General features: G+C 44.4%; 1 protein-coding gene and 2 non-coding genes across 3 annotated transcripts; all 3 read left to right on the plus strand.

The window, feature by feature from the left end:
* Positions 1-12,126: 12,126 nt before the first annotated feature.
* Positions 12,127-46,525, plus strand: HAUS6 (HAUS augmin like complex subunit 6). The gene is given in 22 exon segments (XM_040419779.1): positions 12,127-12,456; positions 12,536-12,552; positions 12,555-12,630; positions 14,330-14,387; positions 14,390-14,410; positions 14,494-14,578; positions 14,581-14,625; positions 14,726-14,757; positions 14,834-14,869; positions 16,170-16,234; positions 18,482-18,536; positions 19,607-19,684; positions 19,686-19,781; positions 22,569-22,762; positions 23,015-23,144; positions 26,199-26,301; positions 28,923-29,016; positions 29,748-29,811; positions 31,007-31,186; positions 32,446-32,578; positions 34,054-35,028; positions 46,310-46,525. Coding segments are annotated over 22 exon segments (2,898 nt in total). The 5' UTR covers positions 12,127-12,193; the 3' UTR covers positions 46,408-46,525.
* On the plus strand, positions 22,818-22,948 carry LOC120992645. The gene has a single exon (XR_005777043.1).
* Positions 24,804-24,934, plus strand: LOC120992644. Its single transcript, XR_005777042.1, has one exon.
* Positions 46,526-144,179: the final 97,654 nt, after the last annotated feature.

The raw sequence follows: 144,179 nt of genomic DNA on the forward strand, positions 1-144,179 counted from the left end.
GTTTAAGCCTCTCGGCTCCCTTCAGGAACCTCTTGATTAGGTGGTCCTGAGAAATCGGTCTGCTAAGGCATGCCGATAAGGCAGAGACGTGAGCTCTGAGTGTAGATGGGCTTAGACCCTTGTCTAGACCATCCTGGAGGAATTGTAGAATAGCGGAGAGAGGAGGGTCTGAGGCAACTACCTCTCTGTCATTACACCATTGCAGGAATATTCTGTAGATTCTAGAATACTTTTTGCTTGTAGATTCCGCTCTGGAGTGAGAGATTGTTCTCAAGGAACTTCCTGAACGCAGGAGTAGCCAAACAGCAGATGTCAGTTGAGCTCAGAAAACTGAGAGCAACACTGACCTGCCTCACACAGGTGCCTTAAATAGAGCAAGGGGGAGGAGCTATAGCCACTCCCCCTCCCTGGAGGTGGCTCTCCAGACTTTTAATCGCAACCTTAATTAAAATAATATAATTTCTCCATGTCCCCCAGTTAGGTGCCCCTGCCCTACCTGAGGGCACCGACCTACGAAACTTTATGCAAAAGAAGCGCTGAACACAGCGCTGGAGGACGGAGCCGAGGACCGGAAGTGACGTCAAAGACGCACTTCCGGTTCTCGCGAGACGACGGAGGAGCGCGGAAGCGAACTGCTTCTGCGAAGATACACAGCGGAGGTAAGAAAAGCGTGGCACTAGGACTGACTCACCAGAGGCAGGAGAGGGCAGGACACCGCTCCGGATACCTAGAAGATAAGAGATGGCAGAATTAAAATTATAATATTATAATACTACAAGTATAACAAATGGGAGACTCCAGTAAGGAGTCTAGCCTGTCCTGGAGTCCACAGGACAATAAAAAAAGCAACCCCGTCCAGTTAGGGGACGGGTTATATGGGGTAGCGGCTTAATTAGTTAATTACTAATTAGGATACTTAGGCAGAAATTTTTTTCAATAAAAATTCTGCCTGTCCTGACCAGCTTCACAGGGGCAAATACCCCACTTGTGCTGCTGTTAGGACGAAAGGGAAGTCAATGTGGTCCATGAAGTATAATGCCTACGGGTAGTCAGTTTTCCCACTGAAATAAGTATGCAGCTGAATGCTTTTGTATCATACTTTACTCACAGTTTTCATATGGTCAGACTGCACTTTGCTAACAGGATAAATCAGTGTGAAAAGTAGACGTTCACAATTGTCACTAATTCTCAGGCTGGTAACGAACGTTAAAATAAAACAAAAACTAACTTTATTGCGGATTCAATACTAAAATCTGGGGCAGTACAGCCCACCTAAAGCATCAAATGCAGGCTAGGGTGCAATAGTTAATGAGAGGTATGTCTATAAATTTTCCCCTCAATCCTATTGCTCCCCATAAGGTGTACGGATACACTAAGGGCTCTTTCACACAAGCGGATCTCGTGCGGGTAATCCGCTGCGTGAAAGAGAGTAAAGCCCCATTCTGGACAGCAAAGACACGGAGCATTAACATGATTGATAATGCTCTTTGCCTCTCTGTGACCTTTTTGCTACAAAATCAGTGACAACTTTATCTCACTGTGATTTTGTAGAAAAAGATCACAAAGAGGCAAAGAGCATTATCAATCATGTTAATGCTCCGTGTCTCTGCTGTCCGGAACGGGGCTAGGCTCTCTTTTACGCAGCAGATTACCTGCACTGCATCCGCTCGTGTGAAAGAGCCCTAACAGTGTGTCAGCCAGGTAGTTTTCCACACTGGTAAACAACTCAGCTAAGGGTCCATTCACACGTCCGCAATTCTGTTCCGCATTTTGCGGAACGGAATTGCGGACCCATTCATTTCTATGGGGCCACACTATGTGCTGTCCGGATCCGGAAATGCAGATCCGCAATTTCGTTCCCGAAAAAAATAGAACATGTCCTATTCTTGTCTGCAATTGCGGACAGGATTAGGCATTTTCTATTATAGTGCCGGCGATGTGCGGTCCGCAAAATGCGGAACACACATTGCCGGTGTCCGTGTTTTGCGGATCCGCAAAACACATACGGATGTGTGAATAGACCCTAAGTATCAGCTGCTACAAAGAGCAGCAATCACGACCAGCCATGCTAGTAAACAGCCCAGTCTATACCAGTGAGGTTTTAGGTAGTAAGGGTACTTTCACACTTGCGTTGTTTGATTCCGGCAGGCAGTTCAGTTGCCCATTGAAAGGCATTAATCCAGATCCGGCCTTAAGCTAAACGTCGTTTCGGCGCATTACCGGATCCGACGTTTAGCTTTTTCTGAATGGTTACCATTGGAAGCTAGAAAGTAAGGTTGTCTGTTCCAGCGCAGAGAGATAAGTGTGGTTTCTTGTTTGATTGTTTGGTGTCATCTCTCCCATCCAGGTTCTGTGCGAGCAGGCTGCTCCTATTTCCCCTCTTCACCATCTCAGGGAATTTAGGGTGTTTCAGTCCAGGCACGAGGATACATCATACCTACCACAAAGGTCTGCATGTGGGCTGAGCAGTGCAGGGAGAGAGGTCAGGGATAAGTTAGGAGGTGACCCTTCCCCTGCCTCTCGCCTAGAGCCTGGTTGGTGGTTTAACTGTTAGTCTGAGTGCACGTCCGCCGTTACAATAACCCCCGAATTGACCCCTCCAATTCTAAATGACGATGAGACCAACCATTTACAACTGGCATAAATTTCTCCAAGCCTCGATTTATCCTCCTACGAATCCTATCCAAAAATCTTAACTGAGGATTATTCCACAAAAAACGAGGGATAATTTCTGAAAAAATCAACACCACCCCCGGAATGAGCTCGCTAATGTAAACTAAATCTCTTTTCATTTCTGCTAATAAATCTAACGTTTTATTCCTATCTAAATCATTTCCACCTACATGGAAAATAATTACCTGCGGAGGAAGATGGGATTGTAATTCCCCTTTTAAAATGGGAACTACCTGCCTCCATTTCAGCCCTCTAAAACCAAACCAATATAAATAAACAGACGGGATATTAAAAAACACTTGTTGGGAATAATTAGGAACCGAAGATCTCCTTTCAGCCCAGAAAATGAACGAATGTCCCATAATCCAGACTCTAACCTCCTCAGAATCTGAAAAAGAATTATAATCATAACACTAAATTAGGTCTAACATATAATCTATAACAATCCGAATCCCACCTACCAATTCTTTTTATCAGAGCTTTATCCAAACCCATCCGAGAAGCTTCCGTAGCTGCTCCAATACGAAAAGAATGGGATGAATAACGCTCTGAACCTAAACCTAGCAAGCATAAACATTTCTTAAAAACTGCATTAAACTGAAATTTGGATAAAGAAGAACCATCCTCATGAACCAAGAAAGAATTACTGCCCACTGGACGAACCATTAAAAATTCTTTAACCGCCTGGACGGGACAAACTTCCGAATTCCCTAACTTATTCAAAGAAATAACCGAACACCTCCCCAACTGATCTGTTTTTGACTTTAAAACTGAAATTAAAACTGAATCAACACCCAACATAACATCAGACAAACACAACTGAGAAACTGACCGCGTATTTGCTTCTACTAACTCACTCAACCTAAACGCACCAAAGAATGCTAACACAAACGCTAATTTAAACAGCCGAAACTCAAAAACCGAAGACGCTACCTGACTCAACACCGACACCAACCTCCCTAAAAGCTCAAACGTAACAGGCCTGCGCGTATCAGCTACAAACGTATCTTTCCTAACACCCTTCAACAACTGCTTCACTATAAATGAATTATTAATCAGAGCAAGACCTGCCAACTTAAAAAAGAAAGATATACCAGCTAATGTTTTCTGAATAGCAGAATACCCCAATCCCATCCTAACTAAACCACAGCTAAAATCTAACACTGATCCAATATCTCCCTCAAAAACCCCTAAATTCTTATCATTACAAAAAGCCAACCATTTATTCCAAGCTAAATCATACCCACTCCACGTATTAGGTGCCAACGAATTCTGAATGAGTTCACTCATCAATGCCAAATTATTTCTCACAAGTAGGCCGGACAAGGGATGCCTTCCTTCTTCGCGTCTGGAACCAGCACTTGAAACTCCTTCCACTGTGCACGAGAGAGAGAATCAGCTATAATATTTTCTTTACTTGGTATATATTTAGCCTTCAACCAAATATTCCTAGCAAGGCAACATCTAACCAAAACCTGTAATAACTTAACTACTAATTTATTATTAGATGACAAGCAATTTACTGCAAACATCACACCCTTACTATCAGTGTGCAACAAAACCCTCTTGTTAGCCAGCTCGCAACCCCAAATCACCAAAGACACTACTACCGGAAATAATTCCAATAAAACTAAATTCTTTGTAAGCCCCACTGTTCTCCAAGATTCTGGCCAAGGCTCCGCTGACCACTGCCCGTTCAGAAAGGCCCCATATCCCCATGATCCTGACGCGTCCGTAACAAATCTAACGCCGCTGCCACCACAAAATCCCCCTGCCAAATACTAGCTCCATTAAAATTAACCAAAAATTCTTCCCAAACTCTAAGATCATCTTTCAATTCTTTATTCAAACGAACATGTGCTCCCGGAAACTTCAAACCGCTCGTAGCCATATATAACCTCCTAGAAAAAATCCTGCCCACAGGAATTACTCTAGACTCAACATTCTTTTTATTAATGACAGTAACCTAGCAATTTTCTCCCCTGGCAACCTAAACTCCATTTCCACAGTGTCAATGGTTATACCTAAAAACTCTATAGAACAACAGGGTAAAACAGTCTTCTCCTCAGCCAACGGAACGCCGAAACACTTACAAACTTCATAAAAACGACCTAACAAACTAGAACAAACCTCAGAACCTGCTGGACCAATAAACAAAAAATCATCTAAGTAGTGCAACAAACCACCAACCTTAACATCATACTGTACATGCAAACCCAATGAATAAATGAAGAAAATGATTCAAAATAAGAACACCATAACGAGAAACCCATGGGCAAACAAATATCATAATAAAATTTCTCCTCAAACTTAAAACCTAAAGAATTAAAACCCTCAGGGCATACTGGTAATAAGCGAAAAGCATATTTAATATCTGCTTTCGCCACTAAACAATTCTTACCAAACGAATTCAATAACTTTATAGCATCGTCAAATGAACTCTAAGAAACTGAACATAGCTGATCATCAATTTCATCATTCAATGAGAATTTCTCCGGAAAGGATAAATGGTGAATAATCCTAAACTCATTACTAGCTTTCTTAGGCACTAAACCTAGAGGGGAAACACGAAAATCTTCAAAAGGAGGAGAAATAAAGGGGCCTGCCACTCTGCCTGCTAGCACTTCTTTATTAATTTTCTCTCTAACTATTCCCATATTTACTGAAACAGAATTCAAATTCTCACTCATAAGACAACCTGGCCCTTTAAATTTTGGAACGAAAAAACCAACAGAAAAACCCTTAATTAACAGATCGGCTTTCTCCCTGCTTGGGTAAATTTCTAGCCATGGCCGCATGTTTTGCAAGCTCACCGAAGTCCGCGCCTTTTGAATACTCCCGGTTAATGTCAACCTGCTGTGATCCAAAGGGCATTTTAAAACATCTAAACATTGGATGCGGACCCGCACAAACAGAGCATTCATGCCTATACCTGCACGAACTTAACCATTTGCACGCCGACTCGTTAAAAGCAAAACACAAGCCCTTCTTAATTAAATTCTGTGTACCCACAACCTGCTGCCTATCAGCTGCAACCGCCCTTTGAGGTAGCATCAAACTCAACCATAACCCCACATCCTTGTTACCCCATTTCAAACCAGGATGAACCGCTAGCTTTTGCCTAAAAGTTTCATCATAATGAAACCATGAAAGCCCACCAAAATTACGATAGGCTTCCAAAATAATATCAACATGCTGAAACAGACCCACTCCTAGCTGAGGATATTTAGCAACTAAAATAGAAGCATATATGGAAAAAGCCTGTAACCAATTGTTAAAGGATTTAACAATACCTCTTTTCCTTTCTTCATCTGTCTTTTCATCCATCTTTTTATCTACTTTAACCACCTCAGCCCCCAGTGCTTAAACACCCTGAAAGACCAGGCCACTTTTTACACTTCTGACCTACACTACTTTCACCGTTTATTGCTCGGTCATGCAACTTACCACCCAAATGAATTTTACCTCCTTTTCTTCTCACTAATAGAGCTTTCATTTGGTGGTATTTCATTGCTGCTGACATTTTTACTTTTTTTGTTATTAATCGAAATTTAACGATTTTTTTGCAAAAAAATGACATTTTTCACTTTCAGTTGTAAAATTTTGCAAAAAAAACGAGATCCATATAGAAATTTTGCTCTAAATTTATAGTTCTACATGTCTTTGATAAAAAAAAAATGTTTGGGTAAAAAAAAAAATGGTTTGGGTAAAAGTTATAGCGTTTACAAACTATGGTACAAAAATGTGAATTTCCGCTTTTTGAAGCCGCTCTGACTTTCTGAGCACCTGTCATGTTTCCTGAGGTTCTACAATGCCCAGACAGTACAAACACCCCACAAATGACCCCATTTCTGAAAGTACACACCCTAAGGTATTCGCTGATGGGCATAGTGAGTTCATAGAACTTTTTATTTTTTGTCACAAGTTAGCGGAAAATGATGATTTTTTTTTTTTTTTTTTTTTCTTACAAAGTCTCATATTCCACTAACTTGTGACAAAAAATAAAAAGTTCTATGAACTCACTATGCCCATCAGCGAATACCTTGGGGTCTCTTCTTTCCAAAATGGGGTCACTTGTGGGGTAGTTATACTGCCCTGGCATTCTAGGGGCCCAAATGTGTGGTAAGGAGTTTGAAATCAAATTCAGTAAAAAATGACCTGTGAAATCCGAAAGGTGCTCTTTGGAATATGGGCCCCTTTGCCCACCTAGGCTGCAAAAAAGTGTCACACATCTGGTATCTCCGTACTCAGGAGAAGGTGGGGAATGTGTTTTGGGGTGTCATTTTATATATACCCATGCTGGGTGAGAGAAATATCTTGGCAAAAGACAACTTTTCCCATTTTTTTATACAAAGTTGTCATTTGACCAAGATATTTATCTCACCCAGTATGGGTATATGTAAAAAGACACCCCAAAACACATTCCTCAACTTCTCCTGAGTACGGGGATACCAGATGTGTGACGCTTTTTTGCAGCCTAGGTGGGCAAAGGGGCCCATATTCCAAAGAGCACCTTTCGGATTTCACTCCTCATTTTTTCCTGAATTTGATTTCAAACTCCTTACCACACATTTGGGCCCCTAGAATACCAGGGCAGTATAACTACCCCACAAGTGACCCCATTTTGGAAAGAAGACACCCCAAGGTATTCCGTGAGGGGCATGGCGAGTTCCTAGAATTTTTTATTTTTTGTCACAAGTTAGTGGAAAATGATGATTTTTTTTTTTTTTTTTTTTTCATACAAAGTCTCATATTCCACAAACTTGTGACAAAAAATAAAAACTTCCATGAACTCACTATGCCCATCAGCGAATACCTTGGGGTCTCTTCTTTCCAAAATGGGGTCACTTGTGGGGTAGTTATACTGCCCTGGCATTCTAGGGGCCCAAATGTGTGGTAAGTAGGTAAATGACCTGTGAAATCCGAAAGGTGCTCTTTGGAATGTGGGCCCCTTTGCCCCCCTAGGCTGCAAAAAAGTGTCACACATCTGGTATCTCCGTACTCAGGAGAAGTTGAGGAATGTGTTTTGGGGTGTCTTTTTACATATACCCATGCTGGGTGAGATAAATATCTTGGTCAAATGCCAACTTTGTATAAAAAAATGGGAAAAGTTGTCTTTTGCCAAGATATTTCTCTCACCCAGCATGGGTATATGTAAAATGACACCCCAAAACACATTCCCCAACTTCTCCCGATTACGGAGATACCAGATGTGTGACACTTTTTTGCAGCCTAGGTGGGCAAAGGGGCCCATATTCAAAAGAGCACCTTTCGGATTTCAAAGGTCATTTTTTACAGAATTTGATTTCAAACTCCTTACCACACATTTGGGCCCCTAGAATGCCAGGGCAGTATAACTACCCCACAAGTGACCCCATTTTGGAAAGAAGAGACCCCAAGGTATTCGCTGATGGGCATAGTGAGTTCATGGAACTTTTTATTTTTTGTCACAAGTTAGTGGAATATGAGACTTTGTATGAAAAAAAAAAAAAAAAAATAAGCATTTTCCACTAACTTGTGACAAAAAATAAAAAATTCTAGGAACTCGCCATGCCCCTCACGGAATACCTTGGGGTGTCTTCTTTCCAAAATGGGGTCACTTGTGGGGTAGTTATACTGCCCTGGCATTTTCCAGGGGCCCTAATGTGTGGTAAGTAGGTAAATGACCTGTGAAATCCTAAAGGTGCTCTTTGGAATATGGGCCCCTTTGCCCACCTAGGCTGCAAAAAAGTGTCACACATGTGGTATCGCCGTATTCAGGAGAAGTTGGGGAATGTGTTTTGGGGTGTCATTTTACATATACCCATGCTGGGTGAGAGAAATATCTTGGCAAAAGACAACTTTTCCCATTTTTTTATACAAAGTTGGCATTTGACCAAGATATTTCTCTCACCCAGCATGGGTATATGTAAAATGACACCCCAAAACACATTCCCCAACGTCTCCTGAATACGGAGATACCACATGTGTGACACTTTTTTGCAGCCTAGGTGGGCAAAGGTGCCCAAATTCCTTTTAGGAGGGCATTTTTAGACATTTGGATACCAGACTTCTTCTCACGCTTTGGGGCCCCTAGAATGCCAGGGCAGTATAAATACCCCACATGTGACCCCATTTTGGAAAGAAGACACCCCAAGGTATTCAATGAGGGGCATGGCGAGTTCATAGAAATTTTTTTTTTTTGGCACAAGTTAGCGGAAATTGATATTTTTATTTTTTTCTCACAAAGTCTCCCGTTCCGCTAACTTGGGACAAAAATTTCAATCTTTCATGGACTCAATATGCCCCTCACGGAATACCTGGGGGTGTCTTCTTTCCGAAATGGGGTCACATGTGGGGTATTTATACTGCCCTGGCATTCTAGGGGCCCTAAAGCGTGAGAAGAAGTCTGGAATATAAATGTCTAAAAAATTTTACGCATTTGGATTCCGTGAGGGGTATGGTGAGTTCATGTGAGATTTTATTTTTTGACACAAGTTAGTGGAATATGAGACTTTGTAAGAAAAAAAAAAAAAAAATTCCGCTAACTTGGGCCAAAAAAATATCTGAATGGAGCCTTACAGAGGGGTGATCAATGACAGGGGGGTTGATCAATGACAGGGGGGTTGATCAATGACAGGGGGGTGATCAATGACAGGGGGGTGATCAATGACAGGGGGGTGATCAGGGAGTCTATATGGGGTGATAACCACAGTCATTGATCACGCCCGTGTAAGGCTTCATTCAGACGTCCGGATGCGTTTTGCGGATCCGATCCATCTATCAGTGCATCCGTAAAAATCATGCGGACATCTGAATGGAGCTTTACAGGGGGGTAATCAATGACAGGGGGGTAATCAATGACAGGGGGGTGATCAGGGAGTCTATATGGGGTGATCACCACAGTCATTGATCACGCCCCTGTAAGGCTTCATTCAGACGTCCGGATGCGTTTTGCGGATCCGATCCATCTATCAGTGCATCCGTAAAAATCATGCGGACGTCTGAATGGAGCTTTACAGGGGGGTAATCAATGACAGGGGGGTGATCAGGGAGTCTATATGGGGTGATCACCACAGTCATTGATCACGCCCCTGTAAGGCTTCATTCAGACGTCCGGATGCGTTTTGCGGATCCGATCCATCTATCAGTGCATCCGTAAAAATCATGCGGACGTCTGAATGGAGCTTTACAGGGGGGTAATCAATGACAGGGGGGTAATCAATGACAGGGGGGTGATCAGGGAGTCTATATGGGGTGATCACCACAGTCATTGATCATGCCCCTGTAAGGCTTCATTCAGACGTCCGGATGCGTTTTGCGGATCCGATCCATCTATCAGTGCATCCGTAAAAATCATGCGGACATCTGAATGGAGCTTTACAGGGGGGTAATCAATGACAGGGGGGTGATCACCACAGTCATTGATCATGCCCCTGTAAGGCTTCATTCAGACGACCGGATGCGTTTTGCGGATCCGATCCATGTATCAGTGCATCCGTAAAAATCATGCGGACATCTGAATGGAGCTTTACAGGGGGGTGATCAGGGAGTCTATATGGGGTGATCACCACAGTCATTGATCATGCCCCTGTAAGGCTTCATTCAGACGTCCGGATGCGTTTTGCGGATCCGATCCATCTATCAGTGGATCCGTAAAAATCATGCGGACGTCTGAATGGAGCTTTACAGGGGGGTAATCAATGACAGGGGGGTAATCAATGACAGGGGGGTGATCAGGGAGTCTATATGGGGTGATCACCACAGTCATTGATCACGCCCCTGTAAGGCTTCATTCAGACGTCCGGATGCGTTTTGCGGATCCGATCCATCTATCAGTGGATCCGTAAAAATCATGCGGACGTCTGAATGGAGCTTTACAGGGGGTTGATCAATGACAGGGGGGTAATCAATGACAGGGGGGTGATCAGGGAGTCTATATGGGGTGATCAGGGGTGATTAGGGGTGATCAGGGGCTAATAAGGGGTTAATAAGTGACGGGGGGGGGGTGTAGTGTAGTGTAGTGGTGCTTGGTGCTACTTTACTGAGCTACCTGTGTCCTCTGGTGGTCGATCCAAACAAAGGGGACCACCAGAGGACCAGGTAGCAGGTATATTAGACGCTGTTATAAAACAGCGTCTAATATACCTGTTAGGGGTTAAAAAAAACACATCTCCAGCCTGCCAGCGAACGATCGCCGCTGGCAGGCTGGAGATCAACTCTCTTACCTTCCGTTCCTGTGAGCGCGCGCGCCTGTGTGCGCGCGTTCACAGGAAATCTCGCGTCTCGCGAGATGACGCGTATATGCGTGACTGTGCGCAGGGCTGCCACCTCCGGAACGCGATCCTGCGTTAGGCGGTCCGGAGGTGGTTAAAAACTGATCCATTTTGGACCGCTTGTGAGAGCCCTGAACGGATCGCCTAAACGGAAAGCCAAAACGCCAGTGTGAAAGTAGCCTAAGAACAGACTCCGTAAAACTGTGGTGGAAACGTTTTTTTCCCAATTCCACTGTATTTGGAATTTTTTTCCCAGCTTCCCACTATATGTAATGCAGTAGTTAAAGGGGTTCTGTAGCTTTTTATTACTTTCCTTTGGATAGATCATCAGCGGGGGGTCAGACACCCGGGACTCCAGCTGTTTGAGAAGGCAGTGGCACTACGGCCTACTCGTTGTTTCTCACAGGCCAGTGACGTCACGATTACTATCACTGGCCTGGGTATGGCACAACCCCATCCACTTCAATGGTGTGCTCAGGTCAGTGATAGTAGTCATGGGAAACAGCGAGAAGACCTCGGTGCTACTGCCTTCTTAAACAGGTGATCAGTGGGGGTCCCAAGTGTCGGCCCCCAGCTGATCACATGCTGATCTATCCAGAGGATAGGTCATCAGTAATAAAAAGCTGCAGAACCCTTTAAACGATTAATTTAGAAAGTGCAACTTGTCCTGCAAAAAACAAGCCTCAACAGCTATGTGAACGGAAAAATTAAACAGCTTATGGCTTAGAGTAGAAGGGAGTGAAAAATAAAAAAAGCAAAACAGCAATGGTTAAACGCTTTGTCCAAATCTGCACAGTGTGAACTTGGAAAGACAAGATACATATAGCACCCTATTCCCAGCAATTTTGTACTGAATTCCTCCAGGCAAACTGCACTCCCTCTAGTGCAGGGGGCCAGCACCTTCCGAACTCCAGCTGCTGTGAAACTACAACTCCCAGCATGCACACTCACTCAGCTGTTCTTTTTAACTCCTATAAGAGGTGAATGAAGCATTCTGGGAGTTGTAGTTTATGAACAACTGGAGGTTACTGCTGATCCTGTTAAACCCTACACGTACATTCCGCCAGGCCGCCACTGCGCAAAGCCATGTGACTTTAACATATCACGTGACCATGTGACGTCACAAGGCGTTTACGGCGCAGCCATCGCATAATCTTCCTATGCCCCGCCTACCGGTGCTTTCCTGCTCTTCCATTGGCTGCATGGGAGAGCCACTTGTTGAGCGCGCTAGGTGAAAAGACTGTTTTGGCGGTTTGGTCGGGAAGATGGCGCCTCCCTCCCCTCCTGTAGAGAAACGGTTTCGGTGTTTCCTGAATGGAGCGGATGCGGGCGGCGGCCGTAATCTTGGGGCTGGGGAGCAGACGGTGGGGGTGCACGGGGCAGCGGGTTGTAATCATGCAGTGTGCCCCGCGCTCGCAGGCGGCCTGCAGAAGGAATACCTGTGGCTGATGCTGCAGGCTCTGGGGTTTGATGCTGGAGCAGAGGCAGCCACTGCTGGCAAGACGCTTATCCATGTCACCTCTGGAATGTGAGTGCCCCCTCAGTGCTGTGTGGCCCTGCCAGGGCAGCTGTTGTCCTGTTCTCATGCCTTTGTCTCGTCTTCCCAGGAACATGTTTGACAAGCCAATAAGGATGCCTTCTTCGTTGTGTTCCACTTCCTGTTTGCCAAGCTGGACGCCGGGCGCTGTAAGGAAGTGTTCAGGTAAAGTAACGCCATGCGATGGCGACTAACCAATCCGTCTTGTGGCCTCCGTTCAGTCTCATGCCCACGGCAGTGTGGTGCTGCCCAGAGTCCCGTTGGGTTCTGTGTGCTGCAGTATGGTGAAGTAGTGCCCTTCGGGTGGACTGCCTCTGAACTTGGAAACATTATGCCACCCTTTTATTTCCTGCAGGATGTGAGACCTGAGTAAGGGTAGGCCCATTGCATTCTATGGATGCCATTTTTAGAGTTCTGCACTTGTATGTGTCTATCTCCTAAACCCCTTCATGACTGCCGTACGGCTATATACGTGCTATCTGCACCTTCCCTGTGCCGATAGCACGTGGATATATACGTTATGGCACCGGTTTAATCCAAGTGCTACAAAACGCTTGGATTAAGACTTCTGCCACTGTCAGGGACCGTGTACGGTCCAGTAATGCTGGCAAGGACCACTTAGAGTGGTCCCTTGCCGGCGAAGCTCCAATTGGTTAGTCTGCACAGACTAACCAATCGGATATCGGCAGTGTAAAAATGCTGTTTTCAGGATCGGATCTCTGCTCTGCCACTTGCTGCTCCATGCCCTGCTTTGTGCCCCCTGATGTCCGGGTGCTCCATATGTTCTGGCTGTGTTTATTCCCTGGAGCGTCCCCCCTGCTATTTGTGATGGCGGCGGCTCCGTTCCTGCCTCAGTGATGGCTTTCCCTGTATGACTGCGTAGGGATGGCTGCCGGTGACAGTGGGACCATCCACTGCTCAGCTTCTCCTGCTTTATGGGCATTCTTCCTGAAGATTGCTCTGCATTTTCATTGCGACAGGTTCTCTACTAATCGGTAAGTGCCCCTGTGCACTCATTCATTCAGATCCATTGGAAACAAGGTAACTACAAATCTCTACAGCTCCTATGCTTTTACCATGGGTGCAGGTTTTCACAAGCTATATAGAGGCTGTGCCTGACTACTGCAGCTCTGCTCCCTTTCACTTGTGTGGCACTGCAGTAACGAGGCAGTGTACTTCTGGCACCACAGTTGCTGTCGGGAGTCTGAGCTTTTCTAATTAAGGCCTTATTCACGTTCATTGTGCTCTCCAAAGACAGTACATGTACCCATTGACTTGTAATGTTTGTCCATACATCAGTAGTTTTCCACTGAATGAGTCAGTGGAAATAATTAGAATATGCACTATTGTGGTCTGGATCCCGGCACTTCTGCCGCTGCATCTCCTTATCACACAGATCAAAACATCCGGTAAGGAAAAGGGGTTGGTGGTGGAGAGGAGGCTGCTGTTGGCTGTCAGCAACCCCCTAGGAGGGGCCTGGTCCGGGGGTACTATTGGATAACCCCTTTAAAATTGTATTAGGCGCTTCCATATGCGATTATATTATGCTCTGTCTCTATGGCACAGGCTGTGGTTAGGGCAACACTAGTGTGCCTAGCGACATGATGACTTAACGTACACTCCTGTGGTCCTTTCTAGGTCTGCAGAGGGCTTGCCCATTCAGATTGGGTCCTAGTGACCTAATCAGCAGATGAGATGCCCTTTGTTCGTGCTGTGATCAGATGGTGGTAATCAAGGGTTAAGAGTTGAGATTGGAGCTAATGACTGCTCTAAGAACCGGAGCTGTTACAGTTCATTGGTAGAGCAGGATTGCGCACAGAGTAATCTAGCTTCTAAAATAGCAGTGGCTTATCATTCGTCATAGGTATTGCTGGCCTCCGCTAGACAAGAAGAAAGACGCAGAGTTTAGGAAAAGCGTCCTGGTGAATGGCTAAAGAGAATTTCTGTAAGTATCTTATGCAGTCCTGTTCCACACTATTCCACCCATTGTTCTGTAGAAACAATGTTAACTGTGCTTCCTTTCCATAGGAGGATGTGGGTAATGGCTTTCCTCAAGTTGTGGCATCCCTGTTTCTGTCTCCTGGGGGTCCGAAGTTTGTCCAACTCTTGTATCATTTGCAAAATATGTTATGCTTCAGCATATCCGAAGAGATGTCGATGGTGAGTTGTGGTTATCTGCTGCTGACCAGAGCACCTCTGCAGTTGTCTTACTAGCTTTGTATGTGATCTTTAATTTTTTATTTTATTTTTCTCTCTATAGATGAAAACCCTTTATTCCAGCTGCCCTGCAGTGTAGAATTCATGACGCCCAGAAGGCTTTGGCCCGGAATAAAATGGCTCGCAATAAATTCCTTCTAACATTACAAAGGGAGAACTTTTTGATCAAGAGTACAGAAAAAGCACAGTTAGTATTACCACCTTTTTATTTATGCTTCTAGGGTGCAGTGTGTGGGCAGTCTTTGCCAGCAATTCAGGCCAGATAAATGTCTGATTTTCAGCCAACCGTCTAATGCAGGGGTGCACAACCTTTTCTGCTTGGGGGCCACATTGTCAGCCTGAAGGAACCCCAAGGGCTGACAATAAAAATTAAAGGGGTATTACCAACTGAAATACTGTGCTCATGGCGTATTGTACATGCAGTATATACTATAAATGTGTGGTATAAACCTCTGGGATTCCTAACTAATGGGACAAGACATAGACATACATGTCTGTGGAACCAGATGGTTGGGGGCTGCACAGATATCAAGGGCCGCCTGTGGCCCCCGAGCGCAGGTTGTGCACCTCCTAGTGTAATGTGTACGGGCGGGCCTCTCAATGCTGCTGCAGTGGCAGGCATAGGGCTGGTTTCAGATGATGAATAACTGCCTGAAAAGAACGCTAAAATAGATAATTTATTATATGATTAAATATAGTGGCTACCCGCCAACAGAACAAAACAGGCTAGGTGTGCTGAGCTAGTGGACTGTGTATATATAATCAGCCACTATTCCCAATAACACCACTAGGTAAAGTGAACTGTATGTGGTGCTAGGAGATGCGGTTTCCTCCCCAACTGCACCACAATACCTCAGATACACTGTATCAATAGTTTCCAGACAAATGTGAGTTTCAGATCCAGCACATTTGTATGATGCATTGAAAAGACATGAGTATTTCAATCCTCCTCTGTCTAGGCCACAGGTGTAGCTAACTCATGGGGCTCTAGTATTCTGTTCAGTGCAGTGAATCTCCACAATCGCATTGTGATTTGCAACCTTACAGCCAATTGTTGGGTCTCTTATGCTGGTTCTCTACGCTACAACATCGATTGGCTTCATATATGGGCAGCACTGTGGCTCAGTGGTTAGCATTGTGCCTAGCAGCGCTGGGGTCCTAAGGCAAACATCTGCATGGAGTTTTGTATGTTCTCCCCGTGTTTGCTTGGGTTTTCTCCCACACTCCAAAGACATACTGATAGGGACCTTAGATCTGAGGCCCCATGGGGGTCAGTTGGATGCTAATGTCTGTAAAGTGCTGTGGAATATAGTAGTGCTATATAAAATAAATATAAAGGGCCTTTAACACTGCCAATAGAAACTAAGTAGGGGCGGACAAATTATTTAGTGTGGTCATTCAACCTCTGTAGTTTGACTATATGGTGAATGTTTGTGCTGCTATAGAAATGGATGTATATGCAAACTCATTTTATTTTCCACTCCAAGGTTGCTTGTAAAAGAGATAAGGGATCTTGGCGCTCTGAATATGCATCATTGCAGACCCAGTTCAGGTATGCTGACTTGTTTAAAACAGGCTTTTATACACAACCTCAAGTGTTTAAATTAATGTGTTAATTTCTATACTGTTGAAACCTGGGCCATTTAGAAGGCCTGCTAGGCTGTCTACAGGTAGGGACTGAAGGGGCTCTCTTGCAGTTTTTCAACTGACCTATATAATATATTGCAATACAAAAGTATTGCGGTATATTATGTAACTAAACGATGGTTATAAATACTTCTGGATCTCCGATGCGTTGCCACAAAAGACAATATGCGTTTTACAATTATTTCCATTACTACATTTTGCACAATAAGATTACATGAATTTAGTATCGCTGTAATCTTAACAAGCACAAAGTAAAATGAACCCTCTGTGGATCTCCAGTGTACATGTTTGGCGTATTCCAGTCCTTAAAGAGGACCTTTCACCAGAATAAAACATCTAAACTAACTATACAGCCATGTAGAGCGGCACCCAGGGATCCCCCTGCACTTACTGTTATACCTGGGCGCTGCTCCGTTCGCCCGGTATAGCCTCCGGTATCTTCATAGTTAGGCTCCACCCAGGGGAACCTGATGGCGTCTTTCTCCTATGCTGTAGCGCTGGCCAATCGCAGCGCTCAGCTCATAGCCTGAGGTTTTTTTTGTTTGTTTTTTCTGTCTATGAGCTGAGCGCTGCGATTGGCCAGCGCTACAGCATAGGAGAAAGAGACGCCGTCAGGTTCCCCTGGGTGGAGCCTAACTATGAAGATACTGGGCGAACGGAGCGGCGCCCAGGTATAACAGTAAGTGCAGGGGGATCCCTGGGCGCCGTTCTACATGTCTGTATAGTTAGTTTAGATGTTTTATTCTGGTGAAAGGTCCTCTTTAAACATGGCGCAGGGGTAATGTCTGCAATCGGAGGTAATGCTGACTGTTGGCATTTAACTCCTCAGGTGCTGTGTTCAAATGTGATCACAGCATCTGGGAGCTGCACACTGCCTGGGCCGACTTACCCTGGCTGAGATCAGGAAAGGTGGCCTGTACTAGTAATGGGGCTAAGCCTGCGCAAGGTTTACAGGTCAATTACTAGTATATTCCATTGCAGGCCAGTAGGTGATGGCAGCATTGTAGTGGAATACACTGAATTCAGTATTCTATAATGCATACATATGCATTTACTGAACACATGATTCAATCCAATGATTGCATGTTTGTCATCTTGGGTGACTTAAAGTGGGGGGGGGGGGAAGCAAAAGTTTTAAAATATCTAAGAATTCAAATCCTATCTAATTTCCATAGAATGAAAAAAATAAAGCACCATTGGCATAGCTGTGTCAGAAAATGCCCATACTATTAAAATAAAAAAAATCCCATGTGGCGTTACAAAGGAAAACGAAATGGCTGATTTGGCTTCTTATTTTATGGCAGAATACAACTCATCTGCAAAAAAAAAGCAGTGACAGTTACTTGGTGGGAGAGGAGCTAGGAACAAACTAATGGGAACAAAATACTGTCTTGTTATCAAGGCCTGAAATAGCGGTGTTCCTAAAGGGGTTGCTTGCAAACAATATTTATTACCTAGCCACTGGAGTGGACTGAATAGGCGTTGAACGGAGCAGTAATGTGCAATGCGTGACCACCACATCAGTCATCCAATTCTCTTGATTTGGGTGTCCCAGCTAGGGTTGTTTTGGGTATCGAAACTTAGATACCCATCGATACTTTTTCTACCGGTTTTCATAAGATACCAGGATTTCCAATTATTTTTCAATACTGGGCTGCGCAGTCTAGTATCACCGAACTTGGGAGCGTGCTACTGTCAGTGCGCTCCAAGTTCCTTCAGCAGCACAGGGGAGAAGGGAGCTGCCAATGAGGAGGAGCCGGAGGGGCACTGCGCCACCAATGAAAGTTAACTTCTAATACAAATACAGGAGACGGCAGAATCGCATAGCTGGGCACCCTGCCTCTGACGGGGCGCTGCGATCAGCCACAGTTAACCCTTCAGGTGCTGCACCTGAGGGGTTAACTGCCACTGATCCCAGCGCCCTGTAAGAGGCAGGTTGTTGCTATGTGATTCTGCCGTCACCGCCTCTGTTTTAGAGGTTAACTATCATTGGTGGTGCCCATTTGTATCGCCTGCCCCTCCCCAGTATTAAAACACTGGAGGTGTACTGTGCCCCCCTGCACCTATCAATATGCCACCAATATATAAGATGAGACAATTCCTTTAACTGGCTATTTTTTTCATTATAAGTAGGAATACTTTTCTATTTCAGTGCAATACAGAGTGTTCAGTCTGATAAGTCCAAGAGAGATGTCAAGATAGAAGAGGTAAGTAGTTTGTTTTCTTCCAAATGTTAAATACTTTCTCCTGTACGAGGAGTTTAAATGGGGCACATTTATTAAGGGGTGGCGTTTTAGACAACGGTCTTATGCCCTATACCTGGCGGGTGGATCCTCTAGCGCAGCATGCTCAACCTGCGGCCCTCCAGCTGTTGCAAAACTACAACTCCCAGCATGCCCGAACAGCCTACAGCAGGGCATTGTGGGAGTTGTAGTTTTACAACAGCTGGAGGGCCTCAGGTTGAGCATGCCTGCTCTAGAGTTATGAAGAGGCACAGATCCACTGCCCTCTTCTAAATGTAAGACTGCTTCCCAGCTGTCTTACTTTAGACCATTTTCTACACCTAAAAACAGGAGTAGAAAATGGTAAATGAGACGGGCCTACCTGCCAGCCCCCTTTCCACCCATGCCCACTCTTAGACCTCGCGTGATCAGGGGCAATGTCGCAGATTGCGGCGTAAAAGACCTTTTGTTTCACAATCTGTGCCAAAAAATACATTTAAAGGGAACCTGTCCATCAACTTTATGCTGTCCATACTAACAGCAGCATAAAGCAGAGACAGGTGAGTTGATTTCAGCGGTCTGTCATTTATAAGGTAAAAGTAAGTGGTTGCCGAGAACCAACATCACAATCATTGCAGACTGGGTCTGGAAAAGAGTCACGGCCACCTGAGAAGAGTCCTGGTTATTTATGAATTCCTGCTCTCCTGCCCACCTGCTGATGATTGACAGGCTTCTACCTAGTTTTCTCCCTATCTCTCTAGGAGAGAACTGCCAATCATCAGCAGGTGGGAGTGAGAGCAGGAGATTAGGAATAACCAGGACTCTTCTCAGGTAGATTTGACTCTTCAAGACCTTTGCTGCAATGATGATGCTGGTTCTCAGCAACCACTTACTTTTAGCTGATGTGTGACAGTCTGCTGACATCAGCATTTCTGTCAGTATTTTATGCTGCCCTCAGTGAGGTCAGCTTAAAGCTGATGACAGGTTCCATCTAATTTAGGCATATTTCTGTTTACAAAATTACCCCCTTTGAACATGTGCAATTTTATTTTAAGGTCCGGTCTATGTGGAACACTATTATGCACACATTGAAGGCTATGGATGATGAAATGGAGGTTGTCGATTCTGTTGTTGGGGGGAGATGTAGATCAGTTCTCTCTGGATGGATCTAATATTACTTTAAACATTCCCAACGTACTGGTGACTAGAATTGAGAGGGAAATGAACATGGTATGTGTTTTATTTATTTTTACCGATGGCAGAAAAATTCGTTTTTCTTTGATTCCTAGGGACTTGAGACATTACCTCCTTCTCACTTTCTGGTGTTCAGTGGACCATCATACTACTTGGAGCTAGGGAGCCCCACCCATAAGGATGTTTATGGCATATTCTGTGAATATGCAATAGATATATTTAATGGACAAAACCCCTTTATGTCTGTCATACAGGATCAAGCAAAAAAAAAAAATTATATATATATAGGAGTCTGTCACCCACTATATGACCATATACATAGCTTACATGGCACTGTAGCACACCTATAAATGAATGTAATGGTACCTTTTTGTTTTCTTTAGACATCCAGAAGCGGGAAAAACAATCTTTATTTCATATGCAAATGAGCACTCGCAAGTGCCATGGGGCGCTGTTCAGTGTGTAGGTGCCCAGGCTGCTCTGGCTTCTTTCAGCGTTACTCCTCCCTACCCTCTTCCTTTTGCCCTCCCTCTGAATCCCTTGTATCATCCCTAGGTCTGACCGAGATCCTGCACACTGCAATGTCCATTTTGGGTACGGCATCAATTCAACCAGTGCGCAGGCACAGGATCTTGGCCGGACCTAGGGATGATACAAGGGAATAGGAGGGCGGGCAAAGAAAGAGGCTGGGGAGGAGTAACGCTGAAAGAAGGCAGAGCAGCCTGGGCTCCTACACACTGAACGCTGCCCCAGGGCACTTTTGAGTGCTCATTTGCATATGAAATGTTGTTTTTCCTGCTTCTGGATGCCTAAAGAAAATAAGGGTACCATGACATTCATGTATAGGTGTGCTACAATGCCATGTAAGCCCTGTATATGGCCATATAGTGGTGACAGACTCCCTTTTAACCATTTTCAGTTTTACCTGATAACTCCCACAAATGCATGCTACTTTCCTATTCTGCAGCCTCTTCTCGCAGCATTGTCATGTGCAGGCCGTCTCCCCTGTATTATAAACAAGAGCACCTGGGAGGAGCACAGCCCTGAGTGCTTCGGCACGGGCAGAAAAGTGGAGGTCTGCTTCAGATGGTGATATCTCCTGAATGTAGCAGCTAGAAACATGTAACTGGTCTTGTTTAAAGAGCTGAAGTCCAAGCACCAGAGGAGAAATCACTGTTAGAAATGGAGTCGGGAATAATCGTGGGTAAAATCTGGTTTTATTTTCACTGCATCCCGATTTTTCTATCATTGATATCTCCCCCTGTACTGAATAGATTGCTGTCATTCTGGTATTGTCTGAAAGCTTGGAATGTCCGCTTTCAAACAATACAAAGCCCATCTCTACCAAACCTGAGATATGAGCAGTTAAAGCAGTCTCCTCCCCTGTCAGTGTGGAGGAGATTAAGGGAGCAGCTGCAGAGCAGACAGGTGACATTAAGAGGCTAAAACAAATGCTGTGGGGGAGGTATCTGCATTCTGATTGGCCCCCGTTAGTTCATGTAAGGGTACTTTCACACTGGCGTTATTCCTTTCCGGCATGGAGTTCTGTCCTAGGGGCTCAATACCGGAAAATAACTAATTAGTTTAATTCTAATGCATTCTGAATGGAGAGCAATCCGTTCAGGATGTCTTCAGTTCAGTCTTTTTGCCTCTTCAGAACTGAGATAATACCGCAGCATGCTGCGGTTTTTTCTCTGTCCAAAATTCCGGAACACATGCCGGATCCGGCATTCTTTTCTCATTGACATGCATTAACACCAGATCCAGCTCCAAATGTTCAGACCGCAAAAATGTGGAAAACAATAAATGCCGGATCCGTTTTTCCAGATGACACCGGAGACACGGATCCGGCATTTCAATGCATTTGTCATACGGATCCGTCTGACAAATGCCATCAGTTTGCATATGTTTTGACGGATCCGGCAGGCAGTTCTCGCGAGTGTGAAAGTACCCCAAGGAGAGCAGGGGGTTATGGGAAGTGAGGGAAATACAGGATGGCTTCAAGGACATGGCAAAGATCACCACAGGAAATGCAGCGGAGGCCAACTTAGGAAGACTGAAATAGAGGCACAGAGAAATAGGGTTGCTAAGGGCTGAATACAGACATCAGTAAAATTAACTGAAAAATAAAGATTTCTGATGTATTGTGCACTAGTTTTTTGATGCACATGTTAAATGAGTTGAGCCATGGAGGTCCTGCCTGTGGCCTGCATTTTCTTGCCCACTTTTTGAAAAAGTTTCAAGGGTGCTGGAGAAAGCTAATATGTTGCAAACAACCTGCCCTTAGTACCAGACTTTGCTCACGTGGATGTGTACTTCCCAATAATACAGTACATGGTGGATGTGATGTCTGTGTAAGGGCTCATGCACATGACCGTATGTATTTTGTGGTACGCAAAAAAATGACATACTAATGACATCCGTGTGCATTCCGTATTTTGCGCAACGGAACAGCTGGCCCCTAATAGAACGGTACTATGCTTGTCCGTAATGCGAACAATGATAGGATTTTTTATTTATTTTGGAACGGAAATATGGACATACGGAAATGGAATGCACATGGCGTAGCTGCTTTTTTATTTTCTTTTGTTAACCCATTGAAGTGAATCGGTCTGCAAAAAAAAAAAGGAACGGACACTGAAAGAAAATACGTTCATGTGCATGAGCCCTTAACATGATGCTACTACACTGACTAGATCTTGTGTCGGCACAGCTTCATTGCTGGACTTGTTCCCCCTATGCACATGCTGATGCTACTAGCTTATTTAGATTTTATGGTATAAAATACCGTTATACAGTTGGCTCAATTTCTCTTAAATGCAGTTGCAGTTGGAAAATGTTTACGAAGCTGGGAAAGTGAATCTTGTAACCATTATACGGCTACTTAATGAAGCCTTAAAAATAGTTAAACAGGAAAATTCCTACAAAGGTGGCAGAGAACTCCAAGTAGATCTCCAGTATCTGTCGGCAAAATTGAAGTTTGAAACTGAAATTCTTCAAAGGCTAAAGCACATGAGGTGAGTTTGTTTGGTAAGTCTTTTGAAGTGTTTTTTTTTTTTTTTTGCCCGTGTATGGGAGATTGATACACAAGCCAGACTGAAACTTGCTTGGTTTGTCACAAAATCTCCCTAAAGTAAAATAGCTTTTTGATGACCGGGACGAAATGAGAGAAATCGTAACGGACAGATACGGAGCAGACACGCCTGTGTTTAGTTACTTGTAAGACTGTATGTTGTATAACCTTACTTGATTACTCTCAAATATTGCAGGCATAAAATAAAAAGGGAGGATGTTGTTTCTGTTAACAAATCAATTGCCGATAAAGAGCGAGACTGGGAGAAGAAATGGAAGAGGATTTTAGGAAAGTGTCCCTTCAGCCTTTTTAAAGGATTGAATCCAGTAAGTATATATTTTATTTTTTTTTTTTACGGAACGTAAACGGGGAAAAAAATAAAACGTTCGTGTGCAAGAGTCCTTGGGCCTCTTTCACACGAGTGTGACAGATTGGCTCAGAATACGTTCAGTGAAATTTTGCAAGTTCAGTCAGTTTTGTCTGCAATTGCGTTCAGTTTTTTCCCCCGCGTGGGTGCAATGCGTGTGATAAAAAAAAAAAAAAAAAGGTTAACAACACAATTTAGCAACCATCAGTGGAAAACTCATTGCTTGCAGATGCGATGCGCTTTTTCACTGAAGCCCCATTTATTTCTGTGGGGCCAGGGCTGCGTGAAAACCGCAGAATATAGAACATGCTGCATTTTTCACGCAATACAGAACTGATGTGTGAAAAAACCGCTCATGTCCACAGACACATTGAAATGAATGGGTCAGGATTCAGTGCAGGTGCTATTAGTTCACATCACGCATTGCACCCGAGCGGAAAACTCACTCAAGTGAAAGGGGCCTTATTCACACAGTCGGTGATTTCCATCAGTGATTAGGAGCCAAAATCAGGTGTGGGTCTAAACACAGACCAGGTGCAGATCTTTCCCTTATTCCTTTATGGCCCCTTTCAGACGAGCGAGTTCCACTGATTGGACTTGGAGCAGCTCCCATCCTGACTTACCAGTGCTGACGGGGTTGTGTAGCATTATATTAATTAATGATGCTATGTAACCCTTACGGCTGTCTCTCACGAGCGGATGCCGTGCGTGACATCCGCTCCGTGAATGACGGCCAAGACCCCCTGCAGAAGCACGGAGCATTAACATGACTGAATGCTCAGTGCCTCTCTGTGACCCCTTTACTACGAAATCAGTGAGATAAAGTTGTCACTGTGATTTCGTAGTAAAGAGATCACAGAGAGGCACGGAGCATTATCAGTCATGTTAATGCTCCGTGCTTCTGCAGTCTGCATCGGGTCTTGGCTGTCATTCATGGAGCGGATGTCACGCATGGCATCCGCTCATGTGAAACAGCCCTTAGAGGTCTGGAATATATTGGATAAGGCCTCATGCACCGGCCGTGTGTTCCAACCCACCCCCCCCCCCCCCCCATCACGGATGCGGACTCATTCACTTAAATGGGTCTGCAATCCAGAGCTGCGTTTCGGAACGGAGGCATGGAAGCACTAGAGTCCTATGTTCTAGTATCTGTCGGAAAAATTGAAACTGAAATTCTTTAAAGGCTAAGGCCTCATGCACCTGACCGTTGTGTTCCGTTCCGCAAAATGGGGTTCCGTGATCCATTTCCTTGTGTCTGCCTTTATTTTTGGAGGACCACCAGACATAAAGAAATGTAAAAAAAAAAAAAAATCTGACAGGTTTGCCATGCAAATGATAGGGAAAAAAAAAACGGTGACTTGAATGGGTCCGCGAACCGTTTTACGTGGAAATAATAGGACAGGTTATATTTTTTTGATGGACTGGAATCACGGACGCGGATGGCAAACGGTGCATTAGCCGGGTTTTCAACGGACCCTATGAAAATCAATGGGTCCGCAGAAAATCACAAACTGCACAACGGACATGGAATAAAACAACGGTCGTGTGCATGAGGCCTAAAGCACATGAGGTGAGTTTGTTTGGTAAGTCTTTTGAAATGTTTATTTTTGCCTGTGTATGGGAGATTGATACACAAGCCAGACTGAAACTTGCTTGGTTTGTCACAAAATCTCCCTAAAGTAAAATAGCTTTTTGATGACCGGGACGAAATGAGAGAAATCGTAACGGACAGATACGGAGCAGACACCTCTGTTCAGTTACTTATAAGACTGTTGTATAATCTTACTTGATTACTTAAAATATTGCAGGGACCTTTCTGAGCAGATCTCGGTGTGGAGAAACTTTAAACATAGTGATTTTATCTGTAGATGCTCTGCTGTCAATGAGAGGGGGAGGGGTGTGCAGAGCAGTGCTCAGAATATTCAGCAACCAATAAACCTTTTCCCTTCTATGTATATATCACCCAATATCAAAACAATTGGAACTAATAATAGAGCATATATGGATCAAAGTTTAAACAAACGAAATATCAGGATCAATATTGCTGTTACTAATGTTATGCAATTGTTATGCAAAAAAACCATGCTATACCATATAAAGTTAGCATAATGCAGTGCATACTGACCCAAATGTAAACCAGACCGTGCCCCAGAATATTCAGCCCCGCCTCCTGATGCTCGAAGTGCTCATTTGCATATGAAAAAAAGCTGATATCTCTGTAGCTGTTTACCATACAGACAAATGAAAGGTATAGTTTAATCAGCATGATGAGCCCTACCAGGCGGTATGTCTGGTTTAATGGGGTTGATCCTGGTGACAGAGCTGCTTTAAAACCACTCTATTTATCCTGTGTATCATGTGATAGTAGCTGCTCCTAGTCTGTGCCCTGAAATGCTGTCCTCCACACAAGGAAACTACCTTTTTAAACTTAAGGGGTTGTCACTTCAGCAAATTACACTTGTCATGTAAAGAAAGTTAATACAAGGCACTTACTAATGTATTGTACTTGTCCATATTGTCTCCTTTTGCTGGCTGGATTCATCTTTCCATAACATTATACACTGCTTGTTTCCATGGTTACAGCAACCGCTGCAACGCAGATACGAGGTAGTCGAGATGGGAGCTGTTTGTCATGCATGCCTGTGCATGTTTCCACAGTTCGAGAGGCCAGTGTTTATTATAGTTTTTTTTATTTTCCCTATATAGTATGCGAGCATGGCCACCAATACTGAATTGCTGGGTGGTCGTAACCCCTGGATATGAGCATTGTATAATGTGAACCCAGCAAAGGAGGCAATATGGACAATTGCTATACCTTAGTAATGGAAGGCACTTAACTTTTATGTACATAATAAACAACTTTTTTTTTTTTTTTTCTCTCCCACCCAGAGTTTGACTTGTTCACAGAATATAGTTATATTGTGGTCACTGTTGCCATTTGTGAAACACTTGTTGTTCCAGCTCTGACTATTTTTTTTCATGGTAAATCCACAGCCTATTTATTCTTTTCCAGATTCTTGAACTTCAACCACCTTTGGCTCCTCTTTCATTTGATCCTGCAGCAGATGATGCTTTAAAAAACAGCGTTTTTAGTCAATATCCAGTATCTCTTCCAGGTGAGAAATCTCAAAGCATAAATAATTAAAGGTGTATTCCCATCTGAGACAATGAGGGGCATATCAGTAGGATATGCCCACATTGTCTGATAGGTGCAGGTCCCAGATGTTGAGGGGAAGGTGGTGGCCAGAAGACCTCTGGGTCAGCCACCACCAAGCGCTCTCCCTCTTTCCTGTCCCTAAGGCCTCCTGCACACGACCGTTGTGTGCACCCGTGGCCATTGTGCCGTATTCGGTTTTTTTTTCGCGGACCCATTGACTTTCAATGGGTCCGTGGAAAAATCGGAAAATGCACCGTTTTGCAGCCGCATCCGTGTTTCCTGGCCGTGAAAAAAATATGTCCTGTCCTATTTTTTTTATTTTTTATTTTTTCACGGCCAACGGTTCACGGACCCATTCAAGTCAATGGGTCAGTGAAAAAACACGGATGCACACAAGATTGTCGTCCGTGGCCGTAGGCTACTTTTATGCAGACGGATCCGAAGATCCGTCTACATAAAAGCTTTTTCAGAGCTGAGTTTTCACTTTGTGAAAACTCAAATCCGACAGTATATTCTAACACAGAGGCGTTCCCATAGTGATGGGGACGCTTCTAGTTAGAATATACTACGAACTGGGTACATGACTGCCCCCTGGCAGCACCCGATCTCTTACAGGGGGCTGTGATCCGCACAATTAACCCCTCAGGTTACACACCTGAGGGGTTAATTGTGCGTATCTTGGCCCCCTGTAAGAGATCAGGTGCTGCCAGGCAGGAGGGGGCAGACCCCCCTCCCTCCCCAGTTTTAATTTCATTAGTGGCCAGTGCGGCCCGACCCCATCCCCCCCCCCCCCCCCATTGGAATATCATTGGTGGCCAGTGTGCGGCCCTCCCCCGGCCCCCCCCCCCCCCCTCCCTCTATTGTATTATCATTGGTGGCCAGTGTGCGTACCTGTCCCACCACTTTCACCTTACACCTTATTTCTCCCCAAATATTCAAGGGAAATTAAAGGATACTCATTCTGTCCTACCTTTGGCGCCCTGCGTAGTTAACCCTGGACCATTGTTTTGAAGGCCCAGTGACTAACCCTCTCTTTTTCCTTATCCTGTCTCTGATAGTACAGGATACCCATGTGCTATGGCAGGAGTTATTAATCCTCCGAGGAGCACAGGCGGGAGCAGCAATATGCTCTCCTGCCCGTACTTGCAGCGCTGCAGACCCATTCATAAAGTGTCTACAGCCCGTGCTCCGTACACCGGTGTACAGACAAGTCAATTTTAAGCCCACGGGGAGTGCTGAGCTTTAGGGAGGGGAAACTGTAATAATAAAAAAAAATCCATTAATAAAGTATAGAAAAACTATTAGGGACATCTTAAAAATTTTATTCAAGGGTTTAGTTACTCTTTAAAGATATTTAGCTTTCAAATAAAGACAGATCTTAAAGAAATTTGCAACATTATCACTCCAAGGGGTTTGGAGGCCGCCGCCCCTTTCCCCCGGGTATCTTAAAAACTGACGTCTAGACATATTTAAAGGTGCACTAAACTTTTCAAATGTGATACACTATTTCATAACTTTTCTGCAAATAGCGATGCTGACTCATGATAAATTCACCCCATGACATACAAGAAATGGTCTGTCATGATGATAAACCTTCACCTTTAGAATTTGAATAATATTCAAGTGGTTGTTCAACCTTCAGGGTCCTTTTTGGCAGCATCCCTTCCTCCCACATAGCCGATCCTTTGGAGAGAAATGTGCTGGGAGCAGCTATGCAGGATTCTGCTTGCCATCATCCAGTTTGATGGGGGTCACCTGAGCTGATGCAGCCATTGACTGTGTGGGGGAGGGGGGGCCTCAAGGTTAAAACCTCTTTAAGATTCTTTAGAGCAATGGGTACATATCACTATTTTCCCTGCTGCATACTTGCGCTTTTTTTTTTTTTTGGGTGAATGTTCACAAACTTCATGATCAGGAAGGCATTGCTATTTGTCAGAGAACTTGGGGTACTTTCACACTAGCGGTTTTTTCTTTTCCAGCATAGAGTTCCGTCAAAAGGGCTCTATGCCGGAAAATAACTGGTCAGGCTTATCCCCATGCATTTTGAATGGATAGAAATCTGTTCAGTTTGCATCAGTATGCCTTCCGTTCAGTCACTGTCAGGCTTTTTGGCTGGACATAATACCGCAGCATGCTGCGGTATTATGTCTGTCCAAAATGCCTGATCAGTCGCCGGATCTGGCATTATTTCCCTTTGCCTTGCATTGGTGCCAGATCCGGCATTGCAAAACAACTGAAACACTGATCCTTGACAAGCGAAGAGATGGATCTGTTCTTGCAATGCATATGTAGACTGATCCGCACCTGGATCTGTCTACAAATGCTGTCAGTTGTCACACTGATCAGCGGATCCGGCAGGCAGCTCCGACGATGGAACTGCCTGCCTGCCGGATCACACTAACGCTAGTGTGAAAGTATCCTTAACCACACAGGGTGCAGCATGGACAAGATTTTGCAGAAGCAGTTGCATCAATGTTTCAGTCATGTTTATATATGGAATATTTTTTTAAAATTTTTTTTTGTGAATGAATTCTGGTTGCAGGACCTACTAATGCATTTTTTGTATACTGTTTTTATCAGAATTATCAAATACTGATTCTAGTGTTAAGAGCAAGGAACCCAGTGATTCCTTCTTGAGTTTCATGGATATTGCTTTATTCACACCTGCTGGAAGGTATGTATTCCTGAAGTCTCCTTCAATTTCTAATTGCCCTTTCAAGTTTACTGGAACGAAAGCTATAGTTTTAGATGCAGATTTTGATTTAAACCATAGTGCATGTAATATTGCAGCTTCTCTTGGGAGCGTAGGCAGTACGTACACAATTTTACTATGTATGTAAAGCACTCCAGAGTTCCATGTTGTGATGCAACTGATGTCCTGCTGTTCCAGAAGTTTGCCAACATGAATGTCATCGGAGACCTTCGTGTTCCTTTTAGATCCCATTTAACTTTTGAACAGGCCCCACTGATTTGAAAGGAGTTGTCTCCCTTCAAAATTGCATTTATCATGTAGGGAAAGTTAATAAAAGGCAGTTACTAATGTACTGTGATTGTGCATATTGCTTCCTTTTCTGGTTTGATTCATTTTTCCATCGCATTATACACTGCTTGTTTCCAGTTTTACATTGCCTATGCGCACTTCTAGTTCCTGGCCACCAGAGAGGCTATCCGGCCACTGCTGCTGGATTGTAGGGTGGTTGTAACCCCTGGAAATGAGCAGTGTATAATGGGATGAAAAGGGTTACTGTGGATAATCGTAATACATTAAGTGCCTTCATATGAACTTATTGTACATGTTAAATGGCATTTGTCGAAGCGAGACAGCTCCTTCCAGCTTCATGGCTGTACTATGTTTATTGAGAAATGTTGTAATGTGTTTGAATAACTATTTTTCCTCTCCTTAAGGAAATCTCTACTCTTTAAGAACAAAATGTCTCCCAGTATGCGTAGAATGTCTCTAAATGAAAAGGTTAGTAGTTTTTCTTTGTCATTTAACACTGATCAGATTTCTTGTGTTCTATACTGCATATGTACTTCTAATTCACCCAGTGAGTAAAGTAAATAAGTATAAATACAGAATCTGAAGACTGGTATTTATCATTTAACTGGCAATTAAAGGGAATCAGAAGTGTTTGACAGGGAAGTGACTGATTACCTCATAATCCACTGTGGATGTTACAAATGAAACAACTTCAACCTCAGTTCTTGCTGCTTAACCCCTTAGATTTCATGATCAGTGCTGATTTTGCACTTGGGACAGTCTGGTAAATGCATCACGTTCACTGAGAACTTTTGTGACATTGGTCAGTGTACTTGAAGTCCTGTCGCCACAAAATGCAGTGCAGTCTGCTGACAGCATGTTATAGAGCAGGAGAAGCTGAGCAGATTGGATAGATTCAGTAACACTTGTAATTTATACAGTTATGGTAAATCAGTTTTTTCAGACTTCGTTGTTCACTTCGGAGGTGTTATCAGTGGTGGCATTCTGTGTAAGTGTTTACATGTCAGTCACTGATAGTTGTACACAGGGAGGTGTTACCAGTGATGGCATTCTCTGTGTATGGCTGAGTTCACACGAACGTGTGTGGCCCGTGCAGCGGGCCACAATGCACGATCGCTGGCCGTAGGTCAGCCGCATTGGATCACGGACCCATTCACTTTAATGGGTCCGCTCGTTCCGCAAAAAGATAGGACATGTTCTATCTTTTTGCGGAACGGAAGTACGGGACGCAACCCCACGAAGCACTCCGTAGTGTGCGGAATGCACACTGAACTGTGGCAGTGTATTGCGGCCCGCAATACGGCCACGGATCGTACACGTTCGTGTGAACTAGGCCTATGTCTGTATACATGGATAGATGTCGGTCACTGATGACTGTACACGGGGAGGTGTTACCAGTGATGGCATTTTCTGTGTGTGTATATACATAGATATCAGTCACTGATGGCTGTACTTAGGAGCTGACTTAAATTCTGAAAAAGCAGAGGTATAAATTATGAGCTTTACCAAATCTTTCCGCACAAAACTATGTATCAATCTGCTCAGCTCCTCCTGCTGTAAAACATACTGCCTGTATTGGATTTTGTGGTGAGAGGTTCTCTTTAAATGTACTGACGCTATGATGTATACATAACAATAGTATGTACGAATTGTATTTCGACAGGAATTTCGAACGCCTACCTCTAATGGAAAAGAGGGTTTTATACAAAGATCTAACTCTTCAGTGAAGAGGTGGTCTGACACCAGCTGGAGAACTCCTCCTTCAAGCAGCTTACTGCATCATACCCCAACACCATGTAAACAGGATGCTAGGAGTACAGCACGTTTACAGCTTGCGCAACAGGTTTAAAAAAACTTATTTTCTTAAAGTTGCATGTCCTAGCATAGTTGTCAGATTCAGTGGCAGTGCTTGCTTCAGTAGAAAGTCATACAGAATCATGTCTGTAGAATGAGTCCGCACCCGTTCCACAATTATCTGGAACGAGTGTGGACCCATTCATTCTCTAAGGGGCAGGAATTGACAGTGTGCTGTCTGCATCCGCATTTCCAGAGCGAGGCCCCGAACTTCCAGTCTGCGGCTCTGGGAAAAAATAAAACCTGTCCTATTCTTGTCCTCGCTTGTGGACAAGAATAGGCAGTTCTATGGGGGGTGCCTGCCGGGTGTATTGCAGAGCCGCAATCCACTACGGATGTGTGAATGGACCTAACAGTCACTTTGATTTCAGTGGAAGAAGCCTCTAATTTGAATTGGATAACAATTCATGAAATTGTGTCCTCCCTATAGGTAAGGGACTTTGTTGGTTCTGCCCTGTTAAAGCCCAACATGGTCCATCTGCGCTAGGCTTTAGGAGAGTGGGGCTGGTACAGGCAGGAGCAGCAATATGTTATGGAGTTCCAGCGCTCCGTGCAGCTGTAGGAGAATCTGTACTCCAGTAGACAGCGGTGTATAGGAGTACGGATTCTAAACTTAAAGAACCTATTTCAAGAAAATTTTCAGCACATTTGCCATCTGTTTTAATAACTAGTGTTGTATGTTTTAGGTACACTTTAAGTATCGCTGTCTTCTCATGCTTTTGGTCTTGAGTAAATCTTTATCTGACAGTGTTATTGTCAATCTGTGTGTGTTCTTATGATGTTATAGGGTGTATAAAATGTGAGATTTGTTCCTTTTTTTTCTGGCTGGTAAAAATGTGTGTTAATCACTGCTGATCTGTGGATGACACTGATGCTGCACAGCGCAGCCGGCGATGTATAGTGGCCGTCGGTGTATCAGTGTTAGCAGAGTTGGCATTCGCCTCATAAGGCGCACTGCCATTCACTCCCCTCCCCACACACTTTTTTTGGGGGAAAAAGTGCATCTTATAGGGTGAAAAATACGGTAGTTATTTAAATCATATTTGTGGCTTGTAGGTTTACAGTACAGAACCCTTTTTTAAGGCACACATGCAGCATTTTTTTAAGTTGAGTTTGTAATCAATTAGTCTCTGACGATTGTGGGTGGGTTGTGTGTTTTTTTTTTTTTTTGTGTGTAAATCTGCCTTTCCATTTTTATAGTAATTGCGGTACCTTAGTGACCTCCCTCACATTTCCCTTTTTATCTAGGTTGCGGATTACATAGTTAACGAATCACCAAAGTCTGTGAGCCGAGGAATGGAGCTTGATGATTTAATTGGCATGCTATCTTCAGATCCTTTCTTTTCTAGAAAGGAAATTCCTAGGACCCCAGAAAATTTGAGTAAGTTCATTACTATGAAAACAAGTAATATGCAAGACACTGCAGCATTAATTCCGATGTCTTGGGATTTTGGGTCTTAATTCTTTTTGGTGCGCCCTCAACTTCCTTTCCTCACATGGCAGACCTGCAACTAATTACATTCACTGGCCTGGACTGGAGCAGTTTGGATCACTTTGTCTAGGACAGTGTAGGCAAGAGTTAAAGCTAAAGCAGTATGACTCTAAGGTGGATGGGAATGGTAGTAAAGCGAATGTAGACTCTCGATGGAATAATCCAGGATTCTTTGCACTGCAGGTCACCAAATGACGTATGTGCAGTGCTAGCCTACAAAAATATAAAGTCCTTCACACCCCTGCAGCCTCCTCGATCGGTGCTACATATACACAGGTTTACACTATACATGGCGCTACCTATGCATCTACTTTCTATGAAATGCCTTGATGGAGTCAATCTGTCTCTGCTTCTACTGCTGTAGGGTGGTGAGACAAGGAACAGGTCTGCTGCCCTTAGAGGAGAAGAGCCAGCTTATGATGCCAGTGACCCCAGGGCAGGAGAAGGATGGAGCTGCTGCTCCTGTGGGCAGTCGGGATGATTATCTGCTGGACAGTCCACTTTCTCAGTTTGCTGCGCACATCAGTAGCAGCCAGTGAGAAGGGTCAGGTCACACAGGTGGCATTGTGGGTATTTCCATGCAAATACACCAGGCGTGCTCACATTATACAAGGTCGCACCAGGTGATGACTCCCTTCAGCAAGAAAGAGAAGTGGTGCTGCGTACATGGGGAAAGCTCTGTCCTTCCTGCAGCCGCCTTTGCTGCTGTGCTCTACTCTGACTACGTTGCCACATGCAGCCGCTGATGAGAACATGGCTTATGCAGGTAGTGCGGAAAACAGACCATCTCTGTATTGAACTGGGCATAAAAGTATTAAGACTTTGATACCCAGTGTAATACTAGTACTAACGAGTACAAAACTGGTCAGACCGTTCATGGCCAAGCACTGAAATCTATGTAGGCTGGCTGATCCGTTGATGTGCACTTGGCAGCTGAAGGCATTTATGTTGGTCCTATGGTCATATGTTCCCGCATTACTGAATATATGCAAATGAGCCTGTAGCATGAATGGGGAGTTGCCATTACACAGAGGCTCAGCTGTCTCTAACTGCCACTCCCGTTTTATGTGACCGCGCCTGACCCTGCCATGAGCGATATGGAATGTTGGGATCTGTTCAGTGAATAACTGATGGTTTTGCAAGCTGAAACATTTTTATTTTTTTTCCCTTCTGTATCTCACACAGCCCCATTCATTTCTATGGGTCAAGAGCTGTGTGGAACTGGGCAATCCAGAATATGCTCCAAATTTTGATCAGTGAAAGAATGCTTATGTCACACATATAGAAACAAATGGGTCGGGATGCTGTTCGTTAGTAAAACTTGCTCGTGTGAAATTATTCTTATGTTTTAACCGTTTTTTCAGTTTCAGATATCCGTACATGTTGGAGAAAAGCTATCCAAACTGAAGAATTTTCTGGTGTGTCTAATCCATTGGAAGTTCCAGGTATGGATTCCCTGGCTGAACCAGAACCTGGACACTGCAGTCAGATAGACCTAAGCATGGCTTGCTTCTTGTCTACCTCTCACTCGTCTGAGCAGAATGATTCTCCAGATGCACGAGCTCCCACAAGCACTTTGGATCCTTCATCGCTCCAGGAGGCGGCACTTCTGAGTCGGAGAACTTCACTGCAGCCAGAAAAGGTTAACCTCTTAAAGGAATGTGAGAACTCAAGCATTGTTTCTCCATTTGTAGAAAAGAACCAGACCTATATATTGGAAAACCAGTCATCTGGTGACATAATGGGCAACACAATGCTTCTGTCGTCTCTTTGCCACGATAATGCTTCTGCTCACACCACCCTGTCCTGGAATTCTTCAAACGTGGTAGATTATAGCAATCGTTCAGACAGTCACGAGGTGATCCAGTTTGGTATACTGCATGAAACCCTTCCAGAAGGAGCCTGTAACTTAAGTCTTAACAGTACAACTAGCCTAGAGACTCCAGAAGCAAACAAGAATGTGGCCAGAGGTGAGCAACTTCTGCACAATACGGACTACAGCTGGAAGAGTACAGAGCGTAAAATGGATCTGGACTCTATACGCGTTCGTTATGAAGCTCTTAAAAGAACTTTTTACACCTCTTTAACAGAGGGTGAGAATGCTCAAGGACAGACTTCTTTAACAAGGGTTGGGAAACCGAAATCAGAATCTAGCTTGCCAACAGACTCTGGGAAGGTGTTTAGTCCTTTAGACAAAGTTTTGTCCTTAGATTCAGAGTGTTTAATGACCCCTTCACCAAAAGGTAGAAAGCTCTCGCTTCCACAGCTAATCTCTTTTTCTCCCACCGAAGACTTTGTAAGGTGCACCGAAGACATGTCAGATGTGTTTGATTCGCACGGTGAGTTTACTTTACACTTTCTTTAGCGTTATTAATGTACTAGTTTAACTTTCATGTTAAAGGAGTTTTAATGGCTGCCTGGAGGAGGTGCAGCAAATGTACTAAAAATTAGGGGGGGAAAATTATTTTCTTACTGTCACATAGGATCTTTTCAGACCCTTTTCTGCAGCATTGGCACAGTTGACATTAACCCTTAGGATACCAGAGGTTTTTTGTTTTTGAGTTTTCATTTTTCTTCCCTATCTTCCTTGAGCCATAACTTTATTATTTTTTCCATTCACATAGCTGTATGAGTGCTTATTTGTTGCGTGACAAGTTGTACTTTCTATTGCCACCATTTAATATGGCATTCAATGAAGTGGGAAGGAATTCCAAATGGTGTGGAATTGGAGGGGGGGGGGGGGGGGGAGAGAACACGCTCAATTTCTACAGTTTTACGAGTTTTGTTTCCACTGCGTTCAGTTTGTGGCAAAACTGACTTCTTCCCTTCATTCTCTGGTTCAGTACGATTACAATGATACCACATATGTATAGTTTTTTTTACCATATTCTGACCCCATAACTTTTTTGTATCTACTGAGTTGTGTGGGACAATTTGTAGTTTTTGATACCATTTTGGAGTGACTTTTTGTTCACATTTTATTAACCTTTTTTCAGTTACGCCAGTCGCCGTATTGGAATTTTTAAAAAAAAATATTTTAACCCCTTCCTGCAAAATCATGTACGTGGGGGAATGTGGTGCCAGAGTTGCACCTGCCCGATCCGCAGCACGGCCCCGGCTGTTACTGATAGCTGGGCCCCTGCTGAATCCGCCGGCATTGCTGAATGCAGTGATGCCGGCGGATTAACCCTTTCACATGCCGCAGTCCCCGCTAACCGCAGCACGTGCAGGCTTTTTACAGAGGGAGTGGGCGCCATCTGACTCAATCGGCCCCTCGCGCTGACCTCTTGGAGCCGATGGTTGCCATGGCAGCCCCGATGCCTTTACACAGGCATCGGAGCCTGCCAGCTACGGAAGCCCAGGAGTTCCAGCCTGAGAGCTGGGTCTCCTAGGCAACTGTCATCCACTGTGTAAGACAGTTCAATTCAGTACTGTACTGAATTGGGGATCAAACCCTAAAAAAGTGAAGTCCCACAGTGGGACAAATATAAAAAATGAATTATTTTTTTTTTTTATTAGTTTCAAGTTCCAAAAAAAATAAAAATAGGGAAAATAAGATTCTTTTCCGTAACAACCTGCTCTATAAAAATACCACATAAGCTAACCCCCCAGGTGAACACCGTAACAAAGATAAAATAAAAACTGTCAAAGCCTTTTTTTGTCACCTTACATCACAAAGTGTAATACAAGCGATAAGTCATGTTCACCCTGAAATAGTACCAATCAAACTGTCATCTCATACCGAAAAAAGCTCCTACAGAAGACTGTCGCCCAAAAAATAAAACTATGGCTCTCATTCCTCTTTACAAAACCTCTTTAGTTCATTCAGGTTTGATGGCTTCCGAGCATGGACAGCTCTCTTTTAAGGCCTCATCATGCACACGTTGTGTGCATCCGTGGCCGTTCCGTTTTCCGTGATTTTCTGCGGACCCGTTGACTTTCAATGGGTCCGTTAAACTCGGAAAATGCACCGTTGTTCATCCGCGGCAGTGATCTGTTTCCTGTCCATCAAAAAATAGGACATGTCCTATTTTTAAGACTGACAACGGTTCACGGACCCATTCAAGTCAATGGGTCCGTGAAAAAACACGGATGCACACAAGATTGGCATCAGTGTCTGTGGCCTTTGGCAACTTTCACAGACGGATCGCAGATCCGTCTGCATAAAAGCTTTTTCACATGAGTTTTCACTTTGTGAAAACTCATATCCGACAGTATATTCTAACACAGAGGCGTTCCCATAGTGATGGGGATGCTTCAAGTTAGAATATACTGAGAACTGTGTACATGACTGCTGCCTGGCGGCACCCGATCTTTTACAGCGGGCTGTGATCTGCACAATTCACCCCTCAGGTGCTGCACCTAAAGGGTTAATTGTGCGTATCATAGCCCCCTGTAAGAGATCAGGTGCTGCCAGGCAGGAGGGGCAGACCCCCTCCCTCCCCAATATTATATTCATTGGTGGCCAGTGCGTCCTGGTTGCCATGGTTACCGATTGGAGCCCCAGCGATTACTGGGACTCCGATCGGAACTCTGCACTGCCACCAATGATGGGGGAACGTGATTTTAACTAGGGGGAGGGGAGATGTGAGGCCGCACTGGCCACCAATGATGGGGGATTCGGAACGTGATTTTAACTGGGGGGGGAGAGGAGAAGAGGCCGCACTGGCCACCAATGAATATAATATTGGGGAGGGAGGGGGTCTGCCCCCTCCTGCCTGGCAGCACCTGATCTCTTACAGGGGGCTATGATACGCACAATTAACCCTTTAGGTGCGGCACCTGAGGGGTTAATTGTACGGATCACAGTCCCCTGTAAAAGATCGGGTGCTGCCAGGCAGCAGGGGGCAGTTATGTACACAGTTCGTAGGATATTCTAACTTGAAGCGTTCCCATGGGGATGGGGACGCTTCAAGTTAAAATATACCATCCGATTGGAGAAAACTCCAATCCGATGGTATATTAACTCCTGACTTTACATTGAAAGTCAATGGGGGACGGATCCGTTTGCAATTGCACCATATTGTGTCAACGTCAAACAGATCTGTCCCCATTGACTTGCATTGTAAGTCAGTACGAATCCGTTTGGCTCCGCACGGCCAGGCGGACACCAAAACGACTTTTTTTTTATGTCCGTGGATCCTCCAAAAATCAAGGAAGACCCACGGACGAAAAAAAACTGTCACTGATCAACGGAACCCTGTTTTGCGGACCGTGAAAAAATACTGTCGTGTGCATGAGGCCTAAGTCACACCACAGATTTTCAATTATATTCAGGTCTGGGGACTGAGATGGCCATTCCAGAACGTTGTACTTGTTCCTCTGCATAAATGCCTTAGTGGATTTTGAGCAGTGTTTATCCTTCACCTAAACCATGATGGTGAACAATCTGTCTTCAGGTCATTTGAGAGTTGTTTTGAGACCCCCATGTTGCTACTCTTCAGAGAAAATTAAGAGGAGGGAAACTTACAATTGACCCCCTTAAATACTTTCTCAGAATTGGATTCACTTGTGTATATAGGTCAGGGGTCACTGAGCTTACCAAGCTAATTTGAGTTCCAATAATTAGTTCTAAAGGTTTTGGAATCGATAAAATGACAACAGTGCCCAAATGTATGGACCTGCCTAATTTTGTTTAACCCCTTAAGGACACAGCCTTATTTCACCTTAAGGACTAGGCCATTTTTTGCAAATCTGACCAGTGTCACTTTAAGTGGTGATAACTTTAAAACTCTGACTTATCCAGGCCATTCTGATATTGTTTTTTCGTCACATATTGTACTTCATGACACTGGTAAAATGAAGTCAAAATTATTATTTTTTGCATAAAAAAATACCTAATTTGGAAAAATTTGCAAATTTCAAAGTTTCAGTTTCTCTACTTCTGTAATACATAGTAATACCCCCCAAAATTGTGATGACTTTACATTCCCCATATGTCTACTTCATGTTTGAATTATTTTGGGAATATTTTATTTTTTGGGGATGTTACATGGCTTAGAAGTTTAGAAGCAAATCTTGAAATTTTTCAGAAATTTACAAAAACCCAATTTTTAGGGACCACTACAGCTCTGAAGTCACTTTGCGAGGCTTACATAATAGAAACCACCCAAAAATGACTCCATTCTATAAACTACACCCCTCAAGGTATTCAAAACTGATTTTACAAACTTCGTTAACCCTTTAGGTGTTGCACAAGATTTAATGGAAAATAGATACAATTTAAAAATTTCACTTTTTTGGCAGATTTTCCTTTTTTAATATTTTTTTTCCAGTTACAAAGCAAGGGTTAAAGGGCTTCTGTCACCCCACTAAAGTGATTTTTTTTTTTTTTTTGGGGCTAGTTAAATTAGTTATATAGCGATATATGAAAATATAATTGTGTTACTTTACATTGATCCAGCAGTTTATTCAAAAAACTAAGTTTTATCATATGCAAATTCGGTCTCTACCAGCAAGTAGGGCGTCTACTTGCTGGTAGCTGCTGCAGAAATCCGCCCCCTCCTCTTGTTTGACAGGGCCAGCCGGGATCTCCTCCTCCGGCCAGCCCTGTCGGCATTTCAAAAATCGCGCGCCTGTGTTGATTCGGCGCAGGCGCTCCTAGATGAGGAGGCTCGTCTCCTCAGAACTCCCTCAGTGCGCCTGCGCCGATGACGTCTTCTATTTCGGTGATGTCATCGGCGCAGGCGCACTGAGGGAGTTCTGAGGAGACGAGCCTCCTCATCTCAGAGCGCCTGCGCCGAATCAACACAGGCGCGCGATTTTTGAAATGCCGACAGGGCTGGCCGGAGGAGGAGATCCCGGCTGGCCCTGTCAATCAACAAGAGGAGGGGGCGGATTTCTGCAGCAGCTACCAGCAAGTAGCCGCCCTACTAATGCGCCTTACGCGATGCCGGCCTGTCTGCTCTCCCTCCCGTGTGCGGGAGGGAGAGCAGACAGGCCGGCATCGCGTAAGGCGCATGCGCGATTCTCTTACATGGTCGCGCTTTTGTCAGCAAGAAAGACGGGATCGCGCGGCGAATCAGGAGGACTGCACATGCGCAGGTTTCGGAAGCGCCGTCCCGGCGACTGAGCCGGCTGTTAGTTAAGGAGCATAGAGGAGGGGTTAGGGCAGGGGCGGTACGGCCAGAGGAGATGGAAGGGCTACCCCCTTGACTGGTTGCATGACTGTTGGAGCACCGAATGTGAAGTTTATAAGACGATTTTTTGAAGTATAAAGAGCCCAGGAAAGCGGCACTAACATGGATAACAACACACTCAAGATAATCTATAAGGTACTGTTGCTAGTTTATAAAGTGAAAATGAGGTGAAAGGTTCGCTTTAAGGCCTCTTTCACACTTGCGTTGTTGGGATACGGCATGCACTTCCGTTGCCGGAGGTGCCCGCCGGATCCGGAAAAACGCAAGTGTACTGAAAGCATTTGAAGACGGAACCGTCTTCCAAATGCTTTCAGTGTTACTATGGCACCCAGGACGCTATTAAAGTCCTGGTTGCCATAGTAGGAGCGGGGAGCGGTATACTTACAGTCCGTGCGGCTCTTGGGGCGCTCCAGAATGACGTCAGAGCGCCCCATGCGCATGGATGACGTGATCCATGCGCTTGGGGCGCCCTGACGTCACTCTGGAGCGCCCGGGGAGTCGCACGGACGGTAAGTATGCTGCTCCCCCGCTCCCTGCTACACTTTACCATGGCTGCCAGGACTTTAGCGTCCCGGCAGCCATGGTAACCACTCTGAAAAAGCTAAATGTTGGCTCCGGCAATCCGCCGAAACGACGTTTAGCTTAAGGCCGGATCCGGATCAATGCCTTCCAATGGGCATTAATTCCGGATCCGGCCTTGCGGCAAGTGTTCCGGATTTTTGGCCGGAGCAAAAAGCGCAGCATGCTGCAGTATTTTCTCCGGCCAACAAACGTTCCGGAACTGAAGGCATCCTGAATGGATTTCTCTCCATTCAGAATGCATTAGGATAATCCTGATCAGGATTCTTCCGGCATAGAGCCCCGACGACGGAACTCTATGCCGGAAGACAATAACGCAAGTGTGAAAGAGCCCTAAGTAAAAGCTTTTTAACTGCCTTTGGACCGCCTAATAAGGCTACTTTCACACTTGCGTTGTTCTTTTCCGGCATAGAGTTCCTTCACAGGGGCTCTATACAGGAAAAGAACTGATCAGGTATGTCCCCATGCATTCTGAATGGAGAGTAATCCGTTCAGTTTGCATCAGGATGTCTTCAGTTCAGTCGTTTTGACTGATCAGGCAAAAGAGAAAACCGTAGCATGCTACGGTTTTATCTCCGGCCAAAAAAACTGAAGACTTGCCTGAATGCCGGATCAGGCATTTTTTCCCATAGGAATGTATTAGTGCCGGATCCAGCATTCAGAATACCGGAATGCCAGATCCGTCCTTCCGGTATGCGCATGCGCAGACTGAAAAAAAGGTGAAAAAATAAATGCCGGATCCGTTTTTGCCGGATGACACCGGAAAGGCGGATCCGGCATTTCAATGCATTTTTTCGACTGATCAGGATCCTGATCAGTCTTAAAAATGCCTGATCCGTCTTACTAATGCCATCAGTTAGCATACATTTTGCCTGATTCGGCAGGCAGTTCCGGCGACAGAACTGCTTGCCGGATCTCTCTGCCGCAAGTGTGAAAGTAGCCTAACGCAGATTCGCGTTCCGGAGGCGGCAGCCCTGCGCAGAGTCACGCATATATGCGTCATCTCGCGCGAGCTGAGATTTCCTGTGAACGCGCGCACAGGCACGGAAGGTAAGAGAGTGGATCTCCAGCCTGCCAGCGGCGATCGTTCGCTGGCAGGCTGGAAATGTGTTTTTTTTTTTTTTTTTTTGTTTTTTTTTTAAACCCCTAACAGGTATATTAGACGCTGTTTTGATAACTGCGTCTAATATACCTGCTACCTGGTCCTCTGGTGGTCCCCTTTGTTTGGCTCGACCACCAGAGGACACAGGTATCTCAGTAATATGTTGCACCACTACACTACACCCCCCCATGTCACTTATTAACCCCTTATTCACCCTTGATCACCCCTGATCACCCCATATAGACTCCCTGATCACCCCCCTGTAAAGCTCCATTCAGACGTCCGCATGATTTTTACGGATCCACTGATAGATGGATCGGATCCGCAAAACACATACAGGCGTCTCCCTGGAGCCTTCCGGGGGGGGTGATCACCCCATATAGACTCCCTGATCACCCCCCCCTGTCATTGATCACCCCCCCCCCCCCCTGTCAGGCTGCATTCAGATGTCCGTATGATTTTTACGGATCCACGGATACATGGATCGGATCCGCAAAACACATACGGACATCTGAATGGAGCCTTACAGGGGGGTGATCACCCCATATAGACTCCCTGATCACCCCCCTGTCATTGATCACCCCCCTGTAAGGCTCCATTCAGAGTACTTGGTGAACAACTCCAAGAATTTGCGAAAGAGTATTGAAACTAGGAAGGGGGGGGCAAAACAGTGAAAATAAGAGTCCAATTGCCCCCCGAAACAATGCCAGAACAGGCCAGAAGCACTGAGGTTAAGAAATGATAAGCTCAGAGTCCTGTCTACAAATGCTCGCAGTTTAGGTAAAAAAATCAATGAACTTGGGTCAATAATGGCATCTGAGAATGTAGATTTAGTGGCTGTTACGGAGACATGGTTTAATGAAAGAAATGACTGGGACATAACCATACCAGGGTACTCTTTATACAGAAGAGACAGAGAAGGCAAGAAAGGAGGAGGAGTGGCCCTGTATGTGAAAGATAGCATTAAATCTAACCTAATACAAGTTGGTGAGGCCAACATAGAGTCAGTTTGGGTTACGTTGCAGTTTGCTAACCATGCAGTAACTCGTGTAGGTGTGATATATAGACCACCTGGTCAAGTTAAAGAACTAGATCTACTAGTTGAAGAAATAGCTAAAATGACAATGAAAGGAGAAGTTATCATTATGGGAGATTTCAATCTTCCAGATATAAACTGGAAAACCAAAATAGCAAGTTCTACCAGGAGTACAGATATTCTAAATTCCCTACTGGGGTTATCTCTACAACAAGTGGTTGAGGAGCCAACCCGGAGGGAGGCCATTTTGGATTTGGTATTCACAAACGGGGATTCGGTATATGATGTCATTGTAGGCGAAACCTTGGGATCTAGTGATCACCAGTCAGTGTGGTTTAATATAAGAACTGTGAAAGAGTCCCACCACACAAAAACAAAAGTTTTAGATTTTAGAAAAACAGACTTTTCAAAAATGAAATTAGTCATAAATGAGTCCTTATCAGACTGGAACGGATTACATGGAGTCCAGGAGAAATGGGACTACTTAAAAGGTGCATTATTGAAGGCAACAGAAAATTGCATTAGACTCGTCAGTAAAAGCAAAAAAAGGAGGAGACCAATGTGGTACTCAGCAGAAGTGGCCCAAATCATTAAAAATAAAAAGCTAGCATTTTGTAATTATAAAAAAACCCAGAGCAATGAAGATAAGGAAATCTACAAGATTAGGCAGAGAGAGGCCAAGCAAGTTATAAGAACTTCTAAAGCGCAGGCAGAAGAAAAACTAGCTCAGTCTATGAAAAAAGGGGATAAGACATTCTTCAGATATATAAATGAAAAAAGGAAATTAAAACAAGGAATAACTAAATTAAAAACAAAGGACGGAAGGTATGTAGAAGAGAATAAAGGGCTAGCCGACTGCCTTAATGAATACTTCTGTTCAGTTTTTACAAAAGAAAAAGGAGAAGGACCTCCACTAGAAAGAATGACTATTAAATCGTTTGATGCATGTATCTTTACAGAGGAAGATGTTCTAAGTTTGCTGTCTAAGGTGAAGACAGATAAGTCACAGGGGCCTGATGAGATACACCCAAAATTATTAAAAGAGCTTAGTGGTGAGCTGGCAAAACCGTTAACAGATTTATTTAACCAATCATTAGTAACAGGAGTCGTCCCGGAAGATTGGAAATTGGCAAATGTCGTGCCCATTCACAAGAATGGTAGTAGGGAGGAATCGAGCAACTATAGACCAGTGAGTCTGACATCAATAGTAGGCAAATTAATGGAAACCCTATTAAAGGATAGGATTGTGGAACATCTAAAATCCCATGGATTGCAAGATGAAAAACAACATGGGTTTACTTCAGGGAGATCATGTCAAACAAATCTTATAGATTTTTTTGACTGGGTGAATAAAATAATAGACGGTGGAGGTGCAGTAGACATCGCATATCTAGATTTTAGTAAGGCTTTTGACACTGTCCCACATAGACTTATCAATAAACTGCAGTCATTGAGCATGGACTCCCATATTGTTGAGTGGATTAGGCAGTGGCTGAGTGACAGACAACAGAGGGTTGTAGTCAATGGAGAACATTCAAAACAAGGTAATGTTACCAGTGGGGTTCCACAGGGATCTGTACTGGGACCGATTTTGTTTAATATCTTCATAAGTGATATTGCAAAAGGCCTCGCTGGTAAGGTTTGTCTTTTTGCTGATGACACAAAGATATGTAACAGGGTTGATGTTCCTGGAGGGAAACGCCAAATGGAAAAGGATTTAGGAAAACTAGAAGAATGGTCAGAACTCTGGAAACTGAAATTTAATGTGGATAAGTGCAAGATAATGCACCTGGGGCGTAAAAACCCAAGGGCGGAATATAGAATATTTGACACAGTCCTGACCTCAGTATCTGAGGAAAGGGATTTAGGAGTAATTATTTCAGAAGACTTAAAGGTGGGAAGACAATGTAATAGAGCAGCACGAAATGCCAGCAGAATGCTTGGATGTATAGGGAGAGGTATAAGCAGTAGAAAGAGTGAAGTGCTTATGCCGCTGTACAGAACACTGGTGAGACCTCACTTGGAGTATTGTGCGCAGTACTGGAGGCCATATCTCCAGAAGGATATAGATACTCTAGAGAGAGTTCAGAGAAGAGCTACTAAACTAGTACATGGATTGCAGGATAAAACTTACCAGGAAAGGTTAAAGGACCTTAATATGTATAGCTTGGAAGAAAGAAGAGACAGAGGGGATATGATAGAAACTTTTAAATACATAAAGGGAATCAACTCGGTAAAGGAAGAGAGCATATTTAAAAGAAGAAAAACTACCACAAGAGGACACAGTTTTAAATTAGAGGGGCAAAGGTTTAAAAGTAATATAAGGAAGTATTACTTTACTGAGAGAGTAGTGGATGCATGGAATAGCCTTCCTGCAGAAGTGGTAGCTGCAAATACAGTGAAGGGGTTTAAGCATGCATGGGATAGGCATAAGGCCATCCTTCATATAAGATAGGGCCGGGGGCTATCCATAGTATTCAGTATATTGGGCAGACTAGATGGGCCAAATGGTTCTTATCTGCCGACACATTCTATGTTCTATGTTCAATGAAATACCACCAAATGAAAGCTCTATTAGTGAGAAGAAAAGGAGGTAAAATTCATTTGGGTGGTAAGTTGCATGACCGAGCAATAAACTGTGAAAGTAGTGTAGGTCAGAAGTGTAAAAAGTGGCCTGGTCTTTCAGGGTGTTTAAGCTATGGGGGCTGAGGTGGTTAAAGTTATAATTATTATTTATTTTATTTATTTTTTCCTTTCCTCCTGCAGGCTATTGGCTCTGCAACTGCTCTCCACCAGACTGCATATGTCAGGTTTGGTAGCAGAGAGATAGGCTTTGTATTGTTTGAAAGCTGGCATTCCAAATAATACTAGACCTGGCTTTCAAGGAATACAAGAATGCCAGCATTATCTTCACTACATGCGAAGATCTCACTTTTAGGGAGCATTCACACAACCTTGTTGGTTTTGCGGTCCGCAAATCACGGATCCGTGTGTTCTGTATGTTTTCAGTTATCGTTCCGTAAGTCCGTATAGTATGGACATGGTGTGTCATCCGTTTTTTACGATCGGCGAAAAACTGAAATGGGGTTTCCTAGAATGTTTTCAGTCCAGGGGTCCACAAAAAACGGATGACATACAGATGCATTTCCTTGTGCTATCCGTTTTTACGGACCCAATAACTTTCTATGGGGCAACGGACCGCAATTTGCGGCCAAGTATAGGACATGTTCTAAAATAAAAGGAACGGACAGCACACGGATGACAATGAAAGGCATTCCGCAATTTTTGAGGACCCGTAGAAATGAATGGGTCTGTGCATTGTCCGCAAAAATTGCGTAACTGACACGGAAGAAAAACATGGTCGTGTGAATGCTCTCTTAGAATTTGGGATCAGTGAATGCAGCTGAAGGTAAAAGCAGGTTTTACTGCGATGATTCCCAACTCAATTTCTAACAGTGATATCTCCTGCTTATCTTGGGCTAATGCTCTCATTTTGGTCTTGTATCAAAGCAGCCCCCCCCTTCCACTTCAGTTAAGTACTTTTCCCACAGGCAAAACAGGTGGTTAAGGCTAGAGCAACCCCTGCCACCACACCTTAAAAAAAACTGAAAACAAAAGACCCTTTTATAACAAAGGGGTTTATTGTCCACCAGTGGTGTCTTTAGTGATTTCCATTCTAAACTAAGATATAATTGCACTTTGCTTTGTTTCTTTTGCACCTGCTTTTGTAATGTAGTAATTTTTTCCCTCTGCTTGTCATTTAGGAGTTGAAGCTTTGAGTGAGACCTTTGACTTCACAAAGCCAGCAATAGACCTTCAGAAATGTACAGAAGAAGGTGTGGGGCAACTAATAAAACTGTAGCAGCATCATAAGTGGAATGGACAATAAATGTAACAGTCGGAGCAGTGTCGCACATCAGCCAGGTGTTATAACAGAAGGCCAACTTACTGTAGAACACTTAACAAGTGACTTGTTTTCTATGTTAGGCTACTTTCACACTAGCGTTCTGCTGTCCGCTCGTGAGCTCCGTTTGAAGGGGCTCACGAGCGGAGCAGAACGCTTCCGTCCAGCCCTGATGCAGTCTGAATGGATGCGGATCCGCTCAGACTGCATCAGTCTGGCGGCGTTCAGCCTCCGCTCCGCTCGCCTCCGCACGGCCAGGCGGACAGCTGAACGCTGCTTGCAGCGTTCGGGTGTCCGCCTGGCCGTGCGGATCCGTCCAGACTTACAATGTAAGTCATTGGCAACGGATCCGCTTGAGGATGACACCATATGGCTCAATCTTCAAGCGGATCCGTCCCCCATTGACTTTACATTGAAAGTCTGAACGGATCCGCTCAGGCTACTTTCGCACTTAGAAATTTTTCTAAGTTATTAATGCAGACGGATCCGTACTGAACGGAGCCTCCGTCTGCATTAATATGATCGGATCCGTTCAGAACGGATCCGATCAAGCGCAAGTGTGAAAGTAGCCTTATCCTGTGATTATCATTACAGCTCTGTTTTTGTTTGGTAACCGAACCATGAAGTTGGATTCAGAAGCACTTTTTGGGCTATTCACGCCATCACAATTTATTTGCACTTAACGTATTTTATATATGTAAAATTATAAATGTCCTAATTGCTCAACCCTACGTATTTCTGACAAACTAATGGCTTTTTCCTAGGGTAACATCTTTTCAAACTAAACGTTAGTTTAAGCCCAACGCATTTATTTTTCTTCTAAAAACTGCATGTGCTGAATTGAAGTCAACCATTAAGTTGTGTGGGACATGCTATTTCTAATTTTATAGGCCGGACTCCATCTATAGGAGTTTAGCTGCACTGCTGACACTGGTGGATCATGTCCTAGTTCAGCTTCCGTAATGCAGTGACTTGGTCCCTTATCCTTCTTTGGATATATTGTTGAATACTTATGATATTCATGATCTTTCCCATTTGGAAAAATACCTGAAGTATAAGTTAAAGGTGTGTGTGTGTGGAAGAAAAACAATTTGGTTAATACTTGCCTATCCCTCACTCTGCTTCCACCTAAATCTTGACCAGATGTGTGCGCATTTCTTGTTCAGCTGCATTTACCATTTATGCAGATGAATAAAAAAAAAAAACTGGCACATATTCGGTTAGGTCTCAGCAGGAAGAGCCCACAGCAGCATTGGCAGAGCAAGGGATCGATAAGTATTAACCATTGTTCTACAGGTTAGAAGAAGGGTAAGCAGTTCTTATAAAAAAAATTAAAAAAAAACACACCCACACAGCACCACTTTAATTAAAGGAGTTGTCCCACAAAAATAGTCTGCAGTTTTCAAACACCTGGCTCTAAATACTTTTGTAGCTGCATTTAATTAAAAAATTACTATAGCTAGTGAGCTATTGAATAAAATGTCTGTGTAGCAGCTTTATTTCTTATTTCTCTCTCCACATCTCTGAAGCGGACGCACATGCTTAATTCTATCCTGCCTACTGAGCTGTAATAGAGGGAGAGAGCTTCAGCAGAAAGGACACATACCCTAAGGCTCCATTCACACGTCCGCAAAATGGGTCCGCATCCTTTCCGCAATTTTGCGGAAAGTGCGGACCCATTCATTCTCTATGGGGACGGAATGGATGCGGACAGCACACAGTGTGCTGTCTGCAGCCGCAATTGCGGAGCGCGCCCCCGATTTTGGGTACGCAGCTCCGCAAAAAGATAGAGCATGTCCTATTCTTGTCCGCAGCTTGCGGACAAGAATAGTCATTTCTATGGGGGTGACGGTCTGGTGTGTTGCGGACCCGCAATTTGCGGGTCCGCAACACACCACGGACGTGTGAATGTAGCCTAATCTGCTAACTTGATATAAATCTAGCAGAGAAATGAATGGGGAGATCTTGGGATCCATGGGAGGTACAGGGCTGGTTCTGAGTTTGTTCAGAAAGCAGGGATGCTCAACCTGTTGCAAAACTTTTTGCTGTCCAGGCATGCTGGGAGTTGTTTGCAGTGGTTTGGGCATCCCTGTTATGAAGAGATCTCGCATCTCAAATTCATTTTTACATTAAACATGGGATAACCCCTTTTTAAAATATTTTTTTTATAACAGGAAGCAATCTCTGTACAGATCTGGCACTATATAACACATGACTTGTATACCTTTATGTAAAGATAAAAGAGGAAATATAAAATAAGAGTTTAGTATGCTCTAATCAATTGGTAAGCTGTCTGCGTTAAAAAATTTATAAAATTGCACTCTAACTTCCTAGTTACTATATGGAAGTTTAAGTAGCACTCGATTTATTTAGGTTCATGAAAAATATATAAATTGTATTAAGTGTAATCTTTCCAGTGGCTGTTAGCCTCTCCCTTCAGGTCCTCTGCTGTGGCATGTGGCCAGCACTCTGACTCTCCAGGAGACATAGCATCTTACGCTGCGTACAGGATAGAGCGCTCTGTATGCGCGATTGTATGCGCTTTTAGATGCGGCTCCGGAACAAGGGAACGCCCATGGTCGCGCGTTCCCAGAAGTCTATGTACGGGAACGCGCGACAAGACGCCCCAAAGAAGCTCCTGTACTTCTTGGGGCATCAGGCATTTTACAGCGCGATGGTATGCACTGTAAAACGCTCAGGTGAGAACCATTCCCATTGGGAAACATTGGTTTTTGCCTGTTGAGCGTTTTACAGCGCGTAGGAACGCGCTGTAAAACGCTCAGGTGTGAACCCAGCCTGAGGGTACTCTCACACCAGCTGTTTTCCTTTCTGGCACTGAGTTCCGTCAAAAGGACTCAATGCCGGAAAAGAACTGATCAGGTATATCCCCATGCATTCTGAATGGAGAGTAATCTGTTCAGGATGTCTTCAGTTCAGTCATTTTGACTGATCAGGCAAAAGAGAAAATCGCAGCATGCTACGGTTTAATCTCCGGCGAAAAAAAACTGAAGACTTGCCTGAATGCCGGATCTGGCACTTTTTCCCATAAGAATGTATTAGCGCCGGATCCATCCTTCGCGCAGACCGAAAAAAATAAATGCCGGATGACACTGGAAAGACTGATCCGGCATTTCAATGCATTTTTCTGACCAGGCATTTTTTAAGACTGATCAGGATCCTGATCAGTCTTACTAATGCCATCAGTTTGCATACATTATGCTGGATCCGGCAGGCATTTCCTGCGACAGAAGTGCTTGGATCACTCTGCCGCAAGTGTGAAAGTAGCCTTATGTGTGGACAGGAAGACAGTGTGGGTTGTTGTTGTGGTGTGTGTTTTTTTTTTTTTTTTCTTTTCTATTCATTCCTATGGGAGTCTTAGGCCCCTTTCACACGAGCGAGTATTCCGCACCTATGCGATGCGGGAGGTGAACGCATTGCACCCGCACTGAATACCGACCCATTCACTTCTATGGGGCTGTTCACATGAGCGGTAATTTTCAAGCATTACTTGTGGGTTGCGTGAAAATCGCAGCATGCTCCTCTTTGTGCGTTTTTCACGTAACGCAGGCCCCATAGAAATGAATGGGGTTGCTTGAAAATCGCAAGCAAGTGCGGATGCGGTGCGATTTTCACGCACAGTTGCTAGGAGACTATCGGGATGGAGATCCGATCATTATTATTTTCCCTTATAACATGGTTAAGGGAAAACAATAGCATTCTGAATACATAATGCATAGTAAAATAGGACTGGAGGGGTTAAAATAAAAATAAAACATTTTTTAACTCCCCTTAATCCACTTGTTCGTGGCCCGGCATCTCCTTCTGGCTTCATCTGATCTCTGTGCAGCAACAGGACCTTTTGGTGACGTCATCACATGATCCATCACCATGGTAAAAAGATCATGTGATGACCAGAATGACTTCACCAAAGGTCCTGTTGCTGCACAGAGATCAGATGAAGCCAGAAGGAGATGCCGGGCCGCGCACAAGTGGACTAAGGTGAGTTAAATTTTTTTTTTTTTTTTTATCCCCTCCAGCGATGTTTTACTATGCAGGCTGTATTCAGAATGCTATTATTTTCCCTATTTACAGAACACCGATCCCAAGCCCGAACTTCTGTGAAGAAGTTCGGGTTTGGGTACCAAACACGTGCGTTTTTTTTTTTTGTTTTTTTTTCCTCTCACGCAAGTGGAAAACGCATTACAAAGTTTTGCACTCGTGCGGAAAAATTGCGGGTGTTCCTGCAACGCACCTGCACATTTCCCCGCAACGCCTGTGTGAAAGGGGCCTTAATGTCAGTTTAGGCATGCATAGAGAAACTGACTTCCTGTCCATATAAAAGGCTGTCAGTTGGGGGTCTGTCGATCACCTGACACAGCTGAGGACCAGAAAGGAGAATTCAGCCACCTGTAAGCTTACCTTCACTAAATCACCATAATTTACATAATTTAACTTTCTAACACACTATAAAGAATATATATATATAAAAAATTGTGCTTGTGTTCTGAACTTCTGACAGCCATAATACAGGCTTTTTTTTTGTGCCTAAATTGTAAACTCTATTAGGACTAGTTTGTGCACAATTGGTTTTTATGACACTAACTCCAGTTCAGATGAGGTCCTGGAGGTCTGTTATTTGAAAGCACCATTAATTCCATGGTGCTATACATCAAGGGGTTACATATATGTAATATAAATATGATAAACATGAAAGTATTAACAGACTGGTACAGAGGGGTCATGGACCCTGCCCACACGAGCTTACAATCTACAATTAAAAGGAAAATGACACAGTAGATAAGGGGGGGGGGGGGGGGGGCATGTATCTGAAAAGCAGAGGAAAGATGTAAGCAGGGTCCTGGTTGTGGATGGCCTTATATGTAGTTTAATATTTTAAACTGAATTTGCTTGGCAATGGGAATCCAGTGAAGGGATTGGCAGAGGAGAAACCATGGGAAAGGTGGATTAAACAGGTAGCAGAGTTGGGAATAGATTGAAAGGGAGCAACAGTGCTAGATGGGAGGCAACAGAGAATGTTGCAGTAGTCCATGTGGGAGATGAGGGGATGTGCTAGTGTTTTAGTTGACTCTGGTGAGGAAGGAGCAAATACGAGAGATGTTCTTGACTTGAAAGCAGCAGGTGGAGGTAAGGGTTTGGATGTATGGCTTGAAGGACAGGGACAATAAAATGTTATCTATCCCTAGGCAGCGGACCTTCAAGACTGGAGAAAGTGTGGTACTGTTATCTGCTAAGTGACATGGTGATAAATTCAGTTTTCTCCATGTTGAGTTTTAAGAGTGGGAGGAGAAGAATGAAGGTATAGCTGATAGACATGTCACTTCCCTGCTATCCAAAATTTTAACATCAGCATAGAGGTGGAATTGGAAACCATGAGACTCTGTGCTCCCAGGCCGAATGTATTAATTGAGAACTAGGAGACCCAGGACAGAGCCTTAGGGCTCATTCACACAGACGTGGCTTGGCCATACCAATTTGCAGTACCCAATGCACAGGTAACATCCGTGTGTATTCTGCACACGGATCCAAATTGAATGGGTCTGTGATCTGCCGGTGGCCATATTGCTGGCTGCGGTATGGACATGGCCAAGCAATGGCTTTGTGCATGAGCCCTTAAAGCATCATTCATGGTGCAAAAAAAGCTACCTGTATTATGGCTTTCTGAAGGTTTCCAGGAAAGCATTGTTCACTTGCTGATACTGTCTGTCAATAGAATGCTGTGTTTAATGCATTTTGCAAAAATATGAGGAACATCGCTTCCTGTCACTTACAAAAAAGCCACATGTGATCATGGCCTAAAAAGGAATAGCTTTTTAAAGGGGTTATCCTATAACACATACTTACTTATTCTTTGTAAGTATATATGCAAGATAGGGCATAAGTGTCTTGTCAGTGAGTGTCCAACAGCTGGGGTCCTGTATTTGCCATACTTATGTGTCCATCTATGGAACTGCTGCAGACAGCCAAGCACTTGGATCTGGCCATCTCTGGCTGACCCATAGGCTTAAATAAAGTAGCAGTGTGATGCATGACTGATGCTCTATTCAAGTGGCGGAACACAGGTTCCAGTGGTCAGACCCATGTCCCCAGTCTTGTAAGGGGATAAGTGTTTGTTGTGGAACAACCTCTTTGAAGTGAGCATTATTTCAGTTGTCCAAATGGAAATGTTCAGTTTGCAGAACAGTGTAACGCCATCTAGTTTGCATCTAAAGCATTAGGTTTTATTGCACTGGCAGGGTCAGTTTGGCACAAACACTCAACAACCCAAAATGCATGCAGCATTCTAACATTAGCCTGACACTAGGTCTCTCTTTTTTTTTTTTTTTAAGGCAGGCAGTTTTTGATTTTGAATTGGATTGTTTTGCGCAAAGCCAAGAAAGTAATGCAAGCACCAGATTTAAATATCCTTGTGCATTTCAGCAGGAACTACAGCTGTTTGACAGGACAGTTATGATGGGCACTTAACACTTTTATTTGGCTGTGTGTCCAGGTTTGCTATATTTTTTATTAAACAATAAAGTGTAAAATAAATAAATGGACTACATTTATTTTTGTTTGTATTGTATGTGTCATCAGTTTCGCATAAAGACCATATTTGAATCTCCATTTGTCATTTAGGAAAAAAAAAACTTAAAAATTCAGTTATTAGTAAACTGTGTTAGTCTGTTGTAGACTGAGATTTTCAGATGAGTAGTTGTCATCGAAGCCTATAATTTGGAGGGAGGGATTTTGATTTTTTCCAAATAAATATCTTAATTCTAACAGCTATAATTGCATGGATAACCGTTCTAAGATTTTGGGGGAAGATGTCCAGTGTGAGGAGGGCTTATTGCGGTGACAATGAAATGAGTACTACATACCTTATTATTATTTAGTTTTTTTTTTAACTATAAGATGCACCTAGGATGTAGAGGAGGGGGGAAAAAGGTCACCAGACCCCCCCCCCCCCCCCCCCCCCCAAAATGTGCTTAAGAGCATGGCAAATGCTCTGCAAACAAATGTGGATAGGGAAATGAATAATAAAAAAAAAGACCTTTAAAAAAAATAAATAAATGAATGATGTAGGAGGTTGAGGAGGCAGTGAATGGGTGGATGTGGCGGTCTAGGTGGAAGGGGTGGCGAAGGAGGAATAGATAGCCAACACAGATGTTTTATTTTGCATTTTTACATAGGGGTATCCCCCAAAATATTGGGACATATATAAAAATAAAAAAAAAGAATAAGTGCACTTGAGTACAAGTATGGATGGTTGAGGCTGTTAGAACTGTCTATTCTGCACAAGGTACAGACAAGTCTTGTGGCATCCAGGCCTGGTTTATTTTAATGAACGTGAGCTTGTCCACGTTGGCTGTGGACAGGCGGCTGCGTCTGTCTGTAATGACGCCTCCTGCCGTACTAAATACATGTTCATAGAGCACACTGGCTGCAGGGCAGGCCAGCACCTCCAAGGCATACAGGGCAAGCTCTGGCCATGTGGACAATTGAGACCCAGAAGTTGAATGGGGCAGAACCATCAGTCAGTATGTGTAGGCGTGTGCACAGGTACTGTTCCACCATGTTGTTAAAATGCTGCCTCCTGCTAACACGCTTCATATCAGCAGTTGGGGCTGGTTGTTGCGGCGGCGAGGTGACAAAAGCTTTTCCCCTCACCCATGACGGCACCCCATGCGACCAGGGACCTCCCATCCAGGACAGGAAACCTGAGAAGATAAAAGGTTCACACCCCCACCAAGCACCAGTTCAGGTTTCCTGTCCTCCGGATAGGAAGTCCCTGGGAAGCTTCACGCTGGTTCTCACCTGCAGCCGGGGGGAGGCCCAGGTTCTTATCCGGTGGGTGGCCTCCCCCAGGTGGCGTTATGCTCTCCGGGGCTGCTGCCTATAGTCTGGGCTTCTTCCCCCACATCCCGGCGCTGGCCTGAGGGAGCCGCTGTGGCCGTGTTCAGGCGGCTTCCCTCCTTGCTCCCGGGTTGCCCGTCTTCCTGTCGGCGTTGGAAGGAGCGTCTGCCCCGACGCGGGGGGGCGGGGCTTGACCGGAAGTCGGGTTAAGCGCCGATGTGTGCCCTGGCGCGTCTTTTAAAATATAAATGGGGCAGAGGGGGGGAACCCAGCCGGCTGATGTGGCACACAGTGTGGTGCTGAAGAGCTCTTTGTTTTCAAGCAACATGTCAGAGCCGGCAGACGGACGCGCCGAACCCCTGGAACCCTCAAGGCCCGTGAGTCCGGTACCAGTCCTGAGGAGTGGGGGCTAAAAAAGGTGGTGAGATATAGCCTTTTTATTAATGGGGTGTTATCTGCTTGATTTGTGTAGGTGGCAAAGCCCCCCAAAAAAGCGGCCTCTAAAACGAAGCATAAGGAGTGTGCAGGATGTAAGACCCCCCCCCCCCAGCTTCCTCCTATTCTAAGCCGTTATGCACCCCTTGTATTGATAAGTTGGTGGCGGAGGAGTCACGGAGCTTTTCCAGGAATATGCGATCTTTAATAAGATCTGAAGTGAAAGCCTCCTTAAAATCCTTAAGTACGAATCGCCCGCGGTCTCCGGGAAAATCTCCGGATATTAGGGATTCGGATATAGACCATTCTGACGTGGAGGAAAGAGAAGCAGGCCAGTTACTCTCTAATGACACTACTTCGTCAGCAGAAGAAGAAACAGGGGGTTCCTACTTCTCGCCCGAAGATACCCAAAACCTCCTTAAAGCGGTCAGAGCAACTATGCAGTTAGAAGAGGTGAAACAGACTAAGTCGACAGCAGACGTTGCCTTTCAGGGGTTAGGTCCCAGGAAGCAGAGGGTTTTCACCATTCACGAGAATGTGCAGGCATTAATTAAAAAGGAGTGGAATCCTGATAGGAAGTTTTTTATTCCAAGCTCTGTTAAAAGGAAATATCCCTTTGATGAGAAGGCAGGAGCCTGTTGGGACAAGGCCCCTACTGTTGACGCTCCGGTGGCGAAGATTGCCAAAAAGTCTGCTCTACCGTTTGATGACCTGGGCAGCCTGTCTGATCCTCTGGATAAAAAAAGCTGATTTTTATTTGAAGAAGGCCTGGGAATCATCCTCTACCTGCTTGAGGCTGGCGGTTGCAGCGTCATGGGTCTCTAGGTCACTACATATCTGGCTGGAACAGTTAGAACAGCATCTCAGTGAGAAGAAGCCAAGAGAAGAAGTTCTGGCCTCTCTTCCCACCTTTTTTAAGGCTGTTGATTTTTTAGCCGATGCCTCCACAGATATAGTTAGGTTTTCAACCAGATCATCCGCCTTGTCCAATGCAGCTAGAAGAGCTATTTGGCTGAAGTCCTGGAAGGCTGATCAGGGTTCTAAGGCTAGGTTATGCTCTATCCCCTGTGAGGGTGACAGGCTCTTTGGATCTTCCCTCGATGATATACTTGAAAAGGCCTCAGACAAGAAGAAGGGTTTTCCAGCTCCTCAACGCCCCCCCTTTATTCGTAGATACCAAGGCAAAAGGGTAGGCAGTATGATAGAAGGGAAAAGGATAGATTTCCTAAGAAATCCGGAGGTTTCCTTTTTAAACCCCAAGATCAAAGACCCAAAGAAGAGCAATGACGCCGAATCCCAGGTAGGGGGAAGATTATCTCTCTTTCTCCCAGCCTGGAAGAACATAACCAAAAACGGCTGGATCCTGGGAGGGATTGGAGAGGGGTTCCGGCTGGAGCTTCTGACCCGTCCCCAGGACTCGTTCAGGCTGACAGATTACCCCAAGGATCTAGTCAAGAGACAGGCCTTAGAGTCAGAGGTCCTGCTGCTTCTGCGAAAAGGGGTGGTTGTCCCGGTTCCACAGGCAGAGAGGGGCAGGGGTTTTTACTCTCCTCTTTTTTTAGTAAAAAAACCCAATGGCTCCTTCCGGGTAATTCTAAACCTGAAGAAATTAAACAGATTCCTCAGCTACAAAAAATTTCGCATGGGGACCATAAGGTCGGCCATAGATCTCCTATCAAAGAATTGCTGGATGGCGACTCTGGACTTAGAGGACGCGTACTACCACGTGCCAATCCATGTGTCCTCCCAAAAATATTTGAGGACAGCAGTCTGGGTTCAGGGGGAATGTCTACACCTGCAATACAGAGCCCTCCCCTTTGGGGTTTCTCAGGCCCCCAGAATCTTCACCAAGGTGATTGCGGAAGTAGCCTCCTTCCTAAGGTTGTCAGGGGTTCCGTTGCTGCCATACTTGGACGACTTCCTGTTTATTTCCCAGACCAAGGAAGGCTTGATTCAAAACATCGAGGTTTCCTGCGCCCTGTTAAAGAGCCTGGGCTGGAAAATAAATTGGAAAAAGTCTTGCCTAACACCATCCCAGAGTTGTGTATTTTTAGGCATCCTTTTAGACTCCCGAGTAGAAAAGTCCTTCCTCCCGTCCGCCAAGATATTCTCCATCAGGGAGCATGTTTTGGATCTTTTCAGATCCTACCTCTGCTCGTTCAGGAGGGCAATGGCAGTGCTGGGCCACCTGACAGCTACCTTTCCAGCGGTCCTATATGCACAGGCTCATACAAGGAAGCTACAGTCATGCATCCTGCGCCAATGGGACGGCTGCAAGCAGTCGTTGGACCGGCTTTTCCACTTATCCGCAGAGGCGAGAGTGTCCCTTCTTTGGTGGACTGTGACAGAGAATCTCTCAGCAGGAGTACCATGGGCCTTTCAGGATCCGATAGTAATAACAACGGACGCCAGCCCATGGGGTTGGGGGGCCCACTCAGAGAACAAGGGTTGGCAAGGGAGGTGGGATTTGAATACCAGGAAAGCCACCTCGAACTTCAAAGAACTGAAAGCAGTAGAAATGGCCTTAAAAGCGATAGCTCCATACGTATCCTTCAGAAACATAGTTCTATACTCAGACAACTTGACTACAGTGGCATACATCAACCATCAAGGCGGAACAAGAGTACCTTCTCTGGCAATACTCTGTCACTAGATCTTTCAGCTAGCAGAACAGAAACGTCTATCCCTGTCGGCAGTCCACATAAAGGGGAAAGAGAACATAGTAGCCGATTTTCTGAGTCGCACCCAGCTAAAGCAGGGGGACTGGTGCCTAAACTCAGAGGTCTTCTCCCAGTTAACGCAGAAATTTGGCCTCCCTACGGTCGACCTATTTGCCTCCAGAAAGAACAGAAAAGTGGAAAGGTTCTTCTCCATAAATCGTCTGGACGATCCAACAGCTTTAGACGGATTAGCACAGAACTGGACTCAGGAGGAGGGTTATGCCTTCCCTCCGTTTTCCCTAATTCCGCAGGTCCTGAAAAAAGTCCAGAGGGAGAAAGCAACGATTACCCTAGTGGCCCCAGTGTGGCCGAAAAGGTCCTGGTACTCCTGCCTCCTAGACCTAGCAATAGCCCCCCCTTGGATTCTGCCCCCTCGGGAGGATCTATTGTATCAAGGCCCGATCCTGCATCCCAATCCAGGAATTTTGCATCTGGCAGCATGGAGGCTGAGAGGGAGATTTGGTTAGGTCGGGGTCTGTCCCAATCTGTAGTTTCCACCATTTTGGGTAGTAGGAAAGCCACCACGGCCAGAAAATATAATAAAATCTGGGAAGTGTTTTCCTCCTTATACCCAGGTCTTGGACGACAAAGTTATTATTAGGCCTCTCCCGTCCTTCCAGCCAAAGGTGGTTTCGGACTTCCATAGAAGTCAGGATGTTGTCCTTCCATCTTTTTGCCCTAATCCCTCTAATAGTTTAGAAAGGGAGTATCATTGCCTGGACGTCAAAAGATGTCTGCTTGCTTATTTAGAGTCTACCTCGGCCTGGAGGTTGGAAGAAAACCTCCTTATTCAGTTTTGGGGTAGAAATAAGGGGCGGAAAGTGTCCACGGCGGTTATTGCTAGATGGGTTAAAAGGGCCATTTCCGAAGCCTATTTAGCGCAGGGTCTCTCGCCCCCTTCAGAGTTTGGAGCCCACTCCACCCGAGCGGTAGCTACGTCCTGGGCCAAAAAGGCGGATGCCTCCCTGGCCCAGATTTGTAGAGCAGCAACTTGGAGCTCTCAACATACCTTTTTAAAACATTACAGGCTCCAACTTCACGCGGATGCCGCCTTTGGTAGGAAGGTGCTTCAGGCGGTTGTCCCCCCCTAGTTTCTCTTTAATAGTCTATCTCGCATGGGGTGCCGTCACGGGTGAGGGGAAAACAACATTGCTTACCGGTAATTGTTTTTCTCGATACCCATGACGGCACCCCCAAAATTTTCCCTTCCCTAATATAAAAAAAAGAAAAAAAAAAAACTAAAAAGCTTTTAGTTGTCCTTTATTAGGTTATATGCGGAGTAGTCCGCTACTTCCTTATAGGTTTCTGAGAGTTTCTCTCTTAAATATTGTAGAGATATAATGTACCGTATTGGATCTCTCTCTCTCTTTTTCTTACGTGTATTCACCTCCGGAGTACTGTTTATTACTATCACTGGTGCTTGGTGGGGGTGTGAACCTTTTATCTTCTCAGGTTTCCTGTCCCGGATGGGAGGTCCCTGGTCGCATGGGGTGCCGTCATGGGTATCGAGAAAAACAATTACCGGTAAGCAATGTTGTTTTCCACATGTCGGCCATGCTAACCCAGCCTTCTGAGGTGCTGGCGCTGACACAGCTGCGTTGGCGACCTCTTCCTCCTCCCCTGCCTTCGCCTTGTGCTTCCACTTGTTCCCCGGCGTCAGTCGGGAATGCTCTCAGGAGCGCGTCTACCAGCGTTCGCCTGTAGTCGCGCATCTTCCGATCACGCTCCAGTGAGGGAATTAAGGACGTTACATTGTCTTTGTAACGGGGATCCAGCAGGGTGGCCACCCAGTAGTAAGCACACGTTAAAATGTGGGCAACTCTGCAGTCGTTGCGCATTCACTGCAGCATGTAGTCGCTCATGTGTGCCAGGCTGCCCAGAGGTAAGGACAAGCTGTCCTCTCTGGGAGGCGTATCGTCTGTGTCCTCCGTATCCCCCCAGCCACGCACCAGTGATGGGCCCGAGCTGCGTTGAGTGCCACCCTGCTGTGAACATGCTTCATCCTCCTCGTCCTCCAGTAGTGGGCACTGGCTGGCCAAATTTGTACCTGGCCTCTGCTGTTGCAAAAACCTCCTTCTGAGCCACTTCTAAAAGACTGGCCTGAAAGTGTTAGAAATGACCCCTCTTCCTCCTGGGCGACATCCTCTTCCATCATCCCCCTAAGTGTTTTCTCAAGGAGACATAGAAGTGGTATTGTAACTCTGATAACGGCGTCATCGCCACTGGCCATGTTGGTGGAGTACTCGCAACAGGGCACACAGGTCTCGCATGGAGGCCCAGTCATTGGTGGTGAAGTGGCGCTGTTCCGCAGTGCGACTCACCCGTGCGTGCTGCAGCTGAAACTCCACTATGGCCTGCTGCTGCTCGCACAGTCTCTCCAGCATGTGCAAGGTGGAGTTCCCCCTGGTGGGCACGTCGCATATGAGGCGGTGAGTGGGAAGGCCAAAGTTACGCTGTAGAGCAGACAGCCGAGTGGCGGCAGGATGAGAACGCCGGAAGCGCGCACAGACGGCCCGCACTTTATGCAGCAGCAGCAGCTTTGACATGTCTGGGTAGTTGTGAATGAATTTCTGCACCACCAAATTCAGCACATGCGCCAGGCAAGGGATGTGCGTCAAACCGGCTAGTCCCAGAGCTGCAACGAGATTTCGCCCATTATCGCACACCACCAGGCCCGTGAAGGATCAGACACCTTCTTCAATTACCGTACTGCGCTGGCGCACAGCGCCGCTGCTGGACGGGGAGTGTGTGTGGAGGTGCGGGCGGCGTTTGGTGGAGGGCGCACTGCGCTGCGGGGAGAACAGTCTACCACACCATATGCATCTAAGCGACTGGACATGTAAGTCCTACCACTAACAAATATCTAACACACATACGCTTGTGCACTAACACATTGGACACCCATCTAAGCCCCACAGAACTCTCCATTTTTCAGCTGAAGTATACCAACCCAGAGAATCGCAACGTAAATTGCAAAGGGCTGCAGTCTAAATATCACACTGCAAGCTATGAGAGCTCCGCAGCTTAATTTAAATTTTAAGGAAGGATTGTGACTATTATAGCCACACTGCTATTTGATTTTATAATTATTAATTGGTTTTTATAACCGTATTGCTCATATATTGCTATATGTCTGTGGTGGGTGGATGGTCTTCTTTGTGGCGCTGTGCGCTTCTTGCCGGGTGCGTGTGGTGGCCCGCGGGAGGGCGCCTGTTGGTGTGCGTCGGCGGCTCTGCGGGTGTTCTCCGGCTAACAGCACGCGCTCCAGAGCGCTCACCCATCATGCGCACCATCAAACACTCATCTAGCACCCTCCTCAGCCTAAGGAATACCACCACACCACTTCCAATCACCCCCCAAACAATACTACGGAAAGAACAACTTCTAAGAACTAACTTGCAACTACCGACTCAAAACAGGACCACACCACTTCCAGCACAACACCTATCATGCGCCCTAATCAACACCAGATCAGCAGTGAAGCACAAACATGAAATCCACGATTTCATCACTCAACACAACATGGACTGTCTCTTTATCACAAAAAGCTGGCTGACGCCGGACTGTAACACCATCTTAGAAGAACTAGTGCCGAAGAACTAATCCATCCTAACTGAGCATAGAGTCGGTCAAAGAGGAGGCGGCCTATCGGTGATTTACAAATCTCATCTTATCCTCACCAAACCAACTCTACAGAGCACATTGCCATTTATGGAAACACTCACACTCCAACTCCAAACAACACCCCAGGACACCATCCACATATTACTATGCTACAGACCACCGGGACCGAAGATACACCTCACACCCCTCACGGAATTCATCTCTTCACTCACTTTGAAAACCAAAAACCTCCTGCTACTCGGGGACTTCAACCTCTGGGCCAACTCCTCCCAGGACCCCATTGCCACCGCCTGCATTAGCCAACTGAAAACACTAGGTCTGCAACAACTGATAAGGGCCCCTACACACGTTTCGGGCCACACTCTCGACCTCATCTTTAAACAAAACATCGACATCAACACACTGGACAACATGCCACTACCATGGACTGATCACCATGCGATCAAATTCAAAATAATCATTCACACCATTTGTCAAAAACCAACACACTTAAAAACTACACACTGGACAAGATCACAAAAGAAATTATACTTACAACTTTTCAAAACCACACTATCTAACAAAATAGCTGCACTAACACAAAATTGCACAACTGAAGACACACTGAACACTCTTAACACAGCACTATTACAGACAGCAGACACAGTCGCACCAATACGCAGAGCACCCACCCGCAAAAATAATTCAGGTTCGTTCAACGACTCCCTTACTTAGAAGAATGCAGAAGAGCTGAAGGAGCCTGGAGAAGGAACCCAACAATGGAATACAACACAAACTACAAATCACTTACCAAAAAATACCACAGAGCCATCTTCATAGCAAAAAAAGAACACTTCTCCAACACCATTTCAAAAGCCATAAACCGTCCCCGTGAACTCTTCAAACTAGTCGCTCAGACTATGAACCCTAATTGTCTAGAGCCTCCAGCAAACGAAACACAAGAATTCTGCAATGAGCTATCTGACTTTTTTATTGACAAAATCAGAAACATTCGAGAAATAAATCAACAGAACATAGCAAGCAACCTAAACTGGCCAAAACAAGAAGACAAAAACTACACAAATACTCTACAATCACCGAAATTTACTCTGGTCCCAATCACCATTGACAACACCAAAACCATTATCAGAAACCTCCGAGACAGTACATCCCCAAATGACATTATTCCCACAAAACTTTTGAAAGAATGCACTGACATTCTGGCACCCACCATAACACACCTCATAAACCAGTCATTCAAAGAAGGAATAGTCCCGATCTTCCTCAAGCAAGGCATAATTAAACCCCTCCTAAAGAAGCCCAACCACGACCCCAAAGACCCAGATTACTGCAGACCGGTCACAAGCCTTAACACCATCTCCAAGATAATCGAGAAAGCAGTAGTACAACAGCTACAACTCCATCTGGATACCCACAAACTCTTGGACCCACTTCAATCTTGTTTCCGCCCTGGCCACGGGACAGAAACGGCGCTCCTCAAAATCTGGGATGATGCCCTCGAAGCAGCAGATGAAGGAGAATCATGTCTCCTGGTGCTGCTAGACCTCAGCGCAGCTTTCGACACAGTGGACCACCAAACCCTGCTCACTCGTCCCACAGAAATAGCCGGAGTCGCAGACTCGGACCTACCCTGGTTCACATCCTTTCTGGAGAACCGAACCCAGAAAGTGAAACCCAGAAGCAAGTAAAATCACATGCGGAGTCCCTCAAGGATCACCCCTGTCGCCCGTGCTCTTCAACATCTACCTCCGACCACTCCTCAAAATCATCAGCAAGCAGGACCTGCTCTATCATTCCTACGCTGATGACACCCAACTTTACCTACGCATTACCAACAAAAAAGACCAATACCATGCCCTGGAAACCTGCCTCTCATTGATTGACGATTGGATGACTGAGAGCTCTCTTAAACTCAATGGTTCCAAAACAGAACTCCTTTTCCTCCATGCAAACCGAAACAAAAACCCTAGCACGACATGCACGTCACTCACCATCCTTGGACAAACCATCACTCCCAGCACCAAAGCCAAAAGCCTCGGAGTCATCTTTGACTCAGACATGACAATTGATGCACAAATAGGATTAGTAGTTAGCGTGCTGCTGCGTAGACTCATCCCCTTCATCCCTGATGGAGACGCAGCAGCAGTAGTTGGAACAACCATCAATTCCCGACTTGACTACGCAAACTCCCTCTATCTAGGACTTCCCAAATACCAAATTTCACGTTTACAAGTTGTCCAGAACACAGCCGCCAGACTGATAACTGGAAAAAAAAAAACTGGGAATCTATCACCCCGTCCCTGAGGACCCTCCAGTGGCTATCCGTGAAGGATCGGATCACATTCAAGACCCTCTGCCTCACACACAAATGTACACAAGGGAAAGCACCCCAATATCTCTGTGACAAAATAAAGCACTACACCCCAGGTCGCCTCCTCCAGTCAGCTAACCAGAATCTCCTTCATATCCCCCAAGACCCGCTACAAATCAAAAGGCGAACGAAGGTTTGCAGTCCTAGGACCCCGACTATGGAACACTCTCTACCTGCGGAGATCCGCTCAGAAGAAAACCATCTGACCTTCAGGAAGAAGCTCAAGACCCACCTGTTCTGAAGGCACAGGCGGTTAATGGCTGCAAAAAAGCGCCTTGAGGCGATTTAGTTCGCAATTGTAGCGCTATACAAGTTATTTATTCATTCATTCATTCAGGCCGGGCTTGAGGCTCACTGGCAGAAACCACTCGTCGGTCTGTTGTTCTATACCCCGCCACAACTCCTGCGCGGTGTGGGGCCTGTCCCCCAAACACATCAGTTTCAGAACGGCCTGCTGACGTTTACCCCTGGCTGTGCTAAAGTTGGTGGTGAAGGTCTGTCGCTGACCGGATGAGGAGGTGGTAGAGGAGGAGGAAGCCGAGTAGGAAGAGAAGGCAACGGGAGGCAAAGAATGATGCCCTGCGATCCTTGGTGGCGGAAGGACGTGCGCCAAACAGCTCTCCGCCTGGGGCCCAGCCGCCACTACATTTACACAGTGTGCAGTTAGGGAGATATAGCGTCCCTGGCCGTGCTTACCGGTCCACGTATCTGTGGTTAGGTGGACCTTGCCACAGATGGCCTTGCGCAGTGCACACTTGATTTAATCCGATACTTGGTTGTGCAGGGAGGGCACGGCTCTCCTGGAGAAGTAGTGGCGGCTGGGAACGATGTACTGTGGGACAGCAAGCGACATGAGCTGTTTGAAGCTGTCCGTCTCCACCAGCCTGAATGACAGCATTTCAAAGGCCAGTAGTTTAGAAATGCTGGCATTTAGGGCCCGGGATCGAGGGTGGCTAGGTGGGAATTTAAGCTTTCTCTCCAAGGTTTGTGAGATGGAGAGCTGAACGCTTCCGTGTGACATGGTGGAGATGCTTGGTGACGGAGGTGGTGGTGTTGGTGGCATCCGTAAAGAGGTGAAATGGCTTCTGATAATCCGGGTAACCCAGGACAGGGGGTTCAGTCAGCTTCTTCTTTAGGAGCTGGAAGGCAATCTCCCGTTCTTCATTCCATTCAACAGGGACAGGAGTCTTTGGACTCTTTTTGGGATGCCCCCTTAGGAGTTCCTGGATCGGATCCGAAATCTATGCAAAATGCGGGATGAAGCGTCTGTAATATCCTGCAAAGCTGAGGAAACTTCTCACCTCCTTCACGGTGGATGTGCACTTGTTCCTTGGCCAGCAGAGCTGCCTGATAATATTTTCATTGCAAATGTAGATGTATGTGCCTGCTTTGCATTTTTGTCTTTCAGGTTACAGTTTCCAGCTGGGCGGGCCCCTTGCGTTGCGCCGAGGACAGGTAACCTCAAAGTAACAGGGTATGTAGTGTCCCACTACGTAAAGGTGGGCACTACTAAGGGTTATGTTGCTCCCACCTCCTGTGGGAGAATGGTGTTTTGTATTGCATTGTAATGCCATGTTAATTACTGTGTACCAGGCCTGTTAGGGGTGTAGTTTCTCCTCCCAAGCTGCAGAGGGAGCTAGGGCACCCCCTAGTATATATAGTTAGGCCCAGACAGGAAAGGGGCAGTGCAGTATATTCCAGGAGGTTAGTGAGTACAGTCTAGCCTGCCTGAGGGTCCTGAGCAAAAGAAGCTCAGAAGTTGCACCAGGAGAAGAGTCTGCCTCCTGAGAAACTAAGTTCCTATAAAAGTACAGTGCAGATCCAAGTTTATTCCAGCCAAACAGAGAGCTGAAGGGCAGAAGGATATATTTAAAGCAAGGAGACATATACGCGAGGAAGTTTTCCCTAACCAAGGATAAAGCCAGCAATAGGGCATACGGGCCTTGGAGAAGGACAGACAGGGTCCTGAGGAAAAGTGCAGCCTGATCTGTAAGTGTTTAACCCTCTGAGTATCTTGCAAAGAACATTGCCTGCCATTTGATGTAAAGCCTGCCTGTCACCACCTTTTACATGTGGAACTGACCAAAGACTGTAAATAGTTGAATTGTTCAGTAAAAGGAAGTTTTGGTTCACTGCAACGTGTGTTCCTCAATTATTACTACAAGAAATCGGTGTGCCACCGTTACAGGCACTGGCGTCATGAACTTAAAGGGATCTTGCCACCGGCACATTAAACCTGCAACACCCAGGGCACCTCACCTACTACCTGGCCCGGCCCCTATACACAGAGAGTGCCCCAGAGCAGCGGTCCCCAACCGCCGGGCCACGGCCGAGGACCGGGCCGTGGAAGATTGTTAGCTGGGCCGCGGCGATCAGGGCAGTCTTTAACTCTGTACTAATGAAGCGCTTCCATTATGGAAGCGCTTCATTAGTACAGAAGGACCAGGGAGCGGTGAAGGATCTGTACTCACCACTTCCTGGTCCTCGGCTCGGCTATCGGCTGTGCATGGCTGCGCACAGCGCGAGGTCTCTCTGTGACCTCACGCTGTGCGCCGCTATACACAGCCAGCCGACAGCAGAATGAAGAATGAAGAGGATCGCGATGGTGACCAGGAGCAGGAGAGGTAAGTGTTTTATTTTATTTTATTTCACTGGGGGCTGATGGCTGACATGGGGCTGACATGAGGGGCTAATAAGGGGCTTATGGCTGACATGAGGGGCTAATGGGGGGCTTATGGCTGACATGAGGGGCTAATGGGGGGCTTATGGCTGACATGAGGGGCTAATGGGGGGCTTATGGCTGACATGAGGGGCTAATGGGGGGCTTATGGCTGACATGAGGGGCTAATGGGGGGCTTATGGCTGACATGAGGGGCTAATGGCGGGCTTATGGCTGACAGGGGCTAATGGGGGGCTTATGGCTGACATGAAGGGCTAATGGGGGGCTTATGGCTGACATGAGGGGCTAATGGGGGGCTTATGGCTGACATGAGGGGCTAATGAAGGGCTTATGGCTGACATGAAGGGCTAATGGGGGGCTTATGGCTGACATGAGGGGCTAATGGGGGCTTATGGCTGACATAAGGGGCTAATGGGGGGCTTATGGCTGACATTGGGGGGGTTTATGGCTGACATGGGGGGGGGGGGGGGTTATGGCTGACAATGGGGGCTGATAGATGGCTAAAGGTTTGGGGATTGATCTGAGCCATTGGGGGTCTAATCTGAGGTTTGATTAACATTGGGGGTCTGATTGCTGGTCTGACCTGAGGTGTAATGAAAAATATTTTTCTTATTGTTCTCCTCTAAAACTAGGTGCATCTTATAGGGCGAAAAATACGGTACAGTGCAGCAGAGACCAGTGCAGCAGAGACCATAGTCAGTTTATATAGTAATTATATAGTGTTATATATTTTAATATGCACCTTGTGTTTTGTTATGCGCGTGATTCAGTTATGCACCTATAATCCTAGATGTGCACTATATGAAACAGAGGGGTTTGTTTCACCCAGTATGCCAAAGCCGTATTTCTGGCCTCAATGTGACACTCACTTATGCACCTATAATCCTAGATGTGCACTATATGAAACAGATGTTTTTTTTTCACCCCAGTATGCCAAAGCCGTATTTCTGGCCTAAATGTGACACTCACTGTCACATTTAAATTTGGAGAGGCTAGGGTGGACAGAGTAGGGCCAACAGCAATAGGAAAGTAAATCCAGCTCCTCTTTTGTTCCTACCCCTTGGTGCACGGAGAGGTACAGATCGGCCTCAGTTTTCAACATAAAAAAGAGAGATATCCGGCACGTAGTAATTCTTTTAAGTTGATTTGGTTTTTATTTTCAAACGTTAAAATACATCCAGTGAACACCAACTTCCCTCTCACCCACGTTGACGCGTTTTGAACAATGCAGTTCTTATTTGTAACCGTTACGAATAAGAAGTGCATTGTTTGAAACTCGTCAATGTGGGTGAGAGGGAAGTTGGTGTTCACTGGATGTATTTTAACGTTTGAAAATAAAGACCAAAGTAACTTAAAAGAATTACTGCGTGCCGGATATCTCTATTTTTTTATGTTGAAAACTAGGGCCAACAGCACACATCATAAAAAACATACATCACAAAACACATACGGTCATATGAATGTAGCCTAAACATAGGCCAGTGTGTCTCACTTTTTGATGACCCCCTCAGGCTCCAATGCTCTTTAGATAATTATGGGACAGAATTCAGGCAGGGTTGGTACTTACGGCCACTGAGATGTTATCTGGATCCTTCTCTGTTTAATTCTCTGTGCTGAATCCAGCCTCCTATATTATAGCATGCATGCTATAGTACAGGGGGCTTGTAGAGCAAGGAGTGGGCAGAGGTTGGGATGGCTACCTGGCAACTGCATGCTGAAGACTTCAGCAATATCAGGGAATGTTTTCCTCCATCCAAAAGGGATGACCAAATGACATTATTACCATGAAGCACTGTGTCTCTGCAGCTTTCGGCAAGCAGACCCTGCTGCCAGCGTATCTGAAAGGGAAGCCTCTCTCCGTCCCATGCAGAATCACCCACCTCCCGCTGCCACAAGCAGCAGAAGCTGCAGCAGCAGCCAGTTTAGTCTCCTCCTACATGATGGAGCAGTTTTTTCACGTGCCACATCAGTCTGAGGCAGATCAGCATGTGGAGACCTCCCACCTCAACACCCAGGTTCAGGCCTACCTACACTATAGCCTGTCTTACATCCTCTTTCCTGACCCCATGGACTTCTGGGCAGGCAAACTGGAACAGTGTCCCAAACTACTGTAGCACAGTACACTCTCTTTTTTCTTTCTTGCCCAGCCTCCAGTGTCATCTCAGAGAGAGTTTTCAGCGCTACAGGGGGTGTGGTGACACCCAAACGGACCAATTTGTCCTCCACCACTGTCCAAAACATCACTTTTGTCAAGACTTGGGGGGATCCTTGTTATAGACACCTCTTATTACCTTAAGGAGATTAGAAGGCAACTATCAGATACTAGTACCTATGAGCCCATCAACCTCAATCCTACACCTAGGGTAAGAAATGATATAAAAGTTTTTCTTGATCACCATCTTAAAGAAGGCACCATAGATAAGGCCATCTATATCTTTTTACAAAATGAGAATCTGAGTATACCAGTTTTTTATGTTCTACCTAAGGTACACAAGAATCTGCAGGAAGCACCTGGGAGACCAATTGTGCCGTCCGCAGACTCCATTTTCTCACCAGAGAGGTTCTAACTCCTTTAACTCGACAAACCACATTCTTGATACCTCTAATTTTTTACAGATCATATCTTACTTACAGAATATTTCTTTAGAAAGTTTATTGATTACCCTAGATGTTACTAGTCTGTATATATCCATTACACACAAAAAGGGTATACAAGCAGTAACCTCATTATTATCCACTTCTACTTTATCCTCACCTGAACAATCATTTTGTATTCAATTATTGAAGTTTGTACTTCATGAGAATTTCTTCATGTTTGTTGAGGACTATTACAGAGAAAAGGTACTGCTATGGGGTCCAATGTGCTGCCCCCCACCCCCGTATGCTAATACATTCATGGCTAAATTTGAAGAGGATTGGGTGTACTCCTATAACCTGTATCAAACACATGCCATCACGTGGCATAAATACATTGATATCGTATTCTGTATTTGGAAGGGGAGTACACATTACTTTGATGAATTTCATCACTTTCTAAATAACATGGACAGGGATTTACAGTTTGCAGCACACGTCAATCCCAGTAGCATTAGTTTTCTTGACACTATGGTCATCAAGAAAGAGGCAGGTACATTAACAACAGATCTCTTGACTAAACCCACGGACAGAAACAGTCTACTTCTTTATTCTAGTTGTCACCCGAGCACCAAAGAGTCTATACCTACAATTCAAATGAGTAACTAGGATAGTTAATACCCCTGACCTACAAAAACAACGTTTCACAGAGATGGCTAAAAAGTTTGAAGATAGGGGTTATCCCAGGCAATTGTTACTTAAATAACAATCTTATGTGTCACAGAATAATACAACCAAGAAAGATACATGGATTCCCTGATTGCCATTGGTGATTACATATCATCCTTTTGTTTCTATAATACGATACATAATTCAAAAGGATTGGTCCTTACTCAAAAAATCATTACCTGAAGTATCTGAATTTCAACATCTGGTTATAATGTGCTACAAGAGACACAGAAATCTTAGATAGTTTAGTGAGAGCAGATGTTGGCTCCTTCAAAACTACTAAACAAACCACCTTAGCGCCCAAAAAAACTGGAACATTTCCTTGCTTGAACTGTTCACAATGCACAAATGTAATGAGGGGTAATAGGATTATCCATCCCCATTCTGGAAAGGTCTACCTTTACATGTGCTACGTGTACGAGACCGCTTTTCTAAACATAAATCTGACATTAGATGCCAGAAGACTGAGTTGCCAATTCCGTAACACTTTATTAATGCTAAACATCAAATCAGACAGTTGAAGTTCCAAGTACTTGAACATGTCCCATTAGTCAGGAGTGGTGGTAATAGGAAGTTAACCTTAAAAAAAACATGAAGCCTTTTGGATTCACAAATTGAAAACGTTTTCCCCTTATGGCCTCAATCGCGACTTTGATTTATGTATCCCTTGATATAGTTTTTTATTAAATGTGTGCTAATTTCTCTTCGTTTTCCAGACCAAATGATGTCATAGATCAATGTACAGGTTATTATCACTTACTCTATGTGTACTACTGACTAATATAACTGTTACCATGTATTTGCTAACTAAGGGTACTTTCACACTAGCGTTTCTATTTTCCGGTGTTGAGATCCGTCATAGGGTCTTAATACCGGAAAAAAACGCTTCTGTTTTGTCCCTTTTTCATTGTCAATGGGGACAAAACTTAACTGAACAGAACTGAATGCTCCAAAATGCATTCCGTTCCGTTTGGTTTTGTTCCCATACCGGAGAGAAAACCGCAGCAAGCTGCGGTTTTCTTTCCGTTGTGGGATGTGGAGCAAGACAGATCCGTCATGACCCACAATGCAAGTCAATGGGGACGGATCCGTTTAACTCTGACACAATAGAAAACGTATCCGTCCCCCATTGACTTTCAATGGAGTTCATGACAGACTGGCTATGTTAAAGATAATGCAATCGGATATGTTCATAACGGATGCAGATGGTAGTATTATAAGTAACGGAAGTGTTTTTGCTGAACTTTGACATCCAGCAAAAACGCTAGAGTGAAAGTAGCCTAACTTTGCTTCACTAACTCACTCTAATTAAATCCCTCCTACCCCCTACTGTCATTTTTTATAACTACTGATGCTCAGGTATAATTCACTCATATTCTTACTGGTCTCTTATATTCACGATCCTAATATATACTGTAACGGATCTCCTAGCACCCCGACCGGGTACCTCTGTCTATGGATGCGCCTAGTGCTTCCCGAGAACTCCAAGCACTCTACTTGACACCGTAAGCGCCGCAGACCCCACGAACCGCCGAAGCTTGGTTGAGGTCTCGCCGTCTCCTACCCACCCTGGACCTACGACAAGGCTCCAGGCTCCAGTGGGTGAACCTCTCCTAAATCCAGAGAGCAGGAACAGCTCTTACAAGACCTAGTAGTTATAGCCAGGGGAGTATAACAAATCTCCAGCGTATAGCAATCCCCCAGTGTTGATCAGGTACCCAAACACCAGCCTCAACATGATGAAGGGTAAAAACAGGAACTCTTTATTGAACACACAGCATTGAGTTATATACACATGACATACTGAGGACATGACATAAGCAGACAATCCTGTACAGTTTAAACACAAAACTAACCCTATTCAACAAACACAATGGCATTGTCTGTGATGCAATTAACAAACACACTGGCATTGTCTTTGACGCAATCAACAATTAACATGCAAACAGATATCTTCCCCCCTCCATAATGAATGAATAGGGGACGAGGAGACACATGTGATGGGATTATCTCCTGAGTGTATCATAGGAGTCGGCTGCTATTATAATCAACTATCTTAATCCCATCACTAACACAATCAGTGGGAGTCTCAGTGCAGAGTTAACCCTTTTTGTGTTGCTGAATCCACACCATGCCTTTTTAATGGGCCATAGGAAATATGTGGCATATAAATTACACACATAAATCAGGGTTCATAGTTCCTTGTAACCCCAAAAGGTCTGAGGGGGTCTCCATTGTTCTCGGTCCATAGTCTGTAGGATGGAGGCTAGCCCTCAGGCACCTCCAGCAGCCCCAGTGACGGTTCAGTCCGTCACATATACATACCATTCCTGGACTGTAAATTTATCTCCAGACTTGAGTATATGCCTAAGTTTATTGCTAAAAAATGAGGTGCGCTTTAAAAGTATACGCTGTTATCTGCTGTTGCTAGGAATTGGACGCTTGCCCTCAATACCACTAGTGCTTATGCGCACATTGTCACGTGATGCGTGCTCGTCGCCACATGATGTACATACAAGGTTTCAGTTTCTCGTGGCCATATACCTTTAGCCAGCAGTCCCTGACATACTGCCACATACAGCGCATGCGCACACTTCACATTGACGTCAGACGTCATTCTGCCCGGACACCTTGAAGACGGACATGTGCATTAACAATTGCAGAACGCCATCCACTCCTCGCTCTACTACTAGACACTCCGGTATGCAAGAGCTTTGTTCTTTTTCTCTATACAGCCTCACTCTACAAGTACCAGTGGGATTGTTAAATATAATCTTTCCCTCATATCATCTCATTCATTTTTTACCTTCTTCTGATGTGTTTATTCTTTGATATTCCTCCTTAATTTTTCCTTTCACATAATGAAAAATACATGCTGTCTACTTATGTAGCTCCTTTGAGCAGCACTTAATGCAGCTACAGTATATATAGTATATATTGTGGATGTTATGTCTTCTCCAGTACAGACCGTACATGTTACTGTCACAGACCCTCAGGTGACTGATGTCAGGAAATCAAGAAGATTGGCTGAGCGTGGAGGAATCAAACAGCCTCCTTGATTCTTCTTGATTCAGCATTGATAGGGTTAATGACCACTTACCTTTTCTCAGCTGTTGCTCAGTGGTCAACACTTCTACACTTTATAGTCTGACCCCACCCTTCTGACTATGTGGTAGTTATCTTCATTTGGGTTTGACTGAGCTGATGTGAGGTTGTCTCTGGTGTTCCTGCTCGTCTGTCTCTACAGAAGTTAAGTGTCGCGTTTGTTTGTGTTTGTTATATTCCCTATTGTTTGTATCTGGGCCTGAGACATAGACTTCCATTCGTCCATCTGGGGAGGAATGGGTTGTCTCTGGTCCTAACCTTTTCCAGGGCCTTATAGGATATAAAGGTGTAACGGGGTTCCGAAGGTGCACTCGGTCTCCCATTAGCCGCAGACCTGCTGCTTAGCTTCGGGAGCGAGGATCTGTGTTTGACCTCGTTCCCAGGGCGGCTTTGCTAGCTGGGAGGCCCTCTGCTCCTAAGTCTGCCTTGAGCGCCGAGCTGATCACTCGGTGCTCGACTGGTTGGTCTGTCGGTCATGTGACGCTGGCCACGTCACATGACCCTCACTCCCCACTATAAATACAGGCAGCCTGCTGGCCACAGGTTGCCTGTTAATTTAGGTTCCACCTGTGACTTTGTCTTTCCTGGCGTACTTACCTCCTGCTGAATTCCTGACGATTCTCTGCCTGCTCCTTGTGTACTTTGCTGCTCTCCTGGTATTTTGACCCCGGCCTCCCCCTGATGATCCTCTGCTGACTCCTTTGGTACTTCACGACTCTCCAGGTATTTATGACCCCGGCTTCTCCTGACAATTCTCTGCTTGCTCCATTTGTACTTTGTAGCTTTCCTGGTATTGACTCGGTCCGTTCACGTTCTGTTGTTTGTCTGTCTGTCATCCCTGCACTTATTCCAAGCTAGGGATTGCCGTCCAGTTGTCCCCTGTCATTAGGACTCGCGAGGCAAGTAGGCAGGGCCAGGGGTAAGGGTGGAGCGCAGTGGTCACTTCCCTCCCCCCTGTGTGTGTGTGTGTGTACGCGACCGTTACAGATTAACAGGCCCAATAACCACTGTATAATGAATCCTCTGGTGACCCTGACTGACCATGTCTCTAATCTGACGCAGATGGTGCAGGAGTTAGGGGAAAAACTCAGTTCTTTTGAGTTAAGGCAAGGTTCTTCCACTCCTCAGGCCTCCAGTCCGCATTTTGAGCCCCAGATTAAGCTCCCAGAACCCTTTTCTGGAGACCGGAAGAAGTTTCTCTCTTTTAAGGAGAATTGCAAACTTTACTTCCGTTTGTGCCCCGTGTCCTCTGGCACCGAGAGTCAACGCGTGGGCATTATCATTTCCCGACTACAGGGTGATCACCAGGACTGGGCGTTCTCTTTACCTGCTGGCGCCAGTTGTTTATCTTCTGTGGAGGGGTTCTTTCAGGCCCTGGGTACCCTCTATGATGAACCAGACAGGGCTCTAGTAGCCGAGACGGCTCTAAAGGCACTGGTTCAGGGCAATCTACCTGCGGAGGATTATTGCACCCAATTCAGAAGGTGGTGTGTCCCCTCAGGATGGAACGAACCAGCCCTGAAGAGTCAGTTCAGGTCAGGTCTGTCTGATAATTTAAAGGATCTTCTGGTCAGTTATCAACTTCCAGAGACCTTAGAGGAGATGATGACCATTGTTGTCCGACTTGACCGACGGGTTAGAGAGAGACGACAGGAACAACAGTTCTCTTCCCAGATGGTGGTCCAGCCAGAGGCCTATCCCAGAGACAATGCTGAGGTCTCCACCAAGGAACCCATGCAGGTTGGCATGACCCGAGGGAATCTTCGCCGCAGACGTGGAGAATGCTTTTACTGTGGAGATCCTGACCATTGGATCAACCAGTGTCCTAAGAAGGTCCTCTCTGTTAAGTCTCCTAAGGCAAGGCAACCTAAAGACCCTGATTTTTCTAAATGTAAGCTTTTGGTACCCATTACGATTTCTCTGGGATAAGAGAGAAGTAGATAAATGGCCGGGTAAGGCCTTTATTGATTCTGGCTCAGCGGCCAGCTTTATTGACTCTGAGTATGCTGTAAGATTGGGTATTCCAATGTTTGCTTTACCAACTCCTATCCATGTCATGGCTATTGATGCTACTCCTCTTATTGGTGGTACGGTGAGCTCATGTACCTCAGAGATTTCTCTAACCGTGGGTGTGTGCCACTCAGAGAGATGTTCCCTTTTAGTCCTGGAGAACCTACTGGCTGAGGTGGTACTAGGGTTGCCTTGGCTCCGACTACATAACCCCACTATAGATTGGTCCAATGGGGAGTTGGTGAGATGGGGGCCTAAGTGTGACTCGTGCTTGTCCGTGGTACAGGCTGGGGTCTCAGTAAAGTCTGATACTTTACCCACTGTTGTTAGGGAATATTCTGATGTATTCTCATCACCAACCCCGGAGGTTCTACCCCCCCATAGACCTTATGATTGTACTATAGAGCTAGTAGAGGGGGCCAAGTGGCGAATTTATAATCTTTCTAAGCCCGAACGCAAGGCCATGGAAGATTATATTAAGGAGAGTCTTGGTAAAGGGCATATTAGACCTTCTGTCTCTCCTATGGGGGCGGGGTTTTTCTTCGTTAAGAAAAAAGATGGTGGTCTTAGGCCATGTATCGATTACCGGAGATTAAATAAAATCACTGTCCAGAATAGATACTCCCTCCCATTGATTCCGGATTTATTTAACCAGGTTCTGGGGGCAACCTGGTTTTCCAAAATTGACCTGAAAGGGGCATATAATCTAATCCGAATCAAGGAGGGAGACGAATGGAAGACGGCATTCAATACTCCGGTAGGACACTTTGAATATCAGGTGATGCCTTTTGGACTCAGCAATGCCCCAGCTGTGTTCCAAAACTTCATGAATGACATTCTTAGGGAGTTAGGTAAATTTGTTATTGTCTATCTTGACGACATTTTGATATTCTCTCCTGACTTCGAATCCCATGTGTCTCATGTTAAACAAGTATTAGAGGTGTTGAGGGAGAATCAGCTATCAGCTAAGCAAGAGAAATGTGTCTTTGGTGTACAGGAGATTCTGTTTCTAGGGCATGTTCTGACTCCTCACGCCTTCAAGATGGATCCTGGTAAGGTACTAGCAATTAAGGAATGGGTAAGACCTTCATCCTTAAAGGCTCTACAACGGTTCTTAGGTTTCGCCAATTACTATCGTAAATTTATTATGAATTTTTCCGTAATTGCTAAACCGTTGACCGACCTTACTAAGAAAGGGGCGGATTTGGAGAATTGGTCTACTGAGGCCATTTCTTCATTTGAAAAATTAAAAAAGGCATTCAGTAGCGCTCCCATTCTGATCCAGCCTGATCAGGAGAAACCTTTTATTGTGGAGGTGGATGCGTCCGAGGGCGGCACAGGAGCAGTCCTTTCACAAGGTCCTGCTAGACTCACTAACCTGAGACCATGTGCCTTCTTCTCCAGGAAATTCTCTCCCACGGAGAGAAACTACGACATAGGGAATAGGGAGCTGCTGGCCATTAAATGGGCATTTGAGGAATGAAGGCATTTTCTGGAGGGGGCAAGGCATTGTGTAACTGTTGTCACTGACCATAAAAACCTTACGTTTCTCGAGTCTGCTAAGAGGTTGAATCCCCATCAAGCCAGATGGGCTCTGTTTTTTACTCGTTTTGATTTTTCCATTACGTTCAGGGCGGGAAGTAAAAATGTGAAGGCGGACGCATTATCTCAGAGCTTCCATGCTTTTCAACCTACTGAGGTACCACCTGAATCCATCCTACCAGCAAAAATCTTCATAGCAGCTCTAACCCATGATATCTCGGCTCGCATTAGGTCTGAACAACATCTGGCACCGGTAACCACCCCAACAGATAAGTTGTTTGTTCCCGTACAATTTAGTCTCCAGCTGTTGGGTGAATGTCACGATTCTGCCTTTTGTGGACATCCGGGTGTTGAGGGCACTAAGGATCTGGTTTCTAGATCTTATTGGTGGCCCACTCTAACTAGGGATGTCAAGTCCTACATGTCAGCCTGTGAGGTTTGTGCCAGGTCCAAGACACCTAGGACTCGCCCTGCTGGTAACCTACGACCCCTACCCATTCCCAGTAGACCCTGGTCCCATATCTCGATGGACTTTATAACTGACCTACCGCCAGCAGAGGGTAAGACTGTAGTTGTTTGATTGCATGGTATCCCGGAAAATATTGTTTCTGACAGGGGTGTGCAGTTTGTGTCCAAATTCTGGAGGGCCTTCTGTCAAAAATGTAAAATTTCATTGTCTTTTTCCTCTGCCTACCACCCTGAGAGTAATGGGCAGACTGAAGGCCTTAATCAGTCTGTGGAACAATTCTTGAGGTTGTATGTTGCTGATGACCAGCAATTATGGGTGAAATTTCTTCCATTGGCTGAATTTGCTTTGAATAACCGTGTCAATTCTTCTGCTGGGGTTTCACCTTTCTTTTGTAACCATGGTTTCCATCCCCGTTTTCATTCTGGGTCATCCGTCTCCTCCTCTAACCCTGAGGCGGATAGGCTCTCCTCGGAACTGTGCACAGTTTGGGCCCGGGTTCAATCGAACTTAGAAAAGGCTTAACGTTCTCAGAAACTCAAGGCCGATAGGAGACGTTCAAGGGGGGTGAATTTTCAGGTTGGGGATAAGGTATGGTTGTCCTCCAAGAATCTCTCTCTTAAGGTAGATTCTAAAAAGTTTGCTCCTCGTTTTATTGGACCATATAAGATCACGGAGGTGATTAACCCGGTATCATTTAGGTTGGAGCTGCCCGAGTCATTCCACATTCATAATGTGTTCCATAAATCTCTATTTAAAAAATATTTTGAACTGGTAGTACCATCGAAAGCCTCGCCTCTGCCGGTTCTTGTTAATGATGCTGTCGAGTATGTGGTGTCTAAAATAGTGGATGTCAGGAAGGTGCGTAATTCCTTGCAGTACCTGATTCACTGGAAGGGGTATGGACCTGAAGAGAGATCTTGGGTACCTGCCAGGAAGGTTCATGCTCCTAGACTTGTTCGAAAATGTCATTTAGAACACCCTGAAAGGCCATCGCCTGAAGTCTTGGGTCCGGTGGCCCCTCGTAAAAGGGGGGGTACTGTAACGGGGTTCCGAAGGTGCACTCGGTCTCCCATTAGCCGCAGACCTGCTGCTTAGCTTCGGGAGCGAGGATCTGTGTTTGACCTCGTTCCCAGGGCGGCTTTGCTAGCTGGGAGGCCCCCTGCTCCTAAGTCTGCCTTGAGCGCCGAGCTGAACACTCGGTGCTCGACTGGTTGGTCTGTCGGTCATGTGACGCTGGCCACATCACATGACCCTCACTCCCCACTATAAATACAGGCAGCCTGCTGGCCACAGGTTGGCTGTTAATTTAGGTTCCACCTGTGACTTTGTCTTTCCTGGCGTACTTACCTCCTGCTGAATTCCTGACGATCCTCTGCCTGCTCCTTGTGTACTTTGCTGCTCTCCTGGTATTCTGACCCCGGCCTCCTCCTGACGATCCTCTGCTGACTCCTTTGGTACTTCACGACTCTCCTGGTATTTATGACCCCGGCTTCTCCTGACAATTCTCTGCTTGCTCCATTTGTACTTCGTAGCTTTCCTGGTATTGTCTCGGTCCGTTCACGTTCTGTTGTTTGTCTGTCTGTCATCCCTGCACTTATTCCAAGCTAGGGATTGCCGTCCAGTTGTCCCCTGTCATTAGGACTCGCGAGGCAAGTAGGCAGGGCCAGGGGTAAGGGTGGAGCGCAGTGGTCACTTCCCTCCCCCCTGTGTGTGTGTGTGTACGCGACCATTACAAAAGGCCTAGGTATCCTGCATATGAATATTCCTATCTTCAAGGTCTATTCATATTGATAGATAGTTAGGGCCCGGATTAGGGTTGTCTAGGAGGTGACCTGTTTCTTCCCTAGTTTCCAGGCTCAGCTACTGTTCCACTTCCCTCCTGAGTTCAGTGTGAAGTTTCCCCACACACTGATCGTGACAGTTGCACTATTAGGCAGCTTTCTGTGCAATATGAGCTACAGCTACCTATTTAGTTTATTAGGAATCACTATGAATCCCATATTTCTATATTTATATGTGTTCCTCTGAATTTACATTTATTTAATTTATGAACCTGAATATTTACATTTTGCTAATCTTACAACTCATGGCTGGAGTTATTTAGACTTATTGTATACATCTTGTCTCTATATATAGACCTATATGACTTATTATTTACGTTTACATTATGTATGCCGTGAACAAGGTCCAGATGGGACCGAAACGTTGGCCGTGTCATTATAACAATTTTTGATGGAAGTAATAAATACCTAAATAAAATTTTAAAAAATCCAAGTGCCGTGGAATTTTATAACACTAGTAATGCCCACATTGTGCCCCCTCACAGTTATAATGCCCACATTGTACTTCCTCACAGTAGTAATGTTCATATTGTGCACCCTTCACAGTAGTAATGCCTACGTTGTGACCCCTTCACAGTAGTAATTACCACATTGTGCCCCCTCACAGTAATTATGTCCACATTGTGCCCTCTCACAGTAGTTATATCCACATTGTGCCCCCTCACAGTAGTTATATCCACATTGTGCCCCCTCACAGTAGTAATCCCTACTGTGATGAACCGCACCTCAACTTACATCAGGATCAAGCGGTACGGCCTCGTCACTTTGACCAAGATGTGACATTCAGCATTCCCTGGGAGTACGTAAGGTCAGCTTGGCAATGTTTTACACATACCCCCCTGTCCACATGGGCACAGGGAGGCACGTGGAGTAAGTGAAGGATTGCCAACGTGACCTCTGGTGTGGCACAGCATTTGCTCACAACCCTGACAGAGAGCCCTTTCACTGCCCCAGTGAAACAGAGCCCTGGTAGACTGCCAGATTCGTCCTGTCAGGTGAGTTTGTTTTCAGTTGTTGTCTGGTTGTGTACTGCATGTGACAACAATGTCCTATATTCATCATATGTCTGGGCTGTGGGGTAGGGTGGCAAGATGGAAGCCTTTTCTTACAAAGAAAAACATCCAAGCCCTGCTATGTTTTACCAAAACCTACATAGTCTGCCAAAGGATTGTGGAAAAGGAAAAGACCAAGGTTGAACTTTTTGGCCATAATTCCAATAGGTATCTGTCACGGATGTAGTAGGGGAGAACACCAAAAGACAACAAGAAGGAAGGGAAAAGACACTAGGCCGCACCGCTAGGGAAGGAAAAGGGTCACCACCTATAAAACCCTGCTCCTGGCCATAACTCCTATCCGTATGGGCACCTCTCGATGGTAGAGATGCCCATACACAGGAACCTAGAAAACCCTGGTGGCCCTCGGATGCCCTAATGGTAATGACAGGGCAGAGACAACCCGCTCCTTCCCTGGTGAAGGAGCCAACGTCTCGCTGAGGCCTAGTAAGCTACAAAGGTGGGGGGGGGAATACAAAATACAACAAGCGGAACACTTTACTTCTGAGGCTGATGGATGATGGATGAACAGGACTTCAACTAGAACCACACTCCAGTTCTTCCAAAAACCAAATGAAGCTATCCAGAGCAAGGAGTGATGGGTAAAGTCAGACTAAATAGGGGAAGGTAAAGGTCACAAGGACTCTGTCTGAAACATCTGTTACATGCCTGACCTATGCATTGTATCACAAGCTTTTAATTGGATGTGAAATCAAAGTTGGTTTTTATTAATCCCTTTGCTCCTGCTGCTGGATGCTGTCTACAATATGATATATTCTTGGTATCAATGCTCTCCTTCTTTCTTCCCTCACTAAATAACATATCCCCTTTATGTTATACTCCATTATTTTCCTTTTCCCTATTCTCCCTCATTGTGTCCTGTGTTTTCCTCTTGTGGTCTCTGTCTTTGTCCTTGTCTGTCTGTGTGGTTCTAGTTTTTGTTGTTTAAGTCTCTGGATTTGCAATCAGTAACAGTAGCCTTAAGGCTTTAGGTTTGCCTAGGCAGTCTCTACCATTTTTCTAGTTTGGCTGCCTTGGGGTGCCACAGGAATCCTGAAGTCAGGACAAGGTGGTTGCGATCCCTTGTTTTTTCCTTTATTTTACTATTTGCTTCAGGGAGTTTTTGTACATTGTTTGTTTGTTCTGTCATTGCATGTACCCTGTATTATCGGGGCACTTATTTTCTTGTCTGTTCAGTTATATGATGCCTATTTCTATTCATACTCCTCGATGACCCTCGAGATAGTTGTGTTTAAATTTTTTTTATACATTCCTGTTCTTTTAAATTAATAAATTCGTTATTATGTTATACTGAATAATTTTTTCATAATGTATATCAATCTGCTCAGCTTCTGCTCTACAATATGCTATCTGCAGATAGGACTGCACCTACATGGTGCAAATAGAGACTCCCACAGAGCAAAGAACCAATCTTTGGTGACGACACAAACTTGATTTAATGGTTTAGCAGATGGTACAATGCGTTTCGGGGAAGGAAGCACCCCTTCATCAGGTACAGACTGCTCATACAATACAAACATCTTCTAGACACACTTAAATACATAAAAAAACGGCAAAAAGGCACAGATGGGGGAGAGGAAGGGGAGGTCCTGACCCTCCACATGTTCCAGTAATGCACATGCGACGTGGCATGCAAATTAAAATAATATTTATATAAGGGTCACTAATAGGTGAAACATTGGTGGTCCAAGTGGATTGTGCAAAGAAATAAAAAAAAAAACTTGTTTTAATCAGTGGAGCGGTGTCCGGCTGAAAGATAAAGCCGGAACACATGGCTCTGCTGGGTGCGGTCACATGACTACAGCGGCGGTCACGTGACCGCTCAGTAACCCAGCGACCAGACGCTACTCCTCCTGCCCAGTTAGAATGCATGGGCGGGCAGGAGGAGGAACGCATCAGTGTATTTTAGTGGGGACGAACGGTGTTCACAACACTGAGCCCGCTCGTGGGTGGAGGGAGAGTTGGGAGGGGGAAACATAATTACCAGAAATAGAAAGGGGAGGGGATAAAACACCCCTGGACGATGTAAGTAGTAAATAATAGTAAAAAGGGAGGCTGACTAAGAGGGGTGGAGCGTTTGGGAATAAAAAACGCCACCCATTGCATGACAACACATGACCAAAATGATGACAATAAATAAATTAATAGTGAATAAAATAATTATTAATGAATAAAAAATACTAAATAACAGGAACAATTAAAAATGGGATAAAACTATAGTCAAATTGATGTCTAAGATGAACTATACGTTCCTGATCGCATTTGCGGGATAAGGCGATCCATAGGAGTAAAATTTGCATTATGAATAGTATACTGTAACAGTGTTTCAAGTGAAGATAAAAGCGATGAGCGTACAAGATAATAACATGGAATGGTATATAGGATGGGTAGGGTGTCTCAGTGCGCGAGTTAGGGGCACTAATGTCAGAAAGCATTTGAGAAAATTCGAGGGTTGTGTATGAGGGCAAAGGGAAAAAATCTGGGGGTTGACCATCTAGAGCCAAAACCGTACCGTTGGTGTTCTTACGGTTCAGAGATCTCTATCATAAGTTAATCTCAAATGCTTCATTGAGGCCGCATGGATTCAGACAGTTAAGCTTATAGAGCCAGAACATTTCTCGCCTCCGAAGGGTTTGGATGATGTTGTAACCATTAGATTAAATCTGCTCTATTGGGATAATGGTAAATCCGAAGAATGAGCCTTGATGATGTTCAGTGGCATGCCTCGAGATACTGTGCTGGAGAAATCTTTTTTTAACGTTAGATGTGTGCTTATTTAATCTGCTGCGGAGGGTCTGGATGGTCCACCTATCATACTGGAGGCCACATGGGCACTCGAGTACATAAATTATGTTTGAAGAGCCACAATTCAGATGTCCTTTGATAGAGAAGGTATTGCCGCTGGAGTTGTGGACAGTAGTAGTAGTGAGTCCTGAATCTGAGGCGGGGTCTCTCTGGAAGAATCTTGTTCAGGATGGGGTCTCGTTTGAGAATGAACCAGTGTTTGGAGAGGATCTTTTTAATCATGGTATGGTTACTGTTAAAAGTAGTTAAGAAGATGGTACTATAACTTCCCACGGAAGGGTCCTTCTTGGTGGTCATGCTTTCGTTACCCGGTAGGCAATCTTCATGTGTGAGCGCACGGGCTCTATTGAAGGCCGCTTCTATTATCCCAGGGGAGAAGCCTTTCTGTGTGAATCTGGTGCGGATAATCTCACTCTGGGTAATAAAGTCACTGTCTTTTGAGCAGTTCCCGCCTGACACGTTTGAACTGGCTAAATGGAATATTAATCTTCTATTTCTTGTAGTGGTTACTGGCAAAGTCAAGGTAGCTGTTATAGTCGACCTTCTTAAAATATGTACGAGTGATTATTTTTTCACTGGTACAGCTGAACTCTAAATCCAAATATTCGGTAGTTGAGTTGCTGTGGGTCCCTGAAAGTGTGATGCCCCAGCTGTTGTTATTAATATGTTTGATAAACCCCTCCACCGACGCACTGTCGCCTTCCCATACAAAAATCAGGTCGTCAATGTAGCGACGATAAAAGATGATATTGTTGGTCCAATATCCTGAATTGTAGATGTGGGTCTCCTCAAACGCCCCCATAAAAAGGTTGGCGAAGCTGAGCGCGAAGCACGTGCCCATCACGGTCCCTTTGGTCTGAATGTATAGGGTGTCTTCAAATCTGAAGACGTTGTGGGTGAGGATAAAATGGATGCATCTCAAGAGGAAGGATTTTTGTTCTTCAGGCATGGAGTCATCATTATCGAGGAAGCATTTGGTACAGCTTATACCCAACTCATGTTCAATGTTTGAGTAGAGGGCTGTTACGTCCAGAGTAAGCCAACGGTATGTGTCCTTCCAGGTGATTCCTTTCAATGCTTGTATCAAAGATGTTGTATCCTTCAAATAGGACGTCAACTAAACTACATGTTTTTGCAGGAAAATATCCACATGATGTGACAATTGCACGTGAGGGATGATATCCCTGAGATGATAGGTCGACCCGGTGGTTTGGAAATGTCTTTATGATTCTTAGGTAAGTGGTAAAACAGAGCAATAACCGGATCTGTGATTAGGATGTATTCTTGTTCCTTCTTATTCAAAATATGGGATGCAGAGTCTAACAGCTCCTTGAGCGACTTCCTATGTTCCGCCAGGGGTTTTCCTCTAATCTCCTGTAGTATTCTGTGTCCGATAAAGTGTGATATGCTTCCTGAATGTAATCGATCCTATTTTGCAGCACTATTCCTCCACCCTTGTCTGCTTTCCGAGTGATTACTTCCATGTTGTCCTGTAGCTGTTTGATGGCTAGTCTCTCCTTGGCACTAAGATTGTGTTTCAGTATGGGTGTCTGGTCGATGGTCTGGAAATCTTCCATGACTAGGTCATAGAAAGTCTCTATGAAGTTCCCCCTGTGATTTAAGGGGTAGAAATGAGAACGCGGTTTCAGGTCCGTTGAGAGGTAATGTGTACCGGAAACTGGAGTAGGGCCTCCCTGGTATTGCCTGGTAAGTTGAAGTGCCTTCTTAAAGTCAACTTCCAAACAAAGTTATGTAGGTCCAGGAATATATCAAATCCCTTTACTTTGGACAACGGACAGAAGGAGAGGCCTCTAGATAGTATTGCAATCTCAGCGGGGTTTAGACAATAAGTGGACAGATTGAAGATTGTTACTTCTTTTACTGGTGTCTTGGGAGGTTTCACATTTTTCTTTTTGCCCTTGCCTCCTCTGCAACCTCTTCTGAGTTTTTTCTTTTTGCGGGTCTTGTCCCCAGTGGATGGAAATAATTTGTTATTGCCTTCGTCCCTGGGCCTTTCAATATTGGATATGACGTCACTGGGTTCAGTATGGGAGGTAGGGATAAAAAAGAGGATGGACAGATGCTGGTAGATATTGAGATGTTGGAGTGGTCTTCCAGAACGGAGTTGAGACATAGGGTGTGACCCATATGCACGGGAGCTGGAGGAGCGTTTGGGATATGGCATGGAGAATCTCCATGAAGGGTGATGAGTGAGTCCAGTTCGAGATCAATGGGTGTGGTAGGAGAGCCCGGGCTGGGTACTGTGGATGGTATGCACCCAGTATCGGGCGTAGTTGATGGAAAAACTGTGGGTGGTAACTTAAGGGAGGCACAATTAGAAATTCTAGTGTGGTGATTGCTGGAGGTTTAGTATAGAGAGGCTCATGATATTTCTTGCTGTCCTGGGGCTCTTTATGGGATGGCGCTAGGTTTGGAGAAGGAGTCCTAATGTGGGCGTAAAGAATTGACCTTCTGGTGTACCTGGTGGTTGACGTACGGCCGGTGTATGAGGATTCCGATGCCGCACCATACCAGGATGATGGTCATGTGTGGACTTGTTGGTGCGGACTGTGTGATAGTGGGATCTGTGGGAGCCGTTCCTGTTGCTATGTGTGAATGTGACCTTGTGTTGGGGTCTGGAGAGGGCCGGACTGGCTGGTGGTGGATCAACAAGCTTGGGGGTGGCTTGTTCTTTGAGCCAGAATTGGATATAACCCGTGCTGAAATCCACCCGATCCCTAGAGAGTTTACCCGCTTTCCTGTTCAAAATATCTTTTTCATGCTGTGTGACACGTGTGGTGATAAGGCGGTCAAATTTCAAGAAAGCAATATGATCAATATACTTTAGGATATTATTGTAACCCTCAGTGATCTTAAACCCGAGTTCCTGGGCTACTGCTTGCCTTTTAGATTGTAGTCTTGACATCAGGCCTTTAGCGCATTCTAATAAATAGTTGTCCCAATCATCGCTAAAGTCATTATCATCTACAAATGAATGTTTGAACCGTAAGTGCAAACTTCTGCGAACCAGACTCTCAGCGAGGTATAGTCCCAGGAATTTGGCATCAAGTTTTTCTCAAGTTCAAAGAAAAATGAAGATAATGATTTCTCGTCAAAACTTTCCTGACTCAGGGAGGGTTCCTCTGGTAGGTCCCTAGCCGCCAGAGGTTGAGGTTGCGCATATTGCTGGATCAGGCGAGGCGATTCAGGATGTAGTTCATCCTGCTGGATAATAGGATGTTCCTATGTGCTGCCGTGTGGTTCCCGAATGACCAGTATACAATTCGACGTAACAGGTGGTGTTTCTCTATGAAAAACACAATAGGCGCACCTTAGGGTAGTACAGTCCAGATCAATAAACAAACATGAAGCACTCCAAATTGGAGGCTCACCTTAATGGGTTGTGAGATAAATAGGCACAACACTACTGAAGGCTTAAAAGGGGTGTAATGGACCCCCGAAGCAGATGGTCATGTAGCCAGGGAGGTACGCACAATCTGCTGCGGAGGGTCTGGATGGTCCGCCCAACATACTAGAGGCCACATGGGCACTTGAGTACATAAATTATGTTTGAAGAGCCACAATTCAGATGTCCTTTGATAGAGAAGGTATTGCCGCTGGAGTTGTGGACAGTAGTAGTAGTGCGTATGCATTTACAGGCTGCTTACACTTAAAGCTTCCCATTGGACCAGTGCTGCCAAAATGCAAATCGCATTACTGGAACATGTAGAGGGGTCAGGGCCTCCCCTTGCACTCCCCTGTCTGTGCCTTTTTGGCGTTTTTTTTATGTATTTAAGTGTGTCTAGTAGATGTTTGTACTGTATGAGCAGTCTGTACCTGATGAAGGGGTGCTTCCTGCCCCGAAATGCGTTGCACCATCTTTCTAAACAATTAAATCAAGTTTGTGACGTCACCAAAGATTGGTTCTTTGCGCCGTGGGAGTCTCTTCTTTCTCTTTGGATCTATCCGCCTTCTTGGGGAATCCAGGCATCCCTACGTGGAAGTGCGTATATCCCTGGCTGCCTGACCATCTGCTTCGGGGGTCTAATACACCCCTTTTAAGCCTTCAGTAGTGTTGTGCTTATTTATCGCACAACCCATTAGGTGAGCCTCTAATTTGGAGTACTTCCTGTTTGTTTATTGACCTGGACTGTACTAACCTATGGTGCGCCTATTGTGTTTTTCATAGAGAAACACTGTCTGTTACGCCGAATTGCACCTACATGGTGACAGGTTTCCTTTAGTGCCTCTCGGCAAGCTATAGGGTAATTACACAATCAGATAATGTTTTTAAACAGGCTCCTATCTAGCCAAATCTCAGACATGACTTCTCGAAAATGTTGGTGTTATATGTACAGTCGTGGCCAAAAAATTTGAGAATTACATAAATATTGGAAATTGGAAAAGTTGCTGCTTAAGTTTTTATAATAGCAATTTGCATATACTCCAGAATGTTATGAAGAGGGATCAGATGAATTGCATAGTCCTTCTTTGCCATGAAAATTAACTTAATCCCAAAAAAACCTTTCCACTGCATTTCATTGCTGTCATTAAAGGACCTGCTGAGATCATTTCAGTAATCGTCTTGTTAACTCAGGTGAGAATGTTGACGAGCACAAGGCTGGAGATCATTATGTCAGGCTGATTGGGTTAAAATGGCAGACTTGACATGTTAAAAGGAGGGTGATGCTTGAAATCATTGTTCTTCCATTGTTAACCATGGTGACCTGCAAAGAAACGCGTGCAGCCATCATTGCGTTGCATAAAAATGGCTTCACAGGCAAGGATATTGTGGCTACTAAGATTGCACCTCAATCAACAATTTATAGGATCATCAGGAAAAGTATAAAAACTTCAAGGAAAGAGGTTCAATTCTTGTTAAGATGGCTTCAGGGTGTCTAAGAAAGTCCAGCAAGTGCCAGGATCGTCTCCTAAAGAGGATTCAGCTGCGGGATCGGAGTGCCACCAGTGCAGAGCTTGCTCAGGAATGGCAGCAGGCAGGTGTGAGCGCATCTGCACACACAATGAGGCGAAGACTTTTGGAAGATGGCCTGGTCTCAAGAAGGGCAACAAAGAAGCCACTTCTCTCCAAAAAAAACATCAGGGACAGATTGATCTTCTGCAGAAAGTATAGTGAATGGACTGCTGAGGACTGGGGCAAAGTCATATTCTCCGATGAAGCCTCTTTCCGATTGTTTGGGGCATCTGGAAAAAAGCTTGTCCGGAGAAGAAAAGGTGAGCGCTACCATCAGTCCTGTGTCATGCCAACAGTAAAGCATCCTGAGACCATTCATGTGTGGGGTTGCTTCTCATCCAAGGGAGTGGGCTCACTCACAATTTTGCCCAAAAACACAGCCATGAATAAAGAATGGTACCAAAACACCTTCCAACAGCAACTTCTTCCAACAATCCAACAACAGTTTGGTGAAGAACAATGCATTTTCCAGCACGATGGAGCACCGTGCCATAAGGCAAAAGTGATAACTAAGTGGCTCGGGGACCAAAACGTTGACATTTTGGGTCCATGGCCTGGAAACTCACCAGATCTTAATCCCATTGAGAACTTATGGTCAATCCTCACGAGGCGGGTGGACAAACAAAAACCCACTAATTCTGACAAACTCCAAGAAGTGATTATGAAAGAATGAGTTGCTATCAGTCAGGAATTGGCCTAGAAGTTGATTGAGAGCATGCCCAGTCGAATTGCAGAGGTCCTGAAAAAGAAGGGCCAACACTACAAATACTGACTCTTTGCATAAATGTCATGTAATTGTCGATAAAAGCCTTTGAAACGTATGAAGTGCGTGTAATTATATTTCACTACATCACAGAAACAACTGAAACAAAGATCTAAAAGCAGTTTAGCAGCAAACTTTGCGAAAACTAATATTTGTGTCATTCTCAAAACTTTTGGCCACGACTGTACATTATTATAAGATAGTCTTGAAGTCGGGGCACCAACCTCTCCTCTTCTGACTGGCATCTCCTCAGTCACTGTATGTACAGCCTCCATCAGGGAGATGTGAATCAGTAGAGGCGAGGTCGGAACGTTGACTATGTGACCATTCCTAATCTAGACACTGCCCAGATACTGTATCTATTCTATGGTAATTTACATATAGCACAGATCATATTATTAAAGGGAATGTGTCATCCAAAAATTACCTATTGCTTAAATCATGTTTTTATATCAAACATTTTTTTTTTTGAGTTTTTGGTGATTTATTTTCATTCTATATTTCACTTTCTGTATTTTCATTTTCTATATATATAAAAAAAAACTAAAATCATGCAGATTTCCCACTGACTTCACTGACTGTCTTTCTGTTCTGTACAGGTAACTTTTCAGTAGCCATTGCATTATCATCACAGGCAAAATTACAATGACAGATAACACTTTTGTATAGATAACATAAAATAGATGATGTCACAGCTTATCTACTCCCTCCTGACCTCTGCACAGGCCACAGAGGTTGCCTAGAAAACTCACCCATAGAAGTCAATATGTCCCTTCCAGTCTATTATGTCTGTGGTCCATGTGGCTGCTCTCAAAGAACAGGAAGTCTTGGAATATTTTTAGTCTATTGACCAGTGCGAAAAACTGTACGATTTTAGGATATTTTCAAATATCAACATATAGAAACATTTTTAAAAAATCACTGAAAATTAAAAAAAAAAAAAAGTTTTAAAATAGGCTATTTCCTGATTACCATTCCGTTTAAGTGGTTTTTGAGATTTGGATAGATCGGATTTAGCATATAGGGAAATGGTTATGCTGATTTTTCATGAGGCGGACCATAGCCATCTAACTGTTTTGCCAGATCTCAGGGTTTTTTCGTGGTTTAAAAAAAAAGATGACCTACTCTCAGGATAGGATCCTCAGGATCTGTATCAGATTGGAAGGGGTCTTACTCTTGGAAACTCGCTAATCGTCTGTCTGTATGGGCCGTGGCACTGTTGCAATTGCTTTGGACACTGTATTTTACATAAAGGCCTGTCTACTTGCACACCGTACATTTAGTAGTCACGATGCAGAGTATTGCATTGGACTATTACATTATTATAGAAAACTATGTCAATCACTCATTCAGGGTTGAACATTGGAAGACATTTGAAATATTCTTTTCTTGCAGAATATTGTAAAAAAAATATGGTAGATGTGTATTTCTGCCCATGTATAGTCTCATCTAACTGCTGAATAGTCTTCCTTGTTGAAGTGAAAAATAATCCCTGTGTTTTTTGGTCCCTGTATTATGTAAGACCTTATGCAAACAACCACATTTTTCATCTGTGTGCAATTCACATATTTTGAAGGTAGCACAGTGACCCATTTGGTTCTAATGGGCCCTGCCATGCATACATCCATATTTTTTTCGGATCCATGTGGCTTTTGCGCAAATTATAGAACATGTCATATTCTGGTCTATATTGTGGACGAGAATTTCTATTAATGAGAAAAATGCAAAATTAAGGACAAAGCAATGTGCATTAAAGGGAACCTGTCACCGGGATTTTGTGTATAGAGCTGAGAACATGGGTTGCTAGATGGCCGCGAGCACATCCGCAATACCCAGTCCCCATAGCTCTGTGTGCTTTTATTGTGTAAAAAAACTGATTTGATACATATGCAAATTAACCTGAGATGAGTCCTGTCCCTGACTCATCTCACATACAGGACTCATCTCAGGTTAATTTGCATATGTATCAAATCGTTTTTTTTACACAATAAAAGCACACAGAGCTATGGGGACAGGGTATTCCGGATGTGCTAGCGGCCATCTAGCAACCCATGTCCTCAGCTCTATACACAAAATCCCGGTGACAGGTTCCCTTTAAGCCTGTGTTCCATACATTCCAAGTCTCACTGAACATGAAAGAAAAAAAATTACACATAACAGTAAGTGCTTGCATAATTGCATCCCCATAACAGTAACAATCTGTAACCTTAACCCCTTCAGGACCCTGCCATTTTTCACCTTAAAGGGCTTCTGTCATCCCACTAAAGTCTTTTTTTTTTTTTTGGGCTAGTTAAATTACTTATATTGCGATATATGAAAATATAATCGTCTTACTTACTTTGATTCAGCAGTTTCTTCTAAAAACGAAGTTTTATAATATGTAAATTAGGTCTCTACCAGCAAGTAGGGCGGCTACTTGCTGGTAGCAGCTGCAGAAAACCGCCCCCTCGTCGTGTTGATTGACAGGGCCAGCCGGGATCTCCTCCTCCGGCCAGCCCTGTCGGCATTTCAAAAATCGCGCGCCTGTGTTCATTCGGCGCAGGCGCTCTGAGATGAGGAGGCTCGCCTCCTCAGCACTCCCTCAGTGCGCCTGCGCCGATGACGTCTTCTATTTCGAAGAAACTGCTGAATCAAAGTAAGTAAGACCATTATATTTTCATATATCGCAATATAAGTAATTTAACTAGCCCAAAAAAAAAATATGACTTTAGTGGGGTGACAGAAGCCCTTTAAAGACCAGGCTATTTTTTGCAAATCTGACAAGTGTCACTTTATGTGGTGATAACTTTAAAATGCTTTTACTTTAATGCAGTTATTACATTTCCCATGTCTGCTTCATGTTTGGATTATTTTGTAAATTAAATTTTTTTTTGGGGGGATATTAGAAGGCTTAGAAGTTTAGAAGCAAATCTTGAAATTTTTCAGAAAATTTCCAAAACCCACTTTTTAAGGGTACATATGATTTTTGGTTTCTCTATATTACACTTTTTGTGAGGCAAGGTAACAAAAAAATAGCTGGCACCGTTTTTATTTTTTATTTTTTACAGTGTTCATCTGAAAGGTTAGATCATGGGCTATTTTTATAGAGCAGGTTGTTACGGACGCGACAATGCCAAATATGACAACTTTTTTTGGTTGTTTGTTTCAGTTTTACATAATAAAGCATTTTTGAAAAAATTAATTTTTTTAGTCTCCATATTTTTATTTATTTTTGGGCCACTGTCTTATGTAGGGTCTAATTTTTTGCAGGATGAGATGACGGTTTGATTGGTACTATTTTAGGGTGCTTATGGCTTTTTGATTGCTTGGTATTACACTGCTTTTTTGCCATTTTTATTTATTTATTTTTTACGGTATTCACCGGAGAGGTTAGGTCATGTAATATTTCTATACAGCAGGTTGTTACGGACGTGTCAATACCTAATATGTATACTTTTTTTTTATTGATTTAAGATTTACACATTAAAATTTTTGAAACAAAAAAATAAAATCATGTTTTAGTGTCTCCATATTCAGAGAGCCATAGTTTATTTTTATTTTTTTGGCAATTGTCCTAGGTAGGGTCTCATTTTTTGAGGGATAAGATCATGGTTTGATTGGTACTATTTTGGGGTACGTATGACTTATTGATCCCTTGGTATTACACTTTTTGTAATGTAAGGTGACAAAAAATGGCTTTTTTGACACCGTGTCAATATTTATTTATTTTTTATGGTGTTCACCTGAGGGGTTAGGTCATTTGATATTTTAATAGACCTGGTTGTTACGGACACGGCGATACCTAATATGTCTACTTTTTTAAATTCACTTATAATGCAATAAAAGCATTTTTGGAAAAAAAAAAAGAGTCTCCATATTCTGAGAGCCATAGTTTTTTTTGCCTGATTGTTTTATGTAGGGGCTAATTTTTTTGCGGGATGAGGTGACAGTTTGATTGGTACTATTTTGGGGGGCATACACCTTTTTGATCGCTTGGTGTTGCACTTTTTGTGATGTAAAGTGACAAAAAAATTATTGTTTTAGCACAGTTTTTATATTATTTTTTCTACGGCGTTCAGGTGAGGGGGTGGATCATGTGATATTTTTATAGAGCCAGTCGTTATGGACGCGGCAATTAATTGATTTTTTTTACTTGAATCTTTCTTTTTTTTTATTATGAAAAACACCTTTTTTTTTACATTTTTTTTGTCCCAGTATGGGACTTCAACTTCTGGGGTCTGATTCCCTCTGCAATGTATTACAATACAACCTGTATTGTAATACATTGCATGTCAGCTTGTATGCTGACAGCCTGCCTGTGAGACCCAGCCTCAGGGTTAAATCTCACAGGCTTCTGTAGAAGGCAAGCTCCGATACCTATGGAAGGCATCGGGATTGCCTTCTCTGCCATCTGCCACTGCAGTGCGGGGACCCGATGGGGAAGTGGAGGGCACCCGTACCATCCGCGAACCCTCTGCATGCCGCGGTCACCTTTGACTGCGGCATACAAGGGGTTAATATGCCAGCATCAGTGTTTTCACCGATGCTGGCATATGCAGCAAGGGCCCGGGTCCGTGCCCCTGATCGGGCGTGGGCAGCTCTTGCACCTGCCCGATCAGCCCACTGTACAGGAACGGAGCTGGTCCTTAAGTGACGTCCACCAGTGCCGTAGTTGTATGGCGGTGGTCCTTAAGGGGTTAAAGGGGTTGTGCCATAAACTAATTTTCACTCAAAAGTTTATTTTCATCAAGTACTCTAGCTCCCATTCCTCTTTTGGTTTTTATCCTATTTCTTTTTTTAAACGTACCTAATTTGCAGTTTTCTCTTATCCCTATGTTTTAATCCTTCTTCCTGATCTGTCATGTGACCGCTGTCCCATCATGCATAAGGGCAATGAGATGTGTCCAGACATCAGCAGGACACATGACACTAACCAGTTTATTTTATAAATCTATATATTCAAAATGCCCTGTGCAACTGGATTTATAACACACACAACTAGTGTTCATCATTTTGTCTATTGATCTATCTATCTATCTATCTATCTATTAGTCTATGTATCCATCCATCCATCCATAACTGGCACGTAACACTACACATAGAGGAGTCGTTATTAAAGGGAAGAAAAAGAAGCGCTGTGAGCTTGTGCGTCCTATAATACAAGGCTCCACTACAGGACGTAACCAACAGCAACTGAAATTGAAACAGATTTGCCACAGGGTGCCACGACCGGCTAATAACTTTAATAAGGCAGTTTTTGTAAATGGTGGTATGTGGGGAAAGTGTAATATATAACAGCAATATCTGTTGGGTCGGATATATTTATTTTAGTGACACCAGTCCTTTAACACATTTAGTGGGAAAAAAAGCATGTACCAAATTGGTAAAGATTTAAAGAAGTCCATTGGTCAGTTCCATACAAAGCATGATTACTAGCGTAGTCTATGGTACATTGTGTATGACCACTAGTTACAGTTGTGTTCAAAATTATTCAACCTCCACTAAAATTGAGTGTTTTGGCCAGTCTGACATTGATTTTGATCATTTCAGTCATCTTGTTTACAATTAAATCAAAGAGGCACTTGTAAGTCAGACAAATATAACATAACATTTATAATGAAATAACCACAAATGTCTTTTCTGCGCTCACATCATTATCAGTTTTATTCAACCCCCAAGTGACATTCAATCTTAGTACTTAGTACAACATCCTTTTCCAGTTATAACAGCTTTTAAACGTATAGCATAGCTTGACACAAGTGTCTTGCAGCGATCTACGGGTATCTTCGCCCATTCTTCATGGGCAAAAGCCTCCAGTTCAGTCACATTCTTAGGCTTGCGCGCTGCAACTGCTTTCTTTAAGTCCCACCAGAGGTTCTCAATCGGATTTAAGTCTGGTGACTGCGATGGCCACTTCAAAATGTTCCAGCCTTTAATCTGCAACCATGCTCTAGTGGACTTGGAGGTATGCTTGGGATCATTGTCCTGTTGAAAGGTCCAACGTCTCCCAAGCCTCAGGTTTGTGACGGACTGCATCACATTTTCATCCAATATCTCCTGGTACTGAAGAGAATTCATGGTACCTTGCACACGCTGAAGCTTCCCTGTACCTGTAGAAGCAAAACAGCCCCAAAGCATGATTGACCCCCCGCCATGCTTCACAGTAGGCAAGGTGTTCTTTTCTTCATAGGCCTTGTTCTTCCTCCTCCAAACATAGCGTTGATCCATGGGCCCAAACAGTTCTAATTTTGTTTCATCAGTCCACAGAACACTATCCCAAAACTTTTGTGGTTTGTCCACATGACTTTTGGCATACTGCAGTCGACTCTTCTTATTCTTTGGAGAGAGCAAGGGGGTGCGCCTGGGAGTTCTGGCATGGAGGCCTTCATTACGCAGTGTGCGCCTTATTGTCTGAGCTGAAACTTCAGTACCCACATCTGACAAATCTTTTTTCAGTTCCTCAGCAGTCACACGGGGACTTTTCTCCACTTTGCGCTTCAGGTAGCGCACAGCAGTCGAAGTCAGCATCTTCTTTCTGCCACAACCAGGTAGCGTTTCAACAGTGCCCTTTGCTTTGAATTTGTGAATGATGATTCCTATAGTGTCTCTTGGTATGTTTAACATCTTTGCAATCTTCTTATAGCCATTGCCCTTCCTGTGAAGAGAAATCACCTCTTCTCTTGTCTTCCTGGACCATTCTCTTGACTTCACCATATTTGTAAACACACCAGTAAATGTCTAGAAGGAGCTGAGTATCACAGTCCTTTTAAATCTGCCTAATTGGTGCTTATTATGCTTGATTGCTGCTCCTTGACATCCACAAGTGTTTTCAATACCTGATCGAAAACACTTGAATGAACCTCTGTTCTTAAGAGTGGTAGTCTTTAAGGGGTTGAATAATTGTGTCAATGAAGAAATCACAAAAAAACATTTAATACTGTATTACAAAAACAATTGATGTCATTTTAGTTGCATTTGGTTCTTTAAAAAGTCCTTGTAAGATTTCATTCTGAACACAATTACAAATGTACACTAAATTCCCTAAAACCCTTTACAGCATTGGGGGTTGAATAATTTTGAACACAACTGTACATATGTATGATTCCTGTAAATTGTAGTAATTGCTTCCCTTATTGCCAGCGACTATAATGAAAATCCTGGCAGCGGTCTGTACTTTGAAGAAGAAATGCAATAGAGAGAACCTGGTAACATCAAGTATAAAAGCGGTGCAGTTGTGATGTCACCACAGTTGCCTTGGCAACCATCATGCGTCTATGAGAACAGCAGCATCCAGCAGAGCAGTGAGGGGATTAAGTATTGTAGATCCTGAACTGGAACAAGCCAGAGAACAACTACGATAAGTCTGTCATGAAAATCATCTGTACAGATCTGCATGTGTGGGTAAGTACTAAGTGCCTGTCTGCCACCTGCAGTTCATTTTAGGACTGTATTGCTCATTCTAGTACTGTACATTATGATGTTACACAGCTACTATGCCCTAAGCAAATCAGTACAATGCATAAACACACTAGAAGTTTATTCCTGTATGTATCATGTGTAGAGATATACTATATACTATCTATTTATCTATCTATATATAAAAAAGGCCAAGGCAGCACTCAAATATCCGTGAAAAAAGGGGTATTTTAATCACCCATGTGAAAGACAGCAACGTTTCAGCTCACTCCATGGAGCCTTTGTCAAGCCATAATACATAGTGCAAAATAAAGTGCTTATATAGCGGACATAATTGGCAAAGTGATTACATGATTATACATCAAATTTTACAAAAACACTATTAAGAACAGTATAAATCAAGTGTACATAATTAAATCTCACTAAAAACAGATCATATATCATAAAGTGCTAAGTGTCGAAAAATTCTGGTCATGAATTCATCTGGTTACAGTGCATAACATCATTAATCAATAATTCAAATCAAGTGTACATGATCGTGCTGAATAAAAACAATAATTCATCTAATAGAGAACTCTCACATGCAGCTCGAGACGGCAGGACTCAGTCGGCGTCCGGAATTGAGTAGTGCGCAGGCGTGGGAAACTCCTCGTCCCGCGAGACTATCTATCACATAGAACACATAGACGCCCGCATCCAAGATGGCGACCCAGCACCAAACAGAAACTGAGCATGCTCGTTCCCGAATCAAGGTGGAAACAGTCTGACATGACCACCATTTCATAGCAATGGACCGATCATACTACACCATTTCTTTAATAATAACTCAAGCGACGGGAGTCAAACACTGTAAAACGGGCAATGGCATACCGCCACTATCACCCTTGTTCACATACTCCCACTTCCTCAAATATTGGGACATTGACACAATTCGAACATTTTTGGCTCTATACACCACCACAATGGATTTTAAATAAAACAAACAAAATGTGCTTTAACTGCAGACTGTCAGCTTTAATTTGAGGGTCTCTACATCCAAATCAGGTGAACGGTGTAGGAATTAAAACAGTTTGCATATGTGCCTCCCACTTGTTAAGAGATCAAAAGTAATGGGACAGAATAATAATCATAAATCAAACTTTCACTTTTTAATACTTGGTTGCAAATCCTTTACAGTCAATTACAGCCTGAAGTCTGGAATGCATAGACATCACTAGACCCTGGGTTTCATCCCTGGTGATGCTCTACCAGGCCTCTACTGCAACTGTCTTCAGTTCCTACTTGTTCTTGGTGCATTTTTCCTTCAGTTTTGTCTTCAGCAAGTGAAATGCATGCTCAATTGGATTCAGGTCAGGTGATTGACTTGGCCATTGCATAACATTCCACTTCTTTCCCTTAAAAAACTCTTTGGTTGCTTTTGCAGTATGCTTTGGGTCATTGTCCATCTGCACTGTGAAGCGCCGTGCAATGAGTTCTGAAGCATTTAGCTGAATATGAGCAGATAATATTGCCCGAAACACTTCAGAATTCATCCTGCTGCTTTTGTCAGCAGTCACATCATCAATAAATATAAGAGAACCAGTTCCATTGGCAGCGATACATGCCCACGCCATGACACTACCACTACCATGCATCACTGATGAGTTGGTATTCTTAGGATCATGAGCAGTTCCTTTCCTTTTCCATACTCTTCTCTTCCCATCACTCTGGTACAAGTTGTTCTTGGACTCATCTATCCATAGGATGTTGTTCCAGAACTGTGAAGGCTTTTTTAGATGTCGTTTGGCAAACTCTAATCTGGCCTTCCTGTTTTTGAGTCTCACCAATGGTTTACATCTTGTGGTGAACCCTCTGTATTCACTCTGGTGAAGTCTTCTCTTGATTATTGACTTTGACACACATACACCTACCTCCTGGAGAGTGTTCTTGATCTGGCCAACTGTTGTGAAGGGTGTTTTCTTCACCAGGGGAAGAATTCTTTGGTCATCCACCACAGTTGTTTTCCGTGGTCTTCCCGGTATTTTGGTGTTGCTGAGCTCCCCGGTGCGATCCTTCTTTTTAAGAATGATCCAAACAGTTGTTCTGGCCACGCCTAATGTTTTTGCTATCTCTCTGATGGGTTTGTTTTGTTTTTTCAGCCTAATGATGGCTTGCTTCACTGATAGTGACAGCTCTTTGGATCTCATCTTGAGAGTTGACAGCAACAGATTCCAAATGCAAATAACACACTTGAAATGAACTCTGGACCTTTTATCTGCTCATTGTAATTGGGATAATAAGGGAATAACACACACCTGGCCATGGAACAGCTGAGAAGCCAATTGTCCTATTACTTTTGGTCCCTTTACAAGTGGGAGGCACATATGCAAACTGTTGTAACTCCTACACCGTTCACCTGATTTGGATGTAAATGCCCTCAAATTAAAGCTGACAGTCTGCAGGTAAAGCACATCTTGTTCGTTTCATTTCAAATCCATTGTGGTGGTGTATAGAGCCAAAAATGTAAGAATTGTGTCGATGTCCCAATATTTATGGACCTGACTGTATATCAATGGTTATGTCCCTAATGGTCCACAAGTCATAGGCAGTCACACTTTATCTCAAATGGTGTGGCGCCTCCGCCGGGGGTCACCCGAACAGAGGCAGCACACCCAGATAGGGGCCACAGACGCAGCCGTCGCCGCGAAGCGACTCCGCATCCCGGTCCTCATCATGAGAAGACCATCCAATCGCATGCAGACTGTGTGGTATCCTAAGGAACCAATGTACACAAATAAATGGCCTGTAGCACCGGCCATCTACACTGTGCCAAAGGTCCCATAATGTATGGAAAATATTGCAAAAATGTGTGGTATTGGGTCACATCCTGTCTGCGTCATCATATGTTCCATTATGATTACATACATCTAACAATAAACATTAAAGATAAAATATGAAAAAATCTTTTTCCACAGATCCATAATTGCCGGTACGGTCCTGCTGTCTTATAGCTTCCAGGGAGGTAATTTAGTATAGAACAGAATTGCATGTCCATCTATATAGAGAATATATAAAAAACTAAAAATCAGTTGTTGGATTGAATACAATAATTGCACATATATAGAACCCATACGAGAGAGGCGAACAGAGTTGATCAGAACCATGAAACAGAAAAAGGAAAGGAAAATGAAAAAAGGGGGAAAGGGGGGGGGGGAAACAAACATAAACACAAAAAATACAAGAAAACAAAAAACTAAATTGTGAGAGATATTCATATAACCCTGAAATCAACATTGAGCCCTCTAGGTTTGAGAGTTTGTAACTCAAAGATCCAATAGAGTTCTTTTTAACCACTTCCCATCTGGGCCCTTTGCCCCCTTCCTGACCAGGCCAAATTTTGCAAAACTGACATATCTCACTTTATGTGGTAATAACTTTGGAACGCCTTTATTTATCCAAGTCATTCAGAGATTGTTTTCTCGTGACACATTGTACTTCATGATAGTCATAAATTTGAGTCAAAATATTTCACCTTTATTTATGAAAAAATCCCAAATTTACCCAAAAATTTGAAAAATTCGCAATTTTCTAAATTTCAATTTCTCTGCTTTTAAAACAGAAAGTGATACCTCATAAAATATTTATTATTTAACATTCCCCATATGTCTACTTTATGTTGGCATCATTTTGGAAATGTCATTTTATTTTTTTAGGACGTTAGAAGGCTTAGAAGTTTAGAAGGAATTCTTCAAATTTGTAAGAAAATTGCCAAAATCCACTTTATAAGGACCAGTTCAGGTCTGAAGTCACTTTGTGGGGCCTACATAGTGGATACCCGCATAAATGACCCCATTGTAGAAACTACACCCCTCAAGGTATTCAAAACCGATTTTACAAACTTTGTTAACTCTTTAGGCGTTCAACAAGAATTAAAGTAAAATGGAGATCAAATTTTTAAATTTCACTTTTTTGGCAGATTTTCCATTTTAATCAATTTTTTTCTTTAACACATCGATGGTTAACAGCCAAACAAAACTCAATATTTATTACCCAGATTCTGCGGTTTACAGAAACACCCCACATGTGGTCATAAACTGCTGTATGGGCACACGGCAGGGCGCAGAAAAAAAGGAACTCCACATGGTTTTTAGATGCCATGTCCCATTTGAAGCCCCCTGATGCACCCTTACAGTAGAAACTCCCAAGATGTGACCCCATTTTGGAAACTAGGGGATAAGGTGCCAGTTTTATTAGTACTATTTTTGGGTACATATGATTTTTTGATCATTCATTATAACACTTTATGGGGCAAGGTGACCAAAAAACTGGTTGTTTTAGCACAGTTTCTATTTATTTATTTTTACAGCGTTCACCTGAGGGGTTCAGTCAAGTGACATTTTTATAGAGCAGATTGTTACGGACGTGGCGATACCTAATATGTATACTTTTTCTCATTTATTAAAGTTTTACACAATAATAGCATTTTTGAAACAAAAAAATTATGTTTTAATGTGTCCATGTTCTGAGAGCTATAGTTTTTTTATTTTTTGAGAGATTTTCTTATGTAGGGGCTCATTTTTTGCGGGATGAGGTGACGGTTTTATTGGTACTATTTTGTGGGACATATGCGTTTTTGATCACTTGGTGTTGCACCTTTTGTGATGCAAGGTGACAAAAATTGCTTGTTTTGACACTGTTTTTTTTTTTTTTTTTTTTTACGGTGTTCACCCGAGGGGTTAGGTCATGTGATATTTTTATAGAGCTGGTTTTTACGGACGCGGCAATACCTAATATGTATACTTTTCTTTATTTGTTTCACTTTAACACAATAATAGCATTTTTGAAACCAAAAAAATGATGTTTTAGTGTCTCCATGTTCTAAGAGCTATAGTTTTTTTATTTTTTGAGAGATTTTCTTATGTAGGGGCTCATTTTTTGCGGGATGAGGTGACGGTTTTATTGGTACTATTTTTTGGGACATACGCGTTTTTGATCACTTGGTGTTGCACCTTTTGTGATGCAAGGTGACAAAAATTGCTTGTTTTGACACAGTTTTTTTTTTGTTTTTTTACGGTGTTCACCCGAGGGGTTAGGTCATGTGATATTTTTATAGAGCTGGTTTATACGGACGCGGCAATACCTAATATGTATACTTTTTTTTTTTTTTTCTATTTTTAACTTTTTTTTTTCATTCCTTACTTGGGGACTTTTTTTTTTTTTACATGTGAAACTTTTTTTATTTTTTTATTTTACACTTTTCGTCCCCCATAAGGTCATACAAGACCTCTGGGGGACATTTACTTCACTTTTTCTTTTTTTTTTCACTGTTGATTTCTCCTGTAACTGGGGCTGACATAGTAGCCCCAGTTACAGGACAAATGCACCCCTAGAGAGGCTGTACAGCAGCAATCCAGCGCTGTACAGCCTCAGAGCAGGGCTGATCGAGGTCTCTGAGAGACCTCACACAGCTCCTGCACACTCCGGTCACGGCGGTCACATGACGGCCGGGCCGGAACAGGAAGCGCACAGCGCTTCCTGCTCTGCAGACACAGCGCTCGGTGAGCGCTGTGTCTGCAGCGATCGTGAAGGCAGGGACACCTGGGAACTGTCCCTGCCTTGTCTTAGGGTTGCCCTGCTGTCACTGACAGCGGGCAACCCGATCAGCAGCTGCACGATTAGCGTGCAGCTGCTATTTCTGACAGGACGTTTTAAAACGTGCTGTCAGAAATAGACGTCCACCCATAGGACGTTTATAGTCTATGGGCGGACGTGAGGCGGTTAAACGTATCGTCCTATCTCCACCCCTTCTGGACAAGGGCACTTGCTCAAGTATTCTAAATTTCAAATCACGCTCGCAGTGTCCTGCCTCCTTAAAATGTTTGGGCACAGGTAAATCCAGTCTCTGTTTTCTTATAGTGTATCTATGTTGGTTTAGGCGAGTTTTAACATCCCAAGTTGTTTCACCAACATACCACAGTTTACACGGACATGATAATAGATAAATCGCATATGTAGAATCACACGTAAGGTATCGTTGAATTCTGATTGTTTTACCAGAGGCTGGATTTACAAAGGAATCACCTCTGATCATGTAGGAACAGTTAACATAATTGCAGCACGGATAGCAGCCCTTGCGTGTAGAGCCGAAATACGTGCTGCAATCAATTTTGGAGGACCCAACATCAGCCCTGACCAATTTGTCTCCTAAATTGCGACTCCTACGAAAGGAGCACAAAGGGGGAACCCTGAATTCCTCTATATTGTCGAAACCACTGGCCAAAATCGACCAGTGTTTCCTGACAATAGAGGAAACCTGGGGACTGCTGATACAATAATCCGTGACAAAAGGAATCCTCGACATCCCAGTCTTAGACTTCCTGGGGTCACCATCCTTCATTCTGATTTTAGTTTTGCTAATACTATCAGCAATGAGTCTCTTGGGATAGCCTCTGGTCTGAAACTTGGTGGCCATTTCTGATAGTCTATGGTCCCTGACTGGGCCCTCATCTATTATCCTGGCTACCCGTAGCATTTGGCTGAGAGGATGGGACTTGATCATTGGCCGTGGATGATGGCTTTCAAACCTTACAAGAGTATTTTTGTCAGTGGGCTTCACATAAAGATCAGTGGACAAACAATGTCCACTGATTGAAACCTCGGTGTCTAAAAACTGTAGCTTGTCTTGAGAATGTACTTTATTTTGCACTATTTTGCACTATGTATTATGGCTTGACAAAGGCTCCATGGAGTGAGCTGAAACGTTGCTGTCTTTCACATAGGTGATTAAAATACCCTTTTTTTCACGGATATTTGAGTGCTGCCTTGGCCTTTTTTATATATCTAACAGGACCGGGTCCATGGTCTGCTTCAAGGAATTGCACCGCTGTGGATTTGTGTGCTGCTCATCAACTTTTTTTTATACATATCTATCTATCTAGATATTAGAGCATTATTCTATTACCAGAAAAATCCCAGAAAATAATGCACTTACACAATAGATGCAAACAATATATATGGACTAAGCCCTTACTCTGATATGATAAAATCCGAGACTCTCAGCCAATATATTTTGATCAAAACACATCTGTGCCCCCCTACCTGCGCCAAGGTGGTCTCAGTCAGGCAGGTCTTACTCTAAATCTTCCTATGCTGTTGGGCATCTACATTCAGGAGAGCAGACCCTGTACATATAGTGTGCTTCTCCTAGTCACCTCTATGTGCATCCAGCAACCGATGAGAGGAGGAGCACGCACAGCTATATGTACCACCCTAATCATGGATGCCTGTTTGATAGGGGGGAAAAGTGCACGTGAATGCTACTCCCAGGATAGAAGCGCATTCACACCTGAAGGTGCAACTCCTTCAAAGGTATACTGCAAACTAATAAAAAATAACAGAAAAAGATACAAAACATCCTACACGATATGATAAATTAATATGTGGATGTACATGGTTCTAATAATAAAATCTGAGACTCTCAGCCAATATATTTTGATCAAAACACATCTGTACCCGCCTACCCATGCCAAGGTGGCCTTCTTTAGGCAGTACATCCGCATATTTATTTATCATATCATGCAGGATGTTTTGTATCTTTTTTTTTTTCATTATTCTATTACCAGATTTACCATGTAGTGACAGGTGGCCTCATAATCTAAAATAGATATAATCCTATTACAATCTGTAGCCATGACAAGATCTGTCTATAAGGAACAGTTGCTGAATTAGACATAATGGAGCTCTTTACACTGTCTAAGAATACAAATCACAGTTGTTAGGTTAGACTAATTTACTCATCTGGCACATCGCCCCCATTTGCCCCCTTCCTGACCAGGCCTAATTTTGCAAATCTGACATATCTCACTTTATGTGGTAATAACTTTGGAACACTTTTACTTATCCATGCCATTCAGAGATTGTTTTCTCGTGACACATTGTACTTCATGATAGTCATAAATTTGAGTCAATATATTTTGCCTTTATTTATGAAAAAAATCCCAATTTTACCAAAAATATCCCATTTGAAGCCCCCCTGATGCACCCTTACAGTAGAAACTTCCAAAAAGGACCCCATTTTGGAAACTAGGGGATAAGGTGCCAGTTTTATTGGTACTATTTTTGGGTGCATATGATTTTTTGATCATTCATTATAACACTTTATGGGGCAAGGTGACCAAAAAATTGGTTGTGTTAGCACAGTTTTTATTTATTTATTTTTACAGCGTTCACCTGAGGGGTTAGGTCATGTGACATTTTTATAGAGCAGATCGTTACGGATGCGGCGATACCTAATATGTATACTTTTTTCTATTTATTTCGCTTTAACACAATAATAGCATTTTTGAAACAAAAAAATGATGTTTTAATGTGTCCATGTTCTGAGAGCTATAGTTTATTTTTTATTTTTGAGGAATTTTATTATGTAGGTGCTTGTTTTTTGCGGAATGAGGTAACGGTTTCATTGGTACCATTTTGTGGGACATACCTACGCCTTTTTTATCACTTGGTGTTGCACTTTTTGTTATGTAAGGTTTTTATTTTTATTTTTTTATGGTGTTTATCGGACTGGGTGGCTGATGTGATATATTTATAGAGCCGACCGTCACGGACGCGGCAATACCAAATATGTCTATTTTATTTGAATTTTTTCTATTTAAAAAAAAAAATATTTAATTCCTTACTTGGGGAATTATTTTTTTTTACATGTGAAACCTTTTTTTATTTCTTTATTTTAACACAGAATTTTTTTTATTTTACACTTTTCGTCCCCTATAAGGTCATAAGGTCATACAAGACCTCTGGGGGACATTTAACTTCACTTTTTTTTTTTTTTTCACTATTGATTTCTCCTGTAACTGGGGCTGACATAGTAGCCCCAGTTACAGGGGAAATACACCCCCCAGAGAGGCTGTACAGCACTACACAGTGCTGTGCAGCCTTAGTGCAGGGCTGATCGAGGTCTGTGAAAGACCCGACAGCTCCTGCATTCACCCGACTCCGGCGGTCACATGACCGCTGGGCAGGAACAGGAAGTGCATAGCGCTTCCTGCACTGTGTACACAGCGCTCGGTGAGCGCTGTGTATACAGCGATCTAGAGGGTTGCCCTGCTGTCACTGACAGCGGGCAAACCGATCTGCAGCTGCACGATTAGCGTGCAGCTGTGATCTTTGAATGGACTTTCAGAAACGTCCATTCAGAGATCGAGAACCACCTCCCGGATGTTTATAGTCAACGCGCGGACGGGAGGTGGTTAAACTAATTGACGGAAGTGCACCACCAGGAGTGGAGCCTGCAGCTTAATTTGACTCAACATGGCAAACCTCACCCGAGCCGGACACGGAAAGGATTGACTGATTGATAGCACTTTCTCGATTCTGTGGGTGGTGGTGCATGGCTGTTCTGAGTTGGTGGAGCGATTTGTCTGGTTAATTCCGATAACCAACGAGACTCCTCCGTGCTAATTAGTTACGTGACCCCCGGCGGTGAGGATTGTGTTGACCAGACTCTTATGGGAGAGTACCTGCTGCTTAGCTGATCATCTAAAAAATTATGGTTGAGGGCCTGCAGGTGAGCTGACCATCGCAATCATTATGGGCCTGCTGCCGCCTTGTTGGCTCTAGATAACTTCTGCCTGATCGCACGTCCCTGTGACGTCGATGATCCATTTGGATGTCTGCCCTATCAACTTTCGATGTTCTTTTATGCGCCTAACATGGTGACAACAGGTAAAGGGGAATCAGTGTTCGATTCAGGAGAGGGAGCCTGAGAAACTGCTACCACATCCAAGGAAGACAAGCGGGGGGCGCGCAAATTACCCACTCCCGACTGTCAGAAGAGGACACCGTCTATTAAAAAATTACATTTTATGTCCCAGAAAATTTTTAGAAGCGCACACGTTACACAGCAGATGTGAGCCTGGTCAGGTAACTGTCAGAAGAGGACACCGTCTATTGAAAAATTACATTTTATGTCCCAGAAAATTTTTAGAAGCGCACACGTTACACAGCAGATGTGAGCCTGGTCAGGTCAATGTCAGAAGAGGACACCGTCTATCGAAAAATGAAATTTTATGTCACAGAAATATTTTAGAAGCGCACACGTTACACTGCAGATGTGGACCTGGTCAGGTCACTGTCAGAAGAGTTCACTGTCTATTGAAAGATAATATTTTATGTCACAGAAATTTTTTAAAAGCGCACACCTTACACAGCAGATGTGGCCCTGGTAAGGTCACTGTCAGAAGTAGAGTTGAGCGGACACCTGGATGTTCGGGTTCAACGGGTTCGGCCGAACTTCAGAAAAAAGTTCGAGTTCGGGACCCGAACTTGACCCCGGACCCGAACCCCATTGAAGTCAATGAGGACCCGTACTTTTGAGCACTTAAATGGCTGTAAAAATGTCATGGAATGGGCTAGAGGGCTGCAAATGTCATCAAAATGTGGTTAAGAGCATGGCAAGTGCTCTGCAAACAAATGTGGATAGGGAAATGACTTTAAATAACATAAAATACGTAAAAATAAAAAATAATAATCTTGATCTAGGAGGACGAGGTCCATATGGAGTAGGAGATTGAGGAGGCGGTGGATGTGGCGGTGTAGGTGGAAGTGGCGGCGGCGGTGGAGGAGGTAGCCTACACTGCTTTTTGGTTTAAATATATATATATATTTTTTTAATTAGGGTAAACCTCAAAACATTGGGAAATATAACCCTCCAGTCATGCTAAACACACGTTCAGACAATACACTGGCTGCAGGGCAGGCTAGCACCTCCAAGGGGTAAAGGGCAAGCTCAGGCATATGCCCAATTTGGAGACCCAGAAGTTGCAGGGGCTGACAGTCAGTTCGTGTAGTCGTGTGCATACTTACTGCCCCACCATGTCGCACGTCCCCGTGATGTTCATGATCCAATTTGATATCTGCTCTATCAACTTTCGATGTTCTTTTATGCGCCTACCATGGTGATCACGTGTGGCAGGGAATCAGGGTTCCAGGCTGGAGAGGGAGCGTGAGAAAGAGAGACCACATCCAAGGGAGGATTCATTTTTTCAAATTTAAAATTATAGAGCGGAAATATGGGACAAAGTATTAAAGCGTAAAAGTGGGACAACTTTTTAAAGTTTAAGCATTGAATGAAAGGATGTGTCGCGCATCAATTAATGAAGAATTTCTTAAATTTTATTCCCTGTCAACTATGCAGAGCAGGGGTCTCTATCCGCCAAAATTTGAAAAATGTCATCTGACAATGTAATTGACAATTTTTTAAAATTTATGTTCCTGTCACCTATGTAGAGGTGCCCCAGTGACATCCACCATCCATTTGGATATCTTCTCTATCAACTTCCGATGTTCTTTTCTGAGCCTACCATGTTGATCACAGTTATCGGCGAATCAGGGTTCCACGCAGGAGAGGGAGCGTGAGAAAAAGAGACCAAATTTAAGGGAGATAAATTAATTAAAAAAAATTGGGATCGAGCAGAAATGTGGGAAAAGCTATTGAGGCGCAAATGTGGGACAAATTACAGAAGCCCAAATGTGGGCCAAAAGAGTCAAGCGGAAATGTGGGAAAAGCTATTAAGGCGCAAATGTTGTACAAATTACAGAAGCCCAAATGTGGGCCAAAAGAGTCAAGCGGAAATGTGGGAAAAGCTATTGAGGCGCAAATGTTGGCCAAAAGAGTAAAGCGGAAATGTGGGACAAATTATTGAAGTGCAAATGTGGAACAACTTGTTTAAGTTTAAGCATTGAATCAAAGGAGGTGGCGCGCATCAATTAAAGAAACATTTCAGAAATTTTATTCCCTGTCACCTATGCAGAGCAGGGGTTTATTCACGTCTAAAATTGTATAATGTCAACCCAAGAAATTTTTTAACCTGTCTACTTGATAGAGCAGGGGTCTATGACAGAAAAAAATTGTTTATTGTCACCCGAAAATGTAAAATAAAAATTATTGAAATTTATTAAGCTGTCAACTAGGTAGAGGAGGGGTATATTACACCCAAAATTGGTGAATTTGACCCTAAAATGTAACTGACAAATGTTATTTTTTTGTTTTTACCAGTCTAATAGGTATAGTAGTGGTACATCACACCAAAAAATTGCTAAATTTCACCAGAAAATGTAACTGACAATAATTTTTCTTTTTTTACCGTTCTACTAGGTATAGCAGTGGTACTTCACACCCAAAAATTGGTGAATTTCACCCGAACATGTAACAGACAAATTATTTAATTTTTTTTACCTGTCTACTAGGTATAGCAGTGGTACATCACACCAGAAAATGTAACAGACACATTTTTTTTATTGTTTAACCTGTCTACTAGGTATAGCAGTGGTACTTCACACCCAAAAATTGGTGATTTTCAACAGAAAATGTAAATTACAATTTTTTTTTTTTTTTAACCTGTCTACTAGGTATAGCAGTGGTACTATACACCCAAAAATTGGTGAATTTCACCCGAAAATGTAAATGACAATTATAATTTTTTTTTTTTTTTAACCTGTCTACTAGGTATAGCAGTGGTACTATACACCCAAAAATTGGTGAATTTCACCCGAAAATGTAAATGACAATTATAATTTTTTTTAACCTGTCTACTAGGTATAGCAGTGGTAGTATACACCCAAAAATTTGTGAATTTCACCAGAAAATGTAACTGACAATTTTTTTTTACCGGTCTACTAGGTATAGCAGTGGTACTATACACACAAAAATTGGTGAATTTCACCCGAAAATTTAACTGACAAAGTAGTGAAATGATATAAAATAAAATACTTACAAATAAAAAATAAATATTTGATTTATGAGGTGGAGTTCCATATGGAGTAGGAGTTTGAGGAGGCGGTGGACCTAGCGGTGTAGGTGGAAGCGGCGGTGGAGGAGGATGAGGTAGCCAACACAGGTTTTTGGTTTTAATAAAAAAAATTAAAATTAGGGTACACTCTAAAAGAGTGTGAAATATCCAAAATACAAGAATGAGCAATTGCGCTGCAGTATAACAATGGCTGGTTAGTGCCAGTATACATGTCTATTCTGCACAAGGTACGGACAAGTCCTGAGGGATCCATGCCTGGTTCATTTTAATGAACGTGAGCTTGTCCACATTGGCTGTGGACAGGCGGCTGCGATTGTCTGTGATGACGCCCCCTGCCATGCTAAACACACGTTCAGATAATACACCTCCAAGGCGTAAAGGGCAAGCTCAGACCATGTGCCCAATTTGGAGACCCAGAAGTTGAAGGGGGCAGACCCGTCATTCAGTACGTGTAGGCGTGTGAACACATACTGCTCCACCATGTTGGCGAAATGCTGCCTCCTGCTAAGACGTTCCATATCAGCTGGTGGTGCTGGTTGTAGTGGCGTGCTGACAAAGCTTTTCCACATTTCGGCCATGCTAACCCTGCCTTCTGAGGTGCTGGCGGTGCCCCAGCTGCGTTGGCGTCCTCGTCCTCTGCCTTCGCCTTGTGCTTCCACTGTGCCCCCGCTGTCAGGTGGGAATGCCACCAGCAGAGCGTCTACCAGCGTGCGCTTGTACTCGCGCATCTTACGATCACGCTTCAGTGAGGGAATTAAGGACGGTACGTTATCCTTGTAACTGGGATCCAGCAGCTCGGCCACCCAGTAATCAGCACAAGTTAGAATGTGGGCCTACTTGGCGGTCGTTGCGGAGACACTGCAGCATGTAATCGCTCAAGTGTGCCAGGCTGCCCAGAGGCAACGAAAAGCTGTCCTCTGTGGGAAGTGAATTGTCTGTGTCCTCTGCATCCCCCCAGCCACGTACCAGTGATGGCCATGAACCTGCTGTGAACATGGTTCCTCCTCCTCCATCTCATCCTCCACCTCGTCATCCTCCAGAACTGTGCCCTGGCTGGACAATTGTGTACCTGGCGTTTTTGGGTGCAGTAACCCACCCTCTGATCCACTTGGGAATGACTGGCCGGAAACCCTACGAAATGATCCCTCTTCCTCCTCCTCCTCCTCCTCCTGTGCCACATCCTCTTCCATCATCGCCAGGAGCGTTTTTTCAAGGAGGCATAGAAGTGGGATAGTAACGCTGAGAACGGCGTTATCGGCACTGACCATGTTGGTGGAGTACTCGAAACAGCGCAACAAGGAACACAGGTCTTGCATGGAGGCCCAGTCATTGGTGGTGAAGTGGTGCTGTTCCGCCGAGCGACTCACACGTGCGTGCTGCAGCTAAAACTCCTCTATCGCCTGCTGCTACTCGCACAGTTTGGCCAGCATGTGCAAGGTGGAGTTCCACCTTGTGGGCACGTCGCATATGAGGCGGTGAGCGGGAAGGCTGAAGTTATGCTGCAGCGCTGACAGGCGAGCAGCAGCAGGGTGAGAACGCCGAAAGCGCGCACAGACGGCCCGCACTTTATACAGCAGCTCTGACATATTGGGGTCATTTTTAAGGAATCTCTGCACCACCAAATTCAGCACATGCGCCAGGCAAGAGATGTGCGTCCAACCGGCTAGTCCCAGAGCTGCTACGAGATTTCGGCCATTATCGCACACCACCAGGCCGGGCTTGAGGCTGACTGGCACAAACCACTCATCGGTCTGTTGTTCAAGGTCGGTCCACAGCTCCTGCGCGGTGTGGGGTTTGTCCCCCAAACAGATAAGTTTTAAAACTGCCTGCTGTCGTTTATCCCTGGCTGTGCTGAAGGTGTTACGCTGACCGGATGAGGAGCTGGTAGAGGATGAGGAAGCAGAGTAGGAGGAGGAAGCAACAGGAGGCAAACTGAAGTGCCCTGCAATCCTCGGTGGTGGAAGGACATGCGCCAAACTGCTATCCGCCTCAGGCCCAGCCACCACTGCATTTACCCAGTGTGCTGTTATGGAGATATAACGTCCCTGACCGTGCTTACTGGTCCACGTATCCATAGTGAGTTGCACCTTGCCACAGATGGCGTTGCGCAGTGCACACCTGATTTTGTCCCCTACTTGGTTGTGCAGGGAAGGGATGGCTCTCCTGGAAAGTAGTTGTGGCTGGGCACGACGTACTGTGGGAGAGCCACCGCCATAAGGCCTTTAAAACTATCCGTCTCCACCAGACGGAATGACAGCATTTCAAAGGCCAGTAATTTAGAAATGCTGGCATTCAGGGCTAGGGATCGCAGGTGGGTAGGGGGGTACTTCCTCTCCAGCGTTTGGGAGATGGAGAGCTGAACGCTTCTGTGGGACATTGTGGAGATGCTTGGTGACCCAGGTGTTGGTGTTGCTGGCAGATCCTCTGTTTGCGGGGTGGCAGGTGGCACTGTCACTCCAGAGGTGGATGAAGAGGCCGAGACTGCAGCAGAAGAGGAAAGAGGAGGAGCCAGAGACCTTTCTTGGTTTTTGATGTGTCTACTCCACTGCAGCTCGTGCTTTGCACTTAAATGCCTGGTCATGCAGGTTGTGCTCAGGTTGAGAACGTTTATGCCTCGCTTCAGGCTCTGATTGCATAGCGTGCAAACCACTCGTGTCTTGTCGTCAGCACATTGTCTGAAGAACTGCCACGCCAGGGAACTCCTTGGAGCTGGCTTTGGTGTGCTCGGTCCCTTGCTGCGGTGGGCAGTAGCAGGCGTACTGTCTAGAGGACGGCCGCTCCGCTTTTGCACCCTGCTCCCTCTTCTGCTGTGCTGGTGGCTCTGTGCGACCACCGCCTCTTCCTCCGAACTACATAGGTCACTCGCATGACCTTGATTCCATGTGGGGTCGAGGACCTCATCGTCCTCCACATCATCTTCCACCCAGTCTTCACCCCTGCCTTCCTTGTCGGTCTGCACACTTTCAAAAGCCCCAGCAGTTGGCACCTGTGTTTCGTCATCATCCGAGACGTGCTGCGATGGTCCTCCCATGTACTCATCTTGAAAGATAAGTGGTTGGGCATTGGTGCACTCAATCTCTTCCACTTCTGGGGCAGGTCTAGGTGGATGGCCCTGGGAAACCCTGCTAACAGAGTCATCAAAAATCAGAAGAGACTGCTGCATGACTTGGGGCTCAGACTGCTTGGCTGATTTGAAAGGGGGTGAGGTGAAAGACTGATTGACATTGGCTGCAGGTGCCAACTGTGGTCTTTCAGCAGGAGACTGGGTGGGAGACAATGTGAAGGAACTGGATCCACTGTCAGCAATCCAATCTACTATCGCCTGTACTTGTTCGGGCCTCACCATTCGTAGAGCCACATTAGGTCCGACCAAATACCGCTGCAGGTTTTGTCGCCTACTCGCACCTGAGGATAGGTTTTCACTTGTGCGTGTAGCTGGAGCAGATCGACCACGTCCTCTCCCTGCAACAGGAGCTCCACCAGCAGCACCACAACCTGAACCACGTCCCTTATTTGCCGCTCTCCTCATATTTCTCGAATTTAGGATCTTGCCCTAAATGGGTGTTTAATTAATAGTAGAATAGAACAACAGTATGTAAAGGGTGTATCTCACACAGCCTGAACCGGACTAGGCTTCAATTAAAGATTTGTTTGCCCAAAATGGCTGTATTTCAAATACCTGAATCAAACCCCTGTATTTAAAGGGTGTATCTCACATGGCCTGAACCAGACTAGACCTCAATTAAAGATTTGTTTGCCCAAAATGGCTGTATTTTAAATACCAGAATCAAACCCCTGTATGTAAAGGGTGTATCTCACACGGCCTGAACCAGACTAGGCCTGAATGAAAGATTTGTGCACCAAATGGCTGTATTTCAAATACCTGAATCAAACCCCTTTATTTAAAGGGTGTATCTCACACGGCCTGAACCAGACTAGGCCTCAATTAAAGATTTGTTTGCCAAAAATGGCTGTATTTCAAATACCTGAATCAAACCCCTGTATTTAAAGGGTGTATCTCACACGGCCTGACCCACAGTAGGCCTGAATGAAAGATTTGTGCACCAAATGGCTGTATTTCAAATATCTGAATATAACCCAAATGTATAAAGGGTGTATCTCACAATGACATATGCAGCAAAGGCTGCCAAATAAACTATTTTTGCCCCAACGGGTGTTTGTTTAATAACTGAATATGGCAGCAGTATATAACCCTGGAATTTCAAACGTCAAGATGCTGCAAGGCCTGAAATATTGTGTATTTTGCCCCAAAAAGGGTGTTTTTTTAATAGAAGAATATAAGCCCTGTATATACAGGGTGTATCTCACACGGCCTGACCCACAGTAGGCCTGAATTAAAGATTTGTGCACCAAATGGCGGTATTTCAAATATCTGAATATAACCCCTGTATATACAGGGTGTATCTCACACGCCCTGATCCACACTAGGCCGCAATTAAATTTGTTGGCCCAAAATGGCTGTATTTTAAATACCTGAATAAAACCCCTGTATTTAAAGGGTGTATCTCACACGCCCTGATCCATACTAGGACGCTATCAAAGAATTGTGCCCAAAATGGCTTTATTTCAAATAACTGAATAGAAAGACAGTATGTAAAGGCGGTATCTCACAATGACATCTGCAGCAAAGGCTGCCAACAAATTTTTTTTTTGCCCAAACGGGTGTTTGTTTAATAACTGAATTTGACAGCAGTATATAACCCCTGGAATTTCACACGTGCTGATGCTGCAAGGCTTGAAAAATAGTGGAATCTGGCAAAAAAATGTGTTTTTAAAAATCAAGAAAATGATGGCTGTATTTCTAGCTTAAATTGCACACTGACTAATCCAGATGTTGTATATTGCCAAAAAAGTGTTTTTTTGGTAACAGAATATGAAAGCTGTATATATTAAACTTGAATTTAACACTTGCAGATCAGGAAAATAGTGTTTTTTGCCAAATGAGTGTGTTTTTAAAAACCCAGAAAATGATGGCTGTATTTCTAGCCTAAATTGCACACTGACTAATCCAGATATTGTATATTGCCAAAAAAGTGTTTTTTTGGTAACAGAATATGAAAGCTGTATATATTAAACTTGAATTTAACACTTGCAGATCAGGAAAATAGTGTTTTTTGGCAAAAAAGTGTGTTTTTAAAAACCCAGAAAATGATGGCTGTATTTCTAGCCTAAATTGCACACTGACTAATCCAGATGTTGTATATTGCCAAAAAAGTGTTTTTTTGGTAACAGAATATGAAAGCTGTATATATTAAACTTGAATGTAACACTTGCAGAACAGGAAAATAATGGTTTTTGGCAAAAAAGTGTGTTTTTAACCCCTTAAAAAATTGCAAATTTACAAGTTTCAATTTCTCTACTTCTATAATACATAGTAATACCTCCAAAAATAGTTATTACTTTACATTCCCCATATGTCTACTTCATGTTTGGATCATTTTGGAAATGATATTTTATTTTTTGGGGATGTTACAAGGCTTAGAAGTTTAGAAGCAAATCTTGAAATTTTTCTGAAATTTTCAAAAACCCAATTTTTAGGGACCAGTTCAGATCTGAAGTCACTTTGCGAGGCTTACATAATAGAAACCACCCAAAAATGACCCCATTCTAGAAACTACACCCTCAAGGTATTCAAAACTGATTTTACAAACTTTGTTAACACTTTAGGTGTTCCACAAGAATGAATGAGATACAATTTCAAAATTTCAAATTTTTGGCAGATTTTCCATAAAAGCAAGGGTTAACAGCCAATCCAAACTCAATATTTATGGCCCTGATTCTGTAGTTTACAGAAACACCCCATATGTGGTCGTAAACCGCTGTACGGGCACACGGCAGGGCGCAGAAAGAAAGGAATGCCATACGGTTTTTGGAAGGCAGGTTTTGCTGGACTGTTTTTTTGACACCATGTCCCATTTGAAGCCCCCCTGATGCACCCCTAGAGTAGAAACTCCAAAAAAGTGACCCCATTTTAGAAACTATGGGATAGGGTGGCAGTATTGTTGGTACTAGTTTAGGGTACATATGATTTTTGGTTGCTCTATATTACACTTTTTTTGAGGCAAGGTAACAAGAAATAGCTGTTTTGGCACCGTTTAAATTTTTGGTTATTTACAACATTCGGCTGACAGGTTAGATCATGTGATATTTTTATAGACCAGGTTGTCACGGACACTGTGATACCTAATATGTATACTTTATTTTTTTTATGTAAGTTTTACACAATAACATCTTTTTTAAAACAAAAAAAATGATGTTTTAGTGTCTCCATATTCTGAGCCATAGTTTTTTTTTTATTTTTTGGGTGATTGTCTCAGGTAGGGGCTCATTTTTGCAGGATGAGGTGACAGTTAGATTGGCACTATTTTGGTGGGCAAACGCCTTTTTGATCGCTTGCTGTTGTACTTTTTGTGATGTAAGGTGACAAAAAAATGGTTTATTTAGCACAGTTTTTATTTTTAATTTTTACGGTGTTCATCTGAGGGGTTAGGTCATGTGATATGTTTATAGAGCCGGTCGATACGGACACGGCGATACGCCTTTCCGTGTGCATTCCTCATCACGGATGCGGACCCATTCACTTGAATGGGTCCGCAAATCCGGAGATGCGGAATGGTGCGGCACGGAACCACGGAACTCAACCCTATGGAAGCACTACGGAGTGCTTCCGTGGGGTTTCGTCCTGTACTTCCGTTCCGCAAAAATATAGAACATGTCCTATCTTTTTGCGCAACGGCCGGATCGCGGACCCATTCAAGTGAATGGTTCCGCGATCTGCTGCGGCTGCCCCACGGACTGCGCTCGTGCATTGCGACCCACATTTTTCAGGCCGCAGCACGACCATGGGCCGCACACGCCAGTGTGAAAGAGGCCTTATCCAGATGTTGTATATTGCCAAAAAAGTGTTTTTTTGGTAACAGAATATGAAAGCTGTATATTTTAAAATTTAACACTTGCAGATCTGGAAAATAGTGGTTTTTTTTGCACAAAAAGTGTGTTTTTAAAAACCCAGAAAATGATGGCTGTATTTCTAGCTTAAATTGCACACTGACTAAGCCTGCAAATGCACCAGATGTTGTAAATTGTCACTAGGCTCAGGGCAGGATAAAAGAATTGTGCCCTGCACCCACAAAACACAATGTATGTAGATCGCTGAGTTAGATTCAGATTTTGAGCAAAGATTCAGTCCTATTCTCTCCCTGAAATCACCAGCAGCATCCTCTCCCTACACTAAGCACAGCAGAGTGACGTGCAGCGCTATGTGACTCCAGCTTATATAGAGGCTGGGTCACATGCTACACTGGCAGATCACAGCCATGCCATTAGTAGGCATGGCTGTGATGGCTTCTAAGGTCAGACAGTTAACCGCTTGTTGATTGGCTGCTCTGCAGCCTTTCAAAAAGCGCCATGAAAGTGCCGAACACCGAACCCGAACGTTTACTGAAATGTTCGGGTCCGGGGTCCAAAAATCCTAAAGTTTGGTACGAACCCGAACTTTACAGTTCGGGTTCGCTTAACCCTAGTCAGAAGCGGACACAGTCTATGGAAAAAGTGCCCTGGATGTCACTGATATTTTAGGGATGTGCACACTTTAAACAGGAGATGAGGCGCGGATAATTTAACTGTCCGCAGCGGACACCGTCTACAGAAAAAGTGTACTGGATGTCACTGATATTTTAGGGATGCGCACACTTTAAACAGGAGATGAGGCGCGGATAATTTAACTGTCCGCAGCGGACACCGTCTACAGAAAAAGTACACTGGATGTCACTGATATTTTAGGGATGCGCACACTTTAAACAGGAGATGTGGCGTGGATAATTCAACTGTCCGCAGCGGACACCGTCTACGGAAAAACTGCTCTGGATGTCACTGATATTTTAGGGATGCACACACTTTAAACAGGAGATGTGGCGCAGATAATTTAACTGTTCACAGCTGCCTATTACACGGTATTTAGCGCAGGATGCGCTAAAAATATATATTGCTGCTGTCACGCACAATAGTCCTTAAAAGGACATTTGGGTCTCTGTAAAGTTTTTTGTATAAAAATCTTCCTATTACACTCCCTACACTGTCTGTCCCTTCTTATGCACAGCTCTCCCCAACACTGAGCAATTTAGCGCAGGTTGCGCTACAAAATATATTGCTGCTGTCACACACAATAGTCGTTACAAGGACTTTTGGGTCTCTGAAACATTTTTGTACACTTATAATATTCGATTACACTCCCTACTCCCTACTCTCTGTCCTTTCCTATCCTCAGCTCTCCCTGACTTAGAATGAGCTGAACATGCGTCATCGGGTGCTATATAGCACCCGATGACGTGTTCCGGGACAGCCAATCACTGTAATGCCAGTAGCCAACATGGCTACTGGCATTACATTGAGGGCAGTACTTACCTGCCTATTTATTGGCTGCTTAGTAGCCGCAAAACGTGCGGGGAGGAGACTCAAGCATTGCGCACGAACACATGTGGTACTCGGCCGAGCATAGCGATGCTCGAGCTGAACTGGTATTCGGTTGAGCATGCTCGCTCAACACTACTGATGACCTATCCTTTAGTTGTGCAATTGATTTGCTAAATAATATGTAGATTGTTAAAGAAAATATTAATTATTAATATTTGAGATTAATATTAGTGATGAGCGAGCACCAAAGTGTTCGGGCGTTCGTTCCGAACACATCGCAATATTCGTGCGCTCGGCCGAGCACCCAAGTATAATGGAAGTCAATGGCAGACAACCAGGCACCCCCTGCTCGGATGAGGGGAGGGTGCCTGGACCATAGGAAAAGATCTTAAAGTGATGGAAACACCTCTGAAATGGATCAGGAACAGCAGGGGGACCATGTCTGGATGCATCTTGGACACCAATGTCGCTGCTTGGAACCATGTTGTCCAACTTGTACGCCACTTTAACAGACTGAGAAAAAAACTGACAAAACCCCTCCCTCACAAAAAAAAAACATTTTTAGAGGACAAATTGTTAGGAAACATTATTTCCTGTAGATTCAATTGTATATACAGTGTAAGTGCTGTCAAAAATTACAAGGAAGAAGAGATACAGCTTGTATATAACATAAAGGAGGGCCTCATTCACATGGTGCTACAATTGTTCAAGTAGTGGGACTCCTACACTCATAAAACCTATGCACTAAGTGAAAGGGCTGCCAAAAATTAAAAGGAACTGGCACTACAATGCACCCTTTATTACACATAAAGGAGGGCATCATACACACCCTTTAAAAATTATCATTGATGACCTGCTGGTGACCCTCAAAAACATTAGGAGCAAGGACTGCTGATCTGACCACCTAAGAATTTAATTGACCCGGTCAGCACAGGCTACCAAGAAAGAATTACCCATTTCTAATCGTATTGTTACTTTGGGTTCCAGAGAACATCACATAGCAGAGTTAGCGCAGGGAATGGCGGTCAGCAGAGGCTACCAAGAAAGAATGACCAATTTCTATTCTTAATGTTCCTTTGGGTTCCAGAGAACTTCACATAGCAGAGTTAGCGCAGGGAATGGCGGTCAGCATTTGTTGCCTCTTTACATTATAGGACTGTACTACAATTACAAGCTGCTATCTGACTATCTTGGAATTCTATTGTCTACCCCAAAGAAAGATCTAGGGAAAGTGGCACATACAATGATAAAAAGGAAAAAGGAATACAATTGTAATTCCTCCAGGCCCCAAATGCGAAAGGGTCTAATATCTCCTGAAAAGGCATCTGCAAAGGAGTGAGGAGAAAATGGAGTCAAGTCTGACATATTTAACCCTTAGCCCTATTTCACCTTAGGGACTTGGCCATTTTTTGCAAATCTGACCAGTGTCCCTTTATGTGGTGATAACTTTAAAATGCTTTTACTTATCCAGGCCATTCTGAGATAGTTTTTTCGTCACATATTGTACTTCATAACACTAGTAAAATGGAGTAAAAAAAAATCATTTTTATTTATAAAAAAATACCAAATTTACCCAAAGTTTGGAAAAATTAGCAAATTTCCAAGTTTCAATTTCTCTACTTCTATAATACATAGTAATACCTCCAAAAATAGTTATCACTTTACATTCCCCATATATCTACTTCATGTTTGGATCATTTTGGGAATGCCATTTTATTTTTTGGGGACGTTACAAGGCTTTTTTGGGGACGTTACAAGGCTTAGAAGTTTAGATGCAAATCTAAAAACCCACTTTTTAGGGACCAGTTCAGATCTGACGTCACTTTGTGAGGCTTACATAATAGAAACCACCCAAAAGTGACCCCATTCTAGAAACTACACCCCTCAAGGTATTCAAAACTGATTTTACAAACATTATTAACCATTTAGGTGTTCCCCAAGAGTTGATGGCAAATGGAGATGAAATTTCAGAATTTTAATTTTTTGCCAAATTTTCCATTTTAATCCATTTTTTCCACTAACAAAGCAAGGGTTAACAGCCAAACAAAACTCTATATTTATTTCCCTGACTCTGCGGTTTAAAGAAACACCCGATATGTGGTCGTCAGGGCGTAGAGGGAAAGGAACGCCGTGTGGTTTTTGGAAGGCTGATTTCGCTGGACTGGTTTATTTACACCATGTCCCATTTGAAGCCCCCTGATGCACCCCTAGAGTAGAAACTCCAAAAACGTGACCCCATTTTGGAAACTACGGGATAAGGTGGCAGTTTTTTTGGTACTATTTTAGGGTACATATGATTTTTGGTTGCTCTATATTACACTTTTTGTGAAGCAAAGTAACAAAAAATAGAAATTCTGAAATTTCATCTCCATTTGCCATTAACTCTTGTGGAACACTTAAAGGGTTAAAAAAGTTTGTAAAATCAGTTTTGAATACCTTAAAGGGTGTAGTTTCTTAAATGGGGTCACTTTTTGGAGTTTCTACTCTAGGGGTGCATAAGGGGGGGGGCTTCAAATGGGACAATGGTGTCAAAAAACAAGTCCAGCAAAAACTGCCTTCCAAAATCCATATGGCATTCCTTTCCTTCTGCGCCCTGCCGTGTGCCCGTACAGAGGTTTACGACCACATATGGGGTGTTTCTGTAAACTAAAGAATCAGGGCAATAAATATTGAGTTATGTTTGGCTGTTAACCCTTGCTTTGTTACGGAAAAAAATGGATTAAAATTGAAAATTTGAACTGAGAAGTGACATGCTTAGCAGTAGTGTCATGTGGTGAGCATGACTGCAGCATGGGCAGCGTGCTCATCACACTGTGCCATCTCCTGTCCGGGGGCATGGTCAGTGGCTTCAATCTGGATGTCACACACACCCTGGTGAGGGAGGTTTGAGGTTTGATTGAATGATTTAATAATGACATGATACTACTACTCACTCTCACAGTAGCGTTGTGTTACGTAGCAGGCAGGCGCAGCGTAACGTCACTCACTACGTCACAGACTCACACGCCTGCTCCTCCCACTTTATTAATGAAGCAGGCGGAGCAGGCGCATGATGAAGTGAGTGACGTCACGTTACGCTTACGCAGCCATCCGGCCAGGCATGCCTGCTACGCTGCTTTGATAGTGAGTAGTACTAGTAGACAGTAGACCCGGCAGTGTACTAGTAGTACTAGTAGACAGAAGCCTCTCACGGGGCCCCCTAGTGGCCGCGGGCCCTCTGTCCAAGCCTGAGTGCCCGAATGTTCAGTCCGCCCCTGGATGTGTTAGAAGGTGACCTGCTCCCTTTATTCCTGTTTCCAAGCCTGGTGGCATATCCCGCCAACCTACATTGTACGATGTGGAGTTTTCCCCCACTCCCCACCGTGACAGTATGTCCAACAAGGTAGCCCTCAAACTGGGCAGATGGAATAAGCTGGACAAGAGCAAGCTCCAGCACACACCAAGGCTGGAGGACAGCTGACTCCAGCCTGCCAGCCACAGGCAATATAAACACCAAGTGGCCACACCCAGCCAGGAAGTTAACCCCTACAGCACCAGAGAGGGAAGGAACTAAGATATAAGGGGCAGTGCACACACATGCAGACATTGACACATTGCCCCTGGCAACAGCATGCACGGCTAATGTGTCACGGCGTACAGCAACAAAGCCATGACACAGCCAGAGCGCATTTAGCGAGCCTGACATGTGCTGTAGCATGTACAGGCAAATGGCTGCCATCTTAAAAGAGGGACAAAGTAAGGGCAAATCGCTCTATGATAGCTAACAGAAGTGCTGACTACATAATGGCCAAAAGAACTCACTCTCAAAAGAGACAGAAGCAAAAATTAAAGGGCTGACATAGCCATGACACGTAACCAGACACTTAGATTCTTAAGTGAGCCAGAAAAGAAGGATCTCCTCATAAAGTGGCACTGGAGTGAAGAGAGGGATTATCCCTCCAAACTAGAGGGACAATCCCCATCTGTCGGGGAGACAGAGGGTAGGACAACCCCACTACCGTGGAATGACCCCCTCCAAACCCCAGATTACACCACAATAATATATATTATATGCAAACAGTCATACATCATGTAGGTTGAAATTAAAGGAATTCTAGACCCCAAAGTGGGTCTAGATGTCCTTTGTAATGTCTGTTGTCTGTCAAGAGCAAGCACCTTGGACTGTGGTTGTAATATTGTATTGGGGTAACCCCTCTCACGAAATTTATGTACTATATTGTCCAAGGTACTGTTAAGTATCATATCATCTTGAGACAATACATCTTGCACGCAAAAATTGACCAAAAGGTAAATGTTGAATTATATTTCTAGGAAGACAACTGTCATATCTAAGCATAGAATTATTATCTGTTGGTATAGAATATAACTCGGTTTGTAATCTGCCATCAATTAACCTAACAGTAGTGTCAAGGAATTCAATATGACTAAAGGAGTGAACAACAGTGAACTTCACCCCCGGATCAATATCATTAAAAAAAGAATAAAAAAAACATAGGGATTCAAGAGATCCTAGCCAAATGAGGAAGAAGTCATGCAACGCCACTGTGGCGAAACCAACCTCGCCACTGGGTTTTGGAGGGGCCTGGCTACCAGCCTCTTGCCTCAGGATTATGGCCCATACTAACTTTAAAGGAGCAGACAGACCGGCCGCACAGCTTAAATCTGTCTTTGCAATTGTATTTTGTTATGTGAGGGTACCCAGATAGCTAATTTTATTGTATTTGTGTATTCTGAGTGCCATTCACCTAATGATATGCACTCAGACTTGAGCTATCTGTGAATATGTTAAATGTCTGTGTTTGCTGTGGGGTGTGACATTGTGTGTTTGGGTGGTGATTTCTGTTCTGTTGTCCCTACATGTGTATTGGCGATTTCCCTTTGTCTTGAGAGATAATTGGATTACTCCTCGGGTGTCTCCAGGGCAGAGAGGAGGAAACCATGATGCATTGTGGGGATGTATTGTGTCTGTGTATCCTGCAGTGCTGCATATCTGTCCTGTGTCACAGCTTTCATTATGGTCCCCTTGGGGCGTGTCCACCAGATGGGGACCTGCATAAATACGGGCGGGTAGCCCTCAATAAAGTGTTCCTGTTTTACCCTTTATCATGTTGAGGCTGATGTTTGGGTAACTGATCGACACTGGGGATTGCTATACGCTGGGAGATTTGCTATACTCCCCTGGCTATAACTACTAGCTCTTTTAAGAGCTGTTCCTGCTCTCTGGTTTTAGGAGAGGTTCACCCACTGGAGCCTTGTTGTAGGTCCAGGGTGGGTAGGAGACGGTGAGACCTCAACCAAGCTTCGGCGGTTCGTGGGGTCTGCAGTGCGTACGGTGTCAAGTGGAGTGCTTGGAGTCCTCGGAAAGCACTAGGAGCATCTATCAACGGAGGTACCCGGTCGGGGTACCAGGCGTTCCGTTACATTTGGTGGCAGCACGGAGGAGTCTGGTATGATGCCCTGGAAAATGCCCAGCGGCGGCGAGGTGAGAGTCTACCCAGTTATGAGCAGCGGCTACAGAAGCGTGTGGCGATGTGGATGGGTCTCTTGGGAGAGCAGCCCCTGGATGACTGGGTAACAGAGCTCCAGAACCTGGTATGTAAGGAGCTTTGGCTAGAGGACGCTTACCAGGCCCTAAGGTGGCATGTCATTCAACATTCCCCCTGGATGGCTGAGCACGACAGACCCGAGGGTGAGGAGTTTGATGGACCGGGGTTACTATGGGATGCCTTGGAGGAGGACATTGATCTTGGCAGCACGGAGGAGTCTAGGTTTTGGGATATCTACAACTACCGGATGGGCATGCATGTTTATGCTGACGGAAGGGAGGTGAGCAAAGACATGACCCACCTGGTAACAAGGGAGTGGGAGCTGGAGCAGACCTACCAACACCTGCTCAGCTCCATTCATCCCCAACCTACTCGACAAGCAGAGCCAGATCTGCCCTCCTGCAACTGGGAAGACTTGCCGGCGATACCCCCTGCTTCCCTACCAACTCCTAAAGTAGGGAACTTCATCGACTGGTTCTGGGAAGACCTCCCGATGGCGGGTGGAGATGGGACCGAGGTCTCTCCACCGGCCCTACAGAGATGCTGGACGGCCGGTTCAGATCCCCCACCAACCCTGCAGGAATGCCAGGAGGAGGAGGTAAGCGATTCCTCCTCTCCACAGCCGATCTGCAACAAGGTCCTGGGGATAGGATTCCCTGACCACATCCCAGTAGAAGACCTGGCATCTGGGCAGAGTGCAGTCAGCCTCTTCCCTCCCCTATCCTCTTCGACAGAGCTGGACATCCCACAGGCTACCCCAGCGGAAGAGCTGGCATCTGGGCAGAGCGCAGTTGGCCTCTGCCCTCCCCTATCCTCTTATCCAGAGCCTGACTCCCCACAGGCTACCCCAGCAGAAGAGCTGGCATCTGGGCAGAGCGCAGTCAGCCTCTGCCCTCCCCTATCCTCTTCTCCAGAGCCGGACATCCCACAGGCTACCCCAGCGGAAGAGCTGGCATCTGAGCAGAGCGCAGTTGGCCTCTGCCCTCCTCTATCCTCTTATCCAGAGCCTGACTCCCCACAGGCTACCCCAGCAGAAGAGCTGCCATCTGGGCAGAGCGCAGTCAGCCTCTGCCCTCCTCTATCCTCTTATCCAGAGCCTGACTCCCCACAGGCTACCCCAGCAGAAGAGCTGGCATCTGGGCAGAGCGAAGTCAGCCTCTGCCCTCCTCTATCCTCTTATCCAGAGCCTGACTCCCCACAGGCTACCCCAGCAGAAGAGCTGGCATCTGGGCAGAGCGCAGTCAGCCTCTGCCCTCCCCTATCCTCTTCTCCAGAGCCGGACATTCCACAGGCTACCCCAGCGGAAGAGCTGGCATCTGGGCAGAGCGCAGTTGGCCTCTGCCCTCCTCTATCCTCTTCTCCAGAGGCTGACTTTCCACAGGCTACCCCAGCGGAAGCGCTGGCATCTGGGCAGAGCACAGTCGGCCTCTGCCCTCCCCTATCCTCTTCTCCAGAGCCGGACTTCCCACAGGCTACCCCAGCAGAAGAGCTGGCATCGGGGCAGAGCGCAGTCGGCCTCTGCCCACCAAGTACCTACAGCTCCAAGCTAGAGAGCAACAAGGAAGCAAGGAGTAGCAGATGCCCCCTCAACAGCTGGGGACATACAGAACAGAGCCAGGCCCCAAAATTCAACAGGTCCAGTATTGGGTTGTGGGTGGACTGCCAGACTAACTCAGATACCGACCGGCATGAGGTCAGGTATCTGGTTAGTCTTCCCTGGGAGGGGGAGATGTGTGGCGAAACCAACCTCGCCACTGGGTTTTGGAGGGGCCTGGCTACCAGCCTCTTGCCTCAGGATTATGGCCCATACTAACTTTAAAGGAGCAGACAGACTGGCCGCACAGCTTAAATCTGTCTTTGCAATTGTATTTTGTTATGTGAGGGTATCCAGATAGCTAATTTTATTGTATTTGCGTATTCTGAGTGCCATTCACCTAATGATATGCACTCAGACTTGAGCTATCTGGGAATATGTTAAATGTCTGTGTTTGCTGTGGGGGTGTGACATTGTGTGTTTGGGTGGTGATTTCTGTTCTGTTGTCCCCACATGTGTATTGGCGATTTCCCTTTGTCTTGAGAGATAATTGGATTACTCCTCGGGTGTCTCCAGGGCAGAGAGGAGGAAACCATGATGCATTGTGGGGATGTATTGTGTCTGTGTATCCTGCAGTGCTGCATATCTGTCCTGTGTCACAGTTTTCATTCTGGTCCCCTTGGGGCGTGTCCACCAGATGGGGACCTGCATAAATACGGGCGGGTAGCCCTCAATAAAGTGTTCCTGTTTTACCCTTTATCATGTTGAGGCTGATGTTTGGGTAACTGATCGACACTGGGGATTGCTATACGCTGGGAGATTTGCTATACTCCCCTGGCTATAACTACTAGCTCTTTTAAGAGCTGTTCCTGCTCTCTGGTTTTAGGAGAGGTTCACCCACTGGAGCCTGGAGCCTTGTCGTAGGTCCAGGGTGGGTAGGAGACGGTGAGACCTCAACAGTGGCGTAGGGATCGCCATAGCAACCATAGCAGTGGCTATGGGGCCCTACGCCACTAGGGGGCCCGTCCGACCGCATTCCAATTTTTTTTTTTTTTTTTATTAACACACACAGACACTACACACAGGCAGCCAGGAGGTGGCGTAACTACCGGGGAAGCAGCTGCTTCGGGGCCCGACAGTTTATTTTCAAGTTAGTTAAATATCGATGTCTTATTGTTCAGGGCCCCTTCACAGCAGCGGTCTTAATGTTCCCTCGCTAATGTGCTCTAATCTTACTGTATATACTAAAGTCTCCTGATGTGTCTGGGATTCGAACCCACAACCTCCAATGTATCAGTGTATCAGAGGCAAAGCATTAACCCTTACAGCCATAAAGAAGGCATTGCAACTGACTGAAAAAATTTGACACTTCTACTGTTATAGCTGGCTAAGTGTACATCTATACACATGACAGCTGCCCCAACACACCCAGCACTGCTATATCTCTATATGACAGCTATCCCAGCACACTCAGCTCTGCTATATCTCTATATATGAGCAGCTATGTGTATAGATGTACACTTAGCCAGCTATAACAGTAGAAGTCTCATAATTTTTCAGTCAGCAGCAAGGCAGCTGTTATGGTCTTGAGGGTAGGTGCTCTGCCTCTGATACAGAAGGTCGTGGGTTCGAATCCCAGCAGAAACCTTTTCTGAAATACAAGCAGTGACTCCATATATGGACATACAGGGCGGGACACAGGAAGAGGCTGACATGGAGGTAAGTAGAAGTGTTTATTTTTTTTATTTTTTTAATACCCGACTGTTACTGCCATGGGGGGAGCGGGGGGGGGGGGCACTTGATACTGGCACATGGGGGGAGGGGGGTTGGCACCTGACCTGATACTGGCACCTGGGGGGGGGGGGGGTTTGGCACCTGATACTGGCACAGGGGGGGGGGGGGCGGGGCCCCTGATACTGTGGATGGCCCTGTTCAGGGGAGGGGGATCTGTGTATGGCACTATTTAGGGGAGTGTGGATGGCACTGTGGATGGCACTATTTAGGGGAGGGGGGATCTGTGGATGGCACTATTTAGGGGAGAGGGATCTGTGGATGGCACTATTTAGGGGAGAGGGATCTGTGGATGGCACTATTTAGGGGAGAGGGATCTGTGGATGGCACTATTTAGGGGAGGGGGGATCTGTTGATGGCACTATTTAGGGGAGGGGGGGATCTGTGGATGGCACTATTTAGGGGAGAGGGATCTGTGTATGGCACTGTTTAGGGGAGGGGGATCTGTGGATGGCACTATTTAGGGGAGGGGTGATCTGTTGATGGCACTATTTAGGGGAGGGGGATCTGTGTATGGCACTGTTTAGGGGAGGGGGATCTGTGGATGGCACTATTTAGGGGAGGGGTGATCTGTTGATGGCACTATTTAGGGGAGGGGGATCTGTGGATGGCACTATTTAGGGGAGGGGGATCTGTGGATGGCACAGAGGGGGGGGGGGGGGCCCATAATTTTTTTTTGCTATGGGGCCCATGCATTTCTAGCTACGCCCCTGGACCTCAACCAAGCTTCGGCGGTTCGTGGGGTCTGCAGTGCGTACGGTGTCAAGTGGATTGCTTGGAGTCCTCGGAAAGCACTAGGAGCAGCTATCAACGGAGGTACCCGGTCGAGGTGCCAGGCGTTCCGTTACAGCCACCACCTCAGAACCTGAGAGAAATGGTGGGAAACATAGACCCTCGCAGCCAAGGCAAAATAGGGGAATGTTTTCCTCTGGCAGAAAGAGAGGACAAATTACATTACTACCAGGAAGCACTGTCTACGCAGCTTCATGCGATCAGACGTCTGCCACCAGCGTGTCTCAAAGGAAGGCCCTCCTCCGCCCCCTGCAGAGTCACCCCCTCCCGCCATCACAAGCAACAGAAGCCACAGCTGCAACACAAGCAACAGAAGCAGCTGTCGCATACCCAGTTCCCTGACCCCATGGATTTCTGGGCAGGCAGAACGGAACAGTGGCCTGAACTGGCACAGCACGCTCTATATCTTCTTTCTTCTCCTGCCTCCAGTGTAATCTTGGAGAGGTTTTTCAGTGACGCAAGGGATGTGGTGACAAAGTTGTCCTCTGGTAGTGTCCAAAACATTACTTTTGTCAAAATGAACCATGCCTGGCTTCTGAAGAATTCAGCGCCATATCTAAATGTAACACAGCTTCCTAGCTTACACCTAAAACAGCCGTAGAAAATGATGAATGAGACGGTCTTGCCAGCCCATCCCCTTTCCCGCCCATGCCACGCCCACAATTTTAGACCTGGCATGAACGGGGCGAAGTCGCAGATAGCAGTGCCGACATCTGCGCCTGAAATACGCCTAATTTAGGCGTATTTCAGATTAGTAAATGACCCCCATAGTTTTCCAAATTTTTAATAAATAAAAATATGGAAAGGTTGGTGTCCATTTGTATTCAGCACCCCTGAGTCAGTATTTTGATGGACCACCTTTCGCTGCAATTACAGCTGCAAGTCTTTTTGGGTATGTCTCTACTATCTTTGCACATCTAGAAGCTGAAGTTTTTGACTATTCCTCTTTGCAAAATAGCTGAAGCTCAGTGAGATTGGATGGAGAGCGTCTGTGATCAGCAATTTTCAAGTCTTGGCACAGATTCTCAATGTGATTTAGGTCTAGAAGTCTTTGACTGGGCAATACTAACACATGAATATGCTTTGATCTAAACAATTCCATTTTAGCTCTGGCTGTATATTTAGGTAGGGTCGTCCTGAACATACATTTTTATTACATATAATATAATATAATATAATATAATTAGAGCTTGACAAGAAATTGTTGCGAATTAATTTGTAACAAATCGCTATAAATCAGGTATACCCAGGCCAAAAGCAGCCTAAAAGCAGTGTTTTAAATTCCTACATAAAAATGAATTTCAGACGAAATTGGAGCAAATGACATCCAACCTCCATGGAAGTGTAGGTAATGTTTGTTTCCGTTTTAAAGTATAGGCAAGCGGATCTGTTGGATAGAGATGTCGCGAACATAAAATTTTCCGTTCGCGAATGGCGAACGCGAATTTCCGCAAATGTTCGCGAACGGGCGAACCGCCATAGAATTCAATAGACAGGCGAATTTTAAAACCCACAGGGACTCTTTCTGGCCACAATAGTGATGGAAAAGTTGTTTCAAGGGGACTAACACCTGGACTGTGGCATGCCAGAGGGGAATCCATGGCAAAACTCCCATGGAAAATTACGTAGTTGACGCAGAGTGTGGTAAGTTTCATTCGCAATGCGATTAATATAACCTGCATTAATCCCATTGCGATTACAACTTAGAGCTAAGTTCCTAATGGTTGTATTGCTAGAATTGACGAATATAACGAATATAGCACTATATTCTCAATCTTCGTTATATCCTAGCAATACAACCATTAGGAACCCAGCTCTAAGTTGAATTCGCAATGCGATTAATATAACCTGTATTAATCGCATTGCGATTACAACTTAGGTCTGAGTTCATAATGGTTGTATTGGTCGCGCCGTCACGTGGTAAAGGGGGGCGGGGGGGTGACTCACTGCAGCCTGGTGAGTGGTGGGGCGCCGCGGCAGCTGCCCTGCAGGAGTCTCTGGTGCCGGGAGGAGGAGGTAGGTAGAGCGGCTCTGACTTTATAGACCAAATTATTTTAATAATACCCCAATAATAATAAGTTAATAACCTAACCCCATTCATAAATTACTGTGGATTATTATAGAGACGGCCCCAGGCCAGGAGACATAAGGGGTTGGGTTGAACTGTGGGCTGGGGCCACCCGGCCACATTTACTAATCTTTGCTCAGGGGGGCCCTCATAAATATAGACCCACATGGTGTGGACTGGTCATTTTTACTAAGGAATATAGTTTAAACGTTTATGTGCAAAATAGAAAATAAGAAGTCAGCTCCAATCAGATATCTGCACATAGACAAAGACTCTGGGTCTATGCAGATATCTGATTGGAGCTGACTTAGTGACTTCTTTTTTTCTCTCTTTATCTCTTTATTATGGCTTCGGGGGGGCGGGGGTGACACCATTTTCTACCACACCGGGTGACACCAGCCATTGCAACTGTAACCATTAGGAACCCAGCTCTAAGTTGAATTCGCAATGCGATTAAGGCTACTTTCACTCTGCCGTTCAGAGCGGGTCCGTCTGATGTTTCCTCAGACGGATCGGCTCCTATAATGCAGACGTTTGTATCCGTTCAGAACGGATCCGTCTGCATTATAACTTAGAAAATTTTTTAAGTGTGAAAGTAGCCTGAACGGATCCGTCCAGACTTTACATTGAAAGTCAATGGGGGACGGATCCGTTTGAAGATTGAGCCATATTGTGTCATCTTCGAACAGATCCGTCCCCATTGACTTACATTGTAAGTCTGGACGGATCCGCTTGCCTCCGCACGGCCAGGCGGACACCCGAACGCTGCAAGCAGCGTTCAGGTGTCCGCTTGCTGAGCGGAGCGGAGGCTGAACGCTGCCAGACTGATGCATTCTGAGCGGATCCGCGTCCACTCAGAATGCATTAGGGCTGGACGGATGCGTTCGGGGCCGCTTGTGAGCCCCTTCAAACGGAGCTCACGAGCGGACACCCGAACGCAGGTGTGAAAGTAGCCTAATATAACCTGTATTAATCGCATTGCGATTACAACTTAGATCTGAGTTTCTAATGGTTGTATTGCTAGAATTTACGAATATAACGGATATAGCACTATATTCTCAATCTTCGTTATATCCTAGCAATACAACAGCCATTAGGAACCCAGCTCTAAGTTGAATTCGCAATGCGATTAATATAACCCGTATTAATCGCATTGCGATTATAACTTAGTCAAATTTGTGACACTGCAGCTTCAGAATGAATCTAAGATGGATGCTGTCCCTAAAATGGATGCTGTCCTTGCTATTTGATAGGAGGTGGGAGGGTCTGGGAGGGAGGGTATGCTGATTGGCTGGAATGTGTCTGCTGACTGTGAGGTACAGGGTCAAAGTTTGCTCAATGATGACGTATAGGGGGCGGACCGAACATCGCATATGTTCGCCCGCCGCGGCGAACGCGAACAAGCTATGTTCGCCGGGAACTATTCGCCGGCGAATAGTTCGGGACATCTCTACTGTTGGATAGAAGGCTGAAAACCAGAGAAACGTTGGCTTGATATATTCTTCCCACTTCGTGGCCCAATCTCAGTGTGAAGGCTTGGAAGTTACAGCTGCATAATGCAGTATTTTTAACCAACTTGGGAGCCCAATCCCAATCCCAATGTGCTTGCCAAGGGTCTAATAAATTTCATAAAAAGTAGAATAAAGTAGTGGCCCCATGACAGAGTGGGGGGGGTGGGACCAGCAGTGACAGTAACAGTGACAATAGTGGCCCCATGACAGAGTGGGGAGGCTGGCGGCAGTAACAGTGACAATAGGGGGCCTATGACAGTGTGGGGAGGGTGGCAACGGCAGTAAAAGGGACAATAGTGGATCCATGACAGAGTGGGGAGCGTGGCAGCAGCGGCAGTGACAGTAGTGGCCCTATGACAGAGCGAGGTGGGTGAGAGCAGCAGCAGTAGCAGCAGTTAACAGTGACAATAGTGGGCCCATGACCGTTTGGAGGGTGGCAGCAGCAGCGTACAGCACAAGGTGGTGGCAGATCACAGTAGTAGCAGAACCTAACAGGAGTGTGATCCTTTTAAAAACGTAACATGTACATATCATTAGGCCAAGGTGGCAGCAGCACGTGGCCAGAAGTAACAGCCCATTTTGCACAATATTCCATTGTGCCAGCACACTACAGTATGATCATTAGTGGCAACATGATCTATTTTGTTGCATCAAGCGTTGTTGTCTGGAAATCCTGGTTGATCCATGCTTAATTCATCTTTATAAAGGTTAGTCTCTCAACATTTTGGGAGGAAAGGCAAGTTCTCTTAGGGGCAACTAAGCCAGTTCTAATCTACAACAGTTTGATAAATGACCCCATAAGTGTTTGAATGAATCGACTTCGGATCTCTGACCCAAAGATCAATTCGCTCAAGCCTATTGATGATGCTCTTCTTCACCCGGGTCCCATGTGTGATTGACTACATCATCATCTACATATGTTTGAGAGTCCCTTGTGTCACCCTCACCTGTCCCTGTCTCACAACATGTGCTACCACCTGACTATCATCATCAGTAGTTGCACACATAAAGTAGTCTGCAGCTGACCTCTCCTATCATAGTTTTATTCCGGCAGCCTCTTGCCGTGCTCTGCCGTGCCTCTGTCAGAACTCCACCCCAGCCCCCATTATAGTCAATGGGGATGGAGCGGCAGTCCAGGGGCACACGGTCACTAGCGGCAGGATGGATCCGACAGGCTGTTCACCCGACGGAACAGCCTGCCGGAGGTCCATGCCGCTAGTGTGAAAGTAGCATAACAGAACTAATTAGCTAGGAATCTGGGTGCACTGCAGTGCACACTTATGTACACGGCAATAAATTTGACTTGCCTGTAATACTGTCGTACAGTAACTGTACAGCTAACAGAATGGATTAGCTATGATTATTGCTGCAATGCAGTGCACAATTATGCACACAGCGATACATTAGACCTGATTGTAATACTGACGCACAGTAACTACAGCTAACCGAACAGATTAGCTATAAATCTTGTTGCACTGCAGTGCACACTTATATATATGGCAATAAATTAGACCTGCCTATAATACTGACGCACAGTAACTCTGCAGCTAACAGAACGAATTACCTATGAAAATTGGTGCACTGCAGTGCACACTTATATACACAGTGATAAATTTGACCTGTCTATAATACTGACACACAGTAACTCTACAGCTAACAGAATGGATTAGTTATGTATCTTGGTGCACTGCACACTTATGTAAATGGCGATAAATTAGACCTGCCTGTAATACTGATGCACAGTAACTCTTCAGTAATAGAACAGATTAGCTATGAATATCAGTGCAGTGCACACTTTTGTACACAGTGATAAATTGTAGCAGAGTCTGTAGTTCATCAGTCTCCTACACTATCCATGCTCTCTCCTTTGCACTCTCCCTGCACTTTCCCTCTCCAATATTGTCCTACACTCTGTTAACCCCTTAGTGACCAGCCTGTTTTGGGTCTTACTGACCAAGCGTTTTTCTTCCTTTTTTCATCGTCGTGTTACAAGAGCTATAACTTTTGTATCTTTCCGTCTATATAGCTTTATGAGGGCTTGTTTTTTGCGGGACAAGTTGTAGTCTTCAACAGCACCATTTTGGGGTACACATAACTTTATGATTAACTGTTATTAACTCTTTCTGGAAGGCAGATGGGAAAAACAGCAATACAGCGTTTTTACATTATAAATTTTAAGGCGTTAATTTTTTTTGTATATATAACATAATATCTTTATTCTCTGTGTCAGTAACATTACAGGGATACCAAATACTTATAGTTTTTTTTTACATTTTACTACTTTTTTGCAATAAAACCCCTTTTTTTTTAAAGAACAAAATGTTTTTGCATTGCCGCTACCCATAACTTTTTTACTTTTATTTCTATGGAGTTGTGTGAGGGCTTGATTTTTGCGGGACAACTTGTTTTTTTCATTGGTATCATTTTGGAATGAATGGCACTTTTTGATTACTTGTTATAAAGTTCTTTCGGTGGCAACTAAGAATAAATTAGCAATTCTGTCCTTTTTTGAATTTTTTTTTTTTTACGGTGTTCACCGTAGGGGATAATTTACATGATATTGATGTAGTCTAGGTTGTTACGGATGCGGCAATATTAAACATATGGGGGAGATTTTCTTTTTGCCTTTTTTTTTTTATTGAAAAGCGTATTTTCAATGGAAAAAAGGCTTTTTTTTACCACTTGATAGTCCCACAAGGGAACTTTAGCAGACAGCTTTTTGAATTATTTTAAAAGGCAATGCATTATCCCCATTGCCCGCGGCATGTAAAGTGTTAAACAGCCCGGATCGGCACTCCTGCCAGTCTAGGCTGTTAGAGCAGCATAGTGACCGCCGTAAAAAACACTGTCCCTAGTGCAAGAGCGGCTTGTCACGTCTCTCCCTATGTTTAGCTCACAGGAAAATGGAGGCGACCATGCGGGATCAGTGTTTTATAGGCCTCCGCCTAACTGTGACATCACATGGGGATGGTTACCTGTGGATTGACTGGCTGCACGGAATTACGGGTGATCTTGTGTTCTCGGGCTTGTCTCCTCTACGCTAACTTTCACTTGCAGCACACAGTTTCATATTGCCCTTTTTGTGTGGCACACACTATTTGTGCCTCCACACAACGATGAAGCCTCCTTAGTGCTCTCTAACAGTAGTGATGTTCCATAGTGCCCCACTTACAGTATGGATGCCCCTTAGTGTCCTGAACTCATTGAGGTGTGCATGCCAGGGGTCAAAAAGTAAGTGATGGAACAGGGACCTATTAGCTCCTGATGATACAGATAGAGTTGAAAGTGGGCACATGTGGCATGCGAGATATGTGCCAGGCTTTACTAGACCGTGCCCAAAATCTGCTCAGTGTAAATGTGCCTTAAGACTACTTTAAAAAATAGCCATCAGTCATCAATAGCCATCAAAAGCCAGGAGAGATGGACATGACGTGATGGCGTAGGTAGGCTACGTCGCGCCTCCCTCCTCTTGTTCCACCTCGCCACGCGGTGCACGCTGTGCTCTGCTCCGCTCGGCCCGCAGGATGCATCTGCTTCTAAGCTCTGGAGGCTGTGTATGCGGCTGGACCTTCTGAATGCCTTCTGTGTTTCTGTGCTGTGACTACTTGATGTTCGTTCAGTGCTCCTTGGATGGTTGATGCGTCCAGCTCCCTCTGGCTTCCCTCGATTCCTCCACTCTTCGTCCTTCCGTTCCCTCCCTCTTCGCTCCTTGCTGGTCCCTGGATGGAGGTTTGAAGTGATCTTGCCTCGTGTCCTCCCCTGCTTTTATGTTTAATCCACCTAATCCACCTTCCTCTCTGACCCTCCTGTGTTCATCGCTTCCATAGTCCGTTGCCTGTTGTTTCCCTGACTTGATCTTGCCTCGTGTCCTCCCCTGCTTTTATGTTTAATCCACCTTCCTCCCTGCTCCCTGCATCTACCTCTCTGACCCTCCAGTGTTCATCGCTTCCATAGTCCGTTGCCTGTTGTTTCCCTGACTTTAAAATTGGACCTGTATTGGTTTTGCCTTGGATTAATGTTTTTTTAGTTTTTTTTTCTTCTCCTTTTTAACTCCATCTATTATAAGAAGACTGGTCAGATTTGTTTATATTTGTTTGGTCTAAAGTAAGTAGGATCAAAAGTAAGGAAGAAAAGAGAGAAAAAAGGTAAGAGAAAAGAGAGGAAAAATAAAAAGAAGGAGAGAGGGGGGAAAGAAAAGAAAAAAGCAGGAGGAAAAAGAAAGGAGGAGGAAAAAAGAGAAAGAAAGGAGAGAAAAAGAAAATGGCTCCCAAGCAAAATAGGCGATCTGCGGATTATTCATCTTCCAAAATGGGGCAGAAACCAATAGAATACGCAAAAATTTTGCAGTTTTTGAAATTTCCAAATGTTACAAGAGCAGGACAAAAAGGGTCGTATGATTTGAATGTTTAAAAAATGCTGGATCTAGAGTGGAAGAAGTATTGGATGATTACACTCAGGAGGAGGGGGCGGAGAGGAAGGATGTAAATGACTTGCCTAAGGATGGATCTTCTCCACTAATGGAAATTCTGGCTGTGGTTAAAAAGAATGGAGAACTAATACAAGATATCTCAAAGCAGCTTGGGGTAATTCAGTCCGACCTGGTCCTGATAAGGGACGATGTTACAAAGATATTAGACAGAGTTACTACCATAGAAAAAATGTGGGGGTCTTGACGTTTAAAACTGAAATCCCCATGTTAAGAATGGAGGGTAATACCTTAAAAAAAAAAAAGGTGGTGGATTTGAAAGACAGGACGAGTTGATGCAACGTGAGAATCGTGGGCCTACCAGAAGGAATGGAGGGAGATAATCCTGGTGATATGATACAGACTTTAATTTTGAAGTTTGGAAAGGAGCATTTTTCTCCATTATTTCTTGTGAAAAGGGCCTATCGGGTTCTAGGGGGTAAACCGATCCCTGGAAGGCACCCACAGATACTCCTGGCGAAGATACTTGTTTCACGAGATAGGGATATGACCTTGAGAAGGGCAAGGGAGTTCCCCCTATCTTACACAATGGAAATAAACTGTCCTTCTGGGTGAGAGGAGGAGAGGTGGTCTCAGTTGAGAGATCTGCTACAGGAATGTGGCGGATCAAGAAGTTGGGGGTGATTATAGTTTGGGGGGTGGGTTGCGATGCATCTTCCAGGTTGGAGGGGGGGTAGGAATTGTGAGTAATTCTTCACTATTGGAATCTGCTGGCTGATTGATGTCTGTTAGAATTTTAACTTGGAATGTTCGGGGTCTTGGCGATAAGTTAAAAAGACAGGCGGTCTGTGATTTGGTTCAAAGACATCTTCCAGCAATTGTCTGCTTAGTGGAGACTCACTTCACTGAGGGGCGATCCCGCGTCTCGGTGGAGTGACAGTATTAATCCATAAAGGGATCGATTTTGTCTGCCGGGCATCCTCTGATAAGCAGGGGAGATTTGTTCTTCTTTATGGGAAAGTCATTGGGAGGTTATGTATTTTGGCCTTTATTTATACCCCCCTTTTCTCTTTATATACGTAATTGTTTATTAACTTTTATGGATCAGTGGCCTGACTGTCCTTCCATAGTAACTGGGAACTTTAACAGTGTTATTAATCCAGAGATGGACAGGATCTCCATGGGGGGAAATATCTATATCTTGGCTCAAGGGTCCCCTTTGGCACGTTTTTGCACGATGTATGAGGATATTTAGGAAAGGGGAAAAGAGCATATTCCAGTGTAATCAAATCCGGAAATTCTATGTCCAGGATAGATTTGTCTCTGATAAATAAAAACTATTTGAAATACATAAAACGGATGAAATATGAGGCTAGGTCTGTATCGGACCATGTACCTTTCTCTATTGAGCTATGTATGGTGGATAATAAGCACAGTGTAAGACCCCCATTTAGATTGAACCCCCACAGGATTTCCATAATGGATAACCATAAATTGATTAAACAGGATATAGGGTTCTTTTGGGATAGCAATTATAACTCAGCGAAGACCTGCTTGGTATGGGATGCATTCAAGGCCTTTATAAGGGGGGTATTTATTAGTAATATTTCTAATCTAAGGAAAAGGTATGGTATGAAAGAGAGGGATCTAAAAGAAGCAGCAGCTGCTGGTATGAACGAGTTTTCCAGGGATAAAACAAAAGAAAATAGGGAAATTATGCAGAAGACAAGTCAGGCGTATTCCGATTTTCTCCTGGATAAGGCCCAACAAACGCTTTTTTTTAGGGGACAAAAATATTTTTCTGAAAAGGGTCGTCCAGGGAAAATGTTGGCAAGGGTGATCTCCAATCAGGAGCAAAAAAAAAAAGAGATAGTATTCACTCTTCTGAATGTATAATTACTGAAGATCCAGATTCTATAAAATAAACATTTTTGAATTACTTTTCGGAATTATACAAATCAGATAATAATGTTTCAGATAACCAAAGAGAATCTCTTGAGGCTGATTTCTCCATGCAGGAGTTAGAACTTGCAATAAAGGCTTGTGTGGGAAACTCCTCCCATGGATCGGATGGACTCCCATATGAATTTTATCGAAAATATAGCAAGGTTATTCTCCCTCGTCTTTTGAAGGAATCAGAGGATGGTATCCTCCCGGAATCAATGACAGAAGCAGTAATAATAGTGATATTGAAAAAGGGCAAGGATCCCCTAGATTTGGGGTCATGTAGGCCAATTTCTCTATTGAATACGAATATTAAGCTTCTCTCAAGGATTCTTACTATATAAGGCTGTCTAAGGTTATTTAATCAATTATACATCCTGATCAAAATGGGCTTATTCCTAATAAGGGTACTCACTACAATTTGCATTGCCTGTTTGCGAATATACAGTCCTCCTGGGGAGTTTCTCGTTCCATCCTGTCTTTAGATGCCTCTAAGGCCTTTGACAGGGTGGACTGGAGATTCATCTGGAGGGTGTTAGAGAAGATGGGATTTGGTATTAGGTTTATAAACATGATTAAGCTTCTGAATAGGGAAACTGGAGGTACAGTCGTGGCCAAAAGTTTTGAGAATGACAAAAATATTAGAAATTGGAAAAGTTGCTGCTTAAGTTTTTATAATGGCAATTTGCATATACTCCAGAATGTTATGAAGAATGATCAGATGAATTGCATAGTCCTTCTTTGCCATGAAAATTAACTTAATCCCAAAAAAACCTTTCCACTGCATTTTATTGCTGTCATTAAAGGACCTGCTGAGATCATTTCAGTAATCGTCTTGTTAACTCAGATGAGAATGTTGACGAGCACAAGGCTGGAGATCATTATGTCAGGCCGATTGGGTTAAAATGGCAGACTTGACATGTTAAAAGGAGGGTGATGCTTGAAATCATTGTTCTTCCATTGTTAACCATGGTGACCTGCAAAGAGACACGTGCAGCCATCACTGCGTTGCATAAAAATGGCTTCACAGGCAAGGATATTGTGGCTACTAAGATTTCACCTCAATCAACAATTTATAGGATCATCAAGAACTCCAAGGAAAGAGGTTCAATTCTTGTTAAGAAGGCTTCAGGGCGTCCAAGAAAGTCCAGCAAGCACCAGGATCGTCTCCTAAAGAGGATTCAGCTGCGGGATCGGAGTGCCACCAGTGCAGAGCTTGCTCAGGAATGGCAGCAGGCAGGTGTGAGCGCATCTGCACGCACAGTGAGGCGAAGACTTTTGGAAGATGGCCTGGTGTCAAGAAGAGCAGCAAAGAAGCCACTTCTCTCCAAAAAAAACATCAGGGACAGATTGATCTTCTGCAGAAAGTATGGTCAATGGACTGCTGAGGACTGGGGCAAAGTCATATTCTCCGATGAAGCCTCTTTCCGATTGTTTGGGGCATCTGGAAAAAGGCTTGTCCGGAGAAGAAAAGGTGAGCGCTACCATCAGTCCTGTGTCATGCCAACAGTAAAGCATCCTGAGACCATTCATGTGTGGGGTTGCTTCTCATCCAAGGGAGTGGGCTCACTCACAATTTTGCCCAAAAACACAGCCATGAATAAAGAATGGTACCAAAACACCCTCCAACAGCAACTTCTTCCAACAATCCAACAACAGTTTGGTGAAGAACAATGCATTTTCCAGCACGATGGAGCACCGTGCCATAAGGCAAAAGTGATAACTAAGTGGCTCGGGGACCAAAACGTTTACATTTTGGGTCCATGGCCTGGAAACTCCCCAGATCTTAATCCCATTGAGAACTTGTGGTCAATCCTCAAGAGGCGGGTGGACAAACAAAAACCCACTAATTCTGACAAACTCCAAGAAGTGATTATGAAAGAATGGGTTGCTATGAGTCAGGAATTGGCCCAGAAGTTGATTGAGAGCATGCCCAGTCGAATTGCACAGGTCCTGAAAAAGAAGGGCCAACACTGCAAATACTGACTCTTTGCATAAATGTCATGTAATTGTCGATAAAAGCCTTTGAAACGTATGAAGTGCGTGTAATTATATTTCACTACATCACAGAAACAACTGAAACAAAGATCTAAAAGCAGTTTAGCAGCAAACTTTGTGAAAACTAATATTTGTGTCATTCTCAAAACTTTTGGCCACGACTGTAGTACTCTATTAAAACTTATCATTCATTTCATTTTTAGTTAAAAGAGTACAGACAATATGCAAAGTATTAAGTGTATGCACACCACCAATCGAGCAACAAAAAGACAAAAAAACTGACAGTATTGCCTTAGGTGTCTTGTATTGGCAGCACCAACCAAATGGCAAAACTACCAACCGGATATGAATGCAAAAGTGTATAAGGAAAGGTCTTACCGGTAAATGGGAGTCATCTGGACACCGTCGTGAAGTTCCAATGGTTTCTGTTTTTAAACAAAGGGCAAGGTCCTGATACCAAACTCTATCACTAGATTGCCCTGTCAGTTCTAGAATTCCCTGATGTCCTCCTAATACGGAGTCATCGCCCTGACAAGGGCGGTCCCGTCTGGAACCTCTCCCTAAAAAATAGGAGGCCCTGGACGTCCCTGCCTCGGGATACTAATAAATGAAGGACCCCTGAGAGCAGGATCAATCCCTATGCATTTTGTGAATAGCCCTAGACTCGTCAGGGGATTAAGGGCTTAAGAGGGTTGGCCAGTTACATCTAATACATATATAGTGTGCCAACCTCAGTTAAAGATAGATCAAATTAGATAGCGCCTAATAAAGAGATGCTAGGCTAAATGGGAAAAAGTATAGACAAAGTAGAAACCAGAGGAGTCAATTGGGGCATATGGCTCTGTTCCTATTCCCACCACTGGTTCAGGATAATGTCTATTCTCAAGTAGGGGTAGCGTGTGGCCTGCCCTCTGCAATATTTTTGGCTCCTCCTGTATAAGACATTAGAGAGTTGATGTCTATTAGATGTACAATTTTTACAATTATTATTTACACTTCATAATATATTTTTAGAACTTACACAAACGTCCACTAGGTGGCAAAATATACCCACGATAAATGTCGACATAGAACTGTGTATCTTTTAAACCACCGCTCTGCAGTCTTACTGGCTGTTGTAATGACTGCTGTGGAATAGTTCTACTTGTAGTTTTAGAACAGTTTGAGAGCTTCAAATTGTAAATACATTCTGTATCCTTTACTTTTTTTCCCTTCTCAATATTAGAGGACCCATTATGGTCCTCATAAGCAGTAACATAATATTTACTTTGTAACATCAAAAAGAGGGATTTACACATACCAGACCCGACTAAATACTGGACATTACCTTGTGAATGTGTGCAGCTAGGTACACCAGGCTCACCTGAAGGGCATGATTCTACTGTTTTTCTGATTCCATGATTCCATCCAAGTGGACAAATAACTACAGCTCAGCTGCTAGCCCCTACTCCTCATATTTCTAAAATGTACTCCAGTCCCTGTTGTTGTGGTCCATAATGTTTGGACCCTGTTGTTCACTGCTGATACGAGCCTGCTAAAAGGATAAGGATTGGGCAGAGTAAATTGCCACCTTTTATTTTTTATTAGTGGTAGTACTACCCTACCAAACACACAGAAATGGAGGAGAAGCAGTACATGAGCAGATACATAAGTTATAACTATACACTAGATATTAGAGTTGAGCAAACTTTTTGAGATTCGATTTGTTTCAGGTTCACCGAATTTAAAAAAAATCTGTGCTACCCAAATCAAAGTTGCTCCAATTGCCCTAAAATTGGCATAGACTCAGAATTTTTAATCTATTTTTAATTTTTTTTATTTATTATTTTTTGCATTTTCTTTCCCCCTTCCTCCTCACTAAGCTCTGGACCATAATGACTGCAGTAGCAAGTAATATCAGAGTGACACTTAGATATATAGTTATGGATAAATCTATGGTTGACAGCATTAACAATCAGCGTGTTTAAAAGTGCACTCTAGAATTATGCTTAACCGGGCAAAAATCTAGTGGCAGCAGCAGCAGCAGCAGCCATACGATATAGAACATGATGTTAAGATGGCAGACAGGGGCAGTGGAATAAAGGGGTCAGTGATCAATGTCTACAGTCAGCAATGGCAGATTAATTCATTGGCCTCAGCTGGAGGTGTGTGAAAATCCTCACTGATCTATGCCTCTTTCTTTTTGAAAAATACTATGTTTTCTACACTGGTGGAGGTTTGTCTGGGTGTGACAATGCCACCTGCTATGTTAAAAAAAACCCTCTCCAAGATGACACTGGAGGCTGGACAAGAAGCAAACTGGGCCCGTTCCAGTCACTGTTCCATTCTGCCTGTCCAAAAGTCTATGGGGTCAGGGAACATGATATGTGCCAGAGAAAGGCCACAGTCCAGGTAAGACTGAACCTGGTTGTCCAGGTGGTACGTTTCAATTTGCTGAATTATGTCAGCCTGGCACAGCATGTGAAAATAATGCTTCATCTTGTTAATGAGACTGAACTGGCTGCTGCTGCAGCTTCTATTACTTGTGGAAGCAGAGAAGGCTTCAGGGGGTGTGACCCGGCAGGGGGCAGAGAGAGGCCAGACACACATGGACAGCAGGCATCTGCTCATCAAAAGGTAAGGCAAGCTGTGTATACAGTTTATCCTGGTAATACAGCAATTTGGCTTCCCTTTCGTCAACAAGAAAAAAATTCCACAATTTTGCTTTGCCATGCTTGCCAGCGTGCCTGAGGACCCCCACTGCGATGATTGATCGTCATGGCCAATTTCTTCATCATCATCAGCATCAGCCTCATGGTCCTCCACCACCAACTCCTTCACCTCCTCCTCCAATGGTAGCGCCTCATCCTCCACTTCCTCTTCCATGGCACTTTGTCTGTGTGGGTCCCCCACATCTACAGGGCAGGCATCAAGATGCATAAGCTGTTCTTTTTACACCATTCCTTGTTGCATCAGTGTATGAGTTCTAATATAACTACTGAGGATGACATCATTGATGCCGTAGTTGTCCCTTCTGACAAATTTGGTGGCCTCTTCTAAGGGCGTGAGTACGCAACATACATCACTGATGAACTGCCACTGCCTGAGTTCAAAACAACACATACTCCTTGTTTCTTTGGTCTGGTGCAAGATGAAATCATTCACAACTTTACAACTTTATACAAGTGCTCCAGTATATGCACAATGGAATTACATTATATTGATTTAACCCATAATAAAAGGCTATAGCCTTGCTATATGGAGAATAGAGGTTTTCTGTGCTTAGAAAGCTAATACATAATTATGGTTTATTCACAGGCACAATATATGATTATAAAGACACCAGTAATATGCTTTCTAAGTATGGAAAACCTTTATTCTCCATATAGTAAGACCGTAGCCTTTTATTATGGGTTAAATGAGGGAGAGAAAAAATAACTGAAGAAAAAAATCTACAACTCTCACCTGGGACACCAACATGCAAGGCTGATCACTTACCCACAGGCTACACACAGCAATTTTCTTCTGGCTGCAACCTGGCACATTTGCCTGGTTGCAGCTTCATCAGAGAGATCAGGCAGGAAGCCTGAAAGATGCTAAGCGCTTATATCTTTATGATATATTGTGCCTTTGAATAAAACAATAATTTGTGCTAGCTTTCAAAGCATAGAAAACTTCTAATCTTAACATAGTAAGTTTAAGTCATGGTAAGTATGGTAAGTAGCATATTGTCACGGTGGGGAAAGGGGGGGGGGGAACCCCCATCGAACAATGTCAGGAATAAAATGGAAGCAGCTAGGCCAGGACGCCAGAAATAGGGAGCAGGTCACCTCCTAAAGCGTCCCTAATCCTCAACCTAACTCCTCACCGTATGAGCAGACCTGGATGGTAGGATGGCTCATACCAGGATGCCATTGGCCTTGAGTCGCCCTGATAATCCCTCACATAGGAGCAGGGGAGAGACGACCTGTTCTTCCCAGACACGGATGAACAGGAGTCTCAAATGGCCTAGCAGCAGGGAAAGGAAAAGACCATAAGCAGCAACAGAGTCGGCAGGTAAAAACACCAGAAACACACTTACCTGCCGCAGCCACCACTACTAGAACCCGTGCAAAAGTACAGGTGCCCACACACCAAATAGGACACTGTACAAACAACACCACACACAGGTATCCAGCACACCTGATACTGCCTGGGCCCTATACAGAAAGGTGCACGGCAGCCCCAGGCAGCACTGCATCCAGACTTATGGTTCACCCCTCCGGGAAACCAGCCTCCTTCCAGAGGTATCAACATACCGGGTGACGTATAGCATACATGCAGGGCCAACACCAACAAAAGCCCAGACATGTAACAACCAACAAAACGCTTCACACACCCAGAACATAAACCCACACCACACATACAACTAGTGAGGGTAAAGGTACATGGAGGGTACATGAGGGAGGGCAATTTATGTACCATAAGGTGGCCCTAAAGAACTGGGCAAAAACACCCAGGCAAGGAGCAAAGCTCCAATACCAAGCAAGGCTGTAGTACAACAGACTCCAGCCAGGAAGCCACTGGAGATAAAAGCCAAGTGACAACACCCAGTCAGGGAATTAACCCTTACAGCACCAGACAGAGGGAAGCTACAACTTAAAGGGGAAGTGCACACATCAGCCAACACGCAACACATAACCACAGGCAACAGCATGCGTGGCCACCATGTCACGACGCACACAGCAAAAGCCGAGACACTGCCACGACATGTCATAAAAGCAACACGTTGCCAACGGCAACTGCAAGTGTGGCAAAAGTGTCACGGCGTACACATAGCAAAGGCCGTGACACATATATTATATGCACATGCTAGGACACAGCTCTTCCCTCAGCTTACTTATGTCTAGTCCTGTCAATCAAGGGTATGGGGAGTGTGAAGAGCACACGGGTGTTACAAAGGCAGTGCTTCAAGTATTCAGCCCCACACACTGGTGCTCCAACATGCTCGTTTGCATATGTATAAAAACACAGATATCTCTGTAGAAGTTTAACATACAGACAAAAGAAAGGTATAATTTGTAATCAGTATGATCAACCCTACCACGTAGTATGCCTGGTTTAATAGGGTTGATCATGGTGACAGAGGCTCTTTAAGCTTACACACCAGCAGATTGCTGGGCACGTAGAATAGTTTCATGGCTACACAATCTGTTATCAATGGCTGACAATGGACTGGAGTACAAGAAGGAATAGTCTGTGTCGAAAAAGCTGTAAATTATGATGAGGACAAGGACACTGTACTGCATGTGGATGTGGCCTGGCTGCCACAAGGGAGACTGTGAGAAGTAGGACACTCTTGTTTGATTACTGGTGGTCAGATACATTTTCCCACTGGCTCGGGTAATGCCTCTTCATGTGCTGCAACAGTGCTGTGGTGCTTATGATTGTGTGTTAATGGCCACAACTTATTATTATCCTGCAGATCTTACAAACTACATTAGTTTTGTCTGCTGGCATTATGGAGAACAATTTCCATACAGGACATACTCAAACAGGGCTAGTGGCAGCCAAGCTTGACTTAGATCTAGCATATTTTAGGCCTGTGCCAACAATCAGCGGCATCACCAGTTCCTGAGATGACTATAATAGAAGCAGATCTGGCCCTGGCAGCTTTTTTGGATGTTTTGGACATTCATTGGCTCTGCTCTCTATTGCTGACGCAATGGCTCCCGCCCTCCTCCTCAGATATCACCTTCTCCTCAGCACTCTGATCATTGCTACTTTTATCAGACTGTGATATGTCATTTTAATTTGAATTTATACAGCTACCATTGAACCTAATGGCATCTTTAAGAATCTCTATGCATTGATCTCCCCCTGTTGGTGGCTGCCAGAAAATGTCATGGAGTTATGCGAACAGAAGAAGTTCAGCACCAGGCCCGCATATCCCGGAGCCCCATTGCAGTAATG

The sequence above is a fragment of the Bufo bufo genome, chromosome 2, assembly GCF_905171765.1.
Source record: "Bufo bufo chromosome 2, aBufBuf1.1, whole genome shotgun sequence".
Lineage (NCBI taxonomy): Eukaryota > Metazoa > Chordata > Amphibia > Anura > Bufonidae > Bufo > Bufo bufo.